The 144,179-nt window shown below is 31.6% G+C and overlaps 4 protein-coding genes and 1 long non-coding RNA gene across 5 annotated transcripts; 4 read left to right on the top strand and 1 right to left on the bottom strand.

Annotated features, from left to right (window-relative positions):
- Window positions 1-43,655: 43,655 nt before the first annotated feature.
- On the top strand, window positions 43,656-89,287 carry LOC139494528 (uncharacterized). The gene is made up of 15 exons (XM_071282688.1): window positions 43,656-43,758; window positions 68,360-68,551; window positions 74,572-74,613; window positions 77,946-77,987; window positions 78,696-78,809; window positions 79,734-79,844; window positions 81,002-81,112; window positions 81,832-81,945; window positions 82,781-82,914; window positions 83,782-83,923; window positions 84,978-85,114; window positions 85,502-85,646; window positions 86,502-86,620; window positions 88,529-88,685; window positions 89,226-89,287. The coding sequence occupies exons 1-15, from the start codon at window positions 43,656-43,658 to the stop codon at window positions 89,243-89,245; spliced, it is 1,683 nt and encodes a 560-aa protein (XP_071138789.1). The 3' UTR covers window positions 89,246-89,287.
- Window positions 89,288-90,579: 1,292 nt separating this feature from the next.
- LOC139496139 (BTB/POZ domain-containing protein 6-like) lies at window positions 90,580-95,380 on the bottom strand. The gene is made up of 4 exons (XM_071284607.1): window positions 95,087-95,380; window positions 93,993-94,065; window positions 92,594-92,841; window positions 90,580-91,885 (listed from the first exon to the last, which is right to left on the bottom strand). Exons 2-4 carry the CDS (start codon window positions 94,017-94,019, stop codon window positions 91,132-91,134), a joined length of 1,029 nt encoding a protein of 342 aa, XP_071140708.1. The 5' UTR covers window positions 94,020-94,065; window positions 95,087-95,380; the 3' UTR covers window positions 90,580-91,131.
- A 3,926-nt stretch (window positions 95,381-99,306) lies between these two features.
- LOC139494527 (L-proline trans-4-hydroxylase-like) lies at window positions 99,307-108,319 on the top strand. Its single transcript, XM_071282687.1, has 9 exons — window positions 99,307-99,334; window positions 101,941-102,025; window positions 102,944-103,034; window positions 103,579-103,689; window positions 104,144-104,235; window positions 104,413-104,503; window positions 105,405-105,534; window positions 106,609-106,760; window positions 107,446-108,319. The coding sequence occupies exons 1-9, from the start codon at window positions 99,307-99,309 to the stop codon at window positions 107,557-107,559; spliced, it is 894 nt and encodes a 297-aa protein (XP_071138788.1). The 3' UTR covers window positions 107,560-108,319.
- Window positions 108,320-114,497: 6,178 nt separating this feature from the next.
- On the top strand, window positions 114,498-122,999 carry LOC139496144 (uncharacterized). The gene is made up of 4 exons (XR_011657549.1): window positions 114,498-114,594; window positions 115,932-115,970; window positions 118,272-118,376; window positions 122,886-122,999. It is a non-coding gene; the product is annotated as an uncharacterized lncRNA (long non-coding RNA).
- Window positions 123,000-123,871: 872 nt separating this feature from the next.
- On the top strand, window positions 123,872-131,697 carry LOC139496142 (leucine-rich repeats and immunoglobulin-like domains protein 1). Its single transcript, XM_071284609.1, has 5 exons — window positions 123,872-124,072; window positions 124,894-125,038; window positions 125,304-125,422; window positions 130,919-131,075; window positions 131,612-131,697. Exons 1-5 carry the CDS (start codon window positions 123,896-123,898, stop codon window positions 131,629-131,631), a joined length of 618 nt encoding a protein of 205 aa, XP_071140710.1. The 5' UTR covers window positions 123,872-123,895; the 3' UTR covers window positions 131,632-131,697.
- Window positions 131,698-144,179: the final 12,482 nt, after the last annotated feature.

Raw genomic sequence — 144,179 nt, 5'->3', positions numbered from 1 at the left:
GTTATCTGTTTTATCAAGCATCTCTATTTAATGTTCATTTTTTGCAATTGTCTGATGACGATAAATTTATATTTTTATTCACAGATGAAAATATGTACTTTCATACTACCAAAATCTGCAATGATATTTTATTGAAAAGAAAATGCATTTTATATAGCTAATTTTAGTGTAATTAATGTATATACATTTTAGATAGTCTCACATAACTCTATTTAGAGTGGCTTTTGTATGTTTTATGATGTTGTTTTATTAACTTTTTCTATGTTTTATATAATGAAGAGGTGAGACTCAAATAAAATATTGTCTTGTCTTGTCTTGTCTCGCATTAACATATATTTCGCTAAATCAATATATATTATGGCCATGCATGACTTTTAAAATATAATTAATATGTTATTTTTATACATTAAAAGAGTTTAAACTAAACAAAATTTATATTTTATTGCTCCATTTTTAAAGTCAAATTTAAAAAAAAATCAGTTACATGCATCGCATTGGCAAATGTTCAAAAAGTATGTACAAAGGTATCACAATAATATACTGGACGCAGTTGTTAACAAAAGTCATATCACACAGCTCAAGCAATTTTTCAAATTCAATGAATAAATATATGTACAAATTAGTTTTATCATTGTGTACAATTATATCGTTATTTTCCAAAAGTATATGATAAAGCAAATTATCAGACAGTAAGATCAAAGGGGAATTTCGTAAAACAGCAACAATGTAACTTAACGGAAGATTTTGTAGCATTCGTGCAAACGCTTAACATCTGAATAATAGAACTTCCTTTAAAAAATATCTGGGTAAATAAAGGCAACAGTAGTATACCGCTGTTCAAAACTCATAAATCCATGGACAAAAAACAAATTCGGGATAACAAACTAAAACCGAGGGAAACGCATTAAATATAAGAGGAGAACAACGACATAACACTAAAATGTAACACATATAGACAAAATCCCACGAGAATAACAAATATAACATATATATATAACATCAAAACCAAATACATGAATTTGGGATAGACAAGTACCGTGACACGTCTTATCGCAATGTGAATTTACACTCAAAAATAAGAGAAAACAAACGACACAACGTTATAATGTAATACACACAGAAACGAACTATAATATAACAATGACCATATTCCTGACTTGGTACAGGGCATTTTTAAAGGAAAAAATGGTGGGTTGAACCTGGTTTTGTGGCATGCCAAACCTCGCACTTTTATGGCCATGTGAAATATAACATCAAAATGATAACACAGGACTACAATATAAATAAATTGGAGAACACAATTGACAAAGAATCACACGAACAACAGCCAACAAAAGGCAACAAGTTCAAAATTTTAATACGCCAGAAGTGTATTTTGTCCACACAAGACCTATGTGTGACGCACAGATACAAAAGTTTGAAAGCCGAAAAGAGTACAAAGTTGAACAGCATCGAGGACCAAAAGATCAAAAAGGTTGTGCCAAAAACGGCAAGGGTTTTCCGTTAAGTTACCAGAAAATCCCTATAATTTAGAGTAATTTATACTTTTGCAAACAGTAAATTTAATAAAATGAATATTCAAAAGATGTACATGATAAAGCTGAAGTATTAACTAATTACAGGAAACAACTGAAATACATTTACATAACCAGACATTTGAAACACAAAAGTAGACACATCCGAATACGTTTAAACCTCTACGCCAAGTGACGTCCTATTTGAAACTGAAAAATGACGAAAAAATGACGTCATTAGAATTAGTAAACTATGATACATAAATTGCAAAATAAAATTGAAATATTGACATTTGAAATAAATGTTTATCTCTGTTTACAGTTAAAACACAGGCACATTAACGCTTTAATTTCTCCTACACACTTTTGATGACGAAACGGCAGTTTCTGATTCCTAAAAAATCAAAAGTACACATGTCATTAATCTAAAACTGATATAAATGATACCGATTTCTCATTGTTACTGTAATTTGATTTGTCATTTTCTACATCTTCCAATAATAGACTGACTTCAAATGATTTAAAATATCTCTTTAAAATTAATTTTACTTACTTTATTGAAGATTAATGTTAGTCTTCACCATATGTTGACATCAATTATCTATGTATTATAACTTAACAGAAGATTTTGAAATGAAATCTTTCAATTTAGTACAAAATTAAAAAATAAATGCAATATGCACTATTAAGTGGATTTTCCCGTCTAGATCGTGTTTTGTTGTGTTTAATTTCAATATGATATGAAGATGAATTCATATACAGTTGTATAATCAGCAGCAGATGAATATAGCATTCTTTCATTGTCATCAATCCCATACAGAACAACAGTAGACGAGGTAACACAATTTGATAGTCTGAAAGAAAACTTCCTAACTGCAATATTTTGCAAAGCAGAAGCGTCAAAATGGACTCTACAACATGTACAAGTGTGAACCATTTACAATTATCTCGCGAGATGATCATGCGAACTTAAAACAAAACAACACAAAATCTCACCGCAAACTTCCGATTGCAAATGGTTTTGGATCTTGTGGAATAAGGTGATACGTCTGAAAAGAAACAAATGTCATTCTAGCCAATTCATTTGCATTTTATTTTTCGGGATAAAAAAAAACCGTTCAGTTATAAAGACATCATTCTTAGTTTATATGAAACCCTATTTTAGATCCCGACAAGTAGGTTTGACATATACACGGAGGAGCTTCCTCCACCTTTTTGCCTAACTTATATATCAAATTATATAGAACTACTTGATTGGAACTATACAATAATTATTAACGATCACGTATGGGTGTGAAATTGGGAGTTCAAAAGTTCAAGCTGACTGCAATTGCCATTAAAACATACTGAATGCTGAATTCGAAAAGCCTTCCAAATTAAATGAAACTAGCATGTGCAGATTTGGCATTTGACTGTTGTTTGTTTAAATGTCTGCCGTTATCATGGAAACATTAAACACGTGAAAAATTGAAAATGTGCAATTTATTGAAATATTTGTTGTAATAATATATGTACATTGAATTCACTATTTGAAATGTACAAAATTGCTTCCGTAATTGTGGTAATTTACCGATCGTTATGACATCCACCATTGCTTGCAAATTTAGTTATCATATGTTTATTTTTGTTTTTGGTTGTTTTAATGCTTAATTTTTGTCATATCGGGTGCTTTATATAGTTAACTATGCGGCATGTGTTTTGGTAACTGTCATATTCGTTCTTTGGCCCATACTTGCAAATTTCTACAAAATTTTGTCTTTGATCGACCGTTATATTTTGAATATAAAATACATCAGGGACATACATGCATGGAGAACTGTAATTTATTTGTTTTATTTTTGATTTGACCTGCTTTTTTGTTTTTTGTCTGGTCTCCATATCTGGTTTCCACAAATTTATACAGAAGTCATTGCCATCAGATAGTGAATTATCGTCTGTAATGATATACAAAAATGTTATTTATTAACATGGAGCTCAAATGATACCATACGTTTAATAGTTTTAATATGCACAAATATACTTATTTCACGGATATACAAATATATTTATACGATCAAGAAATAATTGGTTTTACATAAGTATTTGTATCTTGAATTTTGTTATACATATATCCTTCTGGATTTAAAAATTGTTGTGGAAGTCACTACACTGCTAAAAAGTCAAAAAGACGATCTGATTTGAAATTTTACTGTCTTTATAAAGATATGAACCGATGATTCAACCAATACATTCTACTACAAGACATTTAACAAAAATACTAATGTAAGTACTTGTGAAATATTGTTTTTTAGTAAGGTTTTTAGATACGTTATTCACGTGCTTGTTCACACTATACGGACTTTATATACAGGAGTGTGCTCCTAACGCAGAAACTTCTCCAACAAAGTTATGAGGAGGACAGATTAAAATTGACACTCCGTAAATTTTATGGACACCATCACGAATAGGTGGATCCATACAATGTGTCTTTAACCAAACTAGCTAAGGACATTTTTACCACATGGTAGATTGTGGTTTGTCATTATGTCGTCTAATCTTTTAATTACCAAACGTGACTTATTCCCGATTGTGACTGTTTTGCTGAGTGTGAATTCGCATTACTATAAGACGTGTTACGGTACTTGTCTATCCCAAATTCATGTATTTAGTTTAAATGTTTAATGTTATATTTGTAATTTTCATCGGATTTTGTCAAATGTGTTGACATCTTTTCTATTATATTTATGTGTTATGGAAAGAAAAATTAATCACCGCCGTCATTTATTAGATTTAATTTTGGTCAACGTAATCTGTACGATAATTTACGTTTGAAGTTGGATTCAAACTGAACATATATATATTATAGTTAATTGCTATTAATAAGTATTGCAATATGCATTGTGTTTAAATGCAATATCAGTATTTAGTTCTATTATAATCTTTAATCAATCCTAATTCTATCTTACTTTTGAGATATAGTTTTTCATGTGTGACGTCATTTTTCGGCTGTTCAGAAATTTTATATATTCAAATGTGACGTAACTTTTTAAAGCCTTTTCACCATCGTATGTGACGTCATTTTCATAATTTACTGCGTTCAGGCCTGGACTGAGTCGGGTGTGTCTACTTTGTATTGGTATTTTTGCATTATGTATTCGTGTTTGTTTTATGTAATGAGTTAATACTTCAGTTTCATTATGTATATCTGTTATATTCATTTGATAAAATTTACTGTTTGCAATAGCCTTAACTGTTCTAAATAATAAGGATGTTCTTATCCCAAGCATAAAAACATAGCCGTATTAGACACAACCTTTTTCAACTTTTGATCTTCAGTGCTGTACAACTTTGTACTTTTTTTCGCTTTCGATCTTTTATATCTGGGCGTCACTAGTGAGTCTGGTGTGAACGAGGCGTGTTTTTGGCGTATTGAATTTTAAACCTGATGCTTTTTATTATTCATTAATCATGTGTTTCCTTGTCTAATACGTTGTCCTATTTATTTGTATCGTAGTCCTGTTCTATTATGTTGTCATTTCAATGTTATATTTAACATTGCCATTAAAGTACGAGGTTTGACATGCCACAAAACCAGGTTCAACCCACCCTTTTATTCTTTTAAAAATGTCCTGTACCAAGTCAGGAATATGGCCATTGTTATATTAGAGTTCGTTTCTGTGTGTGTTACAATTTAACGTTGCGTCGTTTGTTTTCTCTTATTTTTGAGTGTAAATTGACAGTGCGATAAGACATGTCACGGTACTTGTCTATCCCAAATTCTTGTATTTGGTTTTGATGTTATATTTGTTATTCTCGTGGGATTTTGTCTGATGCTTGGTCCGTTTCTGTGTGTGTTACATTGTAGTCTTGTGTCGTTGTTCTCTTATATTTATGCGTTTCCCTCAGTTTTAGTTTGTTACCCCGATTTTGTTTTTTGTCCATGAATTTATGAGTTTGAACAGCGGTATACTACTGTTGCCTTTATTTTTTGGTCACTAATATTTGTGTCTGTAAAATGAACATATATAATGACGTTTCTGCGCAAAAATATTCAGAAAATCTCAGCTTGTTTTTTTTTATATTTTAATTCAATTTACATGTTTGAATATTTGATTTTTTTTTCTATTTTTGGAAATTTAAGGGGCCATTTGATCATGATGATGGCTCTATTCTTGCATTTCCCTTTACGAATATTCTTTGATAATCTATTCAGTTGGAAAATGTTTTCGATCAATACAAGCAAGTGTGTCTCTATAATACTATTGTGAAGCAGCAAAAGTGTCGTCGAATATGTGGACATTGAATGTATCTCGTCATTCGTAGAATCTATTTTGATGATAGATCTTTTTATTGTTTCTGTTCAATAAGTTTATAAACATATGTCCTTAAACATTGTGTTTTTAATCAAACCAGAAATACGTTATAAATACTTAAGATCTCGTATAATCACTGAAAAAACAATAATAAGTAATCAATCCTTTTCCCAGGCATGATAATATGCTCTATAGCGCATTTGAATAATCAAACAATTTATAATGAGGCAGTCGTTGTCTTTACAATTCTGCTGAAATAGCATTGACGTTGCGTAATCCTTTCGGCAACGTCATGTTTTTTCTCTCTTTTCCCGTCAACAACACCCTTTCAATGGCTGATATATGAAAGAGGAATTCGGTTACCCCATGGAAATTATATATCAAAAGAAAGGACAATAATACCTTAAAAACATTTGATTTTTATAGAAAATCGTAGGATTGGTTTAAACTGCAGAATAGATAAAGCTTGAAATTTCTTATTTTTGGTTCAAATTTGACGTTATGTCTATGTACTTTATGTTGTTTCATTACCATTTTCAAATGCCTGCAACTCGGAAATTCGATCGGTGACCAACTTAAATTTTTCGATTTTTCATTATCTTTTAATAGGTTCTACGTGCATACAATTTCTTATAAAAATCGGAGGACAAGTCATTTACGTACCTGTTACCTTAACCCTTATCGAATTAAGCCAATGAGGAATAAACAAACACACAGTGATACGCACAATACACCCAGTTTAAAAAAGTCCGAGTAGATGTTTATACAGGTGACAATATCAACATGAACCTATAATTTAGTTACTGACATGCTAGCTTCAGACATCAATTTAATTGATGAGAAGATTTATGTTTTAATTATATGATTATCAAACAAAATACCTCCCGTAAGGAGTTTATATAAAATAATAGAAGACATATTTTCATCTTTTATTATATTTAATTTTCAAAAATAATATATTTTACTGTTTAAGATCTCGTTATTGATATGATGCATTATACAAAGTGCGTTGTGCTGTCCGTTGTACTGCTATTAACCCTCCCGTCTAATGTTGGAGGTAATATTTATAAAGTAGAGAAGTAAGGAATCTCAAAAGTGTAACATAGAGCATAAAATATATTTGTCGACATTGTTTTTCAATTTCAATGATTGCAAAATGAAATGAAGAGACGTTTTGATACTTTTAAAATTGATTCTTAAAATAACGAAACATGTTGTTACTTAACACATAGTTTGGACATCCTACTTCTGAATTAAATCAAAATCCTTGTAACGTATAAACTCAAATGATGCAAAACATCTTATTGAAAATCAAAGTATCTTATAAATAAATATGTTGTACAAACATGTTGTTTTCAAACTATGTCTGACGGAGTATGAACCTTGGTGTTGGACGTGGCACATCTAAATGGACACCCACATTTGGCAAGGGTTTTACTATCGGTAGGAAGAAGACCATATTTCTTTATCTAGTCAGCCTTGTGGTAGGAATATATAAAAACTTGCTCAATTGCGTAGCTATATAAGGTAAAGATACTAGAAAAAGTATAGCTAAATACATCTACAGTCTACTTAGACGAGAATATTAGGTACGTGTCCTTAATAACAAAATCCAAGCCAATAAAAATACTTTTGTTATTATGTAGCTGTAAGACAAAAATGGGCATACAGATCACATCAAAATACATGAATAAAGTTAGAAAAAATAATAGAAACAAGAAAGTTTTCAAATCAAATAGCACACACAAATGATATAAGTAACTAACTTAAGTTGAAAATATTTTTCTGATTTCTTAACTTTATATTTCTTTGTGTAAAGTAACGAATTCTATTCTATAAAGGTGGACCAGTATGCTACGTTTCGTGCCTTGTCGCCGTGGGAGGAACTGCAATAGTCGGGACAACAACCATAATGCCAGCAATAGGTTTCACATCTTCTGGAATAACAGCTGGATCATAGGCTGCAACATGGATGGCTTCATTTGGAGGCGCCGTACCTACCGGTGGTATGTTTGCTACTTGTCAAGCTGCAGGAATGACGGGGGTTACTGCGAATTTTGTCAGTGGAGTTACTGGTTCCACTATTTCTGTTTGTGCTGCCTTGTGTGCACTGTTGTCGTAAACATAAACGATTTGTCTTATTTGAAATAAACAGCACATTGTCTCTGTTTTTCCTTTATATTAACAACATAACATGTAGCTCGTATTATATGATCATTCTTGATTTTTATAGTTAATACCTTATAAACTTTTGCAAAATGGTTCAGCAACAAAATAGAAACGTAACGCTACAGTTTTGAGTTATTCACTGTTCACAACAGCATTGCAATTATATGGGTGCACTAATTTTAAATAGGATTATTGAATATTAATATCAAGTTGTACAATCATATATGTTGCTATATCATATAAAATAAAAACATTTCACAAAAGAAAGCAGAACGATTAAAAACTAATCGTTTATAGAAAAGTTAAAGGTCTTCAGATATCACTTTCTAGATAAAAAAAAATATATAATTCATATATAGTTTTGTCTGAAATATGGAATATATAATAAGAAGGAAATGCAAAAAAAAAAAAAAATTGAAACATGACCGTGACATCATTTTCTAAGTTAGGAACCAAAGACTTCGTATTAAAACAATTAAGGTTAGTAAGGCTATCGGTTAATGAGTTACAAAAATAGAATTACAAATATTTGTTTAAAGCCTTTGAAACTTTTAATTAAAAAAAATGAATGGGCATATTGTATCGTTTGGTTTTATTGTATATTTCTGTACCAAAATAAATACATGTTTTTCTTCATGTTATTTCGACTTTACCCATATTTTCTATTGAATCCTAATATTTTTTACATACAATATTTCGATACCCATATTAATCTCCGCTCTCGAACAGCAAAATGTTTCGACTAAAGGTCGTTAGGCGACATTTTGAAAAATTAATAAGACTTATACGGGAAAATACAATCTGGTTTTAACTAGTTATGTATGACAGACCGACTCCGCAAGAGGGTATTTTGTGAACATGATAAGTCATAAAAAGTTCGATTCAATAATGATGATGATGATTCAGTAAAGTGCGTCATAATTAAAGTCAATTGAAACCTCAAATTAAAAAAAAAATGATGCATATGCGTTATATAACTTAATGGATAGTTTCCATTATAAAACTTATGTACATATCCTATTTTCCGGAGAAAACTCTTTAATTTGTCCCTATTTAAAAGAAGTTTACTTTTTTTTAATTGCTTGCTTCCAGGTAGCAATTTGCCTGATACATATTTGGTATTACATGTAAAGTGACCCCTCTCGTAAATATCCGGTAATCGCAATGCACATCGATCTGCCAGTTTTTCGAAAAATTCAAAGTTTAGTAAACAGGAAATTTATAAAAATGACCACATTATTGATATGCATGTCAACACCGAAGTGTTGACTACTTGGCTGGTGATACCCTCGGGGACGAAACGTACACAAGCATTTTTGATGAAGCAATATATATCGTCCAATTTCATTAATATCAGTGCCGTGCAAAATATATGCGGATATTTTGAAAAAGGATTGACAAATTGGTTAGAACAAAATGACATGTTAGCAGAACAGCAAAATGGACTTAGACGTAACCGAAGCTGTTTGGATCATTTATATATACTTACAACAATTATTAAAAATAGAAAGTTACAAAGAAAGATTCTTTCGTGTGCTTTGTGGATGCGAAAAAAGGCTTTTGATAATGTTAATCGGGACATATTGTGGTATCAGCTGATGAAAATTGGTATTAACGGAACGTTTCTAAAAGCAATTCAGTCTCTTTACAATGCGACAAAAAGTGCTGTAAAATTAGGAAACAACTTGACAGATATTTTCCCGTTTCAATACTATGTGAAACAAGGCTGTAAAATGTCTTCTACTTTGTATTCTATATATGTTAACGATCTTGCGGAATATATTCGCTCGCTTAATGCTGGTGTAGATATTGGTGACTTAAATGTATCTATTCTTCTTTTTGCTGACGATGTTGCGTTGATAGCTCAAAATGAGCAGAATTTACAAAAGATGTTGGACTGTTTAAACACATGGTGTAGAAAATGGAGAATGACTCTAAATACAGAAAAAACGAAGGTTATCCATTTTCGTAATACAAACATTGCTAGATCTGCCGTTGAATTTAAATGCGGAGATATTTCAGTTAATTATATTTCATCCTACAGATATTTGGGAGATAACTTGAATGAAGTTTTGGGTTATAAACATACAGTACAAAAAATTACTAAACCAGCAAGCAGAGCACTTTCAACCTTGTATGCTAAATTTATTTCGTGTGGTGGAATGACTTATGATGTGTTTACGAAACTATATAGGTCTGTAGTTGAGCCTGTTCTATACTATAGTTTTGGAATATGGGAACATACAAATTGGAGAGAGGTACAAGTTATACAGAACAAAGCATGTCGGTTATTCTTAGGAAGTGCTTCAAATGCGTCAAATGTAGCCATTCAAGGTGATATGGGATTTACAAGTACGAAATCAGCAGAAATTTTGGAAACTTTTCGTCTTTTCTTAGATTGAGCAAAACTTATGATACAAGACTTACATGTAAGGTTCATATGTGGAGTAAGGATTGTTCTTGGTCATGGGATAAAAACTGTATAAAGAAAGCACAAATTTTAGGTATTGAAAATGTTATTAATGATACTTTTTCCATCAAACATAAACTGCAAGAGATCAATCTTAACTATGTGAAAAAGATAAAAAAAAAAAAAGAGTGGGTTGAAAAATTGTTTAATGACAGAAATCAATGTAATGGTAATAAATTACGTATTTATAGAGAGTATAATCATGTTTTAGAATTTAGTTCTTATGTAAAATTAGTTCGTAACAGGCAGCATAGACGTGTTTTGTCAAATTTTAGAAATGGCTGTTTACCACTGGCAGTTGAAACGGGTAGATACACCAAGCCACAAATTCCATTAAATGAGCGTACTTGTATATATTCTACAGATAATTGTGTAGAAAATGAAACACATTTTTTTTTAAGGGTGAGATTTTTATTCAGTTTTAAGATATAATTTAATGAAAAAATCTGGTGATACTTGTGATTCTTTTAACGAACTTGATTTACAGGAAAAATTTATTTTTTTATGTCAAATGATGCTATTCAACCATTTTTAGCTAAAACTTTATATCAAATGTTTTATCGAAGAAGGTATTATGTATAGTAATATTTTTTTAGTACATCAGTTTAAATTGTTTTATAATATATGTTATATTTTTAAATTGTCTCATAAGTCAATAATTTGGCTGGGTACCAATATTTTAATTGTAATATTTAATAATTTTTAACTGCATATTATGTAATTATGTATTCATTGTGTTTTATATTGGTATGTGACACTATAATAAATTATTCTGATTTTGATTCTGATTCATAAACGAAGGACACAGATTGATTCATGACAAACTATTGTTTTGGTGATGGTGATGTGTTTGTAGATCTTACTTTACTGAACATTCGTACTGCTTACAATTATCTCTATCTATGATAAACCTATGAATCTATACCAGTAGTAAAAATATTTTGTAAAAATTTACAAAATTTACAAAAATTTATGAAGACTTTGAAAATTTACTATAAAGGGCATTAACTCCTTTAAGGGACCATATTGATCATGCTGACGTATTTGTAGGTCTTGCTTTGCTTTACATTATGGCTGGTTACAGTTTATCTCTATCTATAATAATATTCAAAATAATAACCAAAAGCAACAACATTTTATAAAATTACCAATTCAGGGGCAGCAACCCAACAATGGGTTGCCTTATTGGTCTGATAGGGCAGATATAATTTGACCTAACGACCAAATTTATCCCGTCTGATTTGCCCTTAGTGCTTAAGCTTCTAAGATTTTAGCATTTTACCCTATGCACTATTCTTAGCCATGTCGGCCAATTTGGTTGGCAGGCAGGGTAATAGGACACATTAATTAAACTAAATACATGTACCCTAATGATGATTGTGGCAAAGTAAGGTTAAATTTGTCATAGTAGTCTCAGAGAAGATTTTTGTAAAAGATTACAAAAATTTACAAAAATTTGATCAAAGTTGACTATAAAGGGCAATTACTCATTAAGGGGTCAACTAACCATTTTGGTCATGTTGACTTTTTTGTAGATCTTACCCTTCCGGAGCACCTGATTTCACTCCCGGTTTTTAGTGGAGTTCGTGTTGTTTCTTAATTATTTAACTGTTGATGTAAATGTCCTTTGGTTTTGTGAGTCTTTGTTTACTCCTTGGTTTTGATTGTTATTGTCTTACTTCGATGAACATTATTGCTGTTTACAGTTTATCTTTATCTACAATAATATTCAAGACAATAACCAAACAGGGCAAATATTCCTTAAAATTACCAATTCAGGGGCAGCAACCCAACAACGAGTTGTCCGATTCATCTGAAAATTTCAGGGACGATAGATCTTGACCTGATAAACAATTTTACCTATGTAAGATTTGATCTAAATGCTTTGGTTTCAGATATATTAGCCAAAATCTACATTTTACCAATATGTTCTATTTTTAGCCATAGCAGCCATCTTGGTCGGTTGGCCGGGTCACCGGACGTATTTTTAAACTAGATACCCAAATGATGATTGTGGCCAAGTTTGGTTAAATTTGGCCCAGTAGTTTCAGAGGAGAAGATTTTTGTAAGAGTTAACGATGACGACGACAGAGGATGACGACGGACGACGGACGCCAAGTGTTGAGAAAAGATCACTTGGCCCTGTGGGACAGGTGAGCTAACTAGAAGAATTTGACATAAAAAAAAATAACTTGACTAAGGAATGAAACGCAGCAAATTCGATTTAGAAATACAATTTAAAACAATTACCTTGCTTTAGAGGTCGGTCACTTAAAAACGTACAAACCGCATCATATACGTTGACGTATACGCATCTGCAGATATACCAAGAAGTATTATATAATCCCGAACTTAAAACTACAAAATGTATGATACTTTTTCCCTCTGTCCCTCTGGCATCTTTGGTCCCTCTTTTCCAACAATTATGTCAGCTACACAATTAAATACTACCATTAAAAGTTAATCAGTTGCCCATCTGCATTTTTAAAAGTATATATAATTAAAGCTCGGGATCACATAATGTTTGTTGGTAAAGCTGCAGATGCGTATACGTCAATGTATATGATACGGTTGATACGTTTTTAAATGATCGACCTCTAATAACCCTTTTTCCTGTCGTATTTGTTTGAAATTGTTTGCCTCCGAGAATACAGGAATGCCAATCTAAAAAAATATGTAGTAACGTAGTATAACGAAATCGGAGATCTATATTTTAATTAGATTGCAGGAATACAGTTTCACTTTAATTCCTCTTTAATTTTTGTGTTTCCAGTTCTTTTTTTCTCTAAAGCTGCAATTGACTTCGAGTTACTTTTATACAATTGTATAAAATTAATCTACTGATAGTTTTGAACAAATTGTTCCAATTCATTGTAACTTTGAAATGTCTTCCCCACATGTATATCACTGTCTTCCATTTTAAGAGTATATTAATTTTATTTATTAAGAAAAACTGTTCACTTACCTATATAAATATTTATAAAACTTCTCAGTAGTTTTAATCAATTTATTCACTAATTGCGACAAATTCCCTATATATTCCACGTTTTATTCCCGATCCGATGCCATTTTACTATAAACCCGGATGTGGGTACGCGTAGCCTACGAACGGCAATATGAGTATTCTTACCAGCATTCAGGTAGGCACAGACACTGCCATGTTCTAACAACATTAGAATAACTCCGCTATTTAAGATGTATTCACACTAAATCCTTTGAAATTTAAATTTGTAATAACTGATAATTTAGTCTTAGATGCATGTTTTGTTTTTAGCTTGTACTGACTTTGAACTAGTTTTCAGTACTTGCGATTACTCTCAGATGTTTATCTATTGTCTGTTTTTCTCATTTTGGGGATGTAAAAGTACTCTCCCATGTCTGCTATTTTGTTTATAAAGTTTATTTGTATTTGTTCCCACCTGAGGAGTTTTTCAGTCTGCTCTTATGTTGTACTGTTACACCACTGTTCCAGGTTTGGAGAGGGTTGGGCGCCAGCTTACATGTTTAACATCGCCACATTCTGTGTTTGTCTTTGTTACTAGGGTTATTAACGTCATTTACCCCAGAAATGTATTCTTGGTACTCATTTGCAGATAAAATGTTTAAAAATATGAATATAAACCCAGGACATTACTCTTATTTTAATGTACCTTCTAGACTATTAAAAAACGTGTTAAAATGTAATATTGAAAAGTATGTTTCAGAGGAATATGAACAAACTACTTTAAATAAACTTTCAAAATTGGATTCCTCATCCAAACTTTGTCTTTATGGGAAATTTAAAAGTAATTGTCAGTCTGAGGAACATTTAAATTGCAATATTTTATTCAAAGGCAATTTACTCTAAAAATTTAGGCTTAGTGATTTTCACCTGGACATTGAATTGGGAAGGTACAGAAACATATTCCAAGAACACAAAAAATATGTAAAATGTGGTGTCCTAGATGACGAATTTCATTTCTTTTTACATTGTGACAATAATATATCATTGCGTTCTAACCATTTTGCTTATTTGAAAAGACAATGTACCAATATTTCAGCATCTTGATACATTTAATTAATTAAAACTCATGCTAAACTCCATCCCTGAACTTGTTTGTCATATTGGAATCTTCATTTCTACAGAACTGACGGGTCAGAAATGTCAGACAAGCTTACGATTGTGTGTTGTTTTTATTATATAAATTGATAATTGAACTCTTAAAACATGTTCTATTACTCTACACATTGTGTTGTATTACATTATACATGTGTATTACATTGTATTGTATAATTGTTTGATTGTATTGCTCGACCCTTATGAGTGTGTAATTTTGCAATAAAGATTTTATTTATATCATAACCGTGTGCTAGACGACACGAACATACAGGTCATAAATTAATTTGTTGAATGAAATCAAATCGGTAACTACTGATGGATACCGTAGAAAGTACACATGCGTTTTGAGCGAGGATGTCTTGACATGGGTTGTAATTCTGAATCCACGGGGTCGCAAAGAACCTTGTGTTATCTTCAGCTTCGAACGTAGAAGGTTTGTGATATCTAATCTTTGCTGCTGTCCACTATACACACTGAACTTAAGAATAGGTTTAAATACATGTATGAGTAGCATGTAGCCAGGATAAAATTTTAAAGATAGAACTTTCTGCTTCAAATCAGCGTGGTTCAGTGAGTTTATTAACATGGTCATTTGCACAGTACCTTAAAATACTTTGATAAACGTTCGCCTAAATACTCGAGTAACAGTCATCTTTAAGGGCATACGATTCCATATTTAAATTTTTAAGAAAACTTGTATATAGGCTATTTTATACTTGACAAAATTAAACATGTAAGATTTCGGATATTTTCTTAACTTTCTGATTTTTGGACGCATTTTTTTACGACGGATATACATAACTTTTTTGTTTTAAAAGATAAACAAAAAAGTTACGGTCATCTTCAAAAGTTACGCCCATCTTGTGTCGGTTACGACCATCATCCACAATACTATAATTGAAGTTACGACCATCACACATTTAAAGTTACGACCATCATGCTTGATGTTTTGAATGACTATTTGTACGAAAATTGGAATGAATTTATGTATCAAATTTGGATTCAATATTAATGCACTCGAGATAAGCGTATATGAGACAAGCGGTTTGGCTCGAAAAATCTTTTACTGCACGAAAATCGGAAAAGAAAAAGTGATCCCTTAGGTTTAAGTTACGACCATCCGCTTACCACCAGTGCATATTGACACACAATAACAGACAGAGAGAGGAAAACAAAATGACGATTATTCTAAATGTTTGCGTAAAGTATAATAAAATCATGCACAGAAAACTAAGTTTATAATACATATGCATTGGTTCAGGAATTGGATAAACATTATGTTTCACCAGTCACTCGTTTCATATTACTTTAAGTGAGTTTTCGATTTTCGAACTTGTACGAGCATATATTGGTTTCGTTAAATTCGCCAGTGGTAAATAAATAATCAACTGTATTACCATTGGGCGCCATATCTAGAGTTTCTGAAGTACTGTTTGTGGGTAAGTAAAAGTTTCTTTTAGACTGGTTCCCTGTCCGTTGTCTGTTTGGCTCTGACATACAACAAAAGGTACCTGAGATACATGTATGTTGCAAGGGAGAGGATCAATCTTCTGATAAATTTTAGGTCTAGCAATACTGTTTCCAAATAACAATTTCGAGGTCAGTTCTTGGGATTACATGTATACTATTTATTACTTCCCGACAGCCATATGTTGAACTTTGTTGTCACAAAACGAGTCCTGATTAATTAAAGTTTAATTGATTTGTATTCATGATTAATTTTTAACCATGTCTAAGTAAAAAGCTTAACTATCAAATGTGGCTTGGATGGATATTTGAGTTACAAATTAAACTGAATTTTGAGAAAAGCTCGCCAAAATCCGATAAATCAGACGAGTATATGGATCTTTGAAAGGAATCTTTTCAATCGTTTGGATAGGGATTCAATTTAATACTTGCCATTGTGAGCTAAATGTGTGCAAAAATAAGCAAAATAAGACATAATACAATAAGTACATCAAATTCTTAATTGATAGTATATTTAAGAACACAACACTCAATTACTTATCACAGAATATCTATAAATATATAAAAACATAACAATTGATTTCTTATCACATTCTATAACGACACTAGTATTATTATATCTATAAAAAAAATATAAAAAAAGAGCATTTCATTGCTTATCACAGATTTGATCGAATGATAATAAACATATATCTAAATAAAAAAACTAAATAATGTACTGAAATGTACCAACCCAACAGAAGCTAATTTTGCCCCGGTTGATGTTACTCGTGTTGTACTTACGTACATTAAGGAATCCACAGTGTATAAACAAAGTAGAATATTAGTTGCATGTTAGAATAAAGGTTTTGTGAGAAAGGATTGAATGTCCCAACAAGGACTTGTATCCGAAAAGAAATTTTAAAAACAGTTTATTCCAAATGCATATATATTTTGAACGAAAACATATCAAATTCTCCTGGTTAATTTAAAGAAGAGTAAGCGCAAAGAAGATCCCTGCTTAATTCACACATTACCATCACTTGATGTATCGTCTTATTCTAACAAAACTTAAGTTGTTGCTCAATAGAATTTTTATAACATCTAGTTTATGTGTTTCCTTCAACATGCATAACTGAACAATTAATCAATTTTAGATAAAACAAAAATAAAGGATTTTACAACTTTTGTTAACTGCTTAATGAATATTTTTTTTAAAAGAATTCATATTGAACACATGTATCAATCTGTTCTTATACATATATTTTAAAGACCGTAATTCATCCGAACTTTTATTTTTGTTTATTTAATTTTCTTGATAGTGAGTACTTATAACAAAAAGAAAAACGACCACAATAACTGTAGTAAAACAAATAATGTTTACCAATAGACCATTTTCTTATTGCCGACTACAGGTTCTACAATTGTTCGACATGTTACCTGGTACTCGGTCAATTACGAGCAACCAAACAAAACAACGTAAAATCAAATATAAAATCGATACAATATGAGGAAAGTTATACTTTTTTCCGATGATTTAGTCATGTATAGAAAGCATGCAAACATTTAACTTTCCGTCAAAATTGTAACGATCAAAATCTTGAATTTACGTATTTACGTTTCTCTTGCTTGACCGAGTACCAGGATTTCCTACCACAGGGAAGGAAATCTGTCGAAATAATATTCCGTTGTGAAAAGAATGTAATATGAAAATGTACTATCAACAAATGAGTTTGCCGGTTCGTCCGACTAATATCGCCCGAAACACATAGTTATGACAAAATATATAAATATACATCAAGTCAAACGACTGTCTAAATATTTTACGACATTTATCTTGCACAGTTTTTTTTTTTTTTTTTTTTTTTTTATCTTGGACGGTATTTATCTTGAACAGTGTTTATTTTGGACGGTATTTATCTTGGACAGTATTCATCTTGGACGGTATTTATTTTTTTTATCTTGAACGGTATTTATCTTGGACGGTATTTATCTTGGACAGTGTTCATCTTGGACGGTATTTATCTTGGACAGTGTTTTATCTTGAACGGTATTTATCTAGGACAATGTTAATTTTGAACGTTATTTTTCTTGGACGGTATTTATCTTGGACAGTGTTTATCTTGAACGGTATTTATCTTGGATAGTGTTTATTTTGGACGTTATTTATCTTGGACAATGTTATTTTGGACGGTATTTATCTTTATACAGTGTGAATCTTGAACGGTATTTATCTTGGACGGTATTAATCTTGAACAGTATTTCTCTCTGACAGTGTTTATTTTGAACGGTAATTATCTTGGACGGTATTTATCTTGGACAGTGTGTATTTTGGACAGTAGTTATCTTGGACGGTATTTATCTTTTACAGTATTTTATCTTGAACGGTATTTATCTTGGACAGTGTAATTTTGGACGGTATTTATCTTGAATGGTATTTATCCTGGACAGTGTTCATCTTGGACGGTATTGATCTTGGACAGTATTTATCTTGGACAGTTTTATCTTGAACGGTATTTATCTTGGATGGTATTTGTCTTGGACCGTGTTTATCTTGGACGGTATTTATCTTGGACACTGTTTTATCTTGAACGGTATTTATTGGACAGTGTTTATTTTGGACGGTAGTGCTCTTTGACGGTATTTACCTTTTACAGTGTTTATCTTGAACGGTATTTATCTTGGACAGTGTAATTTTGGACGGTATTTATCTTGAATGGTATTTATCCTGGACAGTGTTCATCTTGGACGGTGTTTATCTTGGACAGTATTTATCTTGGACAGTTTTATCTTGAACGGTATTTATCTTGGATGGTATTTGTCTTGGACCGTGTTTATCTTGGACGGTATTTATCTTGGACACTGTTTTATCTTGAACGGTATTTATTGGACAGTGTTTATTTTGGACGGTAGTGCTCTTTGACGGTATTTACCTTTTACAGTGTTTGTCTTGAACGGTATTTATCTTGAACGATATTTATCTTGGACAGCTAAATTTTGAACGGTATTTATCTTGGAGGGTATTTATCTTGAACGGTATTTATCTTAGAGGGTATTTATCTTGGACAATATTCATCTTGGACGATGTTTATCTTTGATGGTATTTATGTTGGACGGTATTTACCTTGGACAGTTTTATCTTGAACGATATTTATCTTAGATGGTATTTATCTTGGACGGTATTTATCTTGGACCGTGTTTTATCTTGGACGGTATTTATCTCTGTGAGCTGCCTAGAAAAAGATACATACAAACAGACTCAAAGCTTTATACAGATGTACACATTGGTGAAAAGGTAAGACACAAGGTTCTATTGGAATCCCTTCATATACATAATTTTTACATAATTTCGAAGGCATTTTCACAATATTTTGTTTAGTTGTAAAAGTTATGAATATATTGGTATATGTGTTTTATAGTTATAACAGGAATATCAAAACTGCGACTATCTTTTAGGTTGTCACAAACTTGAAATAACCGTAAACTCGAAATGTAGCAACTGTTACAACTTTACAGCATCTGTCAGTCACAAGAGTTGCTTATGTTTATACAATATTGAATTTTTCAGGAATACCTGGAAGTAAAAAATATACATATACAACAAATAAGCCCAACATATGCTGTGGGATTTCACTATTTAAAACAACTACATATACATACATTTCCAGGAGTCCCTATTGAAACATTTGTATTTGTACTTTTTTAGCTTTCATCTCAATATAATTCTTATATGATTTGCATATCTATAAATACTTGAATCGGATTGGTCATTTAGAATTTTTCTCTAAGTTTACACTTCGATAAACCATGTTTCCGAAACTACTTTTGTAATCTATTCATGCGCGATACACAAGCTTGCAGTGATCCCGGGATTTTAAGCAAATTGAGATTAAAAAACAATTGCACAACAGTTGTGACTATTCTAGTGCATATATAACAAAAAAGAAAGAAATAAATTCATTGCATAAAAGCTTCGAAAATGTACAAAAATTAAATTTAATAAAATTCCCCGAAATTTCATGAAGGATTTGGCGAATTTACGTCATGGCAAAACACGACGTCATACGAATGGAAATTTTCAAGGGAAAGATTATTTCGTTACGTGAACGCTTCAAATTCGGATAAAATTTAATTAAAATGAAGTTTTTGAGGTAGGTGCTACTACTTTTGTAATCTATTCATGCGCGATACACAAGCTTGCAGTGATCCAGGGATTTTAAGCAAATTGAGATTAAAAAACAATTGCATAACAGTTGTGACTATTCTAGTGCATATATAACAAAACAATGAAATAAATTTATTGCACTAAAGCTTCGAAAATGTACAAAAATTAAATTTAATAAAATTCCGCGAAATTTCATGAAGGATTTGGCGAATTTACGTCATGGCAAAACACGACGTCATACGAATGGAAATTTTCAAGGGAAAGATTATTTCGTTACGTGAACGCTTCAAATTCGGATAAAATTTAATTAAAATGAAGTTTTTGAGGTAGGTGCTACTACTTTTGTAATCTATTCATGCGCGATACACAAGCTTGCAGTGATCCAGGGATTGTAAGCAAATTGAGATTAAAAAACAATTGCATAACAGTTGTGACTATTCTAGTGCATATATAACAAAAAAAAAGAAATAAATTTATTGCACTAAATCTTCGAAAATGTACAAAAATTAAATTTAATAAAATTCCGCGAAATTTCATGAAGGATTTGGCGAATTTACGTCATGGCAAAACACGACGTCATACGAATGGAAATTTTCAAGGGAAAGATTATTTCGTTACGTGAACGCTTCAAATTCGGATAAAATTTAATTAAAATGAAGTTTTTGAGGTAGGTGCTACTACTTTTGTAATCTATTCATGCGCGATACACAAGCTTGCAGTGATCCAGGGATTTTAAGCAAATTGAGATTAAAAAACAATTGCATAACAGTTGTGACTATTCTAGTGCATTTATAACAAAAAAAAGAAATAAATTTATTGCACTAAAGCTTCGAAAATGTACAAAAATTAAATTTAATAAAATTCCGCGAAATTTCATGAAGGATTTGGCGAATTTACGTCATGGCAAAACACGACGTCATACGAATGGAAATTTTCAAGAGAAAGATTATTTCGTTACGTGAACGCTTCAAATTCGGATAAAATTTAATTAAAATGAAGTTTTTTTCACTTTAAGATTCCGTTGTATTAATCGGACATTTATGGTTTTTAGAAAGTCAAGATGGCGGCGTACTCCTTAGTTACGACTTGCCGTTGTGCTTTTGATGGTAGATCTAAATATATATAGTAGCCATCAACAAAAAAATGTTTGGTTGAAGAATTATAAGGATTAAACAAATTTTTTCTAGAGGTTATTGATGTGTAAACCGGGGCTCTTACTCACAAACGCAACATTAAAGTCCTTCGGACTTTTATTCAGTTTGTGAGTTAATCGCCCCGGTTTACACATCAATAACCTCTAGAAAAAATGTGTTTAATCCTATAATATTGTTATTTTATTATATTTCGGTATGAAACATTACCATATATATCATGATATATGATATACTTATGAAAAACGTGCAGTTCTCTATAATAAAATGCTGATTTTTTTTTTGTCATTTACAGAGCATGTTTATTATGTTAAAGTTATGTATCTTAAGAAATTGAATTCAGCAGTATATCTTTCGTTGAAAAACTCCCAAAAGGTTACGATGAGAGTGAAATGCCCAAATATTATGCACATCTCTCCTATATTTAATCAGAAAATAATATATTTAGCTACCGGCGAAATTTGCTTAATTTTTTTTACATTCCGGTACCTTTTGTTTAACCCTCTTGCTGCCGACCGTTTTTCAAGGTTGCATTTCATATGCCGGAAAATACGACAGAACAACGTCTGTGACGTAACATGCCAAACAACGACGTCATTCGATATATGACGTCACGACATAATGACCAATACATTTGGGACCCACTGGAGAAAACATAACTCTGTTTTATCTTCGGTATTTTAATTGAAAGAGATACAGCATTGATGAGAAGCTTGCATAAATTTATCCATGGACATATGTGTCCCTCCGGCACTGCCGGTTTGGACATATGTGTCCCTCCGGCACTGCCGGTTTGGACATATGTGTCCCTCCGGCACTGCCGGTTTGGACATATGTGTCCCTCCGGCAGCAAGAGGGTTAAGGTCGTTAAGGTGTTAGAAATGTTTTATCGTGTATATCTATTGTATAGTAGTTCAATACAATTTACTGTTAGCAAAAATATGAATTATTCTAAATAGTAAGGATGTTCTTTTCCAAAGCAGCAGATCCTAGCCGTATTGGTCACAATTTGTTTGGAATTTTTGGTCCTTAGTGCTCTTCATCTTTGTATTTGTTTTGGCTTTCGAACTTTTTTCATCTGAGCGTCGCTGGTTGGTCATGTTTGGACGAGGCGCACGTCTGACGTATTATATTTCAAACCTGATATTTTTTAGCTATTATTCGTGTGTTTCTCTGTCCTATATTTTCTCCCATTTATTTGTATTGTAGTAATGTCATGTAATATTGTCATTTTATATTTATGTTATATTTACCATTGCCATTAGAGCGGGGGTTCGGCATGCCACAAAACCATGTTCAACCCACATTTTTTTTCTTAAATTGTCCTGTACCAAGTCATGAAAATGGCCATTGTTATATTATAGTTCGTTTTTGTGTGTATTGTATTTTAATGTTGTGTTTTTGTTGTGTCGTAGTTCTCCTCTTATATTTGATGCGTTTCACTCAATTTTGGTGTGTGGCCCGAATTTGTTTTTTTCTCAATCGATTTATGAATTTCGAACAGCGATATACTACTGTTGCCTTTATTTATTCACTAAATGCGACACCAGATAGAAAGATTGCTTTATGTCGATTTTTGTTATAGATCGAATTATCCGATTAAAGTGCTGCACCGTTCACTAAGGTAAAATGAAACAGACTAACTGATATGGAAATAAGACCACACAAATGTCTTACCTTAAATCTCCTTTATTTTTCAGTGTTCGACCTTATGTAGCGGGTTGCTACATCTGTAATAAAACAAATCATATATTTGATTTTTAAAATTGGGAATGGAAATGAGGAATGTGTCAATGAGTCAACAACTCGACCAAAGAGCAGATATATGCAAGTAAACATTCTTTTAAGCCAAAATTACGATTGAAATAATTATCGAATATTTTTAAAAATAAAAAAAAAATACGTTATAAATTATGTCAGTTATGTCACAGATAATTATAACTTGTGCACTGTCAGTATACGTCATGAACTTGCAATCAACATCCATAGTATTAATCTAAAGAGAAATCCATCGTTGTCAATATAAAGGAATTGTATGCGCAGGTGGCAGGTATAGCTAGCAATAAAGCTAGCATTTGATAAGAAACTTTCTAATTCGAATTTTGCTTGAACATTGGTAGTTTTGGTATTAAACTCTAACACAGATACATCATAATGTGACTAAAGTAAGTTTATTTTAGATGTTTATATCAACTGTCAAAAATTTGATAGAAAAATGTTCTTTCTTTTAAGAGATTGGCTATTCCCTGCTTTTCCCTAGTTTGATAGAACTTTTTCATGCTTTGCCTTAACATAATAGATTAAAGTGTGATATGTTCAAAAATATAGTGTTGGAATAGATAGGGTCATCGTACTTTTTCCGGGTTTAATATAAAAAGCAAAAATTCATGTAGATTCCTTCAGGTAATGCACTATTTTCGAGGATAAGAAAATCCTTAGTTTTTTGAGAAAAAAAATCAACGTTTTGTAACAGGAAATTGAAAAAAAAATAACATATCATTGATATTCATGTCAACACCGAAGTGCAGACTATTGGTCAGATTATCAAAATTCAAGAAAAATAACCAAAACGTGTAACAATATAAATATGTTAAGTTAAAATCTTATACATATGTAATTATGTTCTCTTAAATGAAAATTCATTTATGTTATCTGCATCCCTAATTAAATGTTGCTGGCATAATTGAAAATCTGGACCAAAAGTTCCCTGTTATTTACAATCCAAAATTGCGAAAAAGACTCATATCACCCTAACTGTTTGCTACTTGAGATTTTTGCTTTTCATTAATCACATTATTTTTTTTTTTGCAGACTTACTAACAATTGTGCAACAGTAATTAATCCTGAAATATTTTTTTCATGCCACAAAAATTGAAATAATTAAATCTTTTCAAACCAAGTATCTGCCTTTTTGTCCTTTTTAAGCAACTTGATACAAGCAAACATAATAATTAATTTATTATATAATAATGAGGGATAGGAATACACGGGTTTGAACTACAAGAACACCAGACTTTGAAATATTAAAAAGGGAAGGGTCTGTTGTTACGCCACTTGGAATATTTTCGTCGTTGAAACGGATATTTCAGAACAGTCAACCAACTCATAACATTTACGATGAAATTTATTAACATGATATTACCTTTCTCCTTTGTAGTGCCTTTGTTACAAATTGAGTCAGTAATTTCCTTGATTTCCTTAATTTTTGATATGGAATTTTTTCCTGAATTCTGAAACAAGGATGGCGAAATCTCTAATCTGGTTTTCATCACATTTGTATGGTAGTCTTTCTCATCGAAGAATTTATCCTCTTCTGTATCTAAACAATTCAGATAATTATTAACATTTGGAAATAAATAACAAATGTAAGATAATTTATGTTTATATTATAAAATAACACAAAGCATTTATCTCTACATTTAATAAAATGGAAAATGAAAATGGCAAAATGTCAAAGAGATAAAAATCTGATCAAAAAGCAGAGACCAGTCGAAGTCGACCTATAGGGCCTCAATACAGCGAGAAAATCCCGCACCCGAAGGTGGTCCCCAGTAAATATGTATTTACAATGTTATATTTAAGAAATAATTCATGGGGGGCCTTGGGCTTAAGTCTTCATAAAACATGACCAAGTATTGTCTAACCTATAATTTTACCACGGGTGGGCTCTTTATGACAAATATTTTACCCTGAGAAAAATACGGCTTTTGTTTTGGATCGAAGCGCTCTAGGTGGAGGCAAATATTTGCCGTTCTCATAAATAAACGCACTATTAAATTGGCGTAAACGACCGGAGCAAACTGAATTAATGACATGCTTAAAGTTTTTACAATAACGTATTTAGATAGTTTTGGGTGAATTTAAATTATAATTTACTTAAATGTTTTAAAAAATCGGCTTATACCACATTTAGCATCGTTTGTTTACGTTTCCTTGTTGTGATGATTTTGTTTTGGCAAGAGTGTATTTTCCCGTAAAATGCTCAAAGTATTCTTACGTCATCGTTCTATGACGTCGGGTATCTCATTCATAAAAAAAGCATATGACGTGGAAATACGATTGGAACAGCCTGACAATATATTCATATTTTACCACGGGTGTGATCTCAAAGCGTTTGAAGGACGTCATGTTAGTATTATAATTAAGTCTTTCCACCTTTCTGTGGAAAGACTTATTTTATTTCTTCTGATTATTTTTTTTTCCGCCACATTTTGAAATTTTTGTTTCGCAATATGTCGCTTAGGTATTTCTTATATTGTATCGTACAGTTTATGCGCTTTTAAATTTCACCCTGCTAATACGAATAATTTTCTTTGTAAGAGTTATCTCCCTATTCACTGTTTATCAAATGTTAGCATCTCCTTCGTAACAAAAAAAGATAGTGACAAAATTTTTTTCAAAATTGTTGCTTAAATCCTCAGGAATTTTTGGCTGGTTTAGATCGAGGTGATTCGATGAAATTTTATAGGAGTTATCTACCTTTACAAAATAAATTTGTCGTTATGTTTTTTTAACTCATAAACAGTTAACCGTATAACCCTGGAATGTGTTTATTTGAGTCCCCTAGGTCCTAACTTAGAAAACGTCTGCTTTATTGTAATGAGGATATGCTACATTTAGTTTTATACAATTTAATGTCATCTTATAGGAGTTGGTGCCCCTGAAAAGTCTTGACATGAGGTTATTTGATAAAAACTTCAACTAAGTTCATTATAAAGGCATTTGACCTTGTACAAAAGGTTAGGTGACAAATGACCTTAAAATAATGATTACCACTACCGGAAGTGACCTGGAGAAAACCGGAAATAGCCTGTTTTGCAATTTTTTCATATAAAAGTACTCAGTATCAGTATATTTTGTCATATAGATACATAAACTGATTACTCTAGACTAAAAATGACTTCCAATAAACCGGAAGTAGCCAATTATCTCTCATTCTACATACAAAAGTATATAGAAGCTATACATTTTTGGAATCTGTGTAAAAAAAGCTATCATATGAGACCGGAAGTGACATTCATTTCACCGGAAGAAGCATATTATCTCCCTTATATCACTAAAAACATAATTAAACCATTATTTATTGCATCAGTATGAAGAAACTATCTTCTTATCAAAATTTCTCTGATGTGGAAAGACTTTCAATTGTTCTCTGAACAATTTTGTTTTCAATTCTATTAACAATGTTTATTTTTATAATTCTATTTACAATGTTATATTTATAATTCTATTTACAATGTTATATTTATAATTCTATTTACTATGTTATATTGAAAATTCTATTCACAATTTTATATAATAATTCTATTATGACGTACGTCTTTGGCTTTGTAAGCCAAATCGTGATCAAATTATCGATATTCATGTATATTTACATATAAAAGACTCACAGAAACATATATAACATATAAATGGTTGTGACTATATACATTTCACATAAATACTAATGTATTGAATCAAATGTACAAACACCACGTGAATTTCGTTGTGTTAACATTGAATTGTGAAAAGAACGTAGGGAAAAGTTTTCTAGTGCATAACAAGAAAAATGTAATACATAAGATGGTATGAAATGTATCAAATCAAAATAAAATAAAATTCTGCAAATTTCATAAAGATGTTGGCGCATTACTGTCATGTCATAACATGACGTCATACAAATAAAAACTCTCAAGCTGAAGATAAATCCGCTACGTTTATAAATTCAGATAGTTTAAGGGATTTATTTAGGTAGATGTTCATTCATTTCCTGTACTATTGCAACTTTTGCATAATTATGGATTTCAGCATGTCAGCATGGCGGCTCAATCCTTAGTTACTGTATATTAACTGTTGGTTTGACAGTACAAAGTAGCCAACGAATATGTTTTGGTAAAGAATTATAAGGATTCAACACATTTTTCTAGTGTTTATTTAAAAAAATATTTATGCAAGCCTTTAAACACGGATTTAAACGTTTAAATAGGTACCAACCTTTACCCTTATCTGAATGAATAATGCAATAAACGAGTAAAAATGAATACACAAAACGCAAGAAAACTATCAAATGAAATACCAAAATAACCATTTGATAGATTTCATGAGTTTTGTGTATTCATTTTCACTCGTTCATCATCAATTTATTCATCTGTTGTTTAGGCGAAGCATTTAAAAATTTTCTTCAACGTCATATTGTTTTACTAGGGCACGTTATACTGCCCAATATTAAAATGACTACATTCACCAACCCCATTTGAATATATATGGACTTCACTTTTAATCAATGATATTACTAGACATGCATAGGAGGTACAATGTAAGATAATCAGATAATGTAAATGATGATATTCAAAGTCGAAATAGGTGTATAATTTGTCTTTTAAAAGCATTTCGTGTTTTTACTGCAAAGATATTCAAGATGTAAAAAAATATACCCGACGATATTCAAATCTCGTAAATCGATTTCGAATCTAGGTAACAATAAAAACTAGATCTAAACCAGTTTCAATCCATCAATTTTCACATTAGAAAATGTCTGTTCCAAGTCAGGAATATGACAGTTGTTGTCCATTCGTTTGATCTGTTTTATCATTTGAGTTTGCCATTTGATGAGGAACGTTCCGTTTTGGAATTTCTTTGGAGTTTAGTATTTTTGTGATTTTACTTTTTGTTTGAAAAGACGGATATTCTCTAGAACCTTGTCATCAAAGACTGAGATGATTGAAATGGAAACTGGTTGAGGTTCAATGTAGATATATATTTGTGCAGGTACAGTCTTTACAGTTAGTATATTCGACACACAAATCAAGGACAACAACATCTATCAACAATTTTATACCTCTCCAACTAATGTTGCGACATACATACGGTTGGCATTAAAATAGTCTATGTCTTGAGTCTTGCATTTATATTTATTCGGACAAGACTTCCCGATGGAATAAGTATGTTTATAATGATACGCAGTACAATTGGCAATAACGCAGAGTTTCATCAGAGTCATACAACAATAAAAATAAATACGGCCATCAAATCAATACCATACAGAATGCTCATAATACAAGTGCAGGCTAGTGCCATAAAAGAAAAAGAAGTACCATGCAGCTACAAACCACATGTTACATATTTCACATTCTTTACTCAAGTTACCTTTGTCACTTTGAACAAGCCCATAAAAATGGTGTGGCATAAATAAAACATGCGATTAAACCAAGTTGAATCCGCCTTTTACAATTTTAAAAAATGATTGTAGCAAGTCAGAAATATGACAGTTATTATCCGCTCGTTAGATGTATTTCAGCGTTAATTTTCCCATTTCTTTAGGGACTTTCAATTTACAATTTCCATCGAATACATAACATTAAAGGAGCGTGGCACTCTCATAGGTGGGGCTTCATATTAGGTGTCCCAGGACGTGGCTGCAAATTAAAATTGAACATCATGCATAACCAAACATGCCCACTTTGCCAAAGATGGAATTACATGTAAAAGACAAGACTAACGTAAAGTTTGCAAATGATGACAAACACAAAAGGCTTGATTTTTAAAACTCAATTCTAAAGACTTCAATACGTTTGTTCTAAGCATACACTGGTACAGTCATTTTACAGAGAAACACTGGGTTAAACAAATTTTCAACTAGATTAATGTCCCAATTGTTTAGCACTGAGGACTTATGCAACGTCTTAAATTAATAACCTTAAGACATGTATGTTTTCAAATAACAATATATGCGTTCAAGATAGGAGTGCAGTAAAAATAAAACTGCGCTACACCTAACAACACACTTGTTTTATTTCATATTATTGAATATATCACAGGGTTTAGTGAGCATTGTAGCGGTTTCACCTATTATGCAATCAATAAGTTCCTATCTTTAGAATGTTACATTTTAAATACATAACAATCTTTCTAAACTAAAACATTCCCACACACCCATGAATAGTTCAAAAAAAGGGACGAAAGATACCAGAGATACAGTCAAAATCACAAATCGAAAATAAACTGACAACGTCTGGCTAAAAATGTAAGAAGACAAAAGACAAACAATAGAACACATGACACAACATAGAAAACGAAAGAATAAGCATCACGAACCCCACCAAAAACTAGGTTACACCATTCTACCATAGACCAATAACAACATGAACAATAGGAAAAAAAAGTACTACAATAAACAGTTATTAGAGAAGCTAATAGACTGTCGCCATATAGCAATACTTAAATCATATCGATGGATTTTATTCTGATACATTCAAATGTATTGGCAAAGACCGGTCTAAAGAAAAACTTGTCCAAATGTTTGTTTGCCTTTGTAACTGATCAAAGGCTGAGCTAAGTACAACAAAGCGGAAGATACTTATAAGAAATTACATAGCATAAGTCGAAAAAGCTATAACACCATTGCAAAACAAAACAAGAAAAGAACAACACTCACAGATAGACTAGTAAAAAAAAAACTGTTTATGATTGAGCTCATGAAGACCGTGTAAACATCCAAAGCATTCAAAATATCAGCTAAAAGTTTTACTTATTTGTACAGGTTATGACTACTCTCATCTGTAATTTAAAAAGTTTATGAAACAGTATGATGACAAGATCAAAACTAAATACTCAGATGTTTAACTATTGATTTTATTAAAGTAATCATAATACAATCGCTTAATCAAATAATGAACTACATTAGAATGTGTTTACTGATCAAACTTGTCTAAATGAAATCTTTCATGCATAGTAATGATAGCACAGTTAGAACTTCTCATCAAGTAGATCAGAAGAACTTGAACATGTAGTATATCCTGTTTTGCTGAAGGAGAGATATCTTAAATGGCAGGCATTTCAAAGCCAATACGATGGAATGGTTTGTTAAATGTAAATAACAGGTGTGTTCATGCTGCTATAACTGTATATAAAAAGTACTTGATATTAAATTAATTATCCATTGTTAACGCAATTTTGTATTTCAATGATGATTTAGATAATTTATGAAAATAGATGTGGTTCGATTGTCATTGAGTTAAATTAGAAACAATGAGATTGCTTACACTAAAACGTGACCCTATTTATAACTAACATTACAATGCAAAAATCCAATGAACACATTCATGACAGTAAATGCATTGTAAATTCAGATGCAAAATCACAAAACAAAGAATAATAAAAGAACAGAAATCACAGTGTCATAAAGTTTAAAAATTGGGTTTTAAATAATGTTATTCAACTGAATCAACCGGAACGATTGATCGTAGCCACTTGGAGTGTAATTTCATTTCTTGTATCAATTCTTTCTCATTACACTTCTCCGAGACTATCACCACTGATTGAACAATGTTATGTGTTATATAAAGTAGACTCTCGTCTGAAAATCTCGCATGTGGACGATGAACGAACAAATTACGCATTTGTCTTAATGATTCAACCACATCTCCATAGTTACTCAAATACTCAACTTTTTTGGTCCAGCCATGAGTTGGAGGTTGAACTAATTCGTAGTTCTTGATAACTTTGTAAAGAAAGGATGTGTCACAATTCCCGAATTCTTCATCTAAATTTTCTAACATTCCTTTTTCGTGTTTGTTTAATCTTCCTAAAATGGTACTGCTTGTACGTTGACTTCTCCAGTTTTTCTCGTACTTTTTTTCTCTAATGAAACTGTTTACCAATCTTCTCATCGCTTTTGGTGAAACATCAAAAACAAGAAGCGCCACATAAGCTAGATCTCTGCGGTCTTTGTCTGTCAATGCACGATTATCGACACCTACAATGTGTGCTTCAAAGTAAATTGCGTCTGCATTTTTAACTATGCAAAGTAGTGTCTTTAACATACCTAATTATTGTAACTATTTATATCGAAATCTAGAAATACTGGCCATTAAATATTGTAAATGTTGTTCAACAAATGTTAATAGGTGAACAATTAGTCCAAAGTACAGCCGTCCCATTTTGATAATATTCTGATGCAAGAAAACCGATATATCATTCTGATTTTACGTAAGAACTAATTTAATCCAAATGCAAATGGCAAAAGGTTTGATTGAATCGCATACATGGAATTATATTAAATGCATATTTATATATCTACAACTTATAAAATCACCAATACATAGTCGTATAAACACTACATACGTATATGATCTTTAGAAATAAAACATTATTGCCTAGCCAACAAGACGACAATCACAATCACGAAATATGGTCACATGGTTTTCTTCCGACAGGCAGTTAAACGCTTGCCTAAGTGGGCTGCCGTTTGGCTGTGCGGGATGTATTAAGTTTGCAGCCACGTCCGGTCGAATTGGTACGCTAAATCCGAGGTTTCGTTTAAAGAGAGTGCCAAGCTTTTTGCACGTTAAGATTCCTGCAACACCTCTCTGAGGGGTTGTAGGTGGTATTTTGCAGGGCAAAATGTCTGTCTCGATCCATTTTACCATCATTTTTCAGTGGCAGTACCATCATCCCGGATGTCCTCTATCACTACAAGACCTATCTATTGTATCATTAACTTGTTCTCGTCCTGAGCATGCATGACATGTTTGACTTATATATATATATACAGTGAAACCTGTCCAAACCGAACACCCATGGGACTTTGCGTTTTGTTCGGTTTTCACAGGTGTTCGGATTGAAGAGGTAAACGGAAGTCGACACCAAAATAATTTTTGCACTTACTGACAAGGGACGATAGGTGACACAATCGTTCAATGATGTCTGACGTGGATCGATTTTGCTTTTTATGATTATTTTCTCAACCGTTAATTCACTGACCAATTCAGATCGACAGTCACTGTCAAATGACGATTCCATCATTTTAAATTATCTGTACACACGAGTTCTCGGACTAAACTGGTCACCCGATGATTGATACTTTGCCACAAGATAAGAGCGAAACAACAGCAAGGGTCCAGTTTATTCTCGGACTTTATCGTTGATAAATAGCTAACGGAAGTCTGCAGGGGCATCTGAATTATATATATAGGGCCTCTCAAGGGAATCCGGCATCCCGTAAATATAATTTGAAAGTCATTGACCTTGTTGTGTTGCGCGACTTCTTAATCCAGTGAAACGCTTTAAAACTATTATTTGATAAAAGAGTTTAGCTACTGAATGGCAGTTACGAATTTGTGGCCGTAAATATTTGAGTAACGAGCGTTTAATTGATCTAAGGGAAAGTTCAATTCTTGTCCTTTTCGGGGAAAGTGCAGCGGACCAGTTTAACGTTTCTTTAAAAAAAAAAATCATTTGATCACTGAAAACATAGACACAAACATGCTAATTAGTTCATTAAATCGCAATTATCCTCGGGGATACTCTGTCATCCTGTGTTTGTTTAATTAAATCATGCAAATAATTAAAAATACTTTTTTGTTTTGATTGCTATCGATCGATTTTGACAGGTAATTTTTAAATACACATGTACTAACGAGCCTCCAAAGAGCGTTCGGAATTCGGTGTTGACAGGGTTCGGTTTTTTCAGGTTAGATTAACGTTAATTGATAGGGAAATTTTGTGGGACTTTGAAAATTGTTCGGTTTAAACTGAAATTCGGTTTTATCAGGGTTCGGTTTACTCAGGTTTCACTGTACTTATATACTTACTTTTAGTCGAATAACTTGGAGTAAATGTTGGTTTCCAGTGATTTATGTTTGGAAAGTATTTTCTGACACACACAAGACCAGAGATCGTTTTATATGGTTTGAATGCTAAATATAGAATGAAAATTTATTAGAGAATAAAAATGAAAAAAACAAATCAGAATAATTAGTTTTTAGCATTCCATTTTCTCTTAATCCACTTATATTCCGTTTCATGAAATAGCCATGTTGTTTTGTCATCAAAATATGCATTATCCGTTTGATATATGCATTTCATATTCATTGCAATAAACGAAGATTTAACTTTAAATTTCAATCTGAAGTCCGTGTAGATATATCACTAACAGAACAAACTTTCGACTATATTAACAAATTTAAAAAAAAATACAGCTGCCGTCTCTTCAACTCCACATTTCACCACAAATGTCATACACGATACAAACATTTAGACACTCATTCGGTGCGTCATACTATTTAGAAAAAATATATTTCTTCGATCATTATTTTTAATAGATCAATTATAACATGTTATACATACATATTTTGTCATCAAATCTTAAGTTAGGTATGTCGATACTTTTATATTTTGACATTGAAAACGGTCATGATGTTATCTCACTGTTTAAACAAGTTTTTAATATATTTCCATTTATCTGTGCTGATTGATATTTAAGTAAAGAAGGAAAATCATTAATGTATGTTTACACATTTTCTAATTGACTGTTACAATGTTAATAAAAGATAAGTTGCATGGCGATTGAAATAACTAAAATCAACGATTTTACCACCGTTCTAATTTAAAACAAGATGATTGTATGGCTATATTTGGAACCAGTGACAGCCACTAATTACTATGCGAACTTGGTCAACATCAATGAGTAAATTACATTGCTTATTGGTATAAGAGAGCGTTCCAAACGTATCTATATCTGGTTTTGTTTTGTTTTCAAAGTTGTAATAACATTTAATCATGTCAACTTACCTGTCATTTGGAGAACTTGTTATTGTAGAAAGTTGACTAACTGAGAAAGTTCCTGGACCTGTCGAGGCCTATAATGAAATCAAAACTACTTGAAATAATTCGAGATAGGTATAAAGAAAAGTGAAAAGGCAAAACAAATTATAAAAGAACATATAATTTCAATAAGTTAAGTCTGGAGGGAATTAATGACTGTAATCAGGAGCGACATTAGTTTCATAGACGGGTAAACGTCTCATGGTATGAATAGATTTCCCGCAATAACAATCCAAACCAAAAGATGTGTATTAATGTTCATTAATTACAGTTTATGTAAGTGCTTATTTCCTCGCAGCTGCCATTTGTATCTTTATCTCTTATTCTTGACTTATTTATGATGTCTGCAAATTGTTTAACCGCAGTGTTTTGAAATTTTACTTTGTCATGTTATCTGATAAATCAGACGCGTCAAACAGGAGGTCACTCCTTCCCAACATCGTCTATAGCTATCAGAAATTATCAGATATTATGTTATAGTAGCAGTTGAAACTTTGTATAAGATAGATATACATGTTTATTTTTGTAATAAGTTTATTTGTATTTATTGAATATTTCAACTACAAGTTACAAGTACCATCATTTATCACTTTGTTGATCTTTCACGCTAGTTTCAAAAGTTTATTTCTATATACAACATTTTAACTGGAACCTATGCAGATGTACATATTTATTCCGTTTATATTACAATTTTTGTTTGCTGTTAGATCGTGGAATATATATTGTGGGTATGACATTTGACGTTTACATTCTCAAATATTCACAGCTGAACATGCCTCTAAAGTACCTTTATTGATACTTTGTAAAGTGAAATGGATTGTGTGTGTTATTTTATTCATATCTTTAGTGCAATAACTATCGTTTCTAATGTTTTCATTTAACGAATAAACAATGTGTACTAGTATAAGTAACATGCAAGAACGGTTCGTCATCAAAAAATTTATATGGATATTAAGGGATCGATCTTCGGTCATAGTCGATTTATTGGTCGACTCATCGACTATTGCTTCAGAATAGGTGGATACAGTCTTGACGATATGGATGGAGGCATACATAAGTTTTGAACAGTTCAATGATTAAACTGGTATAAGTTTATTTTTCCAAGACAGGTCAGTTTATTGTACATCATTTAATTTCTGAAGACAATCTAAATGTGGTTCATATTACTTAGCTATTTGAATAATTACTAAATATATACCAATATTCATTGCTTGATAATCGAAACATACAGTTCAGTTATTGATTACAAGAATCAGCTTAAAAAGCTTCAGTGTTATGTTTCGCTAGAGGTGTGTTTCATAGGATGAGTGATCAAACATAACATACAATAGCAAAACTGATAATTATCTTACTCCTCTAATTCATACAACATTTCTAGAATGAAATGATTAAGATACATTCCTTTAGTTTTACAGCATACTTTTACAATCAATCGTTGCGTGACATACATTAAAACATTTAAACACAACTCATTTAAACACAGATTTAATTCAAAACAATGGGCCATTTTTATCTTCTATGTGCGTTTAAATTCTGTTAATAGAAATTACATATGAATTTCAACGGTAATTTTGACACAGGGAATACATTTCAAATGGCTAAATGGCACCACGGATTTATCATTTATGAAAATACAATTATATTCCCCATCGAATATGAGGCGAAAAAAATATAGTACATGCTTTACTCCTTGCAATGATGAAATGTTATATCAATTAAAAAAAAAGGAGGAATTAAAGCTCTTATTGATTTATGCAACGATAAATAAGTGACACTTGATCTTACACGATTCTGTTAACATATCTTTAAACAAATAGTACCCGATCTTTCACGATCATTAATAAGTAGTTCTCGATCTTTCACGATTATACGTACAGATTATAACATGCACTTTTCCATATTGGCCCTGGTATCAGCCCGAGACTCTCATATCGGCTTCGAGGCTTTTATCCCAAAACGTGTCGTTAAGGACTCAATGACGTCACGTCATTTGGAATCAGGGCATAATATCAATATACTCTTGTTTGCCCCGGGCAATTTTGAGGTTATTGCATATTCAAAACCTAAGGTATTCATAACAAATATGTGATAGATATGATCATTCCATATTGGTATTATTTTAGTAGTTTTCTCTATATGAATCGGATTTTGAATAAAAAAACATATTCACCTAAGAAAGTTTTAATCACTGCGTTAAACGTCACGCGCTTTTACATGCAACGTTATTGAAAAATGTTTCAAGTAAAATTTGTTTTAGTATATGTTTGTCATTAAATAAATTGTCTTCTCTCTGAATATGGAATAAAACAATTACTGTCTTTTCTTTCGGTAAATTTGGGGTTTAATTGACTTTAAAAACTGATATTCAACTCGGCCGTCGGCCTCAGTGAGTATCATTTTTTGAAAAGTCAATAAAACCGCATATTTACGTCATCAAAAGACAGTAATTGTATATTATTTTTATATATGATATGTAAATATTTCGACCCCTACTGAGGAATATATTTTCTGAAATGATGTTAACGAATGGGACCGTAGTACAGTTTAGGTTACGTTTGAAGACACTCACGGAACACTTCGCTTAGCGCAATGATCTAAGAATTGTTAAAGCATAAACACTGATCTAGTAGGTAATGTGATGAATCAAAAAGGCTCACAATTATTAGATAATTAAAAGAATGTTATAAATATGTGTTTTAACAAACAGCAGGAATCGTTAATCCAAAATTTCTACTGGATCTTGTATGCGTATCATTTACGTTTGCCTTTTAGTCTTAGTTGTTTTAATTTGCTGCACATTTATAGTTCTATAAATTTGATTGCTAGCCATACGAATAGTTTGAGACGTGTCTTGTGAAACTTGTATCGGATTGTCGTAAAGATAGGGAAATTACATATATGTTTTTTGTGCTTTAAAGATGAGTCAGTGTTCTGTTAGCTGAACAATTATATAATGTTATACGGTTGATAACAGATAAAATTAAGTAGTGTTATAAAATTATAGGTACAAACAATAAGTTGATATTGATGTCGAGTTCAATAAATAAATTGAAAGAACGCTATATGATATTTACCTCTAAAAGAATGTTAGTTTGATGAATAATTTTTCCTTTTAGAAAGTATTATTCCAACTATTAAATCATACAACCATACAAACAATGTTACAAATAAATAAGATGATTATATAGTCACAGTTCAATATTGTGTGCTATTGTTGATTTCATAGAAGGAAAGAAAAATTGAAATGAAATTATGTAAAAAAACAACATTGATTTTGATTTTAACATTAACTAATTATATAATCAATTGGTTGCCAATGTTACAGGTAACAACACACAAACATCGTTATTTTGAATGCATTATATAGAATGAATAACTTCGCAATTAATCAATTAATTTTATATGAAAAACTGTTTTGATATCTTGTTTACTTATTAAAACATGTAAAGGTTTCAATTCACTAACTTTTATTTGCTGTTTGATAATTCGATATTTTTATTGATCTTCTTTATAATGTTTGTTATTAATTCCATTCAATGTTTTTAAAATTCTACTTCGGAATTAGTTCAAACAATCAGGATTCTACTCCGTCAAAATTATCTCCCCGTTACGCCAGTTCATTTTCACAATGATCGTAGAAATTAAAGGTATTGTAAAAATGAAGCGCTGCCAATTTTGCTCTTGAAAACCGATAAATTTATCCATATAGCACCCTTACGATCCTCATTTGTCAGTTGTATTTTAAAAAACAAATGTATCTACATGTACTAGCTAATGAGCATCAGTTAATTATCTTGTCTGCATTGATTTAATTTAAAACTATTGTCTGATCGGTTGTCAGCTGGAATTTTCGAAAATTGTTAAACATTTAAAAAAATTCGAATTAAATATTTCGTGAAAGGGCAGACTAAAAATGTTTAGTGGTTGAAGATTATAAACCCAAGTTATCACACACAAACAATTTATTTTCGAAGAAATGCATTTTCATCATTCAACTTCAACGTCAAGTTGTTTTAGTAAAAAAATAGCGTTTCGAAAACTTCTTCTCTGCTTTTGTGATTCATTAGATATGTCTTCAACTTGACCCATACATTTCATCTTTTCCTACTGTGATTTTTTTATGTTAAAAAGTTAACCTGTAGCTTTGATATATAAAAATGATATATCAAATACTCTTTCTTTGTACGTTTTAAAGACAAAATATACGCCTCGAACACGCCCTAACAAAAAAAGGTCCACTCGATTTTCTCTTTTCGATACAAGTTTTACATGTTTTTGGAATTTTTTCTTGAGTAACGTAATAGATATGAACATGAATGGCCCGATGTTTTGAAAAAAATAAGCTCTCCAACCCATTGACCGTGGGTTGCTACCCGTGTCGGTGGTTGACGAGATCCTTGTGTATGAGGGCTATAGCCAGACTTCTTACGGTCAGAAAATACCCGGACGGACGAGACTATAGGTCAATAAGCTGCTTTGGCTCCGATATCATCTAAACGGGAGGTCAGATGGACCCGGTTCGATAAATCGGCTGGTCATGTCGAGCCCTTCAGTTAATCCTCAACAATAAGCTTTCAAGTAACAATTTTCATCATATATACATGTGTTTTAAATTAAGCTATTTATATTTCGGATAACTGAAGAAGGCGATGGCTCATGGGTGAATCAAGTGGTACGCTTTCTATTTCGCTTGATGAATATGCTTTGCTTGAGTATACTATTCTTGGAACATCTGGTGCTTTTTGCAGTGGATCTTAGGTGCTAATTTTAGGGACCAGCTACATTATATTTGGAGCTCGTTTTCAGCATTAGCACTTGATCCCGGTTCGCCAATTTTTCATCGTCTAGGGACTGCCCTGTTTACCTTCAAGAAAACTATATTATTAAAATTAAAACAGAAAGAAACATCAGTTAACCAGAAGCTAAACAGATAGCATCTGTTTCGAATGATCTCCTTGTTTCAAACAGACCATCGTACGCCAGAATAGTTGTCCGCTCATTCAGTCACGAGAATACACAAACTCGCATGACTTGGCCAATTGATGCGGAAACATTTACATTTCTACCTGTTGAAACAGAACCTAACGATAAAAAAATAATTCCAAGAAAACCAAATTCTTCTTAAAACAGTACTCAGTCAACTCAATCTTCCTAATAGATAGTAGGGTGCCCAGTATCGAAAAAGACGTCTAGTTAACGAGTTTAAGTTAACGGATAACACACTTCTATATTTATATGCAAACTATTGGAAAATCATTATATTTTCCAATCATGAATGTCGTCGTAAGCTCCCGTGTTCACGTTTTTCAAAATTTTGTTGTTTCTTAGGGTACCCAAAGATGCCTCATCATACAGGCCATCTTCAACAATAAAAATAAAATTATTGCTTTCTGTGTTAATTGTTCAAATGATACTTATCATTTAGCTTAAAAATTAAATATATCATATAAAAAAGATTTATATACTATATTTTTTTACCTGAAATTTACCACATTTTGAACGAAAGAAAATTTATTGCGTGTTACTTTCACGGGATTTTTACTCTGATTACATCAATAAGACGGTTCATATGATTGCCAAATATTTGCCATGTAATGTAAATCGGTGAGAAGAAAATAGCAATTTAAAACACAAATTTAGTGAAAATCCTGCCTTTATTCAAACACGCCTTTTTTCGTGCCGTTAATCGTTTTGTAGGTTACACTATCAGGTCATAAACTAGGACAATTGTCACAAACTTTATTTCTCTTTTTGGTTGTTGTATGGTGTATATTTTGAATAGTCCAGTTAGTTTGAAGATTGTTGTATTATTATTGGCAATATTTTGTTGTTGTTTTTATAACTTTAATTGGTTTTTTTTTAAATTGATAGTTTTGTTATAATTGTAATATGCAAATCAAATCCTTCGGTTACGTTTCAAACCCGGAATATGGCACACATTCACAGTTCTGTTAAACTATGGCCATCAAGCCCAAAACAAAGTAAGAATGAAATACAATGGGATAAGTGTGTTATGTTTCTTCTACTGAATTGCTTACTTATATGCGAGAAATTAGCACAAACAAAAGATTTTTCGAGGCTATTGGAGTACGGAAAATTTTTAATTTATTGCATGATGCTTCATACCTAGACCATCTTCGTACTGATGATTACAAAATGTTGTACCACCATTCTTGCTATAAATCTTACACTAGCAGACACAACTGCAGTTATTTTAAAGCTGAATCAAGTTCTTGTTCGTCTGTAAAATGTTCCAGGTCACATATAGAAGGTCGTCAAATTCCTGACTGGAAAATGTTTCTTTGAATCCATGAGAACCAGATGGCCTAAATCAGATTTCGTAGCGAATCGATTGTTCAGCATCATGGTAGATTAACAGTTACTATGATACATGAGAAAGTCATATTCTAGGTAGCACTTCCAAGGACCACGAAATATGTAAAAGTCTTGGGTTTGTCATTTGTAACATTATACCAGCCGCACATGCTGCAACATGCTGCGACACAACGTAACCGGCCCTGTTTAGAATCGATAAGCGCACTGTTTTTAGTCTTGAAGGACAACCCAGATTATTTCAGCGATTTGTCAAACTTTTTTCTAATTGTGACTTCGATGAATCTATAGATGCAGCTCGAGATCTTGTTGTTAGGTTGAATGATCTCAAGTCAAAACAAAAAATAGATCATTGTGACCTAAACGAATTGAGCGAAAAATTGGCTACAATTTAAAATGTCTCTCTTGTCAAACGTTCTCTTTGTGGATCTTCTTTTAAACAATATATTATAAGAGCTAGCTTCACTCCCTGACGTAAATTTGATGTCTTCCCATATAGCAAAACTACCCTTATATTCTCCTCTTACGTTCACATGGGAAAAGAAGAATGACTTATTCCTGTCTATGTCAAAGGTCAGATGTCATCCGAATTTCTGCAACATTTAGTTTGTGTTTTCAAAAGGTTACATTTACTTCGAACAAAATCTATCATGTACAGATTTATGCCCATGTCAAAATGTAAATACTCGTTTGGTTGCAGTTAGAAACACTGATGACGACGAATATGACGATGTATAAGATTTAACTTTTCTGTATGTACCTTATAAATCATTGTTAGCTATCGAATGAAAATTAAGCAGTCCATAATATTTTCTAAACAATAAATAAAACATCTACTGAATTTTGAAATCGTGGGAAATATAGTTATAATCTATCTAGTGGGGATTCCGAAAGATATGTAAAAAATAATTAAAAAAATCTGCCATGTGTTCTCTGACATTGGCGTGGTTGGTGGACTTAAATTACTATAGACCATAGAATCTAGTAGGCAAAACTAGCCTCGATCAATATTTTCTATTTGCGTTTGTTCTTTTTTTTTTTCGTGTTTTTGCCATGCTGTTGTCTGCTGGTCTTCATTGTATAAGTTTTTAATGTTCCTTCGGTTTTTCACGCCTTTTGTGTTTGCAATTGTTTGTAAAATACGTCGGTGCTGTACATAGCCCATCTCCCTTGTTATATTTTTGGAATACTTGTTAAATTTATAGTTAACTGTTGGTCATTTAGTCATCTGTATATGTAGTATGGGGTGTTTTATCTGTTTCTAATAGACGGTTTTTTGTTATAACTCCCCCTTTTTTCTCTCTGTTTGCAGTAAGTTTTACTTATGTAAAGCAAAATGCACAGAGGTTTAGATTCAACCAAGTTCGACGTTTATTTCGAAACAAATCATTTATATATACTCTTTCACACCCACTAACAGAAATTTGATATTTACCTAGAAATTGACGAACACCTTACTATCAAAAGAGGCGAACACCACATTCTATTTTTGACAAATGATTAAAATTAAGATCTAAAAAACATCTTTAGATCTTACTTGAAACGGATTGACTACCAAAAATTCAAATTTAGAAATTGTGCAAAAAAGTAAATATAAAGTCATTTTTGGCGATAAAAATATTAAATAAGTTCTAAATGTAGATAAAAAAGATATTTTTCTATAAATTAGTTGTTTTTATTTTACTCCAAACTCACATATGTAGGAGAAACAAGCTATCTAAATGTGACTGTGCATTTTTTCTTGAATTTTTTATTTGACCTTTAATTCACTAAAAACGTGACCACGGCAGACAACGACGACAACGCTATTTCGATGAGGCTTGTTTTCCTCTTTCCAATGATATAAAATATAGCTGTGTGTTATTCCGTTAAGGCAAATCTATCAAATTTGTTGATTGGGCACCCTACTAAGATTTCAATGTTATCACCAAAAAAATGAAGAAAAAAAATCAAATAAAAAAGATACAGATAAATCAGACAGTTGAGGCGGTGAATCTGTATGGGATCTTCCCACTGACATATATGATACTTCCATCTCTAATAGTCTTCCTTCATCTGCATCTAAAAAGTTATCTTCTTCCAGTACAAAGTCTACTAAAGCCTCATCTACTAGAGCCCCGTCTCCTCTTCGTTCTCCAGTAAAGAAGGATGTCCAAAAGAAGTCAGTAAATACATCCTCTCAGAGGTCTTCTGATTTGAGGTCGAGGCGGAGTAAAACCAGCTGTGTGTGGTCCTGGATATCAACGACTCTCCTCACACAACAGATGTTCAACACTTATCTACGAAACTAAAATAGAACCCGAAAGATCACAATCTCAGGGTGAGCGAAATAAGAATGCTGGTAAACTCAACAGCATTCGCCCTTCTATTGTCAAATAATGACTTATATCATCCAATGGAATTGCCCAGGTCTTAAAATAAATCTTCTCGAGTTAACACTTCTAGTTCAGTCATTTTAACCTATTGCATTTTGTCTTCAAGAAACTCATCTAAAAGAAAGTAACACTGTATCTTTAAAAGGGTACAACATGTATAGCACATTTTCTAAGGTAGATGAACGTGCAGCAGGCGAATCACCAATTTTTGTGAAGGACAACGTCATTCATAGCACAGTCAAACTCACCACGGATCTGCAGGCATATATATTCCACCCAATTCAACTATAGATAAAGCTAAACCCAAAAACCTCACTGATCAACTACCCTCACCATTTATACTTATGAGCGACTTCAATGCCCACAATCCATTGTGGGGAAGCAAGTCTCAAAATGCCAAAGGTAAGAAAATTGAGGACTTTTTCTTACAAGAAGGTTTATGCATTTTTAATGATGGATCTAATATTTATCTTCATCCTGGAAACGGGTCTTATACTTCTATTGATATCACTATTTGCGACCCCTCTCTTCTTCTGGATTATTCATTGCGTGTTCATGATGATCTATGTGGCAGTGATCACTTTCCAATAGTACTTGAACATCTTGTTACTTCTGCCCGACAGAGAGTACCACGTTTGCAACTTGACAAGGCGGACTGGTCCTTATTTGAGAATCTTTGTCAAGCGGAACTTCAGTCAAAGATGTTTGAGAATCTCTGTCAAGCGGAACTTCAGTCAAAGATGTTTGAGACTGTACAAGATCCAATTTTAACTTTTAATACAGTTGTAACGTCAATTGCTGACAGAACTATTCCTAAGACCTCGGCAAAATCCGAAACATCCCAGCAAACCATGGTTTGATGACGCTTGTGTTCAAGCAATAGGTGACCGTAAAAAATCTGAAAGACGGTTCAATCAACAACAAACGAAGGAAAACTTGAGTAATTTCCGTATTTTTCGAGCTAAGGCATGGCGGACTTGTAGGCAAGCCCGACGAACACCCTAGAAAAAATTTGTCCCGGGGATAACATCTCGCACTCCGATGACAAAGATTTGGAATATGGTACACAACTTTAAAGGTAAAAATTATAAAGCCACTGTTAAACAGTTGAAAGACGGCAATGATTTATTAACATCTGAAAAGGATATTGCCAACAAGCTTGGTGAAACTTTTGCGAAATCTTTTCTTCTAACAACTACAGGGAGGATTTTACAAAGTTATACAACAAAAAGAAAAAAAATTAAATTAAACTTTAAATAAAAAAATGGTGAAAATTATAATATTTTTTTTCCTCTTGAATAACTTAAAAAATATCTTTCAAAAGCCCATGATACAGCTTGAGGGCCTGATAATATTCACTTCCAACTTTTAAAACACTTTCCAGATTCCTGGCTGGAAGCTCTCTTGCAGCTCATGAATAACATCTGGAAATCTGGTTATTTACCATCAATCTGGAGGCTTGCAACCGTCGTACCTATTCCGAAACCAAGTAAAGCTTTGGAGATTCCGTATATCGTCAGGTTATTGGAATTCCAATGGAGACTAACTGTGCACCACTTATTGCGGACCTGTTTTTGTATTGCTATGAGTTACAATTTATGACAAAAATTTATGCTCTCAATAATGACGACTTCAGTATGTATGCTAAAGAAATTTATCCTGTTGAACTTACTTTAAATAAAGCTAATACTAACAATGACCACTGCCCTTTCCTCGATCTTGATATCTTTATCACTAACGGAAAGCTTAATATCAAAATTTATGATAAAAGAGATGATTTTTCATTTCCTATAGTTAATTATCCATTTTTAGATGGTGACGTTCCATTGTCACCATCTTACGGTGTTTATATATCTCAACTTGTACGATTCGCTCGTGTATGTAACAATGTTTTAGATTTTAACGAGAGAAATTTATGTATTACTAAAAAATTATTGCACCAGGGTTTTCGATATCACAAACTAGTCAAAACATTTACTAAATTTTATCATCGGTATAAGGACATCATTCGTAAATATAGCTCAACATGCAGACTTCTTATAAGTTCAGGTATTTCACATCCAATTTTTTATGGAAATATTCTTTATAAAGCACAAAAATGTCGGTATTCACCTCAGAAACTAACAAAACCTTTAAATAGACTTATCAAGAAGGGATATAGTTACGATACTGTTGTCAGGTCACTAAAGATTGCTTATTTTGGCGTATATATTGATTCACTTATAGGGTCTTTGCATCGGAACTAAACACATTTATTAAATACCAGTTGTTGGCATGACACGGGTCGCAGTACTCTTGATCATTTTGTTCGATTCGAATCATTTGTCAGTAAGGGTTTTGCGAAAAATGAACATTGTTGATGTCTGTGTCATTTTGGTCTTTTGTGGATAGTTGTCTCATTGGCAATCATACCACATCTTCTTTTTTATATGCGGTGTCGGTCTTTTTCGACCTTGAAAAGGCCTATGATACCACATGGAAGTATGGATTTTTAAAAGATCTATTTGATATGGGGTTGAAAGGCAATATGCCAAATTTTATTTCGATTTTTTTTATGCTAGAGCTAGAGTACCATTTTTATTGATATATACATACAATACGGAACATAACACGCACACATATCTAGATTTTTTTTAGTATTATAAATGCCATTGCATTTGCTTTGATTTAAGAGGCAATGCCAGAAAAAAAACCGAGCAGAACTTAGAAATTTTGTTCAACAACCTTTTTTTGGATAAATGTGTTTTTGTATTGTATGTACCTTTTTTTGTTAGGAAATGACATTTTAAAAGTCATATTGCGTTATTATGTTTAAAAAAATGACTTTGATTTTACAGTAAATTTGACTGCCTATAAAGGGAAATACGGGTAATAATTTTTCAACAAAAACAGCCTACAACATAATAGTTGATATATATTCTAAAAGATGACCATGAATACAGCATGAAATAAAAATAACATATCTGGTATCTGTTGATATGTAAATGTTCTTATGCAGTAAACTGTCTGGTAACAACAGTTTACTTTTGACTTTTTGGTGTTTAGACATTACAAAAGTGATGCTCTTCAATTTACAAACCGATAAAGGTTGTAATGTTTTGATGGGAAAATGAACTTCTGTTGTATATTATTATACATAATTGAACATTTTGATACGATTTAACAAAAGTTTATAATTATGTGGTGTTGGGGAAACTTATTTCCCTCATCAGGCGAATGTTGCATGCATGTACGGGTGATGATCAATTCCTGGACACATTGTTAGAGGCAGTTACAAATTCTGTACAGGAATGAGGATTATTTGTAAGACTAAAATTATTGTATTATTTGCTGGAAATGAGGAAAATGAGGAATTTAAAGCCATCCGTGAGTAGTTTTTGATGATTCAGCTGCCTGGGATCATAGTTTGCTCCCACATTAAAACAGTACATGGTATATTATGGACACCAACGAACGATCTGAATGCCATAATTTTGGGTATCTCGAAAACTGGAAAGGCGGATCACTTTGAACCAGATGATAGTTATAGTGTATAAAATAATTAATTGCGACAGTTATACCAGTTGGAACAGGTAATAGTTTAAATGATGGAAGCTTGAAATTATTTCTGGGATAAATTGATACAAAAAGGCATCAATCAAACCTGGGACTATTATACTAGTATAAAATGGAATTAAAATCAAATTCCTGTCAGAACTTTCCAGACACATTGTTGTTTGATGCTGCTTTATTTTGAAAACTAGAAGTCATTTACCAACTGATAATCATGAGGCCTGTTCTATTATTTCAATAAAGCCCCCCTTTCCCCCATTTTGAGTTACAATGGGAAATTATTATCTGCAAATGCATGATATGTACTGAATGCAATTTCATACAATTTTATTTATCATGTTCAACCATTATTTGAATAGGATAATAATATATATATAAAATTAAAAACAATTAAAACCATTAGACTCAAAAGTTACAAAAATAAGAAGATGTGGTATGATAATGATGATTGCCAATGAGAAAATAACATGTACAACTATCCTCCATATACACAACATACTATACATGTCTGTCATCTTATTTATTATGCTTATCATTAATATGTACATGTACAAAAATGAATGTAAGCAACTACAAATGAATACATTTGGATCATGTGTATATACATGTAGAATAGATACATTTATAAGAAGTTGTGGTATGAGTGTCAATGATACAACTCTCCATCCAAGTCACAATTTATAAAAGTAAAGACAATCCTACAATTATCAGGATAGTCATATATGTTAATGTAAGATATACATGTAAACAGTAAGCTTAATTTGTTAAAAAAGCAGGAGCAAATTGTTACTTTTTAAATTATGAGAATCAAATTTAAATTTTCTGTACTTTTGATAACTACAAAAACATATACCTATATTTTTTGGCCTTATGACATATAAAAGACACATATATTGTAAATTGGTTATTGCATAATTATTTGAAAAAATCAAACTTGTAAATCATATCTTAAGATAATTAGATTCTTAATCCACTATTTAGATGGGATCTTTTGGGACGGCAATACTTTTGTTTCTTAAATTTGTTGTTTTTTGTCCTTCATTTCCTAAAAAAACTAAATCTAGACACATCATTTACATGATATAAGGATTTCAAACTTTTAACATTTAGTACAAAACTTAAATTAGAACAAATCTGTTAAAAGGAATAAAAAGTCAAAAGTTGTATTTTTCAAAATAATTGTGTTAATATTTCTGTGCTATTCAGAAATATGTGCAACAAGAAGAATTAACTTCTTTAATATAAGTACCATTGTGGTATGCCCTTGTTATTTTTTGTTTTGTGCAGTACATGCATTTGTTCAAAATTTATCGATTGAATAAACATGATAAACTAATTGTTATGTTAACTAAGTATATGTCACATTTAATCAGGCCAAGTTATCCGTCTTATTAACAAAGAAGATTTGATATGATTGACAATTTCACGGCTACATGTACCTATCACAGTTCTCTTTACGCCATACGCATTGTGACGTTTGGGAATAATTCTCTATTGTCATATTCTGACTTTTATACAAACCAATTGATGAAGATAAACAGTGCTTACATTTCCAAAGATTTCGAAGAAACTGCTATGAAACACAATAAAAATCAGAAGATATAGTATGATTGTAATGAGACGACTCTCCATTAAGAGACCATACAATGTAAAAGTTTATAGTAATAGGTACAGCCTTCAATAAAGAACTAAACCACTCTGCATATCATATTTGATTTTGCTAAAAGCAAGAGCATGCTTATTTGTAGATTTTGTCACTATCAAGTATATACGTACATGTACTAATGTATTCTCATGGTGTCCGTCCTCTACCTAAAGTTGCCCTTGGAAAATGATTTGAAATCCTGTCCCTCAAAAAAAATTAATTAAATGGACAAGATCTATGGTCATAATGGTCATGCCAGTTGGCAGTTCAGAATATATTAGGTTAAGAAATGAGGATCTAATCAGTTTTTATACTACCGCAATTTTTTTGGGGGGATCGTATAATGGTTTGATGTCATCATTATTGTCGTCTGAAGACACATTGGTTTCCGGAAAAGAACTTTAGTTTGAATGAATGGATTTCTATGATATTTAGTAAGAAGGTCCAATACCCCAAAAGGAAGGTTGAGATAGATTTGGGGAACACAACACATTGTCTTGAGGTGCTGCATATATGTGCCAAATATGAAACGATTTTGTCACAGGGCAAACAGATCATGCTCCCGACACAAAAGTGTGAAAAAAAATCTTTTTACTATGAGGTCAAATGTCAAAGTACAGCAAGAATTGTTTTGTAGGTATCTGTGGCATTGACTTTTGATCTACAGGCCAATTCAATGAGACTTTACTTACATCTTCCAACTAAGTACTTTCATGGTGAAAATTTGTACACAGGAAGCCAACAGGCAATGAATAGTGTACATTTTATGGTTGCTATGGCAACCAAATGAACAAAGTGGAGACAAGACTACACTTTTTTTTCTTTTTTTTCTTCATCAAAACATATCAGTTAAACATGATAAATACAATAAAGATGCAAAAGTATATGGTATTTTGCAACCTTATCCATGTAATACTATTTTGGTTTGGCAAAGCATAATTTTCTCAATTTTACAATTTTCTCTATATTTTGCATTTTTTTACTTTTTTTTTGAAAAAGAGTAAAAAAGATACCAACAATTGTATTTCAAATTATTTTTTAAACGAACATAGTACTAGACTTCCATATAAGTAGTTTAGTCATAAGTGTTGTTTTCCTCTGGTGATGGATAATTGAAAACAGGTAGAAACTGGCTTTTCTCAAATTTTACAATTTTCTCTATTTTTGCATTTTTTTATACCTTATTCTGAAAAAAAAAAGATACACAAGTTTTATTTCCATTATTTTTTACACCAATATAGTACTAGACTGCCATATAGGTAGTTTAGTCATAAGTGTTGTTTTTTTCTCCGGTGATAGATAATTGAAAACGGTTAGAAACTGGTTTTTCTCAATTTACTCAATTTTCCTTATTTTAGCCTTTTTTTACCCTATTTTTGGAAAAAAAATAAAAAAGATACCAAAATTTTTATTTTCATTATTTTTTACACCTACATAGTACTAGACTTCCATATAGTTAGTTTAGTCATAAGTGTTGTTGTTCTCCGATGATGGATAATTGAAAACGGTTAGAAACTGAGTTTTTCCCCATACATTTCAATGAAAATACGCAGTTTGAGCGCTGATATTGAATTTCATTAAAAAAAAAATGTAAAATTCACAAAAAATTGTAAAAAAAAGTATATATTCCCGGTCAGTATGCTATACTGAAAGGCTAAAACATATGTTTGCCCAAATTGATTTATTTTAGTTGAACGGTCCTGCCTTGTGCTCTCTGGCATTACTTTTTAATGAAGATACGACTACACTTGATATACGTGTATATATTTTGGTTGATTGACAGTTGGCAAGTTAGGTCGAGTATACTATATGGTACCTGGTATTTCTGCTCAATTTGTTCAGCTTGCTAGTTTTCCTTATATTGTGGAAAATGGCAAATATGCGCTGCTGATATTCATGCAACTTATTTAATCTAATGATATCTTATTATGAAGTCTTTGTATGGAAAACTCATTAATTAAAGTACCATGTTATATGTTATTCTTGTCGAGTTGTGTCAATATTATGACGAAGGTTTTGTATACTGACTGTAGTGTCTATATAAACTATCAAATAATGTAGCAAAAAATACAAGTCTTCATTATGGACACAATCTTCAATATTGATTGTTCTTTACACGGCAAATTGGGCACCCACAGCAATATTTTACACTTGTCGTCAACGTGTTACTGGAGATAGAAATATGGTCACTACAGGTTTTCTTCCGTTCGGCAGTAAAATCATTACAACAGTTCTTTGATGGGTTCGTGGCCTGTTGCAAGACAAATTATTGTCCCTGTCCAATTAACCATCATTTTCCAGTTGCAGATATTTGGATGATATAATGCCTCTTAATAATGACGACTTCAATATGCACACTACAGAGATTTATCCTGCTTAACTTACTTAAAAAGCTAATATTAACAATGAACACTGCCCCTTTCTGATTCTTTATATCTTTATATTTTTCACTGGAAGCTTAATACCGAAAGATGGTTTTTCTCTTCAAAGTTGTTATTTATCCATTTTTAGATGGTAACGTTACCTTATCACCATCTAATGGTCGATATCACAAACTTGTCAAAACATTTACCAAATTTTATCATCGGTACAAGGACATTATTCGTAAATATAAATCAACATGAAGGCATATTTTACGTTTAGGTCGTTTGCATCGAAAATAAATATATGTATTCTAAAATTAGTTGTTGCCATAATACATGTTCTGTTCTTCCCGTATATTTTATGATGGTATGATACTTAAACCTAGCGCGCGCGTTATTCTTGTAATTTTTTTTTACAAATTTTGATACATTTCTATGTTTCGAAGTTCAGTATTACGTCAATTTTCGTTGAACTTGTATACATTATTGTTTAGGGGCCAGCTGAAGCCCTCCTCCGGGGCCGAGGTTTTTCGCTGTGTTGAAGACTCATTGGTGGCCTTCGGCTGTTTTCTGCTCTTAGGTTCTGGTTGTTGTCTGTTTGACGCATTCCCCGTGTTAATTCTCAATTTTATATTTATATACAAATGTCATATTACAATGTTTTCGTCATTTGCAGAAGGTACTGCTAATGACAGATCTTCGATTATTTCTATAAAACTTATCAATAGTTTGTACAAAGGCTATTAAAAGACTGCTGCTTAGAATTAAGTTCGTTAAAAGTAAAGTTTTATACATTTTGTCGAAAGTCGCTCATATACCAATGCCATTTGTTTATCTGTTATGAAATATTCTTGTCATGGATTTTCACATATAAAATCTGATTTTCGAATGTGTAATCCATCCTTGTTTATCTAGGTTGTAACATCTTCGAAAGAGACCCATATTCGTTGCACCAATGTGCAGGTCGGGTGAAAATAGTGTATCAGGAACAGGTGATTTTTCCGGAACATCCATTGGTATGTTTTAAAAGTGTGAGTGTCTTTTTTTATTTTACCAATTAGTGTATTTAATGCTACTTGTTTTTCTATGATCTGTGTTGTGGGAAACGATTGACAGAACTTAAATATTTCGGTTGTTATTTTAAATTTGTGTTGCATGGTTAGAAAAGTTATTGGTGTATAGAATCTTGCTATCAATAAATGACTTATTAATATATATAGGGAATATGGCGGGTGTAACTTATAGGTTAGGAACTGCTGATATTTCCAGTCGTGTTATCATTCAATCTCCGGCGCAGAGATCACATATCCATTCCGTTCAATACTTTGTTACACTACACTCATATTAAGTGCAGTATTGCGGAGTATGTATGGAACGGATATGAACTCTGCGCCGGTGATTGGTTATAATTGTCTTTTATGTAAACAGCTTGATTTTCAGAATATAGAGATGACAAAGGAATATTCAAACTAATACGTTTTGATAAAATGTAGTCTGATGTGAAACAAATTACTTAATTTCCTGTGTTTTTCTTTTTTTTTGTTTGTTAATTCCCTTTCTATTCTTTTTGATTCCTTCCTATTCGAGTTAAACGGTTTTATCGTTGTTATATTGACGCTTATCGCATGTTTTTTTTGTCATATCGAGCTTAAATTCATTTTTCTCTCTGTATTTAACATTAATCATGTGTTAATATGTTTCGATATAAAATGAATATAACTATTTACAATTCAATAGATATTTTTAAACAATGTTTGTTCATGAGTTTCAAAACGTCCGGTCTAACATGTAATATTTACTGTTTCTTTGCTTTTTACTCAATATCTCTTTCAAATAAAGATGCATGATGCAAATAAAATGAAACAAAAAAAGATATTATCATTAGCGATGCCCCATATATTACTTTTTGTAGTTTCTGCTTCTTTGACAAGAAATGTTTACCACTCCAAACGGACGTTTAAGACGGTGATGTTCTTTATTTTTTAGTTCCATTTCTCCAATGATTATAATCATCAAGGGTGACTGGAGAATATAAACATGGTCACTATAGGTCTTCTTTCGACCGGCAGTTAAACCCTTGCCAAAATGAGGCGTCCTTTTGGCTGTGCGGGATGTATCAAGTACGCTGTAACGTCCGGTCAGAATGGGTACGTTAAATCCGATACCTCGTGTAGAGAGAGTGCCATGTTGTCTGCACGTTAAGAACACTTGCAACAACTCTTTGAATTTCTTCCCTATCCAATATACACTTATTTTCGATTGGCAATCTTATTTTACCCAAATCTTGATTCCGAACGACCTCTATTACAGGACCCACCTATTGTTTTTATTGTTAATTTGTTCTCGTCCTGAACATGCAAAAAATATTTGCCACTAAACGTTAAGCAACCAACAATCAATTATTCAATCAATGACCATAGGAAAGAGTGATCAAAAACAAAGGATATGGGAAAAAAATCAATTTCTGTGAAATATATATGTCACATAAAAAAGTACATAATTATAACATGTCTTTTTAATATTATATATTTTTTTGAAAGCTTTCTGTGGGTATTAATTTTTCATCCTACTGCTGCCGAGCATGTGATATTAATATCCTAAATTGAATTGAAAACTGTTAGCAAGTCATTAAATAAAGGCAACAGTAGTATACTGATGTTCAAAACTCATTAATCGATAGAAAAAATCAAATCCGATTCACAAACCAAAACTGAGGAAAACTCATTAAATATACGAGGAGAATGACGACATAGCATTAACAAATTCTAATTGTAGAATATTATCATGCTTGTCATATGCCTTATATTTGACCAGGTAACACAGTTCCCAAGTTCAGGTACCAATACCCCTTGGCTCATGTTTGTTAGTGTATAACGACCGTAAATCCAGAAAAGCGCATCTGACGCATTCAATTTATAAAGTGTTTCTTTTTTCCGTAAGATATTTTCATTGGTGGCTCAATTTCATTTATAACACATTTGCTCTGATGTTTCTCTTTTTTTTTGTCAACATTGTTAAGCCCACCCTATGATTTTATTAACATATTCGATCTCAGCAATCATAAGTATGTTTGATTACATTTGTTATTTTTTGATTATCTGTAATTAAAAAATAAATGTCAAATGTATAAAAAAGGGTCAGAAAGATGGAATAAACAAGATTACTAGTTATTTCATGAACTTAACTTTGAACTGGATATACAAACGAGACCATGCGTGATTTATTGCACTTTGAGGTTTGATTCATATAAGTATACAGCTTTGGGTATGCTCCATAAGGCGGCATGTGTAATGTTTTAATGTTTGAGACACGTTTCAATATATCTGTGTCTGCTCAATCTAACCTTTGACAGTGTTTCTTTTTTTTACTTTTATGATTTAGGCAAAACATAAAAGAGAGATATAAAGTAAAATTATAATCGTAATGAGAGACTTTCACTATGACAGGATTTTAAAATTCGGCACCAGGACTAATTTGTCGTTACCTAATTTAAGCTGTTGGTTAAAGTTTGCAATTTGCAGTTAATTTATTGGTTTTTTTTTACTTCTTTTCTTTTTAGACTGCAAATAAACCAATGAAATAAAGTGTTACTTTTTCCGTAAGATATTTAATCTATAAAACCAGGTTTAATCCACCATTTTCTAAATTTGAAAATGCCTGTACCAATTCAGGAATATGATAGTTCTTTCGTTTTCGATGCGTTTTGTTATTTGATTTTGCCATGTGATTATGTACGTTCCGAATTGATTTTCCTCTAAGTTCAGTATTTTTGTGATTTTACTTTTTATGTGATGTAGTTCCCTCTTTTTATCTTTCTATGAAAACAACAGTTCGTAGAAAAAACACTACACTAAGGCAGTTTTGCTACAGACTTTAAACAATGAATAACAAGCTTACTCGTCTGACATCTTTCACCAGTGTAATCAGGTAGACAATAACATATAAAATGATATGTAACGTTCAGACAATATCCACCATTAAGACACGGACTACGATTACTTGCGCATTCGTTAATCATGCCTCCGCCTAAAATTTATACAAAGAAAACAAAATTATTCCGTATATACAATATCACTGAAGGTTGCATTCACAGTGTTAAAGGTATCATAAACAAGTGGTATCGATAGTTTAATTGTTTAACTAAGGTTGGGAATACTAATGTATAATTATGTGATCAGCATAACTGTAGAATATATGTCTCTTCCAGAGCTTGCATTTCTTATAAGAATTTACAAATGGAAAAGTTTAACCCTACAGGAAGCTATTACACTTAGGATTCATTCGGGTAAATTTTAAGTCATCCCCATTAATATTGACAATGAGTTGGTTAAATGTTTTGGATTATCTAACCTTCTATGATTTCTAAGAATGACAGTATATTTAACACGGAGTAGGTAGGCCTACGTTTCGCCTGGACAAAAGAATAAAAACATCGATGATGACCAATTGAATAAAAATGCAGAAAACACACTAAAAGCTAACAAATTGATAATGTTGGCATTTGTTTTGGTATAAACCAATGGAAGTAGGTTCTTTATATTGAGGAATTAATGATTTTGATAGGCAACTAGTTTAAATGCCACACGTTAAGAAAGTCGGTAAGATAAATTAGTTACACAGTGTGCTAGTGACATAATGTGATATATATGGGATAAGTAAACTCCATATAGGATGAGAACGAAGCTATCTATGTCATAGATAACCCCGAATATGTTCTAATTATCATTATCACAAGTCCTATACATTTTTTATAAAGTGCTTTAAAAACGATGCCCTGTTTTGTAACTGTTAAATGTTGAATAGACAGCGGATATAATTACACATATAAGTTCTGTGTTTGATGATTTGTCTTGTTACATAGTTTGTAAAATTAAAGATTTCACAACATTTTTTATCGTAAGGTCTACTTTCTCTCAAATATATATATCATGAGTTAAGATCCATTGTATATAAAGGTATAATACCTCTCAAGCATATCCCTCATCAGTTAAGATACAGTGTATGGTAAGGTTTAATACCCCTCAAGCATATCTCTCATGAATTATAATTCAGTGTATCTAAAGGTCTAATACCTCTCAAACATATCTGTCCTGGGTTAAAATACAGTGTATCTCTCAAACATAACTTTTTTAAGTCGAGATACAGTGTATCTTAAGTTATACTATCTCTCAAACACATCTTTTATGAGTTTAGATACATTATATCTTAAGGTCAAATTTCTCTCAAACATATCTCACGAGTTAAGATACAGTTTATCTTAAGGTCTTGTAACACTAAAACACATCTCTCATCAGTTAAGATACAGTGCATTTTAAGGTCTAATTCCCGTCAAACATATATCTCATATGAGTTTAGATACAGTGTATCGTTAGATCTAATACATCTCAAACATATCTTTCATGAGTTAAGATACAGTGTATATTACGGTCTAACACCGGTCAAACATATCTCTCATGAGTTAAGATACAATATTTCTTAAAAGGCATAATACCTCTAAAACAAATCTCTCATAAGTTCAGATACAGTGTATCGTAAGGTCTAATTCCTCTGAAACATATCTTTCATGAGTTTAAGATACAGTGTATATTACGGTCTTAAACCGCTCAAACATATCTCTCATGAGTTAAGATACAGTGTTTCTTAAAAGGCATAATACCTCTCAAACACATCTCTCATCAGTTCAGATACAGTGTATCGTACGGTCTAATTCCTCTCAAACATATATTTCAAGAGTTTAAAATATAGTGTATATTAAGGTCTCAAACCTCTCAAACATATCTCTCATGGGTTAAGATACAGTGTTTTTAAGGTCTATTTCTACTCAAACATATCTGTCATGAGCTAAGATACAGTGTATCTTAAGGTCTAGTACCTCTCAAACGTATCTTTCATGAGTTAAGATACAGTGTATTTTAAGGTATGATATATCTAAAACATATCTGTCATGCATTAAGATACAGTGTATCTAAAGGTTTAATACATCTCAAACACATCTCACATTAGTTATGATTCAGTGTTGTTAAGGTCTAAAACATCTCAAACATATCTTTCATGAGTTAAGATACAGTGTATTTTAAGGTCTAATACCTTTAAAACATATCTCTCATGAGGTAATATAAGGTGTATATTAAGGTCTAATATAGCATATCTCAAACATATCTCTCATGAGTTAAGATACAGACTTATCGTATCAGTTAACCTTTTTATCGTTCATACTAATTATATTCCTCTATCCGTGTTTGCAGTACATAAAGATATTCAGTTATGATTTAAACTTTATTCAAGAGTGCATACTCTTTACTTCTAAGAAATGTGAAGTAGTCAAATCATTTATTCATTGGGAAGCGAGAGATTGAGCAAATATAATATAATCACCAAGAAAAAGAAACGCTACACGGGAATTTGTAGATTTGCAACACATGTTGGTATGATAACTATACAAGATATAAAGTTAGGGTTTTAAACAAAATAAGAAACAGATCTATTTTTCCATTAAAATTTTAACGAGCAAGTAAACGGGTAGATATACATAAATTTGGATATTTGTTTGTTGGTATAAAGTCTTTATAATAACATTTAAGACACAACCAATAAACTACGGGTTATATCAAGCATATTGTTTTCCTGTTTTAAATATTCCTGTACAGTATTATATACCTTGTAAATAACAGGATGTTTAAACATTGCCGTAACATTTATTTAGACCTAAAACATCACTTTGAAATCAAAATGTTAATATCCTTGTGAAGAAACGTAATTATGGTATCATAACGTCTAACACCTCTCAAAAATATATTTCATGAGTTAAAATACAATGTATCCTAACATCTAAAAAATAAAATCACAAAAATACTGAACTTAGAGGAAGATCAATTGGGAAAGTCCTAAAACCTCTCAAACATAACTCTCATGGGTTAAGATACAAACTCATTGTATAATTGAACCTATTAATGGTGAAACACATTGCGTATGTTTTTTTCCAGTCATTCATACTAATACAATTCCCCTATCAGTGTTTGTATAATGGGAACCTGTTAAAAATGCATATGCCAGTTACTTGCAAGTACATAATAATATTCAGTAATGATATACACTTTAATCAAGAGAACATACTCAATTTACTTCTGATAAATATGAAGTAGTCAAATCATGTATGCATTGGAAAGAGGTAGATGGAGGAAATGTAATATCACCACCAAGAAAAAAAAACTCTTCTTGGGAAGTTGTAGATTTGCAACAAACTTTGATATGATAACTATAAAAAATTTATAAAATCCGGGGTTTAAAAAAAAACAAGGAACAGATTTATTTTTAAATTATAATTTTAACGAGCAAGTTAGCGGGTAAATTTACATAAATCTGGATATTTTTTTGTAGGTATGACGCTCTGAAGTGTCTTCATAATTATATTTAAGACAGAACCAGTAAATACTGGTTAATTCGAGTATATATTTTTCTTGTTTTAAGTATTCTTGTACATTATTATGTGATATAGATACAATGAATAAGCGTTGATCCCCGGAGGGCGAATGGTTTGTTTTTCATGAATCAACGCTTATCCATTGTATCTATAACTATTGTGTTAATTTTTTGTCAAAGTTAACGCCTATTCTTAATTAGAAGGTACTGTAAGTGAGTTTAAATAACCATGTTATCCTGTGAAACGATCCTTAATAGTTATCCCACGATGATGCGGTGTGTCAGTGTAAGATCAACCCGATGGCCGGAGTCCAGAGGGTGATCTTACACTGACACACCAAGTCCGAGTGGGATAACTATTTTACATCCCAGCTGTTTTAGATTAGACGAAAAACCATTTACAATTAATAAAATCTAGTTTAGAACGCAACACAACCATTATAATACACTTTATACATTACTATAGGATTAATACCCTTTTTGACCCCCGAACAGGATGAGTACATATCAAACAAGGTCAACTCGCCCCACTGGCCAATCGGCCCAATCTACATCGCCACTTTATGCAAAATATCGCCCCACTCTTGTTTACCGACTCGCCCCACTTTAAAAAAAGTGTAAAATCAAACTGAACAATCACTGACAACTCACTTATAAACGAAAAGGTTTTAAACCCCACTGAATAAAGGTCTGCCAACTCGCCCCACTTATAACAATATCTTGCTTCCTTTAAGTATGTTAAATTACGGGCAGTTTGTATCCAGTCGTCCTAGTGTAGTGGTTGTGTCGTGGCTTGATATGCTAAAGGTCTTGAGTTCGAATCCCAGCATATACACTGGATTTTTTCTATGTGAATTTTGATAGATAGTCTTTTCCGTATAATTGTATACTTAATTATAAGTTTTACAGTGGATTTGACATTCCCGCCAAAATGTTACAGAACAAAGGAAAGCATGCATAACAAAGAAACTCAAACTGGGGTGATCTGGTAGGGGTGATCCGGCTCAGATCACCCCTGTTAGAACAAAGGAGCTGGGATGTAAATTACAATAACTTAAATATCACAAATAAATGTTTACAAATACAAATTCATTATGAAACAACACGTCTGCCCTTTAAGATCTTCATATTATCAGGCATCTGAATATTATCTGTTTATACAAAATAAGTTCTATTCGGACTCATTTTTATTAAAATTGAAAATGGAAATTGAGAATGTGTCAAATGGACAACAACCCGACAAAGAAGATACATATCATCTTTGAATGAAACTGCGTATATTTGAAAGTCATAAATATTACATATAATCGGAAGAAGTAAAAAAACCTAAAGCAAATCAATTCAGACAACATAAGGTATAACCATCGACTAGGCGCTCCATCATCATACTAACATAATGAATTATTAGTGTTATATGATAAGATTATGTTAACGTAATACAAAAGTATGATCATATCGCTGTCATAGCTGACACGTGTTCATTGAAAAAACATTAAGCTTTGTAATTCATTTGTCTCTTTCTTCCATTGATTTCAGATATGGATTTTTAAGTCTTGTCACACAATTGTAACGTTCAATTTTGATAACTTTAATCTCATACAGACTGAAATAAATCATTTAAAAATCACCGACCTTTTGTGGGTGGCACTGGTGGCAAGATTTCAGTCTGAAACAGTCATTTTGGTCTGATCAAGTCTTAATCGACTGAATTTACCGCAAGTGAAAAACGTTAAGACTTTTTCGGACTTTCAGACGCTATTCTGATATATCGTTTTCAGTTCATTCAGTCATGTCAAGATAAACAAAACGGAATTCTCTGGCGTTCTATTAAGCTCTATTACAAATGTAAGACGGTTTTGAACGAATTAAGACCAAACATAAAAAGTAATTTTCAAATTTTTCAGATCGTGTTAAGATCCAATCAGTGTGTTAGTAAGATACTATGAGTTACGCCCCTTCGTCTTGATGATTAATTTTAATTACCAAATATGTATAATATAAATGCTAGTATTAAAAACGTCACTTTTGAATAATTAAACATGAAGTCATTGGTTGATTTTAAAGAGATAACGGAATTATTTTTTTTTCTTCCAAAGATATAACGGAATTTATTTATCTTAACATTTTATTAATTTTTTTTTGTGAAGGAAATAATTATTCGTCTTCAACGGTTTTATTTTTCTAATTTATGTTAATATAATTATTATGTATTTATCTACTTATTTTTGTATTTTGCAATTTTTTTTTAATTTCACAAATAATTTGTTGACGCCTGTATTTTATGGTTAATAATTTATAAATGTATTTAAACTAAGGGTTGTGGAAGTTACCGTTTATAACAGATTTTAAATGAACGGATAGTGTGTCGATGTGAGGAATCTGTTTACCGTGCAATCGTTAATCAGAAAACATTTGTGTTATACACTTAAATTTAAAATAACGTTAATGACATTTTTAACTAAAAAACAAAATTATGTAGGAAGTAGCATATATTCCAAGGTATACATAGTCTAGTACTTTTATTACAGCAGTATACTTGTTTTCTATACAGACCATATTCAATGCTAAGATTTAAAAGTAATAAAATTGACAGGACAGACATTAATATGTGTACAGTCGTTTGAAATCAATTCATTTCAAAATAACGGCAAATGTTCCTTCGCATTGTTAAATGAAGGTTACATTAATTTGAACTATAAAAAGGATTTATATTTCTTTGTCAAGGAGCTAGTCAATTCTGAGGTCTCATTGATAGCATGTCTTTTTATCACAAATGTATGCTGGTACATTTGTAACTCTTGGTGTATTCCCTCATTACCTCAATTGAATTCTATATGTAAAAGTTTTAGGTTTTTTTCAAATCTTTGCCAAAAATAATAAAAAAAAGCCAATCCAAACACCATATGTTGACGTTTTGTCCTTTAATTCTTTATTGTGACTTTCTGTCATACCCTCTAATCAGACACATATACACATATGTGTATATATGTCTTTGCTCCAATTGATACGTCAATTCAAAGCGTGTAAGCATGTAATGCATACATACATTATTCTGCTCTGAATTATCATATTAAAGAAATATCCATATGATAATTTTCAATTATTTAATATTGAATTATGTTAATAAATGAGTTTTAATATTCTATTTATTTTGAAAAATTATATCTTAATTTACACTAAGATGTCGATAAATGAAATCCGATAACCTGCATTGATTGTGAATTTCAGTAGCATATGGTCAAATCGCTGAAAGACCTATCCGAAATTATTGATTTATATCATTCTGCATTGACAATAATATCTTGGTGTAAATTAGATGCACTCATTCGGGCTAACGCCCTCAATGTGTATCTAATATATAATTTATAGTTAATACAACTTTCAAGACATGTTGCTACTTTCGTTGCAGGTACACCCACACTAATACACTGTGACTTCCGTTTAAATTCATCTTAAGGAATGTTTTTTTTTTGCTCCATGGTTTATCATAAGTTTCAAAATCTGCATCAACTAATCCTGCTTCTTTAAAGGTCAAATAAAGTAAGTTATTGTCACTCTACTACGGCGTGAAATGAACGAGAGAAATGTTGACGTGATATAGTCATCTAAAATCAAAGACTCATAATAGCATTGAAACACGAAAGGCGAAAGGAGCTTGACGCATTGACTTATTTGATCTTTTCTCTTTTCTGTCTTTGTGTTTTAGATTTTGTTTAACCTTTCGATTTTTTTCCCTTTTATCTTACTATTACTGTAGTTCATAGTTTGTACAGCTAGTCGAAAAAATATAGTTGCCCTCTGGATGTTTATTGGTTGCTTTTTGTGGATTGTTTGCTGTATCACTGACGTAAAACCGACAACTCCTTTCATTTATGTATATAGTTTGACTTCTGTAGAAATCAAAACTGACATTAGAATAAAGGATGAGAATGCAGGTTTCATAAATGGTAATTAAAGTGCCAGAAAGTTGAAAAAAAGCATATAGAAATAGAATTATTACAGATTCATTTATTTTTTTCTATTATTGTTTTAATGTTTTTCATTTGAGCGTGCATGGTGCAAAATATAACCGCCTCTGTGGTTCTCAACATGACGTGCTTGTAACAAATGACACACTCTCACTGCGACCGATCGATAATATAAGACAGATCTACAAAATAGTTCAATGGATTATTATAGCCCCTAATTGGCATATGGCTGCACTAATTGTTGATACTGCTCCCTGATAAATAAACAGATATAAGTAGCGGTCATATTTGTTTACAAATTAACCCGCATAATATATATCCTAAATATAGGACCATCATAAGACCATCTTAAGACACCTAAATTGGTGTCCTAAAGTTAGGACGATTCCTATGACTTTTCCTAGGCTCCGACATGTTTGATAAACACACTTGGGACTTAGATACATCATAAGATGATCTAGGACGTGTCGTATTCATATGAACGCTTCGATAAGCAGGCCCCACGTCTACTAATACTTTATGACATTAAAAAACATAGTTCAAAGACTTTTTCTTGTATGCATTTTGATAAATTATACGCTATTGATGTTGAAAACTACATGTAGTTGAGGGTACTGATGCGGGGTATTTTATCTCTGTATTCTTTACAATATCTGGTCATTTATCTCTGTCCTCTATATTTTTGTCCCATTTATCTCTCTTGTTTTTTTAACTATTTTTTTGTACTATTGGCACATTATTCTCTATTCTGCAAACCCCACCAATATCTTCGTTGATGACATTTATTGTTTGTTTGTCGTTGGTTCGTTTCGCCATATTTTTTTCCGTAAATTGTATTGTTAGATTAGGTCGTTAGTTTTCTTGTTTGAATTGTTTCACCAGTGTCTATTCGGGGCCATTCTTTATAGCTGACTATACCTTATGCTTTTTTTGTTGTTTTACAAGGCTGAACGGTGATGTATATTTGATATATCTTTGTCATTTGAACTCTCTGTCTTATCTTTGTCTGTTTAACATCATGTGTAGCTCGTATTATTTGAGCAATCAGTCTTTTTACAATTGACATCAACTTTAGTTTTTATATTGTATATATTGAAATATTATGATTTCAGATATGACTTTTATATGTATATAAATGTATATCCGAAGAAGGAAATAAACTCATCATAAATACCAGGATTGCAATTTTGATTTAGGTCAGACACGGATTTTGTCTACAACCGACTTATCAGTGAGGCTCTTATAAACAAAATGTAAAGCCAAATAAAGTTCGAAGTTGATGAGCCGAAAAAAATACTTTACATACTTTTGTAAAGCACATTGTTGAAGAATTTAACATTTACGAAGAATATTTTGAATTTAATAAACCTTTCCAACTAATGAAAAAAATATGAAATTATTGTAAAGAAAATTTTGATCAAATAAATGCTGAAAAACTTTCAAATAACAGTAGTTTAAAACTTTCCAATTTAATTAACAGTTTAAAACTTTCAAATAGTCATAGCAGTTTAAAAGTTTTAAATAATCATACAGTTTAAAACTTTCAAATATAAATAACAGTCTAAAACTTTCAAATATATATTACAGTTTAAAACTTTCAAATATAGATAACAGTTTAAAACTTTTAAATACAGATAACAGTTCAAAACTTTCAAATATAGATGACAGCTTAAAACTTTATCTTGATAATACACTTTTTAAATTTGATTAAACTGAAAGACTATTGCACCATCTAACAAAACGTGTGTATAAACAACTCCTTGGTTTTAAATACATTTTTGTTTTTGTATTTCTAGATGTAAATAATTAAAACTTTTGAAATGTTCTGTTATTCACCTGCTTGAGTTGTAGCAAAGCCCTAAGGTTAATTACAGCAATAACCCTCAATCACAAGTCTACAAATTTTTGTCTATCACCTTCAAACACCAATCAGTTTAAATATGTGCAATGTTTTTGATGTGAATAAGACATCACCATGAACCCATGCGATGAGCCACTGTATGCAGGATGACCTGTAAACGCATGACATGTTTGAGTTTGTTGTTTATCGTTAAGTGTAAAATATTTTATGCATATCTAAAACGAGACAAATCAACACTAAATACGACAAGCAGGACTTGTATTAAAGGGTCGACAACAATTATTAAGAAATGCAAATCGAGCACCACAGTTTGGCACATGTCGGGAGAAGGCCAATAGAGGACACTTTGCATCACCGACATCCTTTGAAAGGAGATGTCTAACACATGCATTAAAATACTGAAATGCAGTATTATTTATTTAATTATTAAAAAACATTATAAATTCGGAGGTCAGCATCATCTAAAGCTATTTAAAGTTTTGTTTAAAAAAAACTAACGAACGGTTTACCATGTTTACGTGGGTGACTCTTAAAAATTTTACAACTACCTTAGTATATAATTACGTCTGCTTTAAAATCGTTTTAGAATTCGTTAGTTTGTTCTTTTGTTGATGAACGAATTGTGTAAAATTGTTTTTAAAAGGCAATCACTCCTTAAGGGGTCAATTGACAATTTTGGTCATAATAACTTTTTGTAGATCTTACTTTGCTGAACATTATCGCTTCTTACAGTTTATATCTATTTATAATAATATTCAAGATAATAACAAAAACTGCAAAATTTTGTTAAAACTACCAATTTGGTGGCAGCAACCTAACACGGGGTTGTTCGATTCGTCTGATAATTTCTGGGTAGATAAATCTTGACCAATTGAATAATTTTACCCCATGTCAGATTTGCTCTAAAAGTTTTAGTTTTTATGGTATAACCTTTGACCCTTATGTTCTATGTTTAGCCATGGCGGCAATGTTTGTTTGTCAATGGATCAAAACGTCTGTACAATTTATAAACAAGATACACTAAGAAACATATAGTTAAAGTTTGAAGGTAGGTGGTCCAGTAGTTTCAGAGGAGAACATTTTTAAATGTTAACAAACGTGATGAGCAAATTGTTTAAAATTGTCTTAAAAGGGCAATAACTCCTTAAGGAGTCAATTGACAAGTATTCTCTTATAAACTTTTTTATAGATCTTACTTTGTTGAACATTATTGTTGTTTACAGTTTATACATATATATATATATTAATATTCAAGATAATAAAAAAAAAATCCATAAAACTACCAATTTAGTGGAAGCAACACAATCACTGATATGCAAGACTATAACGTTTTTACATAAACCTTGATGTATATCAGTGTGTATCGATTCGATTTCTGCAGCAAAATATCAACACTTACGCCCCATCGTAACACGAATGCTTTTGTTGTCATCTATTTTTGTTGTCTGTTGAGTCTTCCGTATAAAATACAGAACACGATGGTTTTAAGCAATTTTAAATTTTTTAGACAGAAATGCAATAAAGTTAGAACATTTTATATCAAAACTTAGAAATTAGGTAATTTCATCATATTTTTACGACTACTTACCTATTCTTGAAAAAATAAAACATTTTAGTGATACATAAGTTGATTTCAAACTTGAAGATGAGATGACTCAATAGTATTCTTTGAAGGTGTAAGACGGAAACCGTAGTTCTGTTTTTCGCCAACTTCATACAGCGGAGCAGGAATTAAAAAAAATAGTTGCATACTGAAATAGAGCACACTAGCATCAAGCAATTGTCAGTAAAACCAAACACAAACAACAACGAACAACTTATATTGCAGATAGTCTGCTTTGATACCGACACCAAAAGGTTATCCATTCTACATCTTTAATGGGTGTCGTAATAGTTATATCCCACAATTACGTCCAGCAACACACAATATAATAATTTAATTTAGCATGATAAGAAACGAGGGAGTTCAATAGAGCGACACTAAAACGTGATCGGTATAAGATAATGTTGGTTGGTTTAGTCATGGCTTCTATTGAAGAATAAAATTTTGAAAGTATGTTTCTTTTATTATCTTAGAAAGTACCTTAAGTCGTCAGTCCATTGAAAGAAAAACAACATTCATTTCGCAATTTCTCTAATTTGAAAAACAACAAATTGGAATAAGAAAGTATATAATTCATAAAGCTATTGCTGTTGAAAAATATTGAAAAGATTTTATAACTTTACAAAGTATGAATATGTCATTTTGCTAATATGGGAATAACAGTTTTCAGCTTCATTATCATTTAATAAACTTAATAAAACTTCCTATCTTAATGCACCGATGTTAAACATAATCCCGTCTTATACAATATCTGAATGTTAAGATTTACAAGTGTTAAAACTCAACGGGTGTGTTGGTATACATCAACATAATACTTGCGTTGTATTAATAAGATTTGAATAAAAACCCGTATGCCTATTCACTACACTTCCCATCGATAAACGTTTGAAACGTAACTTAGTTTAAATGATCATTTATCTATAGACATGCTGCATTTAAAATGAACACATTGATGATTCTTTTTTACAACGGATTAAGATTATATTTTATCTGAAGGTATAATTATTTGACGTTGTTAGGGGTGGAAAAATATATAAGTAAAATATAAGTAAAAGGGTGAGTATTTGCCTTGTGCACTTTATTTTTTATTCGACACTAGGTTATTATTTAAAAACTTTAGAATACAAACTATTCAAAGACAAAATGATGTTACTAAATACTTCTTAAATATACTCTGAACATGTATGTGTATTTTTTACCAGATTAGTTCGTGTTTTTTTTAATGGAAAAAGATAGATAAAATATGTGCATATATCTTGACAAAAAAGCTTGATAAATTATGTTTATTGCAAAAACAATACACAATCTACATAACATAGTCAACTAATATTTGGATAAAAGATAGTATTAACCTCTGAATCTATAGTTGATTTTTCAAGTCGAAGTGGAAATTTCCAAGTATACATTTATATCTTATATCTCATATAGGCTCATTTATTTACTAATTAAAAGTTTAAAACAATGTTTTCATCATTATGTTATTGATCTATTATATTGTTTGCATAGTTTGAGTGAAAATTGTTTTATACATCTAGCTGTGTGACGTTTACATTCTGACGTCAAACACTCGATTCGTCACTAGAGTTGGTGTTATTCTAGCCATTCGGTCACAGGACTTAAAATATTTAAATTCTTTATGGGTTGATTTAACATACATAAATAAAATACAAAAAATGTAAGCAATGGACGTGGTTGTTTAATTTGAAATACTACTATGCTTGTAATTGTGCCTCTTTGATAAATTTTTGTTTGTTTTTGTTCTGATTGAGAGTGGGACACGGTGGTGACTGCTTTGTCCTGTTTTAACAATTTTGCCAAGTATGTTTGTAAGTCTGTTTTGTTTGCGCATCGTTGTCGATGTGGTGGAATTTTATACGATTGCCATACAAGTGAAATGTTTAGCGCTATAAAACGAGTTTCAGTCAACACTTTTCTACATATTAAGTAAATGACAGTTCTCATTACTCATATTTCTTAATTATTATGCAATCAATAAACAATGATTAACACGTAAATTAATGTGACAATTTTATTTTATATTATCTATTTCAAGATATTATGAATAATACAATTTGCACTGTGCTGCTTGCTGTATTGATGTTTACCCTTCCTATTAGTGTAGGAGATAAGCTTTAAAAACATATAGGAATGAAAGATATTTAAAAAGTTATGGAGGTTATACCTTAGTCTTCAATTTCAATGAGCATGCACTGCAGTTTAAAAATGTTTAAGTACTTTGTGGATAGTATCGTATAAAAAGAAACAAGTAAAACCAATTGTAAATGTCAAATTGCTCGACGGAAGCTGCACCTTCGTGTTGTACCTACTTCGGAATATATCAACGAAGGACACATAAAATATACGATACAGGTCAAGTTATTGTCAGAACACTGATTAATAAGGCAATATAACCCGTACATTAAATAAGAATTGCTTATCAAGTTGTCTGCATATTGATATCGATAAATATCAGCTGCGAGTCACAATATGCAGCTTTTTGTAGAGTGAGCGCAGCAAACGAGATCGAACAGATTTTATATTGTGTCGACCAGCTGATATTTTACAATATCAGTATGCAGATAACATGTTAATTTTTCTTTCGGGCTGTTTTGGCGTCTTTTGAAAGTGTTTTCAACAGTAAACCGGGAGGTGACTTCATAAGGTCGGGTCAAACTTTTCAACTAAAGTCCAAACATAATGATGTCGATGATATGTTCAAATCGAAGTTATTAAAGACGGGTCAACCTGTTCGACGTTTAAAAGCCGTGATATGCAGTTCTATTAAGAGCTGAGCAGGGTAATATTGACAGTGGAACGACCGATACATGAAAATATTGCTTTACAATTTTAGTGCATCCGAAACTGTTTTTATGTTTATAAATACAAAAAGAATAACTTCAAGTATAAATAAAAACATGAATACTTGCGTAGTAAGAGACCTAAACGGACAGAATAAAAGTAATCCAAATCAATCTTATGTTATACCCTGCAGAAGTGATACTACTCAAGTGTGGTTGGTTCGTAACGCTTTTCAATTTAACTTCAGAAGCAACGTCCTTTTCCCCTTTCCCCTTTTTGACAATCCAATCTTAGTTTACATAAATATTTGAGTACATGTTAACCTATAGAGCTCTAAGATTTAAACGTGACATATATATGCATTAATATAGAAGACTCGACAGATAATAACTTAAATAAAATAAGAAATTGAGAACTGTAAATAATAAAAATACCACCAGATTTAATTCTAACTTGCAGAAAAAACCCCAAACATTGATGATGAACAACTACTTATTTAATGTATAAGCTTTATATTTCTTTAAGTAAAATTGAGCATGTCATTTGTTTAAAGGTGTAACACTATGTAGCGCTTCATGTATTACCGCTGTTGGAGGAACTGCGTTATTAGGAACAGCAGCCATACTACCAGCAATAGGTTTCACATCTTCTGGAATAACAGCTGGGTCATGGGCTGCAGCATGGATGGATTCTTTTGGAGGTTCTGTACCCGCAGGTGGTTATTTTGCTCTTTTTCAATCGGCAGGTATGACTGGAGCAACTACTAAAATGGTGTGTGCAGTAGTGGTTCAGCAGCATCTATATGTGCATTCATTTGCAAATGTTAACTACAGAAACTTATACCACTGTCTTACCTTCTTCTTATCAAACAATTTTACACAAATTACTTCATTTTTGTTTTATTTTATACATTTGAAAATAAGAATTCGTTTAAATGTACCTCCTTAGACAAAAAAAAATATGTTTATAGATATCAAATTGTCAATGTTTTAATGTAATTATTTATTTATCTTTCTAAATGTAAAACAAATAGTTTTTCAAATGTTATTGAAATATACAATCTCTGTAATGAACAATAAATACAATTGTTTAGTTCCGACATAATCGGTGTATCTGTATCAGATTTCAATTTACACACAAATGTCTTGTGATAACGTCAGAGTTGTATTCAGTGTTGGTATCAATACAACGCAGTTTGTTTGTAAATATCCTTGTATTCAAGGGTCTCGGTGACCGAGTGGTCTAAGAATTAAAACTACTTTATCAATAGTCTCTCTGAGTTTTAATCCCGTACGTGGCATGTGCGCTTGACTTTAATATGAACAGACCAGGATTGTCAGTTTTCCTAACCAATTTCGGTGGTATTCTCCCTGTACTCTGGTTTATTCCACCAACAAAAAATTCCCGCAACAAAATATCACTAATGTGCTGAAAGTGGCGTTAAACTCCAAACATCAATCAATTTATTGACAATTTCTGTATAACGAGGTTTTACGCCTGAGTAACCTTCAGTCATCTTTTCATATATTATCTTTTCATATATTATAGCTTTCAATCACACGTAGGAGTATTCAGTGCATTTTTTGATGCGAATACGACGTTAAAACACCCTCCCGCTTCGGTGTTACAAATGTAACATGAATATCAATTATTTAGTCAATTTTATAAATTTTCTGTTTACAAAACTTTTCGAAATTTCCTTATCCCAGGAATAGATTACCTTAGCCGTATTTGGAACATTTTTTTGGAACTTTAGGTCCTCAATGCTTTTCAACTTTGAACTTGTTTGGCCTTTATCATGTTTATATCGATTTAGATCTGAGCGTGACTGTTGAGTCTTATGTAGATGAAACTCGCGTCTGGCGTATTAATTATAATCCTGGTACCTTTGATAACTTTTTACACCACTGGGTCGATGCCACTGCTGGTTGACGTTTCGTCCCCAAGGGTATCACCAGTCCAGTAGTCCGCACTTCGGTGTTGACATGAATATCAATTATATGGTCATTTTTAGAAATTTTCTGTTTACAAAACTTTGAAATTTTCGAAAAACTTATGATTGTCTTATCCCTGGAATAGATTACCTTAGCCGTATTTGACACAACTTTTTGGAATTTTGGGTCCTCATTGTCTTCAACTTTGTACTTGTTTGGCTTTATAACGATTTAGATCTGAGCGTCACTGATGAGTCTTATTAGACGAAACGCGCGTCTGGCGTATTAATTATAATCCTGGTACCTTTGATAACTTTTTACACCACTGGGTCGATGCCACTGCTGGTTGACGTTTCGTCCCCAAGGGTATCACCAGTCCAGTAGTCCGCACTTCGGTGTTGACATGAATATCAATTATATGGTCATTTTTAGAAATTTTCTGTTTACAAAACTTTGAAATTTTCGAAAAACTTATGATTGTCTTATCCCTGGAATAGATTACCTTAGCCGTATTTGACACAACTTTTTGGAATTTTGGGTCCTCATTGTCTTCAACTTTGTACTTGTTTGGCTTTATAACGATTTAGATCTGAGCGTCACTGATGAGTCTTATTAGACGAAACGCGCGTCTGGCGTATTAACTATAATTCTGGTACCTTTGATAACTTTTTAAACAAACAGTTGATACTTTTGTTGTCTCTATTTACAATATTCAAAGTAAATACAGCTTGGTTTCCAACACAGACATTTCGAAACATTTCCTTTAAATCTGTAAACAAAATTACTAAAGGAATAACACATATACATGCTCAAATTCAGATATAACGTGGTAGTATGCTACATTCTGTCACTCTCATTTCCGTTTTCATAATGTTACAGGTATACGTTTTTTTAACACATTTTAGTAATACATATATACTGAAGTTTGTGGAGTATCCACAATAAACATTTATTATTTCAAAAATGTCAAAACGTCATGTCGATGAATTAGATCATTTATTTCTTGTCGTAAAACTTTCCTTTACCAACACATAGATTGATGACCATAACATAGGCATTATCCTTCTCCTTTTAATGATAAGTGTGTATTCATCCTCCAATATACATACACCACATCGATGGCGACTACAAAAACTACAAACTTGTGTTAAAGGTTCTCAATATTGACCGTCTAACCTGCTGATTGCACGTGTGGTAAATTTCTTTAAATGTGCAATCCAAATAACTATATTATTGCTTGTATCGTAAACATTGCTTGCAAAATTGTTCAACCAAAGATTATTGCCTTGATTTTAATTCATACATCCGAAATTCACTTCATGACTGTGCAAAGCAATGGGATTTATGTTAAAAGAAGATTTTTCTAAATGGTAAAGACTGTGAGATTGTTGGTATTTTTTTTTTTAAACTGAAACAATAAAAAAAAGACGTATGAACAATAACGGTTCCTATATTTCCATATACCATAGACGTTTTTTCTGTACCACACATCAATTGTCTTCCCCGAATACTAAGCCTCGAACTCAAAACAAAGTAAAAGGAATGCATTTTTAAACTATTGATCAGATATTGTATCTTGTAATTTTGTCAACAAAAGCTTTCTTCCAAAAATTGAAAAACAAATGTTCTGTGTTCTCTTCACCATAATAATTAATTTTTTTTTTTGAAAACTGGTTGGGAAATTAATTATTTGTGATAAATTAAGTAAGCAGTTGGCATTGGCAAGAATCACATATTTATGTTATTAAAAATGCCGAGTCAATATGTCACATCGTTTTTCTTACTTTATTGTTTTTGAAATTCTGAAACTGTTACATGTAGCCTAATGTTTAAATCAAGTTCCTTTGCTGCTGGAACATTTCACGTTTAAAGTTATTGCTTCTATACAATGTTAAACAGCCATGCCAATGAATCTTATTTAATTGCTCAACATTTTTTTCATGACAGACCTTTTAAAGTCATGTATACAGTATTGATATTGCCAATTAAAAAATTACAAATGGTGGAATCATACGATTTTACATGTTACACCGCGGGTTATATGAAAATCTTGTTCATTATGGAAAGCATTGTCAACTACATTTAAACATTAACAACCTCCTCTCTAAAAAATTAAATCATTCAAATTATCCATAATTATAGATGTCTTTGATACATTTTTTGGTGAAGCAAAATAGATATTTCCTTTTTTTCCTTTACGGGAGACTATAGCTCATTCATCTGATGGAAGTTAGTAAACTTATATTGAACGTATTTTATTCAACACTATGGTAAAGGATTTATCAAATTGCAATCGTGCAAAAAGGATTGAAAGAAAAGGAGATGTCCATTAAACCTGATTCATCAATTGTTCCACTTAATCAACCAAAGAAACTAATATTCATGCCTTGTAGTGCAAGTGAGTTTCACAACTTTTTGAAATTTTGGATCCCCAATGCTCTTCAACTTTATATCTTTTTGGCTTTGTAACTATTTGATCCGAGCGTCACTGATGAGTCATATGAGAGAATTTTAAATTTTAAACGAAACTTACATACGTTAACGCAAGTAACGAAGGCTTACATGTATACGAACATAATATAACTTGTGGTTGTCTCCGTTCGCCGGTTTCAGTAATTTAGATTTCAGTCAGATAGTTATACTATTGTTTTAATTTTAAATTAACATTCATGTATTAGGCACAGCCGTTCGACTTTCGTGGTTTTGGCGTTGGGTGAAATCGCTATGCATTTTTAAATGAAGATAATTGTGGCCCTGATTTTGACTGAATGAAATTAATTTCATACTTGGCCAGCACCTTAAGTAAAAAAAAGGCCTACATTGATCCAATTTGATAATTTTCAAATCAATTTATTTTATATCAAAATCTCCCTCCCCCGGGCAAAATTAAAAGATCGATGTCTTCATGGCAAATTAGACATATGGATCTTCCTTATACAATTATGCTTTATTTGGAGGGGCCTAGATCAAATTTGAAATAAACAGACATGACCCACGAATTTATTGTCAAAATAAAAAAAATAACCGCAGCTTGGAATAAAGACAAAATCATGCTGACAAGCTAGGACAAAATAGACTCAATTGAAATTTCGCCAAAAAATAGAAATAAAACAGGCTTATCCATGCACCCCTCCCTTACAAATTAAAGGGTTGGTATCAAGAACAGGGACATTAATTTAGCTGAACGAAAGGAAAATGTGTACAAAAAATAGCACAATACAAAATTACAGAAACAATAATTTACTACAAACGTTTTTAGACTTTTTAGTATTTAAAAGTCGATGTTTTCCGTTCATTTTATTCGACTTCCGTCTTCTCGGGTCTGAGGAAATAAATCGACCTCACTACACTAGAATACAAATAGGTCTGCGTTATCGGGTTCTATCGAATTGACAGGAAGGAGCTCAACTACCTGATTATACCTTATAAGATCGGGTAAAGTAAGAAAAACGGCGCTGTTCTTCCATCACAAAAAAACGGAGGAGTAAATCGGTTTAACTTCAAAAGTGAATCGATTTATATTTACATAAGTTGACAGAGTAATAGGTCGACAGGTTGAAACTAGAAAGGTTGACAGGTTGACACAAGAAATTTCTACAAGATTGACAAGTGTTAAGGTCGACAGGTTGACAGGTCGACATGTTGAAAAGTCGATAAATGCATATAGGTCGACAGGTTGATAAGTGTAAAGGTTAACAAGTTGACAGATCGACATGTTCATACTCGATAGCAAAGGTCGACAGGTTGCCTCTCATATGTAGTTCAGCTATGTGTTGGACTTGCAAAGAGAAGGACTGAATTCATAATGATCTTGATCAAGAGCATGATGTTCCTACGGTTGCAGAATAAGGCCATTCAAGATTTGTTTTTATTTACTTTTTTCAAGATAAAATTGTCAAGATTAAAACCCTTTTCAGTCCAATTTTACAAATTACAGCCCTTGTGGTAAATTAAGATTGGACGAGTTCTTTTCATGGTTTTCTAAGCATTCATTGAGCATATTTCTTTAAAGAATATTGGGTTGTGAAAATACATATTAGAAGTCAACTACCACATCTTCTTTTTTATATCAAGTTTTAAAATAATGTTCATATGTTGATAGCTCGAACAAATATATGTACTTGCAATCTTATCACACTTCATGACTTCATTAGCAAACTCTTATCGTTATAAGGCATGTTTGTAGACATCTACGCATATTGAGATTGATAGAAATGAATTTATTAATTTACGGTAAGGGCTGTAATTTGTTTTAGTGAGTTACATTGCAAGATATTTTTATAAACGGATACATGGGATACACAGTTTTTCTAATATTCATCATTACATCAGTAAAATTAGCTGTTTACATATCGTATTTATATCATATTAAAATTAAATGCGTATATACAAGTATAATGTACTTGGTATAGGTGCGGTGTATATAATTGATTAACTGGAATACTGACTTAGATACATCTTTCTCTACTGCGTTGTAGTTTTTACAAATTATCATACATACTTGTTAATAGAAAATCTAAAACATTTAATCTTAAAATGACATTCTTTAATTTTTCGATATATCCTCATCTATTGTAGACGTACAATTTTTTGTTGAGACAACTATTGACAAAGTCCAACTTGAAAATCCATAAAACCAAAGATGAGCACCGTAGTACAATTTTCAGCAAAACATTAGAGACGAAAAAGAAAAAAAATCAAACAATATGTGTTAATAGAGAGAGCAATAATCAAATAAAATTTTAAGTTGGCGAACATGTAGCCTCTTTACTGATAAAACATTATAAATTATAATATTTTTTAAAAGACAAATACATTTTTATTACTACAGGCGGCGCTTTACTTGCACTTATTGAGGAAGTGGTACTGACAGGTAAGTATATCGTTTTCATTCACAATATTAAACGTTTACAACAGTTTACTCTGTTGTTGATATTGGATGATCTGTTACCTTTTAGGACATCTTTACGTATTCGATCAACTGAATCATGATCGTAAATAATTAAATCAGCAGGATCAATAAAACAATCATGGTAAAAATATACGGCGTTATATCCGTTTTGCAATATGTTTGGTAATGTTTTTGTTCGACATCGTTAACCTTGAAATAACTTTTTCAATCCGTAAAGGTTGCACTTTGTAAATACAGCTGTTTCTCAAAACATGCCTCTTTTGGGGAGATCGTGAATATTCATAGAAAATTTAGTTTGTTTACATAGTGGTTTCCAGTTATGCTCTCTGTGTTCCATCTCACAGAGACATAACTTGGGAATGTTACCACTAAATAAACATGTGCATTTTGTTTACATTGAAATCTGTGTTAACCTTTCATTCGAGGTAGGGGTAGTTAAGAAAATTAGTGTTAGTTTAAATTATGAGAAGTTCAGGGCATATAAACGTTGAAAATGTGCCGCACAGCCCTATATTTTGACCATTGAACAACATTGTGGTGCACAATAACTTTCAATTCTAGTATAAGATTTTTTTTTCAAAACTTCATAGTAAAAGTGGTACAGTTTTAGCCGTAAAAGGAGTTCCTATGGGAAATTGCATTGTCAATATTTATAGAAATGCAACCTATATAGGGTGAAAAAGGGGAACATTCATAATTTAACCAAATTCGCTTTATTTCACAGATTTTAAAGAAATTAACTCAAATATGAAGTTTTATAAATATTTAATGAAGATTGGTAGAATCCTGGGCCTTAAATATGATGACTCAGTATACATTCACAGTTTACAGTATGAATAGTTTACTTAAAGTCCTGGATACAAAATTGATTCATAATATTTGCATATTTTTAATTTATATTGTTAAGGAGTGCTTATATATTCTCAGTCATGAAACTCAAAGATCCTTCCTGAATATTATTTATGGGGTATTTGAGTCCTTTCGATAACCCAAAAGTAAGCGGCAACACCCAAATCTGTTTTTGTCACCACAGCATAATGAATACAAGCTAGAAAAGCAAAAAAATCTCAAGAAAACTTACAATAGTGTGTTCTATCTGTAATATGTACTAAATATTCCAAATTGCTAGAAACAGCAGAATGATTTAGGGAATTTGAGGCCCCAGGGGCCAAAAACAATAAAAATTGCATACCGCCTGGGTCATAAAACCAATAATTTTACTTGTAAATGCTATGATTTTTTTTATTTTAAAGTTCTTGATATAGAAAACAATAACTATGCTTGGAAGTTATGCGAAAATCAGATGTAAGCAGTCATCTCTACAACATTTTAAGTGACTTTATATCTCAGACTGGTTTCTGCATACATACAACTATTGCAAATATGGCTTTGTTTGAACACTTCTAGTATATATATATTAGCTAAATTGTGTCAGATATATGGTTACAGATGATACTGTTGTGACAATAATTCTAAATTGACCATTTGCGGCAGAAAATGTGTTCTTTAATTGACAAATAGGCATACAAGAAGATGAGGACTGAAGACAGAGGCTGGATTGGATACTTTATATAATCTTCAATGTTGTAATGATTGACTGCTAAACATTACATTTATAGTATTCTGATATTTTTTCAATATGTTATCAAAATAGTTTTAAACCGGTTCTCGGCATTTTTTATCAGAAAATATGCAAATAGGGTAAGCTGGCAATAATTAAAGTCTTGTTTTCAAATTATTTAAAACATTGAAACAGGGGATGGGGAATAAAATGTAAAGTAAAGATAAAGTTAGATTTATTTAAGACTTTATTTCTGATAAATGGAGTATTAATGTGAGAAAAACTGATTTTAGAGAGTTTTCTATTTGAATAAATGTCTGTATAGGTTGCACTTTGTAAATACAGCTGTTTCTCAAAACACGCCTCTTTTTGGAGAGATCTTGAATATTCATAGAAAATTAAGTTTGTTTACATACTGGTTCCCAGTTATGCTCTCTGTGTTCCTTCTCACAGAGACATAACTTGGGAATGTTACCAGTAAAAAACATGTGCATATTGTTTACATTGAAATCTGTGGTAACCTTTCATTCAAGGTAGGGGTAGTTAAGACAATTAGTGTCAGTTTAAACTCTGAAGGTCAGGGCATATAAACGTTGAAAATGTGCCGCACAGCCCTATAATTTGACCTTTGCAAAAAAATGTGATGCATATGAACTTTCGATTCTAGGATCAGATTTTTTTCAAAACTTCATAGTAAAAGTGGCACAGTTTTAGCCGTAAAATGAGTTCCATTCGGAAATTGCATTGTCAATATTTACAGAAATGCAACCTAAAACTACTTGAAACAATGTTTACAAAATTTACAAGATTTTGTATAAGGGAATGTTATCGTTTGTACAATGTATAGCCATTTTGGTTGACATCGCAACAACACAAGTGTACAAGCAAACCTGATAATGTATGAAACAATGAATAGATCAGTTTATATTTATCTACCATGATACTATCTCGTTTTCGTGTAATTTGAAAAGGAATAATCAAAAGGTTATCTTTAAATAACGTAACTCAGCCGAAATAATCATTTGATTCCTTGTGCGACTATTTAAACTAGGAATATTATTTAAATCCCTTCTTTACGATTGTATTCAAAATAATTTTAAGATACATAATAGAAGATGGGGTATAATTACCAATGAGGACACTCTTTACAAGATACCAAATTAACAACGAAATTAATAATTTTAGGTCACCGAACAGCCTTCAACAATGAGCAAAGCCCATACCGCATAGTCAAGTATATACGGCCCCGAAATGAAGAAAAAAAATGTAACACAAATCAAACGAAAAAACTAACGTCTAAATGTTTAAAAATGAAGAAAAACAAATAAATAAAACAGCAACAAAAGACAACCACTAAATTGCAGGCTCCTGACTTTTGACAGGCTATACATACAGAATTTGGCTGGTTTAAACATATCAGCGGGAACACATCCTTTTTCATAACCTGGGACAGTGGTGTTACAAAACCACATAAGAACGAACTCTTAAAATCAGTTGAAAAAGTCATTAGATGGATACAAGTAGAGAAAAAGTCTTACGAAAACACAGAGTGGACGCGGTCTAGTTTCAGCAAAAGGGACGGACAAGAAACAAAAATTAAACAATATGACATTGTGTAATAGATAGCAATATTCATTTTTAAATTAACATTTTACGACCATAAAGCATATGTCCTGTTAAAATATTATAAATGATAATATTTCTTTAAAGATATTAAAATTTATTACAACAGGCGGCGTTTTACCTCCTCTCATCGAGGAAGCTGATTTGACAGGTAAATATTTGGTTTGCATTCATGAGGTAAACTTTTACAACCGTTTAGTCTATTGAATTAAAAAGAAAAGTTTTATCTAAGATATATGGATGATTTGTAACCTTTAAGAATAATTTTATTCAAAAGATCGATAAATTTAACCTGATCATAATTATGTTATGTGATCGGTAAACAACATTATCTTTGAAAAACATACGGTTATCTATCCCTCTTGTATTCAAAAGATTATTTTGTTCGAAATGGTTGTTTTCCACGATTTTCTGTTTGGTCAACACGTTATGTACGAAACGTTGAAACTGCAAAATGTATTGTACAAAAGTGGGAGTAGCAGTTTTTACTTTTTTTTTTTATTATTAAAATAAAACATCTTTGTGGAAAACAATATCCTCGTAAACCGGTCTTTTCCCCTCTAAATACATATTAACAGTATTTTAAAAACGTGATTGATAAAATAGTACAACTTAATCAAATAAAACAAACATAAAAAATACAAAAAAAAAGACATGTTTTTTTCCTAAAGCCAATGAGACAACCTCCCAACATAAAAACACGTGCAACTATAAGTCAACATAATGCATGACATGACACATTGTAATAGAATTTTGAATTGAAAATCAAAGGCCCAATTTATTAATTACTTGGATACAATGAACATGCCTAATATTTAATTTGTACTGCAAATGTTTAATGATTTATTTTATTTAACAGACTGGTGTCAGATGTCGATAATATGTGGAAGACATGGCAATTTAATACACATACTAGGATCATTGGGACGCTGCCTTTGTAATGAAGGTTTCACTGGATCCTGCTGTGAGACAAGTATGTTTTAACAGCTTTTAAATTATGTAAATGTATATATATTAACTTGTTCACATAATCAACCTGTTTTGTTACATAGTGTTTGTCTTTGTTCAATTGTATTCGTTTACATTCACTAGTAAATGAACTCATCATAGATACTAGGATTACAATTTTATATTAACGCCAGACGCGCGTTACGTCTACAAAAGACTCATCAGTGACGCTCGAATCCAAAAAAAATGTTAAAAAGGCTAAAAATAAGTACGAAGTTGAAGAGTAAATGGTCTTACAAAAATAATAAATTGAAATGGAAATGATGCTGAGGAATGTTATCGTGTGAATCTTACGTTATAAAGGATGCACTGAGGCGAGGTTTATGAAATTTTGAACTGTTTGGAAACCTTTAAAAAAAAAAAAGAAACAGAGAACCTATTTTGCCCTATAACACCCATTTACTTTAATAGCTCATACAAAGGTCACTACAAAAATTGAAGTATATTCTAGGTTTTGTTTTTTACGATTATACACCCCCAAAATGCCATGGTTAGCTTCAAAACATTTGGCAAAAAAACAATTGTGAATCTGTTAAAATCATAAACCTTTCAACCAAAAATAATAAACGGGACACACTATTTCATAAAACAAACCTCTGTTGTTGTTATGTACATCTGTAATAAACTGATCGCATTGTACTATGTATCCACAGTATATATTGGTCGTTCCACTGTCCATATCTCTCTGCTCAGCACTTCATAAAATTGCATATCACGGCTTTGCGACGTCTATTGCGTTGCCCCGGCATGAATAACCTTGTCCCGGACATATCGGCGATTTAAACAGAATAAACGGTTCAATGATAACGAATCAGATGCATATTATGATTAAGCAAACAATTCTTTTTTAGATCTATCTTTTTTTCCTTTTTCGAATGATGATTTTCAGATATAGATGAATGTACCAGTATGCCATGTCAACATGGAGTTTGCTTTGATGGTATTGATAACTTTACATGCAGCTGTATAAATGGTTACACTGGATCTCGCTGTGAAACAAGTATTTAGAATACTTTTCAATTTCTAAATTAACGGACTTCTTTGTCTTATTTCTGAACTTTCGATCACAACTATAAATTGTGTATTTAAATATATTGCTGTTTATTTTATATATGTATATCTACTGGATGAAACTTATTTGTGTTGTAGTCCGTGTCCTATGTTTATGCTTTCAAAAAACTGTTTAGTTTGTGTCATGAAGATGTCGAAAAGCGCATGTAGCGTGATTAACTGACTTTTCTTTATGTATTAGAGGTACCTCCCTGGTAACACACAATATTTGGTTCTTGTTTAGTTTTAGTTGTTGTGAGATTGATAAATTTTATCGTTTGGTGTATCTCTGACAATTATGACCTCTGTTCATAACTGAGCTCTTTACAACAACATATTTTAGTGATACTTTATAAAGTCTTTTGCAATTTTACATTAAACAACAAAATCGAATAGAACAACTTTTTGAGGAAAAACACACTCGATATCATTTCTAAATAAGAAAACAGTCATTTGAACTTCAGTCTACTCTTATTAGCTCGTTCTTAAAAAATCTACTGTAAACACGTGTGTCTAGTATGCCCTTCAAGGAAACAACACTGTCAACACGGCTATTAAATCAGAAAAGGTCAAAGTGCAAGTAATAGTATATCGTTTCATTTACATGTAGATTGTTTATGAAAAATACACATAAACCAATTGATAACATACCTTGTTGTAGACAGGCATCACTGTTCATAAATGTTTTGTAATCATATCAATGTTTTATGTCCGGTGTATTTTGCATTTGTATCAATTTGAAAATACAAAACTTGTATATGAAAACTACAATTTAAACATTATTAGTAAAATAGACATTTATCTCACCTGTGCTCCCTGAAAAAGAGTGAGAATCTAACAAAGGGACTATTATGAAGCTGTTGGAAACGCATTGTATTGCATTAAAAAGTAGTCTTGTATCAGTCCCTATTCTTATATAAAATTTGTCTTTTTATTTTATAGCTGTTAATTTTTAAGACATAGACAGACAAAGATATATAAATGAGATAGCTAAAAATATCAAAAACAGAATAGATTTTGTGCTATTTTGATTTTTAGATTGAAATATAACCGCAAAGGACTACAAAAGTTTAGATTATTAATTGCAATGACAAATATTTTTAATAGATATTAACGAATGTGCAAGTAACCCGTGTCAGTATGGCACATGTACGGATGGTGTAGATGGTTACACGTGTTCGTGTAAGGCTGGATTCTATGGTGTTAATTGCGGATCAGGTAATTTGTAACTGACGTCTTTACATGATATTGATAGGTAAAAAGGGGACAAGAATACAGGAAATGAAACAAAATATCCACAAATGAAAAATGTCAGAGTTAGCACAAACCAAATATAAATAAAAACCACAAAAGAATTGAAGTTATGTGTTCAAACAGGATATACATTCCCTTCTTTTAGCTACGACAGATCTTGAATAATGTAGATACGTCTAACCGGGACATCACGTATCATACTATACAGTGTAGTTACTTGTCCATATGTTTTCATGTGAAATAAAACAATATTATAATGACAGGAAGCGCAAGATACGCACTATCATATCAGGTGGGAGATGAAATATGAGAAAAGAGATATCTTAATTTTGGAAGGGCTGTTGCGTTATGTTTTCCAGAACCCTGGCAGGGTAAAATTGTAAACATTCATAAAACTGTAAGTTTGCAAGAAGGGGCTTAAAATTCAACTTGAATGCATTAAATTTTAGTGCAATAAACGCATCATTTGCACATAGAAAACATATATAGACGGTGATAACCATTCACAGGTTACACTTCATTGCTTAATTATACACTTCTTTTTCGCACTGATTGCATTTCTTATATTCTCAGATTAAGGTTATTTTATAAGTTGACTTATATTTATCAAACACACATAAAGACGAATTAAACGTGAAAATGAAATGTCAAATGCAATACTTTTAAAAAAATTCTATAATCAGAAATTAACGAATGTGCATCTAGTCCATGCCAGAATGGTGCAACATGCGTCGACGTGTTTAATGGATATATTTGTCAATGTTTTAATGGCGACTCCGGAAAAAACTGTGAAATAGGTAAGAATACTAATTTTAATATTGTACTATCATGGTAGTAATCAACAGTTTTTGTTTTAAGACTAAATGATTATATGAGAATGTATCTGTAAAAAAATACGGAAACTGTTTAAACGTGTCATAATATCTTGATTTTTTAAAATATATAATTATCTGAAATTTGATAAACACAATGAAATGTTGCATGGTTGTAAAAGTACATATGACGAGCTACCTTGACTTGGTCAGAAGATGTGATGCAATATCATGTGAAGGCCATTGTGTTTGTTCTCCACAATATCAGAAATGCCCACTTTATCCAAGTTTTGGCAATTGTACAGATGTTTTTTAATTGAAATAAGAACTTTGAATTAAGACGCAAAGGTCGTCAGTTTAAATTTCACATACAATCTCATTTAAAAAATAAAATTGTGTTTCTAAATATATTTATCTCCATTTTTCTTTTTTTGCTTATTGTGTTTTTTTTAATTCCCTTTATTTAGAATTAATAGGGTATTGTTTACAAATTGGATATTTAGTCAATAAATGTTTTTGGTTGTTAACAATAGTGTGAATAAAAGGGAAAAAGTGGTGACACTATGCCTGAAGTGGATGAAAAATGTGTTTGTCCTACTATGGTTTGCACCGGTCCCACCTGCCTGATAAATATTGCATGATCCCTTATCATAACTGCATGCATTTTTTTTTTGCATTCAAAGCAAGTGGAAAGTCCTACATGTTCAATATTTGTATTCAATGGATATATTTTCAATTATATGCAGTTATTATGTGTTTGCATATTACATTTTACAATTTAAAAAAAAAATCGGCCCTTAACTTATTTTAAATGTTTTAGGGACACCCGTAACCAAAACTCCAATAATTACATTGATATCAAACAAGACTGTTGTTGAAGGCACAGCTGTTGTTACAATTGCTTGTAACGCTGAAGGTATTCCTGCACCAGTAGTTACCTGGGAGGAAATTGATGTAAGATTTATGGTTGCATATTAGCAGATAGAAAAATAAATCATATATCTCATAAATCGAAGAACACTGACAATACCATGTCTTTAAGGGCATACGATACAGTTTTCATCAAATAATGAAAATGTGATGAACAATTGTAAATATGCTATTTTTTTACCTGCCTACATCAAATATGTAATAAAACTTATCTTACCTCCAATAGATTTATTGGGATGTGATTGGTTAATGGACTACACGTGGAGACTATGTATATTTGATATAAGGTGTCCTAAAAATACATGGTTAGTTACCATATAGGGTTGGCAACCATATGGGGTTTGTAAGGAGTTACTTCCCTTTCGAAACAAAAAAGATGCCACAACCCTTTATAAAAAAAAAACACGGTGTTGAGGAAAAATCTGAAAGGATTCAACAGACGAAGAAATTGACGATGAAAGCTTGAAATAAGTTCATAAAACATAATTAAAGCTATCAAGTTGTTACTGTTAGCATAACGGATCTACTTCCATTTCAAAACAAAAAGAAATCTGAAAGGATTCAACAGACGAAGAAATAAATACATGTAATAAACGATTGAAATAAATTCACACAACACATTTAAAGCTAAAAAATTGTTATTAGTGGCATTTGTTTTCTGTATAGACAAATGGAAGTATAGGAGCTTAATACTAAATAATGAAGACTTGATCACGTTGATAGGCCGCTTGTCCAAATATCACATGTGTAGATAGTCGGTAAAATAAATTTGTTACACGGTGTGCTAGTGACCTAATTCGAGATATGGAATTTACTGCCCCTATATATTAGGTCACTAACACACCATGTAACTAATATTATACTTCCCAATTTTATAATACTCCATTTCAGGCCAAATTACAACCAAACGTTAGACAAATAGGACACTTCCTGGTTATTGAAAATGTTACGATGGCTAATAAAGGCTATTACATATGTACTGCTAAAAACCGTGTCGGAACCGAAATCAAAGCTGTACGATTAATTGTTACCAGTAAGTATAAGGATAACTTTGTGACCGTAAGTTTTATTTTGACAATTTGTACATCAATAGAGAGGTAATACGAAGGTATTGGATTCATATTGATTTTGGAAAACCACGTCAAAATTCTTTTAAGGAAATATTTTGAAATATTTCTAAAATAAATGTTGTATAAAGCATTATACATTTTATAAATCTATTTAATTTTGTGGTTTTGTTTTTCGTTATTAATAACGTGCTTTGTCCATCTGCCTTTTTCTTTTGTTGACATAGTTGTTTGCTTTTATAGGGAATAAGATTATAAGACGATGTGGTATACCTCTTTTGACATTTTTCCCTTTTTAGTATCTTGTGTAAGTTTTAAACTGTCTATTTGATCATGATGTACATGCTGTATAAACTAAAACAATGTTTTAAACGATCAAGCTAAAATTCAATGCATATTTCATTTAAAATTACCTTTGCCTGATTATTTTTTGGCAAGATAAAAGAATTAATTTGATAATTATTAGTGTTTTTTCTTGCATCTATAAAGTTTATTTCTAGGTTGTGGGATAATTCTTTTTTTTTTTGTTTGTAAATCACTCTATGAAAATCGTAATTTCAAAAAAGTTTGAAATCCCCACTATCTAATTGTTTGTCTGCTATTTATTTTCATTATCCGGCCTTAAAGAGTAGTGACTTCTGTGAGAGTGACAAATTTGCTTGGTTGAACGTGAAGTGCTGATATATTTTAGTTTGTTTATAATGTCACACTACACCAACACTGAAACATAAAAAAACACGAAATGGAAAGACAATAACTCATAAAAAAGGTCATCTGATAATTTCTGTGACATCAATAAGATAATTCTATGATAAATAGCAACACAATGCATATAACAAAAAAAGTCTATCGATACTTTTGGAAATATACTTATGTGTTGATCTTGTCTTACTTACAGTTTAAAGCTTTTTTTCATAATAGTTTCCAGACGATAGGTAAGAATATATTAACATAATGATAACATTTGCATTCAACTGCAATACATTTGTCTATCAAAAAGAACAATGTCACATTTTTCAGCAAAGACATCACGACCATATGCTGCACCAGTTATTTCTGCACCATCGACAGTGAAGGTTAGATATTACACTGATGCTCGACTTGTGTGTACTATTACTGGATATCCGGAGCCAACTGTAAAATGGGAATATAGTAAGGTAATACCAGTTTCAATAGACTCGACAGCAATTTACCGATGATCAAGCATTATTGCATCATCTAACATACGCAACAAACACTAACAAAGAATAGTATCGAGTGTTTCCGGATGTAGCTTGTACACCAAAGACTTTCCTTGCTTTATCATTTCATTCAAAAAAAGTTCAATAAGAACAATGATTCACTGTGTCACGTCCTCAAATCGCAATTATTTAGAAACAATAAGTAAATATCATCATACATTTTTTTAACCGGTATAAATATTTAGCATAAGGTACGATATTCATTTACCGTCACATAACAGTAAATTAATGTGGCATTGAAGTCCATTGTTAAAATGGTTTTAAAAATTGACTACAATATCTAAATTTAAATATTTTTTGTAGAATAAAACTCTTCCTGGTGCGAAAATCTCAGGTGGCATTTTAGTAATTCCGAATATCACAAGTGAAGCAACTGGTCTTTATACATGTATTGCTTCAAATGATATTGGGTCAAGTCGAGCTAACATAATGTTAGAAGCAACTTATGGTATGTGGAATATTCATTTATACGTAATGTAGAATTCAAAAGTATATTTCTGTATTATTGTGAAGAAACTTAATTTGTGTTTTGATAGATATTAAAGAGTGGCGAAAAATACCTGAGTGACACTCTAATTCATAAGTCGAAAATAAACTGACATTGACATGACCAAAAAATAAAATAAAATTATAGCATACTAACAATAGTTCACAAAACAAAACATAGAAAACTAAAGGAAAACCAACACGAACGCCACCAAAACTAGACATTATTTCATCACGACACCTTACGTACACAACCAAATGTTTTTTGTATAAATGACAGGAGGTCATTAATGGAGATATAACGGAGAGTACTTGATATTTCATTACAATGACAATGCGTCTATGTTGAGGTGAAGAGTTGAAAATGTGTAAGGCATTCACCTAGCTACAGAAAGTAAAATTGAGAATGGAAATGTGTCAAAGAGACAACAATCCGACCATAGAGCAGACAGCAGATAGACTAGATAGAATACAGATATACCTACAATTTTGTCATTGTAACCTTTTGATGTCACAGTTGCACATTTTCTAATCAAGTAGTCTTCATTTTTTCTACGGAAAGTAGATGGTAGATGAGAATCGTTGGTCTTATGGTATATTTTGAGTCGAAACGAACTTCCCTAGAATGAATTGAATGGTCAGGCTTGTTAAAATACTGGTAAATAATTTCGCTTGCACTGTTGTTGATGTCTTATATATGTCTTATATATGGCCGCACATACATTTTTTAGCCTTTTCAATCGTCATAAGAGATCAAATGTTCCAAATGTTATACCTCGAATGTTTATCTATGTATATTTTTTCTTTTATTTCTCAGATTCCCCAAAATTCGTATCTTCACCACAATCTTATTCTGGAAACACAGGAGCACCTCATAATTTTACCTGTACTGCAACAGGTCACCCAGTACCTAAAATTACATGGATGTTTTCCTCCGTAAGTTTAATTATGAAATTGTAATTACAATTTGATATAAAAAAGGATTTTGGTTTACATCAGTAGTTTTTTATATACTATTCAATATTCTATTAAAAAAGACTTAACTGATCTTGATTGAATGTTTTCAAATAGTCTAATTTGCGCGGATTTTATTCTATTTGATAAATCTAAAATATATTGAAAGACTGAAAGTAACGTAATATGTTCGGTCTTTAGATGGGTACGGAACAGCTAAGTTCATAGTCTGTATCACTGCAGGTTTTTAAAATCAAATGCAAAACAATAAAAATCATAAAAGTCTGAACTCCGCATAAAAATAAAAAACGGAAAGCCCCTAATTTAATGGCAAAATAAAACCACAACCATATCAAATGAAGCAACAACTGTCATAATCCGGACTTGGTACATGCATTTCTTCTGTAGAAAAACAATGGAATACACCTGTTTATAGCTATAGCTAAATCTTACAAAGTCTGCATGCTCTTGAATACCGACAAGTAACCGGCCACGTCCACTTGCATGTGTAGTATTTGTATTTTTACCCATCTGATGAGTGAAGCCTTTTTTCAACTGATTTAGTTCTTTCTTATGTTGTACTTCCACCACTGTCCCAGGTTATTTGAAGGTATGGGATCCCGCTAAAATGTTAAATCCGCCACATGTTCTATGCATGTGCCTGTCTTAAGTCTGGGGCCTGTATTCCGTGGTTGTCGTTTGTTTATGTGTTTGCAACAAATTTGTTTTTCGTTCATTTTTTGTACATAGTTTGGGCCATTAGTTTACTCGTTTGAATTGTTTTACATTTTCATTGCGGGACCTTTTATAGAGTAGAGTCCCTATTGTGGACAGTGAGTTACTTGGCCATTTTTTCTAAACCTCTTCCAAATGTATGTCTTCATGTTTTATGCCTCAAATAGCAAGACGGAGGATACAATGACACTGTTAAAAAAATTAGGTCTTGAATTTTCAAAGTAAAGTAGTAATTTGGTCCAGCCAGCTGAAAAAGGTTAGAAATTAGTACTTCGGAAGCTGTCAAAATATTTCAAGAACCCTTGAAATAGAAATCGCAGGTGAAAATTCTTTTATTTTCATTTGTCTAAAAAGATATGCACTACGAAATAACTGTGTACTCAGATACTAGGATGGAAATCTTAATAAATCTTAATATTTATCAATGATAAATCAAGTCAACACAGAAGGGCTAACTACTGGACTGGAAATACCCTCCGGAATAAAAACTCCACAAGCAGTGGCATCGACCAAATACACTTCCAGACATATGTTTATAAATTTACACTACGAGAGAGATCTCCTAGTTTATGATATTATGAGTGTCCTTTTCGATCCATTTACATAGACCATTGCGAAAACAGAGCCAGATATACGATACATAGATTTACGGCATTTCCTATCTGTGTGCGTTGTGCGATGTGTTATCTGTTATCTCTCTCAAAATCTGTCTACTTATAATAAGAGTTTAATTACAAACTTGCAATCTCAACCTGTTACGAAATACCCTGTTATCAAATAACCTGCAGAAATTTTCGTTTACTATGGAGAAAAATGGAGAGTTGTCTCATTAGCACTCATATCACAACTTCTCATATTTATTCAAAAAATGTAAATACAATACGCTACCGTTACAAGTGACATTACGTTTAAATAGTCTTATATATAATAATTTTATAATTTGTATACGTCCTTTGACAGAACAATAATGATGTACATTTGTCCTCACGCCTATATGCCTATCTGTTAATCCGTCCGTCAGTCCGTCTGTTCGTATAACCGTTAATCGTCAGTATAACAGAAAACAATACTTTGTTTTTATATGACATTGAGAAGATATTGATCTTGAAATGTGACGGGCTTTTATGCACTTATGGCGCATTTTTTTCTTTCTAGTTTTCCAATCATATAAACAAATTACCACAACATAAGATACACAGGAATGGCGATATGATAGAGTTGGTCAATATGGAAGAGTCTGGCATCCTCACTTGTAAAGCAACTAATGCATTTGGAATAGCCACCGCCAAAGCTCAAGTAATTGTTCACCACAGTAAGTATCTTTCCAAAACATGACTCAATCTCGTTTTTTTAAATTGTTAACGGTAACGTTGTCATAAACTTTCAAGAGACTGAATTATATTTGCAGAAGACCTTTGACTCAATTTTTTCTGAATACAACAAATATATTAACTAGTTGTTGCTATTAATTTAAGATAACAGAAATGAAAACACATTATTTGTATGTGTTTTTGCTATTTGAAACCAACGAAACATTTCGATTTTAGATCTATTTAATAGTCCAAAACACTCATATTATACAAAAATGCGATTGTTAAGTCATTGTAGCTCACTGAGGATTATATGCAATATATGTTAATTAAATAACATGATTCATAGAATAAAATCTAACAACAGTAAGACATATGTACGTTTAAGATGAGTTTGTTTATTTTTAAATGTACGAGGACCTCCGAATCAAGTAAAAAATAAATTTGTTATATGCTAGTTACACTCAAAGGCAAATGTTGAGTTCTAAATAAGTTACTGTTTTTTGGCAGTTTAATTAATACGACTTATTATTATATTACAGGTTCGTCAATAGTAGGATGATGTCGTACTCTAAATACAATAAAATCAAAACATATATTTTTAGGCTGTTTGTGTTGTTTATTTTGTTCTTCTATTGTATATTGATTCCACTGTCGCTGGTAAAGGATTACATTAACACGATGTGATACCCCGCTGTATTTATATTTCGACTGTATGAAGTCATGGAACTACACGTAATTGTTTGCCGTTGTATGTCAGATTTATTTTAATTTCATCATGTAAGCATAATTCCATTAACGGTACCAATTTTACTCCACAAGATACGAACTTTACATAGGAAAATGCCTGTAACAAATAAGGAATATGATGGCTGTTATCAATTCATTTGATGTGTTTGAACTTTTCGATTTTTTTTTAATTTGCCTGTGGACTTTCTGTTTTCAATTTTCAACGGTTTTTGTTTATTTTTTTCCCTACTTTTTGACAATACACGTATCTACAACTTTGGTCGAGACCAACATCTATATATATAAATGCACTGTTGTGAAAAGAGATGCAATCAAAATATTTCTTATTTCATGTTATTAACTGATTAGAAATTTCGCCCTTTTTATACTACTATGGATAGTTGTCTCAATTGTTATCATATCTCATATTATCATCGGTACACAAAACTTAAATGTATCATCTTTGAAAAGTCTTACAAGGATGTCGAAATGACGTGTTAACAATACGTATACGTGAGCTTTTGATTTTGCCATTTGATAAGTTACTATCCGTTTTGAATTTTCCTCAGAGTTCATAATTTTGGTGATCCTACTTTATACTAGCATGGATGTATTTATCCCTCAAAAGTTATTATCAATAAGTAGATGCACGGATATGGAAAATAGCGACGAAGATTGACGATCGTTTTAAACAGTATCCTGAATTCTAATGAAGTGTGTCTTCTTATCAACCGGTTTGATTCACAATATTTATCTTCACATAATGTATCATAGAAGACCGAATCTTATTCTTCTTAATGTCCTTTGCCTGATTGTGTTATTGGTTTGATGTCTCATCGAATAATTAAATGCTTAATTGCAGTAGAATTGATTTTAATTTGTTATTAACCTTAGGACCATCGGTATTCATTTCTTTGGACTAAATTTTCTTATTAAATGATAACTTTGCCTCGTGAAAAGATAGTAATACGTTTGTTGCACATTATGAACACTTCTTCCTGGGTCCGTAGGTAGCATGTTTCAAGGCTTACTTTCTGTACCTATCCAATATACCCTTATTATCACAAGACAGTCTCAATTTACCCGACTTTATCTGTGGTGTCCTTTAAGCAAGAACTTACCTACTGTATTCACTATTTTCTTAACCTATAGCAGTGTATATACGAATAAGACTACGACATATTTATTTTGATTCGGTTCACATATAACGATGCAAACTTAAGCTCTCAAGAGCTTTTTACCGAATATAAAACAACATTAACATTAGAACACATCACATGCAGACAAGACATTTATCACACAGGCATATTGAAATACATGCAATGCACTACTAAAATACACATCTAAACAAGACAAAACTGAAGCACAACTAAATGAGGCCCAAATGGAATATAGCACTCATGCAAATATTTAAGGCATAATAACATGTTAAAACAACTTCCAATACATGAAAAAGCTTATCTACATGGAGAACAACAACATTTTCAACCATTCCTAGACTGTATAAGGCTCTTAAATTGAGAACAATATATAGTATAGCGTTGTGATGCCTTTGTTTTACACTATTATTAAGTTATTTTTATTGTAAAATAAAAAAAACCCCACTTATATAGAAAACTTTTAGGAACATCTTAAAATATGATTGCGTTAATACTACTTGAACCATTACGTTTATCTTTTTTTACAATAAGCATTGGAAAATTGCTGCGACAAGTAAAACTAGTTGCATTTTTTTTCAGGTAGTTTATATCGTCGTCTAGGCGGTGGAGATCTTGATCTGGATATGAATCTGGGACTGGATCTGGATCTGGATCTGGATCTGGATCTGGATTTACGATCACGAATTGAAGAAAAACGAGGTAAAACGCTAGATTTTGAAGAAAAGCCTTCATGTTCAACATTCTTTATTTTCAATCTTTCCTTGGTTGAAAAAAACTTATTTTCTTTTCCAAAGAATGATTGATAAACACTTATAATCTCTGCATTATTCAGAAGACCAACACTTGCTATTTCATTTGTAAAGTATTGTTTGTCAACTAGGGGAAATCGAATTAAATATAATAAACTTCCCAAAAGCCTTCTAGTATTTTTTCCTGACGGATCTTCATGGGATAATAGGCACTTTTTATTTGCCCATTTAATTGCAAATTTGCAAATTTCGGTTTCTGTCCAATTGAATTCTTCTGATTCTACAATCAACTTCATGCATTCAGTATCTATGTCAAGGGCTTTCTCATTTTCTAAACATTTACTGGGATGCTGATCAATATATGTAAGGCTTGCACATTGAAGATCCAATAAATGATATTCTACAGATGTCTGAAGATTGATAATTGCATCACTTGATGTCAATGACTGTTTTAGGAATTTTTCGCATGCATCTGTCCCACTATAAAACATATACTTGTTTGATATATAAAGCATCTCTTTCACATTTTTTGATGATACTTCCATTTGGTCGGTATAAATCCATCTGAAACATGATTTAAAGTTTCAAGTTTATAGAACCCGCATAAAAATCCACTAGTAACAAGTTTTATCTAAAACGGTCAGGAGTCATGTTCAGTCTTTCAGTGAAACACCGAAGTAGATGCAGTATTGTGAAGGTAATTTGCTTGAAGTACATGAAGATTTGTTCAGCAGTTGATATTTACCTGTACACATTAACATTCTGAAATGCTATTAAGCCGTACTGAATTGACTGCACGCAAAATGTCAAAGCAGTACTGCATTCACCAAAGGTATACATTGAAATTATCTGGAATTGTCTTGATAATTTATTTTTCAGACTTTTCAGACGTTAATAATAATATCGAATAAACCTTTAACAACTACCAAATGTTAACAAGTGCACGATTGATATCACAATGGTTTTTTAAAGGTTAAAAAGCAACGGTATATGAAAGGGAGCATACAATCAATAAAGTTGTTAAACAAAATGCAAATCCCAGACTAGGCAGACATTTATATTAGATACATGATATTTGTGTATGGTCCATAATTCATACCAGATACCGCAAAATAAAAATAGATAAAGGAATACAAGATAGTTTTATGAATTAAAATAAAGTGCTTTATTATAGATGGTTGTCAGCATATTATCTACGGACTAATTTAAAAAAATAAACTTTCCAAGTATTGCAGTCTGTTAGATACTATGTTTTATTTTTCATTCACTTACCGCAGAAATAAGTTAAACGTATCATCATTCACATCAGAAATCACTATATTATCAGTTTCTGGAATGGAACCTTCAAACATTGTATAGAAAACACGACTCCTAGTGGCAAGTATTAATTTGTGTGCTCTTATAATTTTCTGCTCAGGACCAACTTTAAAGGAGACATCACACATTAATCCGTTTTCCAGTATATACATTGTACAACCAGACAAGGATTTCCCAGACCGCCAATCTTTGTCCGTATATGTCTGCAATGAACATAACTATAAACAACTACACACATGCATAGCTTTAAACACATATTTTTATTGCAAATATTTATGATTGGGTTGCTGAAAGAAAATTATTTTACAAGACACTGAATGCCTTGGTTAACCGAAATTGAATATCATTGTCATATATGACCGCGGTTATCAATGGTTATGCTATACATGTATATGTCGATACCATTCTGAGTCCTGTTCTGTTTTCCAGTGTGACTTCACATAATAAGACTCACTGTCAAATGTGTTCTTATGTTTAGCAGTAACGGATTACCCTTCCAGAAAACTACAGATCACTGTCAATAATTTGGTGGCTGCAGAATATGTTGCTAAGTCTTTGTTGTGTTGACGTGTGTATAAGCTTTCTATGTCTTTTACTGGTTTTAAGTTTGTTTCTTTGCATTAATTTGCATGGTGTCTCCTGAGATTATAAGTGTTTATTTCCCTGCCGATATCTGATAATCATTTTTCATATTATTTTGTGCTACGGGTAATGCTATTTGTCTTATTTGCTTAACAACATGTTGGTTAGAGGTTTTTAGTGTTATAAAGACAAGTTCATTTAACGGACTTTCATTAAATAAAACCGCTTCGGTTCGCTTTCTTCATGGTCTAAATAATTATTTTGATCTGAGCGTCACTAATACCGGCGTCATACGTCAGCGTATAGCTCCGACGTACGTCGGGTGTGGTACAAAATCATGTACACTGTCAATACGCTTTTTGGATGCATTCGACATGTCAATCATATCTGTAACGTTTGCACAACGAGCTCTTAGCGTGTATTGAAGGTACGAGAGCGTGCCTAAATGTTTATCGGGCGTTAAAGTAACGTACGTTGGCGTGTGTCTGACGTTTGTCTAACGTAGATGGAATGCACGCTACGAAGGAAAAACGTGTATTCCTTACATGCCTAAGCTTGCATTTCTGTAAATGTCGACAATGCGTATTTCCCATTGGAACTCCTTTTACGACAAAAACTAAACCACTTTTACTATGAAGTTTTGAAAATAAAATATATCTAAGAAAGGAAAGCTCATATGCACTTACGATCAACATAGCGATCATAACTGGGAACCAGTACGTAAACAAAATAAATAAATCACTGAAACACTGATCAACCTATATATATATACCTTTCCACAACTTTTCTTTTTTTCCATTATTTATTTGGACGTTAACAATTTTCCCTTTCAGAAAACGATGAATCTGTTGAAGAATTAAGTTTGTAACAAATTATTTCATATAACAATCTCACACATTGTTGTCAATATACTGGAATTTCTGCAACTATCATACAAGTTAGCTAGCTATTAAACAAGGTTTAATTCACAATTTTCTACATAATAAAATCAATTTTATAAACTGTTTCCCATTCGTTAGATCTTTTTAAGCTTTTGATTTTGCCATTTAAGAAAATACTTTTTTTGTAATTTTCTATATTTGTTATATTTGTTATATTTCTGTTTGATAAGTCGATAAGTTGCCTGAAATTGAATTGCTCTTCCTATTGCATTTACACTCTTTTACTATATCAGGTGGACATACAAGGTCATACTTATTTTACTCTTTTGCACAGTTGTTTGTTATGACGAATGATTTCTAACAGCTACAACATAATTACCTTATGAAGATATTATAACTACATATTATCAATTCATTACTTGACGAATTATATATCATAGATACAACATAATAACCTTATTCACATGTTATAACTGCATCTTATGTATTTGATATTTCTTTCATTTTTCTTATGTAATTGATATTTCTTTAATTTTTCTTATGTTCTTTGTGTTTCTTTGTTGACGAAACCGTTATTGAAACACATTGTTTTCAATATAATGGAATTATATTCGACGGTCATACAAGTGAGAGATAATCTAATCAAACATGTGTTTAAAGTTGTTTTCTATTCGTTAGATATGTTAAAGCCTTTGATTTAGCCATTTTATAACGAACTTTTGGGTGTTTTTCGATATTTGTTAAATTGGTTTTTGAAAAATCGATTAGTTGCTTCTTGCATGACAGTATTGCTCTCCTTATTAAATTTACACTCGTCTAATAGTTAAGGTTGACAAACTAGGTCGTTTTTATTTTCACTTTTGCACAATTAATTTGTATGAACAAGGATTTATCATATAGTTACAACATAATTACCTTATGACGATGATATAACTACATCTTATCAATACAGTATTTGTTATGACGAATTATAGTTTATACTTACAAAATAGTTACCTCGTTCACATGTTATAAATGCATCTTATTTAATCCAAAGTTATCTGTTGCTAATGTAAACATCATTTAAAACCATACTTGATAACGAAGGCCATTGATGTTTACTTTCACATTTGTGTACACACGTTTTATATTTAAAGTGTATCCATTGACTTGGACCGTTTTCATAAAATATAGTCAGTTTCAAATAAGAGCCTTGACTAAATAGCTAATATTGAAATTTTAACCGTTTCGCTATTATGTATTTTGCACACACTTCAATTTATTAAGCAAACATTAAAACTTATGTATGCATTGTATCAGTTTATGAGGCAAATTTTGGTCCTCAATGCTCTTCAGTTTCGTACTTTATTTGGCCTTTTTAACTTTTTTGGATTCGAGCGTCACTGATGAGTCTTTTGTAGACGAAACGCCCGTCTGGCGTATAAATAACATTTAGTCCTGGTATATATGATGAGTTTATTTACTGAGAGACAACATATGTATTCGAATATTTAATTAATAAAAATAAGCTATTGAGACCGAATTCAAGCTAAAGATAACAATCAAAATCTGGAAAAAATTATAGTACGGTCAATCGATTGTTGTTTTCATAACGTCAACTGACAAATTTGTCATGTATATCAGGACTAAAACAAATTGACACTTGATACAACCAGTAAATAAAATGTGTTTATTAACGATGTTTTAACACTGGAAGTAATGTTGGTGTGCAATGTATTTAATCAGAGGATATTATCTATTTTGAATTTATTGAACAATAAAATAGTTTTTTGACTCTTCACATCGATTAATCCACGAAGCGCATAATGTAAATGTGAATAGTCAAAAACTAATTTTATGGTTCATGCCATCGGGAACGGATCGTCCACCATCAGTGGCATCATCAAAGATTCATGACATTTTGAAGAAATCTATTTATTTTTGTTTGCTTGATTTACAATTTTTGTTTATCTTTTTTTATAACAACATCAAATATTGCTTGTTACATAAACCATCAAGATTCCAAACTTCTCTTGACGTACCCTGTTACAATCCACTGACTTCCCAGGGAATAATCAACTGATTATATTAATTGATATGCATTTTGTTTACAAAACATTACAATAACAATATTAGAAAAAAATATGTATTAATTATGTTTCTTTTAATCGTAAGTAGCATTGAACCGATTGTCGTATGTCCATTAATATTGGCATCTACTCTCTTGTTGTATTTATTAAAAACAAATCTGTAGAAGTCTATGTTTTTTGTTTTCTGCTCAGATAGATAGTACGACTTATTAATTGAAAAACTAAGTATTATTTTCTTTTATTTTGTTTAAAAGTTTCTCTTGATCAGAAATTATTCTCCCATTAGCTTACTTGTCGATTTTTGTTTTAACCCAAGAAAGTGTATGAGTTATTTTTCACCGATCTCTACTTATTTGTCTCTATATCTCACTTGATCTCCTTTCGCTTTTTCTTCATATATCTCACTGAGCTCTTTTCCAAATTCATTTTTTTTTCTATTTCATTGTTATCAATAGTCGTCTCGTTCCTTTAATTTCATATTTTCTTCACAGTCTTTTTCCAAAGTATATCTTCGCCCCTAGGTTAATTTTGCATTATTTTAACAATAAGTTCTTGTTTGTTTGAATTACTACTTGTTCCTCTACATTAAGAATTAAGAATAAGAGGGTAAATTGTGTAATTATAGGGTATTCACTGTCGTTAAACGTCTTGTGTATCCTCCTTAATATAACAAATAGTAATCTGACATGGTAATTGTAAATAATCAAGAACATGCACCAAGAGATAACACGACTTAACTGTAGGATTTAAATGACTTAAACGAATATCCATATTGCACAGTATAATTCTAATTGGTTAACTATGAAGTTAAGTTGAATGAATTTTGTGTGCATGGGCCGTATATTTGTGTAGATTTACATTCAAAGTGTTATTAAATGATTAGATAATTTTAGCCGAATTTCAACATAAGTCTTACTACAACGATAAACAAAGTTTACGTACCTTTTATAATGTTCGATACAGTTCTTATACCTGCATATTGTGAAATATAATATAATGGGTACCTTTATATATTATGATACGTTTTTATCATCCACCTATAAATCAAAGTGCATTGATATCTTGAACAATTATGAAATTATCACGTTGTTGTCCGCTTATCATTTGCAAAACTATTTTTTGTGTGATGTGGGATTTCCTTAAGTTGTAGTTAACATTGTAATATTGCAACTACTTTATTGATATGATGAAAAATCATATATATGCTACTGTCTGCACACGGGGTAATTATTTTACTCGATTATTTTCCTCTCTTTTATTACAACGAAACATAGTGGAAGAAAAGACAAGAGAAGCGATAAAAAAACGATTTATCAAAACATAGTCAGGTACAAATCTTAAACAAAAATGCAAATTATAAAATTGACAAAATATATCAAATAAAAATCAACATTTGAGCTTTGTGTACATATCTCACAAGTGTAAGTGTCACAGACAGAAATGTCTTTTCTGCATCGGTTATCTTCCGTTTTGTCCAGACATTACAAATCCTTCAAAAGTTATAATAACTGATCCAGACGAAAAACATAAGTGTTTATTGTAAAAAAAATATTATTTAAAGAGATGTTCAGATCAAAGTGACCTCTAAAGTTTAAAATGGGTTCATTGTGTCTAGCCATCTGTATTCTAACATAAAGTCGAGCAGCAGAATTAATTATGAAATTATCAGTACCAATTGTAATACCAGATGCGCATTTCGACAAAACATGAAAATCATACCAACAACCTTAAAACAAATCATATAGTTTCTACCGTTCAGGTATTTCACATTCATTGTTTTATTTAAAAGGAGCTGTTATATGGAAAAATAACATAACACATGTAAGTTTACACTCCATTTTTACTTCTTAATTTTAGAAGGAAATGTAGCTATTTGATGTTACTTAAAACGATAAAAGATAGGCTTAACCTTTCGCCTAGATTTTACATTTACGTTATAATCATAGATAACCTTTACCTATACGTACACACGAAAGATAATAATGTAACAAATGGACACCATATAAATAATCTAGGTAAGGTTCACAGTTAATTTCGACTGGTAATTGAATGTATAGCATTGCCATAATAATATTTATGAATAATAGTAAAGTTTAACATTATTCACGGTGTATATACGTTGCATACATTTATCGTCGTGATATGTCGATGATTATGCTTATCAGACATACTTTAACTAAATATCTGGTAGATTTTGGAAAGATTTATCACCATTTTGTTTAAATGAAATAAACATCCACATCCATTACCCAACTTAGATTGAACACAGTGATAATCAGAAAAAAATATCTAATTTTACCATTTTCAATTTTCATCAACTAGCTATATAGTCATGTATCTATGTTGTGTCTTATGCACTATTATTTGCTGTTTGTCTTTTTTAGCCATGGTGTTGTCAGTTTATTTGAAATCTTTGAGTTTATCTGGTATCTTTCGTCCCTCTTTTACATCTTCTAGATTTACTATAAATGGCATTATAAATAAGTGTCAAGAAAGTTTGGTTTAATTTGATTTAAAACTTTAAACCAACATTGTTGCTCTAGATAAATGTTTTACTCTTTAGTTATACTATTATTTACATTTTATATAAATTATGGTAGATTTATATAAAAATTGAACACTTTCTTAGAGTTCTATTCAATTTAATTTGTATAGTAAGGTAATTTGTAAAAATATTAGTTAAAAAGCAAACATTGTCGTCCAAAAACAACGCATTCGTGTTATCACCGTAAAAGAAACATCTTATGTCCTTCTTAATCTGTGTTGTTTAGGTTATAAAAAATAATAATCCATAAAACTGTAGACCTATCCGAATATAATTATCTTAATGTTTATTTCTAAAAGGAGAAGAGAGTGCAACATGAATTAAACACCGTCAACGGATTACATTCAACATGTGCAATTGTATTTAAGTGTTAAGCAGAAATATCTATAAAAAGATTAGTTAAAAACACACACTGTCGTATAAAAAAGACGCGATTGAATATCCACCATGTTAGAAACTTCTTGAGTAATTCAAAATGTGTAAATAAAACAATTAAGTATATTTGCTACATAAAGAAATAATTCATAGAATTGTACACCAATCGGAATACAATTGTTGTAATATTTTTTTTAAAGGGAAAAGGGCCACATAATGTCGGGGGAGTGTGACTTATTTGGAGGTAAGTGCCATTTTGCGATAAAATAACACTTATATCTAAGTACCACAGTAAACGATCTATCTTACTGTCGAATAAATGTTGCCTTAGACAATTAACAAGCCATTGTCATTAGTCTTATACAAATATGTTTTGGAATTAGAAAAACAAAACCAGAGACGTTGGCTTCAGCATTTTTTCCAAATGTCACACAATGTGCTGCGAGGTACAATATAACCAATAAATAACGCACGTTAAATGTCTTAACAGGTTTTAACTGAAATGTTTACTTTAAGCATAATTGTGAAAATAGGATGACAGCGTAATCACTTTTCGATTTAATTAAATTAGCAAACATTACAAGTTATATGTGTGATAGCGATTCGAGTGATGATAATCAGTGATAGCAATGCTTTGAATTGTTAGTAGCAAAACATCAAAATATCTTTTCTCTTGATCATTATTCGTTTAAAAATGATACTACAATCATTCTGGTGTATTGTAAAAAAAAAACGAAGTCATAACGTATGTAATATTGAGCAAACGGGACATTCAAACGCACAAGTCGACAACAAACGTATAACGCCATGGCAAAAATGAATTTTTATTGGCATTGCAGCAGCTGTACATAACTGCAACTTCTTTTTTTTTTTTTTTTTTTTTTGTCAGGGATGGATACGTATCCCATGACGTCCGTACTGAATTGGTTCTTTTTCTGATTGCATCGACCTGATGAGTTAAACCCTTTTATATTTTTAACTGATTGTTACCTTTTTTTCTTATGTTGTGGTATTATACAACTATACCAGGTTAAGCAATAGGGTTGAGCAATAACAAACATGTTTAATCCCGTCATATTCACATTGTGTAAAATTGAGAATGGAAATGGGGAATGTGTCAAAAAGACAACAACCTGACCATAGAACAGACACCAGCAGAAGGACACCAATAAGTCTTCAATGCAGCGAGAAATTCCCGCACCCGGAGGCGTCCTTCTGCTAGTCCCTTAATACATATATATACTTGTTCAGTGATAATGAACGCCATACTACACTCCAAATTATACACAAGAAACTAAAGTTGAAAGTAATACAAGACTAAAAAAGGCCAGAGGCTACTGACTTGGGACAGGCGCAAAAATAATGTGTATCCCTTTCCCAAGTTAAGAGCCTTGAGTCGATTTCACAAAAAAACCTAACGACTAAGATTGATCGTAAATATAATGATTTGTTCATGACTTAAGACCAATCTTAGTCGTAATTTTTTTGGTGAAAAGAGCTACTGAAGCTCAGTGGTTTACGTTGATTTATGCCTGTCATATTTGTTTTTCGATAATTTGTTGCTTTTTTACATTAAGTCAACTGTTAGTTTTCTACATTGATTTTGTTATGTTTTCATTTTTTGGCCTTTTATAACCGACTATACGGTATGGCTGAAATATTCTCATTGTTGAAGACCATACAATTTCTTTACATCCACTTCACTTTAACGTTAGCGCATAGTAGTCTCATTGGAAATCATACCACATATCCTTATTGTATAAAGACTTTGTAAACATATTATATTACAGCAGCACACGTATTTGTTTAAGCATAATAATTTTCATCGAAACACATAAGAATAGCTTGTAGTATTAATAATAAATTAATGAGCAAATCAATCAATATGAAAATACGCTTCATGTTAACAACTTATGTGATACTTAAGAAATTCCTGGGGCATGGTTCTTGAAAGTATCAGAAGATATGTCATAAGATATATCTTAGGACATATTGTATGATCATCTTATGACTATCATATGACATGTCATAGGATGTAAATCAAATCTGTCTTAAGAGAGTCATAGCTTTGATGCTCTTATGACTGTCATAAGTGAACATTATTTTCTATTATTTTAAATAATAATTAAAAAGTGATCAATGTAAAATTAAAAATTAAAAGTATGAATACAAAATTATATTGGTTATTTCCATTCTTATTATTTACGAATATTTTATTTTTTTCATTATAATGAATATGAAATTTCATACTAAAAGGAATTGAAATATCAGTTGATGATTTGTTTAAATTTATTTTGTAATATATAATAAATCTTGAACTTCGCTTTCGAGTATTATCATACATGCATTGTTATTTAACTGTGAATACTTTTAAGTTTCGAGTACCCGCTTAACAAAATGCCTGTGCATTATGAATTAAAATTTTAGCTGATAAGAATAATACCATCAATAGTCATGTCTCGAGGGGTCTTAAGATTATGACAAAAGTTATGATAAATCGTAACTTGGGACACTTTGGAAAACATATCTTACGACTATGACATGTCATAAGACCATCATATGACATGTCTTAGTCATAAGATACTTTCGTAAACCAGGCCCCTGGATATTAATATTAACAAAACGAGTGATAAATGTTAGGGCAAATACTGCCCCATCGGAACACTTATGGTCACGTATTTAAGTTGATTTTGTAGTTTCTGTCTTTAGTTCTGTATGATGTATTTGGTTGAGTTGTTTTTCCTTTTCAATTATAGTATAAATAGTCCCTGTCTAACGCTTTTGTTTTAACATTATTGATTTTTTTTGTTCTTCTTCATGTATCATGTCTTATATTTTTTTCTGTTATGTAAGTCTATCAGTTCAATGGAGATACATTTCAAGTGACACCAGAAGTGAAAACAGATTTTGAAAAGTATGGATATATCGTAATCAGGTATGTTGACGTAAAACCATACAAATTATAAATAGTTGTTGTAGTATAAGGTGTCATAAGGAAGAAATTTTGGGATATCGCTTGAAATCACACATTACATGCAACACAAGACGTGGGAAAGTTCGATAGTTAGAAAACCAGGTTTAATACATCATTTTCTACATACCGAAATGTCTGTACCATGTCAAGAGTATGACAGTTGTGTTCCTTTTGTTTGTTGTGTTTGAACTTTGGATTGTGTCATATTATAAAAGACTTTCCGAGTAAAATGAGTTCGGTAATTTTTTTTAATGTTTTTGTCTTTAAAATGGACCTTAAAAATTACCAAAGGAATGTCGTTATTTCGTTCCAAATAGCAAATAAAGGCAATTAACATGATTAAGCAGTTTTTCGTCCATATCATTATGCCTTGCTCAGCGTTATAAATGGGCTTTGTATTCACGATTGAAACAGTTGACACACCAAAATCAACAGAGGAATATTGCTGTGTAGTTTGCAGAAGTGAATTTCAAATATGTATTTTATGTAACAAATATGTTCATGAGGTGAACAAACTTGAACAGTCAGTGAATAAACTCACCAAATTAAATATACCAGGATTGAAATTTAATACGTCAGACGCACATTTTGTTTCGATGAACCATTCTCCAATAACGTTCTTAGACAAATTCAAAATTTTAAAAACTAAATTAAAAACCAAGTAGAAGAGCCTTGGTCATTCGTTATTCTTAATATTATTTTACAAGATATAGCTCAGGTTATCTATTCCTCAGGTAAAAAGATCTGTTTTTTTTTTCATTACTAGGCTATAAGTCGATATACTATCTAAATTACAGATAAATATCTGCAATCAACTCAAAAAGCTGTGTTAATTATTTTGCACGTTTATACATGTTTGATTTTCATTTTATTATTCAGAAATGTCTTAGATGCAACAGAAGTAGAAAAACTTATCAAAGAGTTTGAAGATCCATCTACTTCAGAGCTTTTAAACAATAATAAAGTTCAGGTAAAGTTGTCATAATAATTAAACAGTATTAACAACGAAACATAGAATGCAATCCAGTAAAACAAAAGTGTACATGCATGACACTTAATGTTAATGCTTAATCATGTAGTTTGCTTAATTTCTAAATTCAACCATGTTAAGTAAAGAATATATTATGTAATTTTTATCTGTTATCAACGACACGTCCGAAATTAAGGCTTACAACGAATATCAAATTACTTCATTTGATTAGAAGATGTGAACATGTATTTTTAATTGTATTGCATATGTTTGGCTCTCTGAATAATAAGGTACGAGCCTCTCGCTATAAATGGTATTCACACGAAAGGTGTATTTATTCAAATTTTTGTTATTTGTATATAGATTCAATAATTTAAAATATAAGTGCAATTGAAATTGGACAATTGAATAATAGAACATATTGCAAAAACACCTGCATGTTAGATACCGAGTCGATTTGTAAATCAATCAGATACGTTCTTGTATTTGGCTTTCAGAACATGAAGTTCTATCAAATCAAAGCCCCCCTACATGTATATTTAAGGTTTCTGATTGTCAAGGTCGAGAAGCAAAATTGACCATATGGGGACATCCGGGTAATGACGTCAGTGGAATGGTCAGTAGATCGGAAAAAGTAGCCGGGACATGCCAACAGGTATACATCTATAAATTAGTGTAATGCTTAAACCAATAGATTAACATCGTATATAATGTACTAATATAAATATATTTTAATTACAGTTTGGCCCTCAGTTGCAAACTCTAAGATACACCGAACTGGAACATCAGTTGATTTAAAATTTGTAATTTTTGAAGAAACCACTTGCAATTCTAAAAATTGTTTGAGAAATCAAATAAAACATATCAGAATGTAACAATTTAAAGTTTTTTTAAAGATTTGTAAAAAAAACTATACTTTCTCTTAATCAAGGATAGACGCAAACACACTTTAACATAATATTTATGGTATCGGTATATCGGCTTGGAAAATGTTTGTTCCAATTTGAAACACCGACTAAACTGGTGCCAGTGATAGCTTGAATTTGCAAAATATTTTAATATATTATTTTTGATACAAAACCTTTCCCTTATTCAAACATTTTATTTAGTTACTTGGAGACGAAGTGTACCACTATCATGGAAAGTTAGTAACCAAAGAGCCGTTTACAGGAGGAGCTCATTTGTGGCATCAAGATTATGGGTATGCAATATACTTTTTATCTCACCCTTTTGTACAGCAACGCATAGTGATACGTTAAAGAGGACATTTCTATAATAATTATGTATGTTTACCGAAATGATTTATAATAAATTACATTACTCAAACAAGTAATAGGTGTTTACCTTTTTTGTTATATTCAATAAACTTGTTTTACAGGTATTGGTATATAAATGAGTTTTTGGAGCCAAATATGATGACGGTATTTATAGCCTTGGATAAATGTGAGAAAACAAACGGATGTTTACAGGTAATCATATTTAGACAAAAAAGCTTTTTTTTTATTACTCGTAGCAGTTCGTTAGATTAAGCTGGATAATGAATTAATACAACAAACATCATTAATGTCACCAATGCTTAAGTGAATAACACAATACAGCATGACTTGTTTCGTCTTTAGAGGACTAGACACAGAACTTGTATACTTGAATTTGAGTTTAAAGGCGGCACATTTTGATATTTTTATTTCAGGGACAAAAAAAGATGTTTCAAAACATGTTTTAATGGTTTTCGTTTTTCTGTCAATGTACATGTACAATTATCTATGATACACCCAGTAAACTGTATTGCCATATGAATGTCTTCAATACGGATATATCAATATAAGTTGCGATCGTACAAGAAAGTTTTTGCATGGGAAATATTGGCACCAGAAACATTGTATTTTAAAATAAGAATATCAAGTAAAGTTAAGAATAAAGAACATTTCCTTGACCTTTCTCACTTTATATCACATTGTTTAATAAAAATAACTCTAATAAAATGTCATGCAATACTCTTTTGTTTGAATATACGACCAATTTGTGAAAAACGTTAGTTGATAGTATAACGGTTCTAGAGAACTGAAAATTACAAGAAAAAGAGACGCGGGGAGATAACTTCTACATGTATTTAGAACAAGAGTCCGGTTACAGAGGATGCACGAGAAACTCCACATCTCTAAGAATTCAATGGCAAACATTTCTTCCATTATGTCAGGAAACATAAAAACAGGAAATAACAGACGGCAGATGAAAAAGAAAATTATCAGTTCAACAGAAAAATGTTTTCCCACAATAACATGATGAGCATATGTCATATTAATACACTATGATATAACTACCATGTTGTCTTTTGTTTTTTGAATAACGTAGCCTATTTTTTGGTGACAGATAATAGAAGGCTCTCACAAATGCGGACGTCTAGATCACAAATTAGAAGGGCAACTGACTGTCAATGATCCGTCAAGACTTGATAAAATAATGGACCGTTTTCCGATGAAATACTGCTTACTAAATCCAGGTGAAATATCATCTCATTATTTAATGTAGAATGACCATGATTAGTATTTTAACTAGAACAAACATATATACACTTGCAAAACTAATATGCAACGCATGTGCTTTGGTTTGCGACGAAAACATTGACCTATCGTATTCGTAAAGACCAACATCTGAAATAGAATGAAATAATTCCAAACAACTGACAACTTAACATTTATACTGCATTGGGGTTTATTTTCATACATTAATAGCTAAACAAATATCGCAAGCATGTTTTCGTATTGATATACATGTACATATATTGCGTTTTGCTGTTCACGAGTGTTGTACAAAATGAAAGAACGTTCGCGACTTTAAGGGGAATTTTAAGTAGAAACGATTTAACTAACTCACTTTTATTTTAAATTGGACAATGTTTTGTTATTTCTTTTACTGTAAAAAATATGATGAATAATGATTATAAATTTTGAGCTATGTATCATTGTTGTCCATATTGACTATTGTAAAATATAAGCGATTTGTGTTTACATTTTACAATAGTTAAGTCTAAGTACACCTTATTCGGTAAAAAATATAGGTCACCGATGAGTAATGAAAGTTATTTCAATTTAAATGGGGAAACATGGCCTGTTTCACCAAAGAGAGATAATTTTGAACTTTTTCAATGATAGACATATTTTAAAAGTCATCTGGGGCCAAAACGAATCGGTTTGTTTGGCTGATTTTTGTACAATAGCATAGAGTAACAACGAATAGTGTAATAAATAAAATTTGTAATGAAAAAAAAATGTTTCAATTGTTGGTGATTTTTTTGCACACTCGTGCATCCTTGAAAACAAAAATGTCTTCCTTCTCCCTTACGCATAGTTATATAAAAAATACAAACAAAAATACATTAGAAGCTCATCATCGATTGCAGCTGGAAAAGTAAGCTGAGTGTTTGAGACGCTTTTTATGTGTTTTGCTCTAAGAAAATAGGGACATGATATAGATATACAATGCAAACTTACATTAAGTGTAAAAGCATATCAGTGATATGTAAAATATTAGTTATTGTGTTTAAATTTTCTTAAACCATGGTTATTTTTTTAAGGAGACGCTCTATTTTTTCATTGCAACCTATTGCACTGTAGCGGACAGAACAGTAGTGCAAACAGACGATGGGCTTTATTGACAGCATACAACACTGTGTCCAACCAATCTTGTAAACCACACCATCATCCACAATATCAACGTTTAGAAAAAGTATGTTTTATTTTGTGTATTCTTCGGTACGAATTTGCCCATTTTTAGGTTAATCGGGTATCTTTCCTGTGCTTTCCATTTAGCATGTTTCGAACAAAAATGTGTTGTTTGTATGTATTTTACCTATTATCGTCCAATAAACAATGAAAACCTCTAGCATCAAGGTAAGATAACTAAATTGCATGAGGTAAAAAAAAAAGGACAGTGACCATCTATGTGTATTGCAAGTATTATAGCATTGAATCTGCAACGATTCAACTTTGGTTTAAAAAAAAAAGGTCAATTAAAACCGGTGAATATCATTTGATACTTGGCCATGAAACATAATGCGCATGCGTCGAGAAAAAAAAATTCCATTTTACTAAACATATTTGACAGGAATAATGTATGTCAAAACCCAACGCCATATGTTTTAAAAAGTATACAATTTCTATGTATCTACACGATTTTTTATCATTTTCCAAAAAATGGCTATTTATGTAAAATATTAACGTTAAATACGTAAAACTATGCCAACAATGGTCCTCTGACACAAGCTTTTAAATTTCATCAATTTGTCTGAAACAATGGACTCACTATTCTGGTCAAATATAGTCTTTACCTAACTTTTTCCTTTCGTGATTTAATTTCCTATCATTTTGTAATTTTGTGAATTACTAATGTAAAAACTTTACTTATTTTTTAGGTACCAAACACTGCAATAAAGTCATGTGACAAATTTACAGATTTTGCGGATAAACGGATCCTAGTTCCGAAGACACTGGATTCTAAGCAAGTCATTAAAAAAACAACGACATAGCACTTATATCATAACAGAGGGACATAGTGTTTTACTTCATTTAATGTAGAATAAGCCTGGAAGGAAAACGGAAAAAATATTAACGCATAACAATTATACCTAAAGTAATACAGTTATATTAAATTATTCGAAAAGAAAGTTGTACACATTATTAAAAGTAAGTTCCTGAATTGCACGATTTCAACTTACACATTGATCATTCTTTGCCACGTATTATGGCATCAAAACTTCGTTACTGTCATTCAGGAGGAAATGTCGGTCTTGGTTTGGTTTATGTTTCTTATGTTGTATTGTGTTTTGTCGCCTTTTTTTTGCCATGGTTTTGATTTAGTTTGCTTTTCCTTTTTGGTATTTGATAACATCCGATTTATAAATACCTTAGTCTTTTTTTTATAAGCATTTTTAATTTAAACAATTCTTAAAAGACACTCACAAGAGAGGAGAAAATACTTATTTTATTTATCGTGTTGTATATTGCAATTCATACGATATTCTAGTGATTGTGTTTTAATGATAAAAGGTTGCTGCTAAAAAAGACAATTTAATCAAGTGTTCGAAAAATGGAACCATTTGACAAATTTAAGGATGCCATGAGGATTTGTGTATGACAGTTATGTTATATCTGAGTAGCAAATGACCATAGATATAATCGACAGTACATGTATATGTCATATGTCTTTCCTTTTCCTTGATTGATAGATATGGCATACACTTGGTATTATAGGTCTTTTAGTTTTAATAAAGGAACGTCAACACTAAAAATTTAATATAATGAATATTTGTTGATTTTAATATTCCATGACGGCCATCTTGGAATAATGCGGCATATCCAAACTTAAGACGGGTCGACACTAATATTTATATATAAATCTAGCATTTCTATCATACCACATATTCTCGTTAAGTTTGACAACTTTATAATATCATAATGTGTGGTTACGTTTTAATCATTCGGAAATGTAGGAAACTTAATTTATCTTTTTAAACGGTATCACTGATTATGAAAGGAATTTGGTCCATAAGTTTTATTCAGTCCAAGAAAAATAGCACATGTGGCTCCGACTACTTACTAAAAATATTAAGGAAATTACTTTGGTCGATATTCACTTTTTTTAATGCATTTTCTGCATATAAATTTAACCTTATACATATGTGTACAAGATATATATTTCAATCCAACAAAAAACATTGTGTGACTACACATAACTATTGCAAAAAGCAGTAATTCTAAAGTACGTAGATAGCTATTACCCGTAATTTCCGACATCTGCTCATCTAACATGTCTTAGGATAGTTCACTGTCTTACTGGTGATATTAATATTGATGGATTGTTCGTCAATATATGTACAGACATACATCTATATAAAACGACTGTTAAACTATCAATAACACCGTTAATCTAAAGTTGTTTATTATATGTATCTTGCAATCAACATATAAAACTTCACATGCTATAAACTGCAAAATGCGTTCTAGTGATAATCAAACAGACTTTTTCTACCTGTGTCATACATCAGTAAATCATTCACATTTCAACCACCAGTACTAATTGACCATGAAATGCACGCATTTAATTTTAACAAGTATCAACATTCAATTTTAACACTGATCTATTGAAGATTAGTATACTAGATAAGTTAACAGTGCATATTGAGGGATAATACAACATCACTTTAAAATTCTCTACAATGAAAAATTGCAGTCATATCTTTTAAGACAACAAACACAACACAATATGCTCAGATATTTAACAATAGAAACATTTGCTACATGCTTTTCTTTGTATGAAAGTGTCACTAACATTTATCTTAATCATTTAATGTTATATGTTTAAAGATTAACGGAAAATACAATATGTCTTCTCCGATTTTCATAAACTGACAACTATAGTCATATTCATATTGATAGAAAATAAAAAAAATAAACAAACACAAACACAATCACTACGCTCATACATTATTAGAATAGTAACAAAAGTTAAATCCTTTTCTATAACAATAAAATGATAAAATCTAAAATTTGTACTAAAGGATGTCAGTCAAACAAACACACACATATTATTGTATAATTATATATATGCACATCCCAGCACTTCTGTTTCGCTGACATTCTCTGAACTTACAACAAAATCAAACAATGTCATTGTTTTAAGAATATACTGGTATAATTTTTTTTCATATTTTTCTATTTTTGCTCCATTTATATATATATCTAAATAGGCGATTAAGGGTGTAGGTAGGGGTGATTCCTCCTTCAATGACGGAAGTGTTTTTTTCTTGTCAGGGAATGAGGAATCACTAAATACCAGTATGTCTTTGGAAATTTATTTGGAATAAATTGACGTAACTTGCCGTTATGGAATGGAATAACTTCAACCAATCCTTACTTTAAGGATTTTTTATTTGCTACATCAATTGAGGGAGACGTCCTAACATTGGTTGCATTTAACTAGCATATGTCTTGTTACATGTTTCTAAATATACTTTTTTATATAAGTATATCACAGATGACACAAAGGTGAATAACCTGATTACATTTCTAAACAATTGTATGATACCTATCAATAAATAATGCATTTCATTAGGGACTATCATTTGCTTCTTTTTCATTTTCCTATTACACGTATCTTCTGTTATGTGTTTTTTTGTTTTGTTTTTTGTCTCTCAATATATATATATATTTCTTAGTAATTTAGTCAACCATGTTCGCCAAAGTTTGATATAAAACTCGTCAAAACGTAATACTGAAAATAAATTAAGGACTGAAAGTATATATATGTTCCAGACCATATGAGTATTTGGACCGTACGCGTACAGTCCGGACCGCATACGTATACTCGTACGGTCCGACCATACGCGTATGGTCGGACCGTATGAGTATACGCGTATGGTCCAGTATGAGCTGACCATACCTGTTATTGGATCATATGGGTTACATCTATACAAACATGTATCTCAATCTTTATTTTTAGTTTTACAAATTGTCATTATTACAATAAGATGGATAAATTGAACTACCTAACACTTTAAATTGGATATTTGTTTAATTGTATATCTGAATCCTATTTTGAAACTCTCGCCAAAGGTGACACTCGCTACCAAAAGTATGTTTTTCATATTTACATTTATTCAGTTCATGCATGTTCCTTTTGATTAGCATTTTTTGAAAAGTTGCTAAATATACTAAAGCATGTGTCCTCCCACATTATACACATTCAATTTCAGTAAGAATAATTGTCATAATTCAATTAGTGTATTATGTATTACTGATCTTCATGCTAAATACTAGAGATTTACAGATTTAATTAGCGTGATTTTTTTAAATAGTTTAAATATAAAGTTTTTATTTCAATTACAATTGATTTTTTTTCTATTTATTTGAGAGTTAAGTTATGTTGATCGGTTATATTTATTTGTATCTAGTACAATTGGCCAACTCCTTAATATTAGTCAGACCGTACGCGTACGGTCCGACCGTATGAGTATTTCGAAAAAGTACGCATACGGTCCAGACCGTACGCGTACGGTCCAAATACTCATACGGTCTGGAACATATACATAATACTTATGTTATATGAATATATGACGCACGTTTGGTCTACAAAAGACTCATCAGTGAGCTCGAATCAAAAAATATTTTAAAGGCCAAATTAAGTACGCAGTTTAAAAGCATTGAGGACCAAACATTCCTAAAAGTTTGCCAAATACAGCTAACACATATAACGGACACATATATTGCACTGACAATAATGGAGAACGACATCGTTTTGACATTAATGACAACATAAGACAGAAACTCAAATCATAGAATAGATTCGTAATGTCCATTAAATTATTTGATGTTCATTTATTTCAAGCTATTTAATGTTGTTCTAGTTTTTTGTTGTTATTCCTATAGTATTTTCGTTTTTTCCTACTGAATATTGTTTAACACAAGAGTTGGAAGTATGAATATTTGTATTGTAACCAGAATTATCTGAATTTAATTTATATTTTACGTAATATAAAAAGTCATTTCCGTGTTTGTCTATACTTTTACTATTCATTTCAAAACTTTCGGTGTACAATTTTTAATCAAAAACACACATTGAAAATACACTTTATAAAGATTATTGGTAAGAATTAATCGGTTTTTACTGTGATTATTAACTCAAAAACTTAAATGGCATTACACTGATATGCAAAAGTGCACCCAATATTGCTTATTATATGAAATATAAGTTTAATCGTAATCACTCTGCACGGCAACCATAAAAACGAACACTATTACTTGTGTTTTCTTTGTCCGTTTAGATACTTTGATAAAACTAGTCTGATAACATGGAATTATGAACCAGTTAAAGATGAACCTTATATGCATGCATAAACATACTAGCATGCATTTTATTTGAAATTGACAGTCTTTCTCCAAACAGAATGTTTTTCCCTTTCCAAATAGTGATCAAAATAACCAGTACACAAGCATAGAGATAATGTGTTCAGATTCCCAAAGAGACAAATTTCGACAAGAGCCCAAATGACACAAAAGTTAACATTTATAGGCCACCGTTCGGCCTTCAACAATACGTAAACAAAATACCATCAATTCAGCTTGAAAGGCCCCATAATGAAAATATGAAACTTTTCAAACAATAAAACTATTGGCCTGAACATAGAAGGCATAGTAAAAAATCAAGAAAAAGCAAACAGAAAAATTATAGGACAGAACAACAATTTATTTACCGACACAGAGGTTGGAACTAATCTGTACCGGGAGAAACCCGCGTTCGAAAGTTGTTACTGGTCATTACGGACAAGTGTAGACATAGTATCTGCGTTTAAATACGCACAAAACAAACACTTTGCTTGTGACTAATCGGAGCAGATAGTTATCAAAGTAACAGTATTATAATTTAATACGCAAGACGCGCGTTTCGTCTTTATAAGACTCGTCAGTGACGCTCATAACTAAATAGTTATAAAGCCAAACAATTACAAAGTTGAAGAGCATGGAGGATCCAAAATTCAAAAAAGTTGTACTAATAACGTCTAAGATTATCTATTCTAGGGATAAGAACATCCTTAGTTTTACGAAACATTTGAAGTTTTTGTCAACAGGAAATTTACTAAAATGACCATATAATTGATATTCATGTCAACACCGAAGTGCTAACTACTAGGATGGTGATACCCTCGGGGACGACACGTTCACCAGCAGTGGCACCGACCGAGTGGTGTAAATAGTTATTTAAGGTACCAGAGTTATAATTTAATACGCCAGACGCGCGTTTCGTTTTCATCAGACTCATCAGTGCCACTCATATCTAAATAGTTAGAAAGCCAAATAAGTACAAAGTTAAAAAGGATTGAGGGCCAAAAATTCCCAAAAAATGTGCTTATTACGGCTAAGGTTATTTTTTCTTGGGATAAGAAAATCCTTAGGTTTACGAAAAACGTGAGAGTTTTGTCAACAGAAAATTTACTAAAATGACCATATAATTGATATTTATGTCAGCACCTAAGTGTTGACTACTTGGCTGGTGATACCCTCGTCGACTAAACATCCACAAGCAGTGGCATCGTCCCAGTGGTGTAAATAGTTATTTAAGTTACCAGGATTATAATTTAATACGCAAGACTTGCGTTTCGTATTCATAAGACTCATCAGTGACACTCACATCTAGATAGTTATAAAGCAAAACAAGTTCAAAGTTGAAGCGCATTGAGGGTCCAAAATTCCAAGAAAATTGTGCCAATTGCGGCTAAGGTTTACTATGATATATTCTAACTTTTTTTTATTTGAGTGTCACTGGAGAGTGTTTGGTAAAAAAAAAAACACGCTCGTATGGTGGACACATTTTAATGTCGGTATCTAAGGTGAGTTTGTATGTGTCGTAATTGAGTGATACTAGCATGTTTAACAATTACTTTACAACTCTATAAATTTGATGCAGTTATTTTGCATGAATTAGTGTGCAATCTTTGTCATGTGCATAAATGTTCGAATGACAGTAGCAGGATTATTGTCTGTTGTCATATAGTAAAATTAAATAGTATTTCTAATTATGTTGTAATAAGGATACATGTTTATTCTTTTATAATTACATCACGTGTTTGCTTCTTAAGAATCTGTTTTTTTATTAGCTGTCGCTTTCGTAAATCACTCATATATCGAATTGTATTTCTGCATAAAATAAAACAGCTTTGACTACACGTGCTATTTGTGGCAATGTCTTAAACTATTGATTTAACTAAAAATTTCGTGTTTGTAGAATGCAAATGTAATTACATGTACATGTATTAAAACCAATTACTTCAATTTGTCAAATTCTAGAAGGTTGTAAAAGCGTAGATTATTGACACATTTTGAAAATAAAGCGCCAAAGCGCTTCGTTTATGACATATGCAATGTGATTATGTCAACGTTTAAACATCCCAAATTTATAATTTTAATTTTTTTTTGTAATATGGTTTCTGCATCACATGTTATAAGTCTGGCTTAATTTATTGCACTTCTTACAAAATTTTAATCATCTAATTTTGTGTAACTTTCTGCTTTTGAAAGGCAAATATAATTTGCGACTTTCATAACATTGCGAGAAAGTTGAAGAAATTATAACATGTATAAAAAGTATAAATTGCAAACAAATTGCTAACTTTAAGGCAAACAAACATGTCATCTCCCAATAAAATATACATATGACAACTAAATAATTATTCAATAAACTAAATTTAAATGGTAATAACACAACATTCTTCGGAAAGATAAAAAAAAAACTGTAATGCCTCTTGTGAAACGCAGTAATTGAGGCATGTAATCATGATGTCATGTTACCTTGCCTTGTAACGAATAATTAACATATATTAAACTCTCAGTATATTTATCTAACATATATAACGTCAATCCGATTGTATACGATGTAATTATTCTTACATGTACATGTAGTTACGTCTTATCTGTTTTGTGACTACCATATTTGAAGTTCACGACACTATTCTTATCGCACTAGAAATATTACAGAAATATTGATATTGAAATGAATCTTTTTAAATTCGGTAAGTTGTGCTCGTAGTTTACATTTAATTTAAAACATTCTTTGCAACAATAATTGACATTAATATATTTTAGCGAGAACAATATTGTTTGCCAATTAAATATTAAGCAGAAAACAGAATGATTTGTAGTTACAGAATAATGTTCATATAATACTCAAAAACGAAGTTGTGTCATTATTATTTTCCCAATCCAAGTTAAATTTGTAATGTGTGTACCTGTGACATCGTGATTTGAACATATAGCAGTAGAATCGGTTATGTTTCCTGCTTTGTATTTACCTTAACTTTTAATTGATATTTTTTTGACTGTTTGAGACGATGTTTTTGTTTTAAGAAGTACTGTTTATTAGAAATTTACATTTCAATATATGCTTCAATAGGACAGACAGATGAGATATGGGTAATGTGTCATAAAAGAAACACCAAATCGACACCACAAAACAATTGTCATCAACATCTTGGTATATTATGTTTTTTCACAATAGGCAAACATTTAATTAAACAGTGTGTCAAGCTTACAAATGGTCTCGAGTCAACAGAAAATTTTGGAATAATAAGAAGAGAACAAATGAACTCATCATAGATACCAGGATTAAAATTTTATATTTACGCCAGACGCGCGTTTCGTCTACAAAAGACGCATCAGTGATGCTCGAATTAAAAAATGTTTAAAAGGCAAAATAAAGTACGAAATTGAAGAACATTGAGGAACACAAATTCATGTTTTAACTGTTTATTGATTGATTGATTGATTTACAATGCCGCCCCTCATTCAAACCCACAAACAAGTACTTCAAAAGTAACAAAATAATGATAAACTACAAACCACTTTGATTGTATCCATTTAAACACTTAAGTAGATCATTCAAACAGCAATGAAACGGGATTACAAAATATAAATCATATATTCTAACAACTATATAAAATAATATTTTGGAAGTAGAGACATGCCAGTTATAATTAAAGTCATTCAGTAACGTTAAGTTATGTGTCATGGACAACACAAGAGAGGTGTGTTAATTGTTATTTAAATTTTTCTGAATGTATAAATCCAATCTAATGTGTAATGGTATGGATTCATATTCATTTATTTGGAATTTGCGTATTACCCAGATCTTCTTTCAACATGTCTTCCAGTTTTCCTGCCGAAGGTCATTGGTTTTCTGCGGGTTTTCCAGTTTTATTTTTCATTAGGATGTTTTAAAGTGTTCTGAAAGTGACTCTACATGCCTTAAAATAATTATTCAATCATGATTACACCTGTGTTATTTTCTTTTATTAACAAGATAAGATATAGTTGATATCTATGAACCTTTACATTATAATTGTTATTATAGCTGGTATTATACTCCTCGTCTATGTGAACTATAGTTCAGGTAGGTACTTTTGTTAACATAAGCAATACACAATTGTTTGCAAAAGCTTTATCTTTACCATCGGATTAACAGAATTAGCTATTGTTTAAAATCTTGTTCATGTTACTGATGCATACGATGATTACTTAAACAAATAGCCTTTCTTGATTGATGTTTGAAATTATTTGATAATCAAACTTTATACACTTTTTTACGAGATTATATTATTAGAAAGGAACAAAGTGAAGACAAACATGGACAAACAAAATCAAAGCTTATATAGCGGATAGAAATACATTTCTGCATTCCAAATGATTCTCTTAAAAGAGGGACGAAAGATACGAAAGGGGCAGTCAAACTCATAAATCTAAAACAAACTGACAACGCCATGGCTAAAAATGAAAAAGGTAAACAGAAAAACAATAGTACACATGCCACAACATAAAAAACTAAAGAATAAACAACACGAACCCCACCAAAAACTAGGGGTGATCTCAGCTTAGTCTAGTTAATTTCAATATAAAATTTGTCATCATTTGATTGAACAACCGAAATTCTGAGCTGGTGAAATACTGTTAAACTTGAGGAGTAACATTTTTTCAGCAACAGTATCAACCAAATAGTGGTAATAAAAAAAAACACCATCTCACTAGAGCTGGTGCGAATTTCAACAATTAATGTCTGAGTAGTCTATTATGATGATACATGGTAATGTAAAGAAGTCTTAAAGCCTTTTCTAACTGATTTTTATAGTTCGGTATTATGTCGTACTGTTATACCGCTGTCTGTCCAAGGTAAGGGAGAGAGTTGGAATCCCGCTTACATGTTTAACCCCCCCCCCCCCCCCCCACACACACACACATTCCGTATATATGTGCCTGTCCCAAGTCAGGAGTATGTTATTCAGTTGTTGTCATGTCGTTTGTTTATGTGTTACATGTTTGTTTTTTGTTAATTTTTTGTACATAAATTAGGCCGTTAGTTTGTCGTTTGAAATGTTTTACATTATCATTTTTGGGCCTTTTATAGCTGACTATGCGGTATGAGCTTTGCTCATAGTAGAAGGCCGTATGGCTACCTATAGATGTTAATTTCTGTGTCATTTTGGTTTATTGTTGAGAATTATCTCATTGGTAATCATACCACGTCTTCTTTTTTTTTGTATAAACGAAAACTCTAATGCAGATTTAAAACAAATTGAAGTCTATATAAACAGACTAAATAAAACGTTAGACAATATAAATGAAGAGATCACATGTAACTCAACTGTCATATTCCTGAATTGAAACAGGTATTTTCCGAATGAAATTGAAGATTAAGCTTGGTTAGATTACGAAATTCAAGCCTTATTATGTGCATTTATATATGCGGATACAAGCATTACCTTCCGGAGCACATAAGATAACTCCCGGTTATTGGTTGGGTTCTTTATTTTTCTATTTAGTTTCTTGTGTGCTAGTAGTATGTGTCTGTTTGTCGTTTTCATTTTAAGCCATGACGTTGTAAGTTAACTTTCGGTTTATGAGTTTGACTGTCTCTCCGGTATCTTCCGCCCCTCTTTAATACGTGTACATTCGTAGTATCATTGAAATTTCTTTGGAGAAACGATACACGAAAAATTAATGGGTCCTTTGCTAACGAACGAGCTCTTGCGATCAAAATTAAAATTGAAGTATCTATGATGAGTTTAATTACAGTTCTTTTTTTTAAAAATCTTAGCTTGAAATAAATGAAAATGCATCTCTTGATTTGTAAGTTATAAAAACAATGGCGAATACCACTCAAGTGTCCAAAATAGAAAACAACTGTCTGCAGGCATACGTGCAATCGTTTAATTTGGCATGATAATTCTTTTATGTTGCATTGTTTTTTAGCATACAAGTTGGAAACAATGTGAGTTATGATCATAAAATTTGCGTTACTGTGAGTGTTTTTAGAATAACGCAGGAAAACGATGAAAACTTGTGACCTAGTTCATTAAGGGGTCATAATTTTAGAAAACCTTACTGTGGATTCATTTATTTTCGTGGGTACCAATTTTCGTGGATTGCGAAAATCTCACATATTCGAGAATATTTAAATTCGTTGTTTTGGAAAAGTTTGCATGCATTCCTTTGGAAAATTTGTATTTAGTTGAACATTTAAATTCGTGGTCCCCCTGCTCCCACGAAATCCACGAAAATTGGTATCTAACGAATATTAATGAATCCACAGTACCAATATAAACATAATATGTTTGCCTTTATTCTGATACATTTACAAAATTAAAAGACAAAAAATGGCGATAAGCATGTACGTTTTGTGTCTTTATTGAACTTCCAGAAGTTTGTGATTCGCCAGGAGTGTGTGATGACCATGGGTTTTCTTTTTTTTTTCTTTTTCAATGTACCTGTGATGCTGGCTTTACAGGAACATGTTGTGAAACAAGTATGTATCTATAGTTTATAACTGAATATTCTTGTTACAAAACGCATGACATTAATAGTGTTCTTAATACAACCAAACCCAAATATATGCATGATGAATTAAATTTTAATAATTGTATATCGCTAGTACACAGTGTTTGACCTGTTAAGATTTCATTGGTCTTTTTTCGTACCATTTTTGTCCGCTTGTCGAAATTAAGGGAGAAAGACACTGGCTGTATTCAGTTATACCGGTATTTTATGTTGATTTGAACAGTTTGGTGTTAATCTTAAACAATACGGTTTTTATTTTATTTTAGATATTTTCGCTTCTCAGTTGAAAGACCTATTGTATTTGTTCTGATTATTAGGTTGTTTTTTTTCTCACTTTGAAGGCCGTACCTTGACCTATAATGGTTCACTTTTATAAATTGTTACTTGGATGGAGAGTTGTCTCATTGGCACTCATATCACATCTTACCATATCCATGAGAAACAAGGATGGACTCATGTGCTTCAGAAAACTTAAAATATCCAAATTCACAAGTGGCACCCATTTCAAATTTCAAATACTGTAAAGTACAGTTTAAGCATTTCTGAATTTTAGTCTGCGAAGCCGAACAATTTCCTTTTAAAGGGTTATCTCCCTATTTACTGTTTATCTTGTGTGTTCTTTTATCGCTTGTTCTAAGAGACCCTATACCATTTGTTTAACAGTATACAAACTAACTAACTAACCGACCACCAACCAATGAATCAATCAATGAAAACATCAGGTCATCATGTTTTGGAAATGAAAGACCGTAAACAGTTGTTTTTACACTTGATTTTCATAATTTTTATTTGTTCTTCCGCCAAAATTTGTTCTTGCAATAAATTTTTGTTTCGCAATATGTCGTTTAGATATTTTTTTTTAAATATTATTATTCACATAAATTGTATGCGCTTTGACATTTTACACTGCTAAGCCAAACAATTGTCTTTGTAAAAGTTATCTCCTCATTTACTGTTTATCAGGTGTGTGCATCTTCTAAGTAACAAAAAAATATATCGAAAACATTCGTTTTAAAAAGTTTATGTTACATCCACAGGAATTTTTGACAAATTTGGATTGAAGCGATCCAATGAAACCTGATAGGATTGCAAAAAATGTTGTCGGTCTGTTTTTTTGTAACTCATAAACCGTTATTCGTATATCACTTAACTCTTTTTATTTTAGTCCCATGGGTCCTAACTTATAAAATATGGTCAAGATCAAATGTCATGGTCATGTTCTAAATTTTTACTTTTCTTTGTTTCAGTATTTTCTCTGACACATGTAAAGATATATATATTTCTTAGTGCAAAACGAAATGAAGATATGATAACTTTGGTCTGAAACAATTTCATAGGAGTTATTACCCTGAACAGTTTAAAATTAAGGTTAATGTACTATTAATTTAAATTGGTTAAAAATAAATCCATAAGGTGTGATACCACCATTGATTTTCCCCTATTAGTCTTTGTTAAATAGGCACTTTGTACAGTATGTACCTTTATTTCAACTAAAGAAATACTTTGCATGTATAAAGTTTTATCCTTTCCAGTGCTACAGTGAAAATTTCACACTACATTTCATTGCATATAAGAAAGTAAACAACACCGGAAGTAAACAACCCAATTTTTACACTGTTATTTACTGATTACCTGCTTTGGTTACTATGTAACCTTAACTTTCCAAAATATTTTATAAGACCATCAAATCAAAAAGGAATGATGCTTTCAGACACCCAACATACATGTTTATGACTCAGACAACCGTTTGTGACGTACCATGATTTGGTGGTATTACACCTAAAGAACACCTAAATGTCGAATAAACTTAATGTATTTTCCCCCTCCAATTGCAAGTTATTTCAAGCATAACTGTCAAGTTTTGTCTCAGTCAGAGCTATAGTTTCAGAGAAAATCACTATAATGTAAGGCCATATCCTACGACGATTTCAGTCTAAATTCTTCGAAAAATCCTAATTTCAGTGTTTCATTATAAAATGCAGTGTTGACTAATATTTGATCATATCCTCATGATCTATGCATTCAAAAAATTAAATATGACACAAAAGACAACTTTAAGATGATAAAAATTTTTATTGCACCTTTTAGAGTTCAATTGAAGGTCTGTTTTGGTCTGTTTTGGTCCATTTTTCCTTCTTCCTTCTTTTTTCATCAAAACTTGATATCTTTTGTCTAAAAAATAAAACAATAAAACAAATGAGATTATTTTTCCAAAAAAATATAATAAATGTATTGTTAATTCAATAAGTAAAGTGGTTTAGCTGAAAGAACTGTCTCTATAAACGTTAACAGCCTCCACGGAAGTTTCTATAAGCCCTTACGTGTAACTCGAGTTTTTGGTCAGTTCCCCTAGTGTGACAAAAAACGGTTCTCTTTCAGTCAATCATTTATTGTCACTGGTATCAAAGTCTTTTTATTTACTTATTACAGTATATTTCTAATAGATTTACACAAAAAAAATCAACTTTCTTGTATTTTATATTACAAAATGAGGAGAAAGAGTAATAAAAAAATACCTCAAAATGTTTTTAAACAGGGTTATGTCTATTGGAATGCTCGTAAAAAAATTAAATGGTAAGAATTATAAAGTTTAAGTATGTGAGACTGGATTCTGATTTGTATAAATCAAGGGCAAATAAGTGTTTAGATGATGTTTTGTCAGTGCAAAATGCAGACGATACAATGGCAGTAAACTTTTGCGACCAAAACACAAAAAAACATAACATAAGTTGATAATACTTTATTGCTAAAGTGTCATCTGCAGACCAATTCACTTATAAGATTTTTCAACAGACTGCTCTTCAGAACATGGGTAACACTGAAATGAAAATTCACATGTTGTATAAACAAAACTGTAAGGGTGATATAAAATTTGACACAGTAAACTGAATACAGCTTTGTCTGTCCACCCATTTGGCATAGCAAACACCCGTTAACCCCCATTTCGTGGCAACTTTACCTCAAACTTGCTGTCTGTGTCTCAATTCATTCCGAATAGTCCATGTTTACAATGTATGGACCGGTTTATTAATAGTTTTTAAAAGTGAAAGTAAAATAAGGTCACGAGTGCACATGAAGTTTCCCTAAATAGGTGTAATACCACCATTGATTTTCCCCTATTAGTCTTTGTTAAATTGGCACTTTAAAAAAAATTGTACAGTATTTACCTTTATTTCAACCAAAGAAATACTTTGCATGTATAAAGTTGAATCCTTTTCAGTGCTACAGTGAAAATTTCACACTACATTTCATTGCATATAAGAAAGTAACCAACACCGGAAGTAAACAACCAATTTTTGCACTGTTATGTACTGGTTACCTGCTTTGGTAACTATGTAACCTTAACTTTCCAAAATATTTTATAAGACCATCAAATCAAAAAGGAATGATGCTTTCAGACACCCAACATACATGTTTATGACTCAGAAAAATTTAAGTGCATTGAAATGCAGGGTTAATTTTCTACAACTGTCAAATTCAAAGGAATATTTTTTTAGACCTACTTTCGTATACAACCGGGTGTGACGTACCATGATTTGGTGGTATTACACCATAAAGGCTTTTGCAAAATGTTGGTTTCAATATGACCTTTAAAAAGCCAATAAGGTTTGAACTTGAGTTAACCAAAATGAGCAATGTTTGCACTTTTTCATGGAAAAGTACATAGAAATCATATATACAAAAAGAAGATGTAATTATTAAAAAAATGCCGAAGAAGGTAATTTAATTTTAGCAATGATTATGTACATGTGTCATTTTCTATTTTGAGACTTTTATGATGTATTAAAATGGGTTAATACGGTTGTAAACTCCATTGGAAATTTAAATTGAGATTATGACCATTTCTTGAGGAAAAAAGATTTGTTTGGGAAAAAGGGAGAGGGGAAGTTAAAAATATTGGGGTTGGGGACAATGTTTTGCAAGATTTCAGAAATTAAAAAGAAATTTCCTTCAAATATTATTTTGCTTTGACAAACACAAAGGAGGGGTTGGTTATTTTTTTGGGGGTGATGGGGGACAGTTCGCAACAGCATAGTGTATTGCACAAACGAAAACAAAAATCATATCACATAACCAATTCAAGTTTTTTGACTACAATTATTCTGTGTCAGAAACCAGTGTCAAATATTTAATTGCAATCCAAATTCAGACCTTAATCAAGTGCGAATATTGTGTTAATTTTTGCCTATTTATGGTTGAATCTCTGTGGTCGTATCAAGCTACGCTCGTTAAAGCAATTCATAACCGATTTTATGTATTAATCAGACATGAAGATGTGTTGAAATACAATTTTGAAAAACGTATTCACCCTTCTTTTAAAATAGAAGTAACTAAACAAGTTAAAATTAAAAGTTGTCTATTTGATTTAAGAAAGAAAAGTTGTCTATTTGATTTAAGAAAGAAAACTCGTCCTGTTAAAAACAATCAATTTTCGCAACGATCAATACATATTCAAAGATTGTCTTTTTCATGAAAGATATTGACGAATGTGGAAGTAATCCTTGTCAGTATGGTGGTACGTGTCATGATAGAGTCAATGGCTATACATGTTCATGCAAAGACGGATTTCATGGTGCTAACTGTGAGACAGGTAGTTAAATTACTAAAGTTAAGCTATATATCTTTGTTTAGGAATAACGAAAGTATTGTTGTGTTCAAAGTTCATTGAGTTTTGAAAGCTATAGTAATTAAATGATTTATATTGAAGATATAGATCATCTCGAATTACATTGTTGATGGAAATTCGATTTTGTGTTGTTCAAACGGGTAATTATATAGGGTATGCAGTAATTTACACTTCATTATATTTAAAAAAATATATATGCCCCAAAGAAAAAAATGATAATGTCCAACATAAAGATGATCAAGGCAGGACATTTTTAAATAAAAAAAAAGTATTATTTCTATCCCTGATAGATAAGGTAGTTTGTTCTGTGTGACATTTTCAATGTTTGAATACGCAACTATCCTTTTAGAAAATGGTTTAAGAAAAATGAAAATTAAACATTGGTCGAATCTGCCATAATTAATTTAAATAATGATGATAATTAAAGGATTCCATATAGTATCAAACAAAGCATGGTAAACTAAAAACAAAACAAAACCTATACATAACTTGTGTTTAGAAATATGTAGAGTACTGCATAAAATAAAATAAAGCGGAAGATTATAATAATCAGTTGCTTATGTGCTTCCTTCTATATGTAGACAATCATGTTAAAGTGAAAATAAAACAAATTATAATGGCAGCATTTAACTTTCATGCATGCTTACGCGAATCGATTCATATACATATTTCATGTTTGTTTTTTTTTAATTTCAAATTACCTAGATATTTGAAAGAGTATACTAATGAGTCGAGAGAGAACAATTAAGCAGCCGAACACTTGGCGCACAACTCTCATGGTCTCTTGTGAAGAGTTGTATCATTGTCAATCGTACCACATTTGTTTTTATGTAATCTAAAATATGTAAATAAGCATAGTTATGTCAGTACATGGAAATAGTAAACGTGTTCCATTTGCAGCGAAAAACACCAGACCGTTTGTTTCACCACTTATTTCGGCACCAGCGACAGTACTTGTAAAATATTACACTGATGCAAGGCTTGTATGTAATGTCACTGGTTATCCACAACCAAGTGTAAGGTGGGAATTTGAAAAGGTATCTTGAATTTTAAAATGAATGATTCAGATGTTATATATTTGGTGTAACGTCATTTTAACTTAGCATATATACTAATTCTACGACCATTTTTTGGCTTATTTAGGCTATTTACTTCTAGATTTAGGTATAACAAAGACATAGTTTTAAAATATATTTAATATTATTATTGTATTTGTTTGTCAGTAACTGCTAGACTTCTTTTATAAATGTGGGTTGATCATTTGTATTTTACTAAGTTTCTTTATATAAAGTTTTTGCAATGATTTTTTTCAACATGTTTAAGACAGGTCTCAGATTGTTAAGGCTGTGCATTTGTTTATTCAACATTGACTACCGATATAACGGGCAGAACCCAGAGTATGTTTAACCTCGTCACATTTTGAGCATGTCTGAATTCAGGAGCTTCTAGCCTCTGTTTCTAATTTTTGGTTCATTTGAAAGCTGTGAAGTTAGTTATGGCATCAATTTTGCTGAAATAGTAAGCATAATTATTAAGGGACCAGCTGAGGCTCATCATCGGCTATTGATTTTTCTTGTTGTGTTGAAAAACCATTGGTGTGCTTAGGTTGTTTAGTAGGGGTTTTGACTGTTTGCAACATTTTCCATTCACTCTTCTATGCATTGTAACCTACCGTCTTTCCTTTCGATGTGTGCATTCGTTTGATCAATCTCAATATTCAAAAACTTCATCAATATTTCGTTTATTGCGTAGTTATTTTATATTTTTTAATGTTATATCTTATGTGAAATTTGTTACATCCTTCCAGGGTAAACATTTGGTTGCGAAATACATTTAAGAGAGTAAATATTTTATTTAGAATAGGCATATTCCTGGTGCTAAAATCACAGGTGGTATGATGTTTATTCCAAATGTAACTAAGGACGCTACTGGTCTCTACACATGCATAGCAACAAATAGTATTGGATCCAGTCGAGCAAATATAAGGTTGGAAACTACGTATGGTATGTTATTAACACAAAAGTCGTATCAAAATCATAATTTTGTCATTTTTATTTTTTTTAATGTCAAAGGACATTTGTATAGTGGCACAGTTATTGGCGTTCGTTGATTCATAAAAAAAAATGAATATAAAATTACATTTCATGCTACTATTTTACTGGAACCATTTAATGAAATAAAATTTGATGGTGCAAACCTTGATTTGTTTGATTTTCATTCCAATGTCATTTAATCGTTTTTTATGTTTTTTATGTTGTATTTGCATAGATTATCCTAAAATCCTCACTTCTCCACGAGTTTATTCAGGAAATGCGGGTACATCGCACAATTTCACCTGCACAGCAACAGGCCATCCAATTCCAAGAATTACCTGGTCATTCTCTTTGGTAAGGTATAAACATAACATAATATTGACCTTGGACCAATTCAAAAATAGCATTACCAAGTCTACCATAGGATAATCTATTTTTTCTTCTAGAGGAAATTGATGTGTAAACTGGGGCGACTAAATCACATATTGAACAATATTCCGCAGGCTACCCCGCAAGCACGACAAACACGAGATGACAGTAAAAACATACCTATATATAAGGTTGGCGCGTGTTATAACGTTATAACCTGCAACATTTGTTTCCACCTGTCTTAAGTCAGGAACATGTTAATCTGTGGTTATCGTTTGCACATGTGGTTATTTAGTGTTTTTCATTTCTCGTTTTCATATTGATAGACCGTTAGTTGTCCTATTTTGACTGGTTTACACTAGACATATTGGTGCCCTCTACAACCTAGTGTTTGATGGGAGTTAAAGCTCCGTATATGAAGGCCGAACTTTGAGATATGAAGGCTGAATTTTGAGATATGAAGGCCGAACTTTGACATATGAAGGCCGAATTTTGACATATGAAGGCCGAACTTTGACATATGGAGGCAGAACTTTGAGATATGAAGGCCAAACTTCGACATATGGAGGCCGAACTTTGAGATATGAAGGCCAAACTTCGACATATTGAGGCCCAACTTTGAGATATGAAGGCCGATTTTTGAGATATGAAGACCGAACTTTGACATATGAAGGCCGAACTTTGACATATGAAGGCCGAACTTTGACAAATAAAGGCCGAAATTTGAGATATGAAGGTTGAACTTTAAGATATGAAGGTCGAACTTTGAAATATGAAGGCCGAACATTGTGATATGAAGGCCGAACTTTGAGATATGATGGCCGAACTTTGAGATGTGAAGGCTTTGAGATATGAAGGCCGAACTTTGAGATATGAAGGCCGAACTTTGAGATGTGAAGGCCGAATTTTGACATATGAAGGCCGAATTTTGACATATGAAGGCCGAACTTTGACATATGAAAACCGGACTGATCAAATTATAATATGACGTGCTTCTATCGCTTTGCAAACAACACCCTGATAAAGTTCTCTTTAAAACTATAGTTAGCTGTTTATACATTGTAATACCGACTGTTACAATACATATCACGCAAATCAACATGCATCGTAACCTATTAGTAAACTATATGCCAATTCCGCTCTGTGAAAAATTAAAATTTAAAAAATAGTGTAGAGACTTTATTCTTATTATGATATATAACAAAAATGAAATAATATTGGAAAAATATACAAAATACAATTAAAATAAAATTCCACGAACTTCTCTTAATGATTTTTGTGAAATAACGTCATTCGAAAACATGTATGTAGATAGCACAGATGTGTAGCTTTCGAATGATTTATAATTTAGCCGTGTGGTAGATGGGTATATTAAAAAAAAATCAATTTTATTATTAAAGATACACCACTACATGGCCTGGGACGTGATATTCGTAAATTTCATCCCTCGTTAACGCTCAGCATAAAATTCGAATATCACGATTAAGGCCATATGTTAATTATCATCATATCTGGGGCTTTCATGAATTATTTCATAAATACTTAAAATCAGAACAAGTTGTGACAAAGAAATAAGAACTAGCTCAACCAAAAAATGTAATATAGACAATACATGCTGTATATGCCTTGATTAATCCTTTCAACTTAAAGGATGTTTGTTTGTCAGTAAATAATCAAAGAATGATATTAGTAAGGAAAAATAATTTAAGTTTACAATTGGTCACCGGGAGTTACTTGCTACATAAACCAAATGGGTCTTCAATGTAGCGAGAAACTCCCGTACCCGTAAGCGTCTTTCAGCTGGCCCCTTAAAAAAATATTTATACTAGTACAGTGCTAATGGACGTCATACTAAACTCCGAATTATACACAAGAAACTAAAATTAAAAATCATACAAGACTAACAAAGGCCAGATGCTCCTGACTTGGGACAGGCGCAAAATTGCGGCGGGGTTAAACATGTTTATGAGATCTCAACCCTACCCCTATACATCTAGCCAATGTAGAAAAGTAAATGCATAACAATACGCATATTAAAATTCAGTTCAAGAGAAGTCCCAGTCCGATGTCAGAAGATGAAACAAAATAAAATGAATAAAATGACAATAATACTACTAGCAGTTAACTGACATGCCAGCTCAAGACCTCAATTAAACTGATTGAAAGAGTATGTCTTCATCATATGAATATCAGGCACAATCCCTCCCGTTAGGGGTTTAGCATCATACTATCATAAAATATACGAGAAGAACATAACCCGTGTCATGCCAACAACTGTTTTTTTTTTAATAAATGTGTTTAGTTCGATGCAAAGACTCTATACATTTTTGTAAGTGAATCATTATTAAAGCCAAAATGTGCAATCTTTAATAACCTGACAACAGTATCGTAACTAAATCCCTTCTTAATAAGTCTGTTTAAAGGTTTTTGTTAGCTTTTGAGGTGAATACTGACATTTTTGTGCTTTGTAAAGAATATTACCATTAAAGATTGGATGTGAAATACCTGAACGTATAAGATGTCTGCATATTGAGTTATATTTACGGATTATTTCCTTATACCGATGATAACATTTAGTAAATGTTTTGACTAGTCTGTGATATCGAAAACCCTTGTGTAATAATTTTTCAGTAATACATAAATTTCTCTCGCTAAAATATAATACGTTGTTACAAACACCAGCGAATCAGTTGAAATATACATACACCATAAGATTGCGACGAGGGAACGTCACCATCTTAAAATAGAAATTAATGATAGGAAATGAAAAAAAAATCATCTCTTTGATCATAATGTTTTGTATCAAGCTTCCCGTTAATGATATAGATATCAATATCGAGGAAAGGGCAGTGGTCATTGTTAGTATTTGCTTTATTTCAAATAAGTTCAACAGCATACATTTCTTTAGAGTACATACTGAAGTCGTCATTATGAAGAGCCAATATATCATCCAAATATCTAAAAGTATTGTTAAATTTTTGTATCAAATGTTGTTTCGATGGGTCTTTGCTAATTTTAGTCATAACTCATAACAATACAAAAACAGGTCCGCAATAAGTGGTGCACAGTCCCCATTGGAATTCCAATAACATGACGATATACGGAATCTCCAAAGCGAACAAAGATGTTATCAAGTAAAAATTCAAGCGCATATATAGTATCGAAGCATGTCCAATTGACATAGTTCTTTTGTTTATTGCTACTAAAAAATGACCTAAAAGAGTTTGAACATAAATACTCGCATTCTGACTTTTTAAATGCCCAGTTAATTAGGGATGTGATTTTTTCTTATTAAGAATATGAGGCAAAGTGGTATGTATGGTAGAAAAATCAAAACTTTGAACATATTTAAAAATCACCTATATATGCATGCAATTTATCAAGTACTTCCAATGAGTTTTTGACACTCCAAAAGTAATTAGTTCCACTATTTTCAAAGGCCTTATTTGAACAATTTATTATCAGGTTTTTGATTGTACCAAGTTTAATAGTAAGTAGAAGAGACAATTTAATAGTGGAACAATGGCTTGAAGATAAAATAAATCTATATTTGTAATTTGTATGTGTAGCTTCGGAAGCCAGTACATAGTTGGGACTTTTATTTTATTTGGTTCTGCTTGTAAAGAAGTAGCTAAAAATTTGTGTTTGTTACAGATGTCATTTTCCGAAAATGAAGTCAGTTGGAATGTTGGTGAATTCGTGATTTCCTTTTGCAGAGCCTCAATATAAAATTTATACGTCAAACAATAATGATATTATTAGCAAATGTATCAGCCGGGACAAAAACAAATTCCTTGGGTAGTTCTTTAAGTTTATGTTTGATACGCAAAATAGGGTATTTATGGTTGTTGTTAGGAGTAAAATGTTCTTTGAAATGTTGTATTCGAATATCAACTATCTGAATTAAAAAAGTTTTTTTGTCAGCTTTTCCCCGTTTTACCCATTTCAAACAGTAGGTACGGAGCGAGTCGTGAATGATATTTCGACACTCATTCCAATTAATAATTGACGGTGGACGATAGTTAGGTCCTTTACTGAGGAATGATTTTAAGGTCTCATGTTGTGACATGGGAAATGGGGCCATAAGTGTATTCGGAATTACTGCAATTACATGACATATGTGCATTTTCAATGATATTTACATGTACATCTTCACACAATTGGCTATAATTCAACACATATTTCCGGGTAGATTTCTTTTAAATATAACAAATAAGAGTTCAGTATTATCAAAATATCCCGGAATTTGGTCTTTAACAGAATGGTCGTTAAAAATACCGGCAATATTAACAAAATCCAAACCTTTATTGACATACTTTATTTTAATAAAATGTTTTTTTATGATCTTCAGGGCGATCAATTTTGGGAAACAGTTTGGAATAACAATATGCCATTATAATATGAACGATTTCATAATTAGGACTGTAATATGAAATTGTGTTGCAATCCTCTAAAATTTTATTTAATTTATTTATAGGTAAAGAACAGAGTTGGTTAACAAATAATGTCTGCTGTTTTTTTTTGCAATAGAAATTAGGTCCGAAATATTTGTATGGTTGGTCCGAACTTTTCTTTGATTGGGATTTTTTTCTACGTCCATGAGAACGATTTTTACGAACAGTTTTAGAAACCATATCCAAAATGTTAACAGAGTCGGTTCTTGATATATTACCAATTCCCATGATACTATCATTAGGGCCGAGAGGGTAGACTGTTTGTAATTTTTTAATCCAATTTAATTCAATTATTTTCCGTGGTCGTACAAACTTTGAATGAGATTAACCAGGCTGCTTATTTACTACTACTAAAGGTTGAATCTATGAGGAGTAAACCATTATTCCTTTTTGCTAAATATTGTATGAGATCTCGTGTCATCCAAATACCAAGTAGTTGCTATGTGAACTCATAACAAGTATGTGAGCACCGAGTTGATTATGTTGATATAGGATATCCTTAGTCCAAATTGATCACCTAACTTTCTTCATTCTTTTCAGTAGAATTGAATCAAACTGAGAGAAAAAGTCATGTTTATGTTTCAAATATGATGTATATGTCATATATGAAACAAATCCAATGTGTACCTTCAATGTGTACAGACGTTCAATGTCATTTCCCTTGTTTAACCAAATATGGCACAAAACCTATATTAACAACGGTTGACATTGGCAAATATTTTATTCGATGTGATACTTTTTTTTTACAAAAAAATTACCGTTTCACCTTCATCAGACTTTTTTCTTATGGGGCTTGGCCCACAACGGACATGCATGTAAATCTCCGGTTGTCTTCTGCTCTATGGTCGGGTTGGTGTCTCTCTGACAAATTCCAAATTTCCATTCTCAGTTTTATGCAGTAAATAATCATGACACACGAAAATATTCTTTATTTGCACCTCTTAGGTCAAACTAACCTCGTTTCGAACTCATGCAATAGGTATATATGTATATGTATAACACATTTCTTCTTATTGTTGTTTTTTAGTTTTCCCATCAAACCGATACACTACCTCAACACAAGATATACAATCATGGTGATGTAATAGAGTTTGTAAATATTCAATTATCGGGTATTCTCACTTGCACAGCAACAAATGAATTTGGGCTAGATACTGCAACAGCAACAGTAGTAGTTCAACACAGTGAGTATAATTCGTCTGAAGTCCTGCATATTGACCATTCGATTTATTTGAGGCTTTTATGTTTTGATTAAATTCTAAAACTACACATGCATTAAGTGTTAATGTAGCACTGACATTTCTTCAACAAAATTGCGAAAAATTCCAACACTTCTTCAAAACTACTTGTTTAAACCTTTTGTATTTTTAAGAAATGAAGTGAAAACTTAAGAAATGATGTATATTTGTGTTTAACAAATCAGAGAATATGATCAGCAAGTTGACAAACAAACAGCAAAATAAAACGAAAGTTAAATATAAAAGAGCAATTGTAATAAGAATACGTTTTTACATTTGATTACGTTTATTTTTTAATTTACGGTCAAGATATAAAATGAAACAGAAATAGAGATGTATTTCTACCTGAACCAGCAAAATGAGTATTTGACCAAAAGCATAAATGTCGAGTTTGATGAAGTACTTATATCCACATATATGTATGTACCAAACAACGGAGTTTGATATCAGCTGTCAATATATTAATGATATTGTAATTGTAGGTTCGGCAGTTGTTGGATAAAAAACCTTTGTAAAAGTCAACGCTCTTTCAAGAGCAAAAGAAATATGTAAATAAAATGTATTACACATACAGTTATGAACTTGTTTTAATAAATAGATAAAATTGAGAATGGAAATGGGGAATCTGTCAAAGAGACAACAACCTGACCATAGAAAAAACAACAGCAGAAGGTCACCAACAGGTCTTCAATGTAGCGAGAAATTCCCGCACCCGGAGGCGTCATTCAGCTGGCCCCTAAACAAATGTATACTAGTTCAGTGACAATGAAAGCCATACTAATTTCCAAAGTGTACACAAGAAACTAAAATAAAAATAATACAAGACTAACAAAGGCCAGATGCTTCTGACTTGGGACAGGCGCACAAATGCGGCCGGGTTAAACATGTTTATGGAGGCATTTTTTTTTACATATTACGAGATACAAATAAAATCCAAGTTTTTTAAAACTCTTCGAATGGAAGAAAACAAAATCCTTCGACATGTCTTTAAAATTGTAAACAGTTATACTAGTTTGAGAACGACACATATAATTAAGACACAGATATTGTGATAAATTAAAATTTTACATCGCGAGCAAAAGGAAACGATGGTTGCGTGTCGATAGGAGAGTCCTAAACCGTGAAAATCTAGATTTCTCCTGCGCAAAAAAAAACAAGATGGAAAAAGGCCACTTGCTTTACTTATACATTGTTATACATTTTATAACACTAAGATACACACTTAAAAGAACCAAGCTATATAATCAATACATTCTTTTCAAATATAATTGTACTGATTCATAAGTTGAGAATACAAATTTCAGCCAAAAAATAAAACAAACTGTTACCATTACAACACAGACCATTGAAATTTAAATAGTACAAAAATCACAATGTGTAAAGCCAAAAAAAAGACACTTACAATTTGAAAACACAACATTGTTGAAGAAGCAAAACCCTCTCAAAACTGCTCTATAATAAATACAATTAAGGACGAAATAATAGCAATTGAAACAAAAGAAAAAATAGGAACATTAATCAGATCACGTGAGTGTTTTTATAAAGAAGATATCAAAAATATCAAAATCTTTAAAATAGCAGAAGAAAAAAGAGGCACAAAGAAGGAAATAAAATCATTATTTGATAAAAACAATCAAGCTACTTGCGATAAAAATTCAATAATACAAATAATTCTAGATTTCTATTCTGAGCTATATACTTCCGATGGCTTTAATGATCAAGAGGTTGATGAATATCTAGGGAAAATAGAATTAAATGAATTAAAAGATGAAGATTGGTCAGCTTTAAACCAATTCATAAGCAAAGAAGAATGTCTGAATAATATTAAAGATTTCGAAAACAATAAATCACCAGGTATAGATGGCCTAGGTAAAGAGTTTTATCTAAAATTTTGGAATATAATCGGGGATGAAGTTGTTGAAATTGTTAATAATATATACTTAAAAGGGGAATTAACCGAAACAATGAAAATGGGTATAATCACATTAAATTATAAAAATAAAGGGGATAAAAAAGACCTAGAACAATGGAGACCTATAAGCTTATTATGCTTTGATTATAAATTAATCACAAAAACTTTAGCTAAAAGATTATCTAAAGTAATAAATAAATTAGTTGATATAAAACAAACAGGAGCAGGCGAAGAAAAAAATATTTTTGATAATATTGTCTCGATTTCAGACATTTTCGACCATATGAATTTGAACGATATAAAATGTTTCTTAATAAATTTCGACCAAGAAAAAGCATTGGACAAGATTAAACATGAATTTCTTATTAAAGTTTTAAAGAAAATGAACCTACCAGTAGAATTCATAAGATGGATTAAGATACTACATAAAGATATAAAAAGTAAAATTCAAGTCAATGGTCAGTTAACAGAAGACATTTTAATTACAAGATCAGTTAGACAAGGCTGTCCGCTCTCTATGAATTTATATGCCTTAGCTATTGAAACACTGGCAAGTTCAATAAGAAAAAATAAAAACATAAAGGGCATTAACATTCCAAATTTAAAAGATCCAATAAAACTTTTCCAACATGCTGATGACTGTACAACAATAACAACAGATATTAAAGATTAATACTTATTTATGAATGAATTCGAAAAATTTGGTTAGTTTAAACATATTTTATTGTTGAAAACAAATGGATGAGACACAAGTTTTTCAACTTAGTTCCGTCTTCTCCATAATATACATGAATATACATTATATTTATATAGCACATTACATAAATTTGTATTTTTCTAATAAGCATGAAGGCATGAAAAATAATTAAATAAATCACAACTATTGTCATTATAATATGTATACACAAAAAATAAAAGAAACGGCTCAATGGATATCAAACGTTCTTATTTTGAATAATCAAACACACCCAAACGATCGGTCTAAAGGGAAAACACCAACTGTTACTAGTGTGTTTATCAATGACTTTCTATAATATTTACCTGTATAAGTTGTAAAAGTAACATGCAATATTGTGAATATATATAATTGTGATACGGACATTAAATTCTGACTTTAAAAATGCGGATAAAGGGATGACAAGAACATAGATTTAATGTAAGTATCGTTTTTGTATTAACTTCAATAATTGAAATCCATTGAGGCGAAACATTATGTTAACCTTTATGAACAACAAATCGATCATTCGAACAATGCATCGTCTGTACTGTAGACTAGTAAATAAAACAATAACCAGCAAGGTTGTTATCAGAGTGAGAAACGTTGAGTTTCTTTTATATATTTATGTACAGCAGAAAATATTACAAAAGTGTCTTTTGTATCTAAGTTGTCATTACCAAACAATAACAAATCAATTGTAACAGGAATGTCTAAGTGGGTCAGTTCAGTAAGCATAACATTTCTTTGCGATGCAAATTTATTACAATATAATAAATAGTGTTCAACACTTTCACTAGTGTACCCACATGCACAATATACATCATGTACTAAATTGGCCTTGTTTAAATCTGCGCTAAGTGCACTGCACTTGTTGCGTAGCCTTGCATGTAATATAGATAGCAGTCTATCTTCATAAAAATAGTACCTAGGAGGTTTTACATTATGAAAATACAGTTGTTGCAATTGTAACTTGAAAGAAGAGAAAGTAGGAATTTGACGAATATGCAAATCTATAAATCATATAAATCTTTTCAAGATATTCCCTTTTTAGTCTAAATTTTAGTTTCCTCAGTACATTTACTTGTTTTGGCGTCTTCTCTATCAGTTTATCAACATGTTTATTCCATTTACAGTCACTACTAAAAATAATACCTAAATGTTTATGTGTATCTACAGGAGCTATTGAGACTCCACCAAAATCAAAAGTAAGGACGTTCTGCATATTCCTAGTATTAAAAATCATGATATCTGTTTTATTAGGATTAAATTTTAGCATCCACTTTTCAGACCAATTTTTCAAATTATCTAAATCAATATTTATTAAAGTGTTGATACTTGTAACATCGGGTGCAGTATGGCCAATAGATGTGTCATCAGCAAAAAGTCTACTGAACCCACTTAGATCATCTGCAATGTCATTTATGTAAATCAAAAATAATAATGGACCAAGTACCGACCCCTGGGGCACACCAGCTCTTAAACAGCCCAATGTGGATAGTGAATCTTTCATAACCACTCTTTGTGACCGTCCCGATAAGTAACTTTTCAACCAACATAATAAATCCTCTTTAATGCCATATTTTTCAAGCTTATATAAAAGACCTTTGATCCAAACTGTATCAAAAGCTTTACTTATGTCCACAAATGTTATACTAGTAAGTTGTTTGTCGTTTAGTGACTTTATAATATGGTTATACAACTCAATCAATTGATGGTTAGTAGAATATCCAGGAATGAATCCTGATTGAAACTTGTATAATAGATTATGTGAATGCAAATGATTAAAAATATGTTTAAAAACTATTTTTTTCCAGAAGTTTGCTCACACAAGATAATAAAGAGACATGGCTATAATTTGAGGGCAAAGATTTATCACCACTTTTAAATAATGAAATAACATGTGCAATTTTCCACTGGTTTGGGAATATTTTATCCCGTAATGACCTATTGAATAATAAACATAATGGTTTTGAAATTTGATTTCTGACAGCAAGTAACATTCTGTTGTTTATAATATCAGGCCCCACCGCTTTATCAACATCAAGTGTGGAAATCATATCGTGCACGTCTTGTTCACTAACTACAATCGATGACAGGAAATCAGCACAACGATCGTTAAAGGCCGGTAAATCCTTATCTGGATTCTCCAAATTAGCTATAGAACAGAAATATTTATTCAAAATTTCAGACTTTTCAGAGCTCTCATATGCCAAATTATAATTTTGATTCGGATCCTTCAGAGGTGGTACGTCTTGAACAGGCCTGTCACTTTTAATGTGCATATTAATAATCTTCCAATACTGTTTCGGACTCGCTTGTTTAATTTCGTCTAAATTTTCATTTAAACTGGCGTAAAAGTGTTATTTAGCCTGCTTTTTCATGTTATTTACTTTGTTTCGCTGTTGCTTAAAAATTTGGTGAAGCATCAGGAGCAAAAATAAATAAAAACAAAACGGAAATATTAAATATTTGTAATGCCCCAGAAGATGACTCTAGTTTAAAACTTTTAACAAAGGAGAGCGTAAAAACACTGGGCATTTGGTTTGGTAAGGAGAGTCAAAGTAAAAGTTGGCTACCAATTATCCATAGTATAAAAAATACAGTAGAAAAATGGGAAAATAGAAAGCTAAATTTTAAACATAAACTTATTGTTATAAATACCTATATCATTAGCAAAATCTTATTTGTTGCTAGAGTTGTGTCCCCTTTACCTGAATATCTCACACAAATAAATAGATATATTTACACTTTCTTTTGGGGAAGGAATAACTCGGAATATATAAATAGAAAGTCTCTATCAAAAATGTATATTAGAGGTGGACAACAAATACCATACATAAATCTGAAAATAGATGCCATGCTTATCCAAAGAGCTACTTTTTTTTTACAAGGAAATACATCTGTTTGGACATGTTTTATGATATATTACTTAGGTTATACATTAAGGGAGTTTAATTCAGAATTAGGAAATAATAAATACCAACATACTATGATCTTAGAGTTTATACAAAATTAAAAGCTCTCTTAATAAATCATAAGAATAAAATTGATCTACAAAGTATCAACCCCAAAAATATTTATTAGAAAATTCTCGAAATTGATAATCATAAACATAAAATTGAAATAAAGTTTAGCTATGTCGGTTTTACAGATATATGGACTAATATTAGGAATATCAAAAGCAATTACCAGCAAGATTTTATTTACAGAGTTGTGCATAATGCTCTTCCTACTAAAGATAATAAAAAAAAGACGAAATTATAGTAACGTTTTACCGATAGTTATTTCTGTAACTCGGAAAATGAAACCCTAAATCATTTACTGCTACATTGTAAAAAATTAAGACTATTCCGAAAATATATAAATGACTTCATTAGAATAGAAATAAATGATGAAACATTTGTTTTAAATGAATTAAACTGTTTGTTATTTAATATACCACAGGAATTATTCCCATCAATGTATGCATATGTTTATTCAATTTATCAAATTAGTTATGTTATCAATTCAGGTGGTTTAATTCATACTCTTAACACCACATTTCATAGAAATAGAGATATATACTTAAATAAAAACAATATTACTTAGTATTATATATGATACTTATTATTATAATTTGTGTGTATATATTATATCTTTTTCAATAAAATACTTTTAATGTTCGGAGCACAATGATGACAAAATTTTGGCCACATATTGAACCTCTTCCACAAACATGAGAAGGAAGGTTGAGGCCTGCATCCCAATATTATATTTTTGAATAAATTGTTTTCTAATTATTGGTTAAATATATCTATTATTAACTCAATAGACATCTGTTAATAAGTAAAGCCCAAACCCAGCTTCTTTCTACGCATATATGTTCATCACTCTTTAACAACTATTAATTATTAATATTATATACTAATCATATTACTGTATTAATTAAAAGTTAAGTCATATTGTGATTTTAAAAATTGTCTTCCAAACCCTTCAATCTGAGTGCTCATAGAGAAGGAAAAAAAAAAAAAAAAAGACTAGTGCTATCTCAAATTTCGATATTTTCATATTTAATTTAATAATTTTTTGTACTTTGTGTATATAATAGTGTATATATTTTCACAGTGCTCTTTTCATTTATTTTTTAGTGCTTTTTTTTCTAACTTTTTCATATATTTCTTAGTGCTTAATTTGTCAACGTTATGGCTAAACGTGTTTTGAATGCAGGTCATTCTCAAGTTAAATATTTTTATCAGTATTTAAAGTTGTCTAATGTAGATGTTGTTTCTTTTTCAGGATACCGCATAGAACAGATGTGGGGTGTCATAGGGCACAGGGTCCCCGACTACAGGATTGTTGTACTTCACATCGGAGCCAACAACCTGTGGAATGACACCCCAGCTGATGTTCTGACTCATTACCAGAGTCTGGTTGAGAGTATACTAAGACTCAACCCAACATGCCAGATCCTGCTTTCTGGGTTACTACCCCGTGGTCAGGACGTGTTCCCTGGTAAGATGAAGTCCGTGAGCTTTCTCTCTTTGGTCAACAGGAAGGTGTCTTACATCAACAACAAGTTGCACATCATAGTTCAATCTGTTCCAAGACTGACATATGTTGCGCATAGTTCCTTTGTTGTTGATGGCAAGCTTCAGCGCCTACTGTTGAGTAAAGACGGCCTTCATCTTACTAGGGATGGTGCTACCACTGTGGTTAGAAACCTTGAGACAGAGATCCGTCGGCTCCGTAGACAACCTACTTCAATACCGTTCATCAGATTACCAAGTATGAGACCATACTCAGTCCACTACAAGCAAGAGTCAACTGGTACTACTACAACACAGGATCAACCACCAAAACCAACACCATACTCAGATGCAGTAAAGATTCCTACTCAGTACACACAACCATCAACTCACACCAAACCATTGATAGTTGACAACGTTATCGACTTTCCATCTCTACCATCACGTGAAGTAAGTATATGGGTACTGTCGCCAGCTCGTGTTTCGGTACGCTCTCGTATGCCAGTTGTCTCTCGTGTCGTATCTCCGTCTCGTGTTTCGGTTCGCTCTCGTATGCAAGTTCCCTCTCGTGTCGTATCTCCATCTCGTGTTTCGGTTCGCTCTCGTATGCCATCTCCGCCTCGTGATTCAGTACCCTCTCGTGTCGTATATCCATCTCGTGATTCGGTTCGCTCTCGTATGCCAGTTCCCTCTCGTGTCGTATCTCCATCTCGTGTTTCGGATCGCTCTCGTATGCCTGTTGACTCTCGTGTCGTATCTCCATCTCGTGATTCGGTTCGCTCTCGTATGCCAGTTCCCTCTCGTGTCGTATCTCCATCTCGTGTTTCGGTTTGCTCTCGTATGCCAGTTCCCTCTCGTGATTCGGTTCGCTCTCCTGTGCCATCTCCGCCTCGTGTTTCAGTTCCCTCTCGTGTCGTATTTCCATCTCGTGTTTCGGTTCGCTCTCGTATGCCATCTCCGCCTCGTGTTTCAGTTCCCTCCCGTGTCGTATTTCCATCTCGTGTTTCGGTTCGCTCTCGTATGCCTGTTGACTCTCGTGTCGTATCTCCATCTCGTGATTCGGTTCGCTCTCCTGTGCCATCTCCGCCTCGTGTTTCAGTTCATTCTCGTGGTGGTGTTGCTACACCGCCTTATTCCCCAGTACGCGATCGTGACTTTTCACCTCCGACCGCATAGCTTTGGGATATAAAATACATGATAAAGAGTACTATGAACTCAATTTACTTTTAACTATTATCAGTTACACCATATATAAAGTATACTATATGTCTGACAAAAAAATAAAAGATATACAACCACCCAAAATATTAAGACAAAATATCAAAACATTTATTGAAATAAGAAACATTTTAGGATATAAAATTGGCAGACTATTAAAGCAATTTAATGAACTGAATGTCTGTCTTGAAACAGGATATTATGAATGATGACTCTGAAAAAAATAATACCTCACTCAAATATTGAGATTATACTGTAACTTCCTTCAAACATTGCACAGGTATGACAAAACATTTTGCTATCTAGTATGACATTATAACACTTAGAAAATGAAAATAACCTTTAACTTAATGACTAATAAAAATAGCATCCGATTTTACTGTAGATATAATTTGTAAAACACATTTGAATTTCAAACGAATATTCACAACAGAAAAAGATAACGGCATATTAATAATCCTGTCAAAACAAATATTTTGGAAAATTTCCTTGAATAATGGACTAATGTATATTCCATATAAAGCACTACACGTGTTATCTAGCTACTTTGTAAACAAAGAAACTAGTATAAACAATTATTCAAGTGAAGACATGAATTATATCCGGAATAATGAAAATTTCTGCACAAACATAATTAAACATACTAGATGTTCTATTCTAATGATAACGAGGTAGGGATAAGGTACCGGTTTTTGATGTATCTATTAACAAATGTAAATATGTTAATAAAACTAAGTTTTAATGAAAAAAAAAGAAATCAATGACGTACAAGGACCTTTCAATATTTTTTGTCGCGAAATCAACAAGAATATAAATGTTTAGACTGATAAATGTAATAAATTGAATAATCACTAGTGACTACAATTTCCTAATCATAAAATCAAACATGGTTGATATAAAAAAGAAGATGTGGTATGATTGCCAATGAGACAACTCTCCACAAGAGACCAAAATAACACAGAAATTAACAATTATAGGTCATCGTACGGCCTTCAACAATGAGCATGCCCATACCGCATAGTCAGCTATAAAAGGCCTCGAAATGACAATGAAAACTAACGGCCTTATTTATATACAAAAATGAACGGAAAACAAATATGTAACACATAAACAGACGACAACCAATGAATTACAGACTCCTGAGTTTACTCCAAGATTAAATTGCCTGGTAGAAAATCGAAACATAAAATAGACACACGTGGTCGTGTGAGATAAGCTCAGAGCAGTTAAAATCATAAACATCTATGGAGGAACATCTTTGTACTTGTTTTTGGCTGTCTAACTTTTTTCATCTGGGCGTCACTGTTTGGTCTTATGTGGACGAAACGCGCGTCTGGCGTATTAAATTCTAAACCTTTTAAAACTTTTTGTTGGCTATTATTCGTGTATTTCTCTGTCCTATATGTTCTCCAATTTATTTGTAGGGTAGTCCTGTCATGTAATGTTGTCATTTTAATGTTATATTTAACATTGCAATAAAATCGGGAGGTTTGGCATGCCACAAAACCAGGTTCAACCCACCATTTTTTTACTTAAAATGTCCTGTACCACGTCAGAAAAATGGCCATTGTTATATTATAGATCGTTTATGTGTGTGTTACATTTAAAGTTGTGTGTCTGTTGTGTCGTTGTTCTCCTCTAATATTTGATGCGTTTCCCTCAGTTTTAGTTTGTAACCCGGCTTTTTTTTTCTCAGTCGATTTCGAGCAGCGGTATACTACTGTTGCCTCTATCGATGAACGCCGTAAAACAGGTCAGTAAAACTAGATATAAACATATCTGAGCTTTCGAAAAAACTATGGACTGCTTCGCACTATCCTTATTTAAGGTAACATGTGTGCATATGGTTATTGATTTAGTATTGGAAATTTTACATTTTCAGGTATTGATTGATATAAAATGGATTTACTTTAACAATGTGCTTATACATCCATGCTTTTAAAATTCAGAATTACTTGTTGAAAATTAAAACAATTATAAATAGACACGACTCTGGAGGTGTACCTCTCTTACAATGACCTACATTGTGGGAAGTTATAAAATACAGATAGTGCAGTTTTGTTAATTTTGTAAAGGAACAGTGTTCAGGAAAACAAATCGTGCATATTGCAGATTTACAATGCAAATAAACACGTATTAATAACTGAATTTCAGTGTGCAATATATGCATAATATAACCAACATGAATTAATGACAGTTGATCGGAACTGAAATACACATGGTTAATTATCCTGCATTTGTTGTCTTATCATGAGACGTGAAAATTCTATAATTATTTATCTCATTTACGCCAATAGATGTTGCTGTATTCCAGCCGCATCATAAACAAACCAATCAGAATATATATTTGATAAGTAATTATTTCAAGATGGTGTGAATGTCGAATGAAACTGATAGCTCCGCACCGTGATGCGAAGCAACAACATAAAATTCACAAACATAAAATACCTGTGCATGCTAAGAAATAGACTCGTTGTTAAAATTGTGGTAGAACTTCTGGTAAGCGGAATTGCCCGGCGTTCGTTAAAGAATGTCACGCACGCAAGAGGAAGAACCACTTTGCTAAATATTGCATGTCAATACAAGAACAAAGAAGACGCAATTCAGTATGATTACAATTACGACGACAGCGGAGATGAACTTTTAATTAGAACTGTAAGTGTTGACAGTATTCAATAGTGTGAGGAATGGAAGGAATCTATGTCTATAAACAAACAGTCTGTGGTTTTTTTAACTTGATACTGGAGCTCTGGCAAATATCATATCTGAAACATTATTTCGTAAATTGCTGTTGCCGGATGATAGGACAAAGAAGACCAGCATTTAACACGTACCATTCGTTAGACATAATATATCGCCTATTGGTACAAGAATGTTCATTCAAATAGAGATTTTTTTTTAATACCGACCGATTTACAGCCAGTTTTGATCGCCGATATGTGTAGCAAAATAGGACCCATTGTCAAGTGCTCGCCGTCGAAAAACAATTGACAAAGGAGGAAGTAATTGGTGATTATGGTGATATATTTTCATATTAAAGTAGATCCTCTTATTCAATCCGTAGTTCATTCGCCGCGTAAAATTCAGGCATCATTTCGTGATCAAGTCGGAACAGAATTAGACCAGATGGAGATGCTCGTGGTAATAGCGAAATAAGACGAGCCGACCGATTGGGTCCATAGTATGGTAGTAGTAGAGCAACCAAAAAGCTACGTGTCAGCACATATCCGAAATATTTGAATCGTGCGATCAATTGTGAACATTATCACTTACAAACAACTATTTTGTTTAATTATAATTCTTTATTTTGTATTTCTTCATCTCCTACAATATTTATATGCATGTTTTCTATCAAAGAATAATACATTACATCTTTATTCATTTTGACCTTTCAGTGTCAGCGCTTTTATAAACATCTCCCTCCCCATACAAAAAAAAAAGCAAAACACAAAAAATCATTGACTATAATATTCATATGCGTTGAATTGATATAAAAAGATTATAATTACTATTGATGCAACATAGTTATTCTATTCGTACTCATTAAGAACATTTTATATATAGTGGCATACATTTGTGTTTTTTGTTATTTTCTCTTCCTGACAATATCTGGAAATCATATAAATTTTTTTATTTAAACCCCTAGTATCACAACATAGTAACACCCATTTAATTCTTACATACATATTTATAATAACTATAGGATGCACACTGACCACTGTCCAATTGTGATGTGCATCCAGTTGTGTTTTATCTTCAGTTAATTATGAGCTATCTTTCTTGTATCAAAAATTTAATTTTTTCACCTATTGCAAAATTATTGTACAAGGTGGACGTTTTTTCAATAATATAAAATATTTTCAATTTCTTTAATGCAATCTTAACAAAAGGCAACGGTGACTTCACACTACAAGAATAAATATAGTACTTCATGAGAACAGTGAAAACATTTCCAGGGATATCTATAATATCTGATTTCAAGAGGATGTTTTGTTTTTATATCAGAAGCTCATAATTGCAATCTGAATGTAATATATCTTCTACTTGAAGCCACAACTTTTTGACAATGTAACATGCCCAAAAGATATGTTATATTATCTCTTTTGTTTCATTGCAAAAACCTTATGAGTTGAATTTCTTACAGTTTGCAGATCATTTGTGCATAAAATTCGGTGCAGAATTTTGTATTAGAAAATGATCGGTTTATTACTCAAAGAACACTTGAAATGATGCATATAGAAAAGATCCCAGTTACCTATTTCAATATGCAAAATTTCTTTCCATTTATTTGTGCTTTTCTGGGGTTTTCTTGATAAGTAGACAAAAAAAAATTATAAATATGTGGGCATGATTTCTGATTTGTTTACAAATACTCTAAATTATCGCAAGTAATGTTGATATTCTTTTCATAGTTTTTTATGTGGTCCTTCCAACTACTTGGGATCATATGATATATACCATAGAATTACGAAAATTTGTATTAATCTCATATGTTTCATATATATATTCCGGCTGGATTCAAATGGGTGCGGACATTTCATAACTATTAACTTTGAATACGTCATTTGGACGTTAAAGATACCATAGATTACCGTTTGGTATAAGTTCAGCGCCAGAAGTCTTCTCAAAAGCTATCCGAGAGATGTCCGTGGACCTTCCGGGGTCGAATGTATCGTTGAGGATATCATTGTATGGGG

This window comes from Mytilus edulis, chromosome 11 (assembly GCF_963676685.1).
Source record: "Mytilus edulis chromosome 11, xbMytEdul2.2, whole genome shotgun sequence".
In the NCBI taxonomy this organism is placed as follows: domain Eukaryota; kingdom Metazoa; phylum Mollusca; class Bivalvia; order Mytilida; family Mytilidae; genus Mytilus; species Mytilus edulis.
Note: the sequence above shows the minus strand (reverse complement) of the source record. Positions and strands in the feature narration are given on the sequence as shown.

Bases quoted from the DNA above. Each gene is read 5' to 3' on its own strand.
- LOC139496142 (XM_071284609.1), top strand. From the start codon at position 123,896: ATGTCAGTACATGGAAATAGTAAACGTGTTCCATTTGCAGCGAAAAAC. The intron at 125,423-130,918 runs GTAAGGTATAAA...GTTGTTTTTTAG, and splicing joins TTACCTGGTCATTCTCTTTG to TTTTCCCATCAAACCGATAC. The intron at 131,076-131,611 runs GTGAGTATAATT...TTGTAATTGTAG, and splicing joins AACAGTAGTAGTTCAACACA to GTTCGGCAGTTGTTGGATAA.
- LOC139494528 (XM_071282688.1), top strand. From the start codon at position 43,656: ATGGTACACAACTTTAAAGGTAAAAATTATAAAGCCACTGTTAAACAG. The intron at 77,988-78,695 runs GTAAATATTTGG...TTTATTTAACAG, and splicing joins CGAGGAAGCTGATTTGACAG to ACTGGTGTCAGATGTCGATA. The intron at 81,946-82,780 runs GTAAGAATACTA...TAAATGTTTTAG, and splicing joins CGGAAAAAACTGTGAAATAG to GGACACCCGTAACCAAAACT.
- LOC139494527 (XM_071282687.1), top strand. From the start codon at position 99,307: ATGTCGGGGGAGTGTGACTTATTTGGAG. The intron at 99,335-101,940 runs GTAAGTGCCATT...TTTCTGTTATGT, and splicing joins GGAGTGTGACTTATTTGGAG to AAGTCTATCAGTTCAATGGA. The intron at 102,026-102,943 runs GTATGTTGACGT...TTTATTATTCAG, and splicing joins TATGGATATATCGTAATCAG to AAATGTCTTAGATGCAACAG.
- LOC139496139 (XM_071284607.1), bottom strand. From the start codon at position 94,019: ATGGAAAAAAAGAAAAGTTGTGGAAAG. The intron at 92,842-93,992 runs GTATATATATAT...TGTTCATTGCAG, and splicing joins AAAAGAAAAGTTGTGGAAAG to ACATATACGGACAAAGATTG. The intron at 91,886-92,593 runs GTAAGTGAATGA...ATCATGTTTCAG, and splicing joins ACGTTTAACTTATTTCTGCG to ATGGATTTATACCGACCAAA.